Source organism: Megalops cyprinoides, chromosome 10, assembly GCF_013368585.1.
Source record: "Megalops cyprinoides isolate fMegCyp1 chromosome 10, fMegCyp1.pri, whole genome shotgun sequence".
Classification (NCBI taxonomy): Eukaryota; Metazoa; Chordata; class Actinopteri; order Elopiformes; family Megalopidae; genus Megalops; species Megalops cyprinoides.
In genome coordinates this window covers 8,324,083-8,442,183 of record NC_050592.1, presented here as the reverse complement: position 1 = coordinate 8,442,183, position 118,101 = coordinate 8,324,083, and the positions used below count along the sequence as shown (strand labels likewise).

At 44.4% G+C, this 118,101-nt stretch overlaps 4 protein-coding genes across 8 annotated transcripts in view; 3 read left to right on the top strand and 1 right to left on the bottom strand.

The window, feature by feature from the left end:
- Window positions 1-498: 498 nt before the first annotated feature.
- On the top strand, window positions 499-27,793 carry atp1a3b (ATPase Na+/K+ transporting subunit alpha 3b). Its single transcript, XM_036538125.1, has 21 exons — window positions 499-1,023; window positions 12,875-12,991; window positions 13,808-13,867; window positions 14,265-14,468; window positions 15,747-15,860; window positions 16,621-16,755; window positions 17,028-17,145; window positions 18,863-19,131; window positions 19,464-19,662; window positions 20,107-20,351; window positions 21,102-21,294; window positions 21,862-22,174; window positions 22,759-22,909; window positions 23,292-23,460; window positions 23,742-23,896; window positions 24,371-24,494; window positions 25,301-25,446; window positions 25,725-25,855; window positions 26,209-26,310; window positions 26,887-26,978; window positions 27,614-27,793. Exons 1-21 carry the CDS (start codon window positions 1,018-1,020, stop codon window positions 27,640-27,642), a joined length of 3,072 nt encoding a protein of 1,023 aa, XP_036394018.1. The 5' UTR covers window positions 499-1,017; the 3' UTR covers window positions 27,643-27,793.
- A 3,295-nt stretch (window positions 27,794-31,088) lies between these two features.
- Window positions 31,089-37,900, bottom strand: rabac1 (Rab acceptor 1 (prenylated)). Its single transcript, XM_036538300.1, has 6 exons — window positions 37,837-37,900; window positions 37,167-37,287; window positions 36,406-36,618; window positions 34,584-34,681; window positions 32,748-32,849; window positions 31,089-32,258 (listed from the first exon to the last, which is right to left on the bottom strand). The coding sequence occupies exons 2-6, from the start codon at window positions 37,235-37,237 to the stop codon at window positions 32,170-32,172; spliced, it is 573 nt and encodes a 190-aa protein (XP_036394193.1). The 5' UTR covers window positions 37,238-37,287; window positions 37,837-37,900; the 3' UTR covers window positions 31,089-32,169.
- A 2,881-nt stretch (window positions 37,901-40,781) lies between these two features.
- dedd1 (death effector domain-containing 1) lies at window positions 40,782-56,045 on the top strand. Of its 5 annotated transcripts, none has more exons than XM_036538235.1 (6): window positions 40,782-40,853; window positions 41,978-42,490; window positions 43,004-43,132; window positions 43,300-43,461; window positions 54,491-54,875; window positions 55,824-56,045. In XM_036538235.1, exons 2-6 carry the CDS (start codon window positions 42,025-42,027, stop codon window positions 55,828-55,830), a joined length of 1,149 nt encoding a protein of 382 aa, XP_036394128.1. In that variant the 5' UTR covers window positions 40,782-40,853; window positions 41,978-42,024; the 3' UTR covers window positions 55,831-56,045. The 5 variants fall into 5 exon arrangements, with proteins under 5 accessions (XP_036394128.1, XP_036394130.1, XP_036394129.1 ...); XM_036538237.1 differs by having other exon boundaries at window positions 40,807-40,853; window positions 41,981-42,490; XM_036538236.1 differs by having other exon boundaries at window positions 40,849-40,921.
- A 32,780-nt stretch (window positions 56,046-88,825) lies between these two features.
- Window positions 88,826-118,101, top strand: part of LOC118784413 (POU domain, class 2, transcription factor 2-like) — a 50,402-nt gene continuing 21,126 nt past the window's right edge. The window contains exons 1-2 of the mRNA XM_036538645.1: window positions 88,826-88,925; window positions 117,150-117,212. Coding sequence (XP_036394538.1) covers window positions 88,826-88,925; window positions 117,150-117,212 — 163 coding nt within the window. The remainder of the gene's footprint in view (window positions 88,926-117,149; window positions 117,213-118,101) is intronic.

Genomic DNA, 118,101 nt, shown 5'->3' with positions numbered 1-118,101 from the left:
TAAATTGACCCTTATAAGTGCAGTTCTCAGATGTACTGAAGTTGAAAATTAATAACCTATCTGTTGTTATTGTTAGTTAAAGATTAAAGCCATTGAATCATCAGTTAAATCATTTCTGTTGCCTGTGAGAGTGCAGTTATTTTCTGTGTATCTGCACTCAAGCTGTGACCCTGGATCAGTTTTCTCTTTCACTGGATAGTAGTTAGGGATAGGATAAAGCTTGGGTAAGCTGATTCTGAATCAGTTATTTTGGACTTCAGGTATATGCAGCTCCTTTGAGCTCTAGAATTCTGCAGTAGAGAAGGTGGGGCGCTTCATACTTTGGATAGGCCCGTTTCCCAGATTTATTTGACATGATTGGCCAGTCATCCCGTCTGAGAAAGAGCGCTCAGCCCCCTTATTGGTAAAGGAGGTGGTACATGGGCGGGCCATAGTGGCGGCCGTTTTATGAGCTTCGCTAGATCGGGGCGGTGCATCACTCACACCCACCGGCGCTTCTTCCACAGGCGGAGTGGTGCAGAGAGAGGAGGGAGAGTACTGCGGCAGCTGGCGGTGTAGCGGAGGGAGACTAAATCCCAAAAACCCTATGCGGTGCGGCTCCTTAGTTTGCCGGCTTCACTGCGAATGTCACAGACCAGCGAAAGAGATCTACATCCTCGCTGGATGTACTGCCTGTGACTATAATATTAACAAAACACAATAGTTTTTAAATATAACCTCCTGAAGGTTTTGAATGGGAAAAGGTATAGTCTTTTTAATATTTCATCGCCTGTAGTTCTCACAGACGAAATTTAAGACAATCAACTTATTTATTTTTATATCATAACTAGATAACCAGCGTCCAAGTTCGCCCACAAGTTGTCGCTGAGTGAAAATAGCGTCGCAAAGCCATCAGAAGGCAGTAGCAGTCTTCATTATCGTTGTAACATTTTAAATTCTGCTAAAAAATTCAACCTCAAGCGACCGGCACATCTCAAGCGTCTCGTCACCTGAAGGGAACCGACCGACTGCGCCAACATGGGGGTAAGACCTCAGTTTCTACCTTTGCTATACTGGAAGATGTTGGAAACTGCTTCGAAGTCGTAGCAGTGAACAAGAAATTTCTAACAGCAATGCAGTGGACCCCAAACTGCAGTGTCATGTATTTTTTTTTGCCTATGGAAATCCCGAGTGTCAGAGTGACATTGACTCTAATGCGGATTTTGGTTTACCTCAGTCTCATAGACTGCGACAAAGTGATGTGACTAGTATGACAAGTTTTAAAGCAATTGTTCGGAGACGTTAAAACGCATCGTAACAGAATGTAGTGTCATCATGTCACTTGCTGATGCTATTTGCAATCTGACCAGGAACAGAATAATGATCATGAATCTGGAAAACGATTAATTCAATGTGTAAATGTCAATGTTACTAGGAGTACTGACAGAAATAACGTGAGGCCATGGAAAATATCCCGATGGCTGTCTGAGCAGGCTACCGGCTTCCAGAAAGGCACCTTTGACTAAATCGGTGGTTTTTTGGAATGTTGTTTTACTTTACATAATTTACAACAGAACTGTTTTACTTCTGTTTCTAATGTTCTGATGACAATTAGTGTGTTCCATGTACCCCGCCTCCACATTACTTTTTTTAGGTGGCACTGCCTTTTCCTTTACGCTTTAATTAAAGGGTGTTTTTTATCACACAACTTGCCTATGTGCGACATTTTACAGCGCTGTAATAGGAAATGTATCGGGGCTCAAGAGCAGAGAACTGATGCTGTGTGGTGTTATAAATTGCGTATGGTCTGTGTGGCAGCGATGCCTCAGCGCCGGTCGACCACACTAACCCATGCGTCATAATGCGGTTACCGGGAATAAGCGTCCTACCAGTTTATGTCTTCCCCTTAATATATGACATAACCAGACCCAGTAATCGTAATGTATTTATATCAATATATGAATCCCTCTATAGCAGACACTGGATGAGGTTAAAACACTGAATTTCATCCCTTAGCAGAGTGAACAAGTCAAGTCAAATGTATCACACTGCGTCACAGTGAGGCTTAGACCAGTAATCAGACGGGATTTTCAGACAAAAAGTACGAAAATCAAATTAGAAATTATCTGGTCAAAGCTTCAAATTAAGTCAGCGTTATACTTATGAACATCATTAATATTGGAAAAAGTTAAAATGCACACAGAACGCCGGTGCTGATGTGACTGCCGGGGTGAATTGAAAATTCTAACTGTGATGTTTCCTGGTAGATTATCCTTTTACCTATGTTAGATTATTGCAGTTTAACAATATTTCAACTTCGCCCTGGTTTTCCGGTGTGAATTAATTAGATGTCATGACGGTGCGAATAGTAACGCTCTTCCCCCGGGGTTAAATGTGGGGGTAAGCCATGCCAGCGGAGGGGGTTCAAGATGGTCAATTTAGGTGACATTTAAATTTCTTCCTGTGACCTTTTGGGGCTGTTTTCACAGAGAAATGTCCACAGAGTGCAGTGAACTGTAAAACTCTGAGGATACGATCGTAGAATAGGAGTCTATAGTTACCATCCACTGTCGGCAGACGCTGCGTCAAAATGGATGCTTTGCGGAGCAGCAACATTTTAAGATTACGCGTAACAATTTAAGACTGAGTACCGATTTTAAAAACCCGACACCGGTACACCGAACGCTTTCGTTGTCGCATAATAATCGCCTGCCTTGGATTCGCTTCCGTCTATGTGACACATGCATGAGCGCGGTAATTTTCCGCTACATGCCTAACCTATAGTGTACCCACCGGTGCACTTTCTCATGACAACTCCCCTTTATTGCCCCTGTACAGTCATTTAAACTGCCATGCGGTCAGCTCTGTGGCTTCCCTGACACGTTCGGCGGCGTTCAGATTGTATGCCGGCCGGCTTTCGGCAGGGCGGCAGGAGAGGGAATCGCACATGAGACTCGATAACTGCGTCAAACAGGAGGCGGGGACTGGAGAGTGGAAATTCCCGAGCAAGAGATGTGATAGGCGCGCAGGAGGCCCTGCTGATTGAGACAGACAGGGAGAGCCACTGAGGCAGGGGGTGAAGGGTAGGGGCCAAAGGATGTTGATCGAGAATATTAGAAAGTGTAACGTAGAAGATCCTGTAACCCTAGACGGGCTTTTCAGCCACGAAGGTCATTAATACTATGAGCGAAACAGGCGCTGCGGGCTTGCAGTCGGACATTGTGACGTGGCTGTATTAATTAATAAAAAAGCTGTCCCGAGGTCGGGATGCTTGTGGCTGTGGCTCGCTGATGCTTAGAGAGAGAGAAAGAGAGATAGAGAGAGAGAAAGAAGCAGATGGAGTCAGCTGAGAGCACGAGAGATCGTTCTTAACGGCTTTACCTTCGTACACGTGAGCATGTGTTTATGGAGGGGGGGGGGCATAATGACTGATGTGCAGGTGTGGTGAGAGAGGGATTTGTGGCAGGCAGGGAGGAGGAGGAGGAGGATAGGGAGGAGGAGGAGAGGGCGGGGGGATCTTGTTACTGGATAATTGCCTTTGCTCACATTTCCATGTCTCGTGTTTCCTTGTGGGCCAAGTTACCGGGCAGCAGCAGCAGTCCGTGGGGGGGCAGGGGGGTGGTGGCTTTGGTTGTCCTGCTGGTACAGTATTTGCTGCAGTTGGATTGGCCGGCTCTCGTGGCGAGTCCTTGGTGCACCCATCGCAACGGTTTGCGCAGTGCATCACAACGCGGCTGTGCCCTTTGGGCGAGCCCGCTGAACACCCCAGGCCTGCTCTGGGGCACAATCTCAGCCTCTCGGGTTGACGGTGCCCCCCCCCAAATAACTTCTCCCATTCAGTCAAGCAAGGTCATTCGCTCAAATACATCATCTTGGTTAATTGTTATTCATTTTACTTGTGTTACCGTGTTAACAGTATTATTTATTTATCTGTTCGGCATGGACCCTTATCCAGAACTTTCTTCAAACCTTCTTTGTTTCATGATGCATATTATTCCCATGCAAATTATAATAATACCAACTTCAATTCATGAAATTTACGGGTAGTTATTCCTTCAGTTCGGGAACCTTTTTAGGCTTTTTCGGCATATTCTGCCTGCTCATTTAGGCATTGCTATCTGAGGTTTTGATCTTGTCTCTCCCGAGAGAGTGAACCGGGGTGTCTGCTTCTGCGGATTTTGATCGTTTTTTGAGGGTTTTTTTTTTCTTCCAGGTTTGTCCCTAGAGCAGAATACTCTGCAGCACTGGAAGGGCTCCTCAAGGTCAGGGCAGGAGACATCTGCTGACGAGAGTCAGGGCCCCGCTCGGTGTCGGGGGGGGGGGAGGGACCGTGGGATGCTGCAGGTCACAGCCCCCCGTCGGTGCCTACAATATTAATGAACAAATCTATCAGTCAAGTCAGATGGTTTCAGTATAGCGCCGTGCGCTGCCGTGGCTGACGTGGCTGGTGTGGAGTGCTGTTTTAGAGCCAGGAGGCGTCCGGTGCAAAAGGCAGCGGAACAGATGAAATAAGACCTGCCCAGGCCTCTGTGAGGACAGGGGCCACACGCGGGGTGGGGGGGGGGGGGGGGGGAGAAGCGCTGGAAGTGGCCGGGAGAGGCTTCTGTCTTTCCCAGCAAGGTCACACTGAGGCGGTCCTGCCTGAAGAGCTGCTGCGCTTTTCCAGAAAATGCTGCCTCATTGAAAAAAAAGGCTCTGTCAAGGAACAAGTGGGATGGCTGCGCAAACCGCGAGCGGGAGACTAAATATAGAACGGCCTGCTCCCGTGCTTTCGAATGCGTGAGTCCGATAGCCAGAGGCAGAGGGCCGTGTGCAGCCCCACACACACACACACACACACACACACACACACACACACACACACACACACACACACGCACGGCGGCGTGTGTTCTACGCTCCGTTCAGTGAGCATCGCAACCAGAGGCCACACCGCCTCCAAGCGCTCCCCTGCCGAGTGGATAAGTGGGGCGTGACTTTGGGGGAGTGTTCTCATGGGAGACCTCCGGGGAAAGCCAGGGTCAGGATGCTCCTGTGAAGTGATCCTGGTGGGGCCAGTAGGGGGCAGTCGTCCGTTTTTGACTGACAGAGAAATCGAAGCCCCCGGTGCAACAGTAGTGACCCTGTGCTGTGGTGGATGCCATCTTCACACACCCTTAATCACTGTGGTCATTAAAGTCCCCATCACACTTATTACTTATCGCTTAACACGGGTGTCACCCTACCATAAATAACCCCCAGTCTTCCAGCCAAATTTCCAAGCTGGCTCTTACAAGACAGCCATTGGACCATTAACTGATTAAAATAAATCCCCCTTCAGCCTGTGGTGTGCTGAGGTTTGGTAGTGGTTGAGGTTCCCCTCATTGTAATGTTGTTTGAGATTCTTGAAAGCAGCAATACAGTTGGAAGTGATTATGACTATGATTATGATTATGATGATGATTGTTATTATTATCATCAGAATCACAGTGCTGATTGGGAGGAAGAGAGAGACTCAGGGCAGGTAACCCAGGAAAGCCTCATACAGCCACAGCTCCTGGGATGAGCAGATCAGTGGATGGAGAGAGAGGGACAGATGGGCGGAGGGGAATGACCCTGTAAGATGGGATTTCTTTTTTGGAAATTACACTACACATGAAGCAAGGGCGGGTCAAACGAGGACATGAGGCATGCTTTTCGCTGACTTTTTTGCCTGTAAGGACAAAAAGGAACGTATGGATTTTCAGTAATGACGTCTCCATGATATTGATTGGAAGTCAAAGCAGTTTCGGCCGAAGTGATTCAAAGCGTCGGTATGTGTTTTTGTTTTAGTCACGCTGCCAGATATCTGCCAGCAGCTGCAGCAGCTGGTAACTGACAACCGGCTTTTGGCTTGGAGCGCAATATCAGAACTTTATGAAAGGAATCAAATTGTGTTTGCGCTGCCGAGGGAGGGAGTGAGTGAGAGAGTATGCCAGGCTATTTCGTGAGATTGTCCCTTTGCTCAGGGTAGAGCCGCAGGAGTGTGGCAGGTTGTCTGAGGCAGTGTTCACTGGGTTAATCCCACAGTGCAATAATCAGATAATCAGACAGTGCTAATCCCCTCAGACCCAGCTCCACTTCCAGCCCTGTTACCAGCCCCTTACATACAATACAATACATAACAATACATTCTGCCCCAACTACTGATCTCAGATCAGTTTGAATTGTTTACACATAATGGGTGGGAGTTAGGACTTAGGTTATACTGGAAGATTGTGGATCAGTTGATTGAAGGTAGAAAGAAGTAGCACCAGTTTGCCACACACACAGCAGACACCACACCGAGGCAGAGTATTGACTTGTCAGTCTCCGCTCTTCCGCGGCACATGGAAAATTCCGCTTCCATCTGTTGTGTGCCTAACCTGTGCACACTTGTGAAAGGGAGGCCGTACTGGAGGGGATTACCTGCAATGCCAGAGTGCAGCAGGCTTCTGAAGGCCTCTCACATCTTCTAACAAGACAGGGGCCGAGAGCGAGACTCAGTGAGAGAGAGCGAGAGAGCTGCACTTCACCCCCAGTGTCGCATCCGTCTGTGTCAGCCCTTATATCAAACATATCGAAAGATATTCATTAATATCATATAACAATATATCACCATTCATTTAGTTTTTCTTCAGTTTATACACTTTGGCTGTTAATTGTTTGAATAAAACATGAACAAGCGCTCACTGATTTAGTCATTTTATTGTTAATTGAGGTGTTACCTGTGATGTTTCCTTGCCTGGTGAGATACACAGTTACAGAGGTACATTAACGTTAGATCCAGCTGGACGTTAACAGGAGTAACTGCGATTGCATGTTAGTGTCTCGCTCAACTGTCAAACGAGAAGCCCTCCAGTCTCAGACACACTTCCCTAACAACCCTTCCAAACTTCCTTCAAAGAGACGCCAGGTGTGGAAATAACCAAACCTCAAACTCTGTCTGCTTCTCTCTCGACTCAGAGTCGCCATGTCCTCCCCCATTTGGCAGTCGCACGCTTTAGAGTTTCGACATTCTGTGGGGCCTGTCAGGAAGCCGAGCGCTGTCCAGACAGACGCTGCTTCTGGCTCGGGGGTCTGGCTGACTGGGCTCGCATTGTGCCGCACCGTGTCCCCTCTCCACAGAGAGACCACATGCTGCGCCCCCCCCCCCCCCCCCCCCCCGAGTCTCCCCGGTGACTTTTTCACAGTGCCCTACTTTGCTCGACGTCAGCCGTTCTCCTGCCGCATTGTGCCTGCGGAATTCTGCCGCGGCGCAGGCCCGGGCTGCAGGCTGAGCGTTCAGGGCTGTCCAACTCACTGCCCGAACAGGCCGTCCAACTCAGTGCCTGCAGATGGGTCTAATTAACAGCCTGTAAATGTCGCCTCATTGCAAGTGAAGGCTGCGGGCTGACTGTTCAGGCCTGTCCAGCTCGCTGCCCGAACAGGCCATCCAGCTCAATGCCTGTAGACAGGCCCAATTAACAGCCTATAAATGTCATCTGATTGCATGTGAAGTCAGACTCCTGTCTCCTCTTCCACTCTCAGATTAAGTCTCTTTGCTGCTAGTCAGCATAATCAAGCGGTATGCACTATTCTATGCAGGTGCTCATTTGCAAATTCATGTTTTTCAAGGGAGAGGCCTTTCTGGAATCAACGTAGAAGCAGATCATTTGTACAATAAACCCAATTACAGGTGCATCTATTACCTGTGACAGGGATGTGCAGGGAAGACCAGAGCAGTGAGTTTGGCAGGCCTCCATCAGCTGAGGGGACAGCACATTACATTACATTATATTGTTGGCATTTATCAGACTCTCTTATCCAGATCGACTTACATCAATTACAGGTTTTTACAATGTTATCCGTTTATACAGCTGGATATTTACTGAGGCAGTTGTGAGTTAAGTACCTTGCCCAAGGGTACAGCAAGCAGTGCCCCCGTGGAAAATCGAACTGGTAACCTTTTACAAGTCCTGCTCCTTAACCACTATGCTAAACTACCACCCCACAGGGGTGAGGACTGCGTTCCCTGGCGCACCATACCACTGTTCATCGCTTAAACACGACGCCCCCTTACACCGAGACGGTACCCAGCAGGCAGCCCAGCCAGTGATTACGCTCCTCTGCAGACAGAGGATCAAACCGCTTCCGTTGTGAGTGCCACTATCTAGAGACACGGCGCTCGCCAGCTGAGAGCCTCGTCTCGGAACAAGTGGTCCCTGCCAGGGGTGCCACGGTGTCACCTTGTTAATGCTGCACTGCAGCGTATGAGGACACCGGTCGACTTTGGCGAGGTGTGCCGTGGATTGGGCTCATAAGGCAGGTAGAGCAATGGTAAATAATGCAGGGTGGCTGTGCCGCAGTGAATCTGCTGTGTAGTTATCAGCCAGCGCATCGGGCTCAATGTCTTTCTCCGGCGGCTGTAATTCCAGCCCGGTGTCTCCGTTCCTCCCCTACTGCAGAGACCAGTGTGTGATTACGCTTCTTAGAAACTCACAGGAAAACTTGCACACCGACACAGCCACACATTGACTTGTACAGACACACACACACACACACACACACACATTTTCTGGTTTCACTCTCAAGGTCTCGGGGCACAGGCAGCCATTGTGAACAGACATCGTATTGAATAAAGAAACCAATCATTTTGTTCCCATTGTCATCAGTTATGGTCCTGCATGCAACAAGTAGCTTGTGAGCTTTGCTGACCTTAAACAATACTGCTAATCATATTGTACCAATTTTTCGCTTTGGATACATTCTCAAACACTTGAAGTCCACGGCCTATGCAGAATATATTTTCCCACTCAGGAATCTGAACTTTCATCACTGTACGTTATCCTGGTCAAGCTGCACACCTGAACAAAGTGGGCTGAGAGGGTGGGCTTAATGTTTTAGACTGAGGCACTCTAGAACAAGAGAACACATTCCATCTGGCTCTCTCAGACCTTCATAAGCTGAACACCATTTACCATGTAACCACAGTGGAAATGACGGAATCTGCATATGGCACTACAGCACCTGTTGACATCTTTCTTCCCCAAATCACATTTGCCGGTGGCCTCATCCATTAACGCCACGGAACTCGTTTACGCCTTATTAAACAAAGGCCTCGCCTCCGCCGACTCCCCAGGTGAAACGGAACACTGCGGCCTCCCTGTCACGTGGCTGCAGACGGGGTGGGTTCGGTAACGCGATGTGCACCGCGATATGGCTTCTCCCCCTTCATTACGACGACAGCCCCATCCGCGGCTGTGTTTGTCGGCCTTCCCATCGACTCGCGTAACGAAGCCTTCCTTAATGGGAGCGAGTACATAGCCTGTATCACAGCAGGGACTGTGTCATGTTACAGCGGGGTGGCACACAGTGTACTAAAGTAGTCATGTCTTGTGAACGATAGACTGCAATGCAGTAAATCGTGCTGGCAGACGAGAGTTTCTGATTTCAGTTTCCGATTTTCAATAGCTGCGCTATTGCCAATGATGATTGTCGTGACAGTAGTCTTCAGTTGCTTGAATAATTTGAAAATGATACTATTGTTCTTTCTGTAACAAAGATTCTTATCATTGCAAAGTAGTGTCAGGATGGATCATTCTCTGAAGAGCCCATGTGAAGATTGATGAAGCCAAGGTGGCCAAACATGCAGAGTAACTTTTCTGATGTAACCACGGACGATCACTCATGCCCCGCTCATGGGGTGCTGAATGGGGGGGTGGAGTTTGGTTCCGTGTCAGACAGTGACAGACAGAGTGTCGGGTCTCCTCTTTATTGCGCTGGGTACAGAACCCCTCAGCACTTTATCGTGTACCTGACAGAGCCCAGTACCGCCAGGCTTGTCTCAGTCACTGCGGTGACAGCAGCATGTGGCGCCCCTGGATTTCCCCATTGTTTAACAGATGAGTGACAGGGATCATTCATTCAGGCCTAAGCTGCAAAGTGAGCGACCAGCTGTATTGCAGTGGGAGGGTGGCTGTGCAAACCGGGGGATTTTGGGGTCAACAGGGAGGAGCTTGATGGCTGAGGGGGGGATGGAACCCGAGGTAATCAGGGCCTAAATTAAATTGCTGTTAATCACGCAGACCCCGGACGACAGACAGGGGACAGCGGTCAATATCTAATTATCAGTGTGGGATCAGTGTGACAGCCCGCCTCTTGTCACTCTTAACCCCGGACCAACCCCTCTATCTCTTTCAATCTCTGAAAGCTTTCCACCCCCCCCCCCCCCCCCACACACACACACACACACACAGACACACACAAAGTCTCTCTTGCTGTCTGTTGCCTCTCAGTCATTTAACCTCTACACTCATTCACCACCACTCTGTGTCCCTCTCTGGCTGTATATGACTTTAGTACCTGATCATCACCCCCCCCCCCCGCAATAACTGCATCGTTTCTGTGTGTCTGGCCTGATAGAGAGCACACTGAAGGGCCAGATAAAGGGAAGGGTTCTTGGGGGGGGGGGGGGGGGTCCCGGCACAGAGGTGGGTGTGCCCAAGTGGTGACAGTGCCCTGCATGAATGCACAGTTCACCACCGTTAGCACACAGTGACTGCAGCGCCACAGCTTGTAAAGGGCGCGCACCCTTTTCTGACTCACATCCCATCGGCAGTTGTCTTAATCAAACACAGCCAAGTCCATGGAAGGCCAGACGTTTATCGTAAAATAGACCCCGTTTGCGTGCTCTGGTTAAGCAAAACCCACCTTTAAGCCTTAAATAAAAGACGTACCTTATGAATGTGATTTGACTATAAAACATGAGTCCATCAGACCATCGGAACCAAGAAAGTATTACGCGGTCGAAAAGATGATGTCATTGTTTAATTACACTGTTAAAAATATGGACATTTTAAAGTTCATGCTTGAAGTACAGGAGCATGCTAGTGCTAACAAATCCCCACGTACATTCGAGGGAACCGCTGCCGACCACATTTCATCACCGGACCTGATCTGTCTCCACGGTTACCGTGGTAGTTTTCCATTGCATCCCACCTGTCACTCACTGGAGGAAGACAAGCTGTGGAGACACGGTTTGGCCGGGCTTGCCCGATCTTGCACAGTCAGAACGGAGAACGGCTAGACTTAATAGCAGTTAGCGCAGCCCGCAAACCACTGCCCGTGGGCACTGTACCGTAATATCACTATGAATGTTACTGCATACTGTGAACAAATATTTCTTGGCAAGGCTTTCACGGTGGAATATTTTAGGGAGTCTTACAATGGGCACAGAAAGAGCAGCAGCCAAAAAGTTTGGCTGCTGGCTTCTGTGTGTGACATTGATCAAAGACCTGTTGTGTGAATGAAGTGTGTGTGTATGTGTGCTGTATAATGAAGTGTGTGTTTGTGTGTGTGTGTGTGTGTGTGTGTGTGTATTTGCATGCTTTGCTGGTTTATGATTTGTGTATGTGTGCCTGTTCTGTAAGTGTGTGTGTGTGTGTGTGTTATTAGGAAATGTATATGTGCTGCGTTAGGGGGTGTGTGTATCTGCGTGTTCTGTATTTGTATGTGTTGTTTCATGGTAAGTGTGTGTGTTCTGTTTCAGAGTGCATGTTCCTGTGAGAGGGAGTGTTCTGTACTAGGCAGTGTTAGGGTGTGTTTCCCACAGTGTGCAGGCCTGGGCACATGCTCTGTCTCACCAGGTCCCTCCCCAGCCCCCCCCCCCGAGCACATTGTTTCTCTGTGGGAACAATTTGGCCTTTTCTTATGCTCCTCACACCCCTGCCATCACCTAGCAATCAGTGTGCACAAGCCTGCACACCTGAGCGTAGGGAGAGGAGCGTAGGGCCGGCTGAGGACAGAGCAGTGTCCTGAGCCCCCCTCAGGGTGGGGGTTACAGTCTCCCCTAAAGCACACCTTGATCCCCCCCAGACAGCCGCTCCCAACCTCTGTATCGATTCCACCCCACCGAAGAAAGCCGGTATTGACCGGCGTAATGCCGCTGCGCTGTTATTTTCCGGTCACGTGACACACTGGTGGCGGTAAGGCCGAGGTGGATGTGAAAGGCCGGGCTGAGATGGAGTGATTTAGATGGATCTGTCTCTCTCAGAGAGGCAGGAGGGAAGCAGGACACGGTGCAGAGTGAAGCTCGCCCAGACGTCTCCGTGTGTCTCCAGCAAAACCTCCCTCCACTGTGCTGACCATGCACAGACGGCCTGCTAGAGACAGGTGTCTACTTACGTCTGAGGTCACATTATATTCATATTAAATTATAAATAAGTTATATTTGTATATATGTTCTGGCTCCTCAGTGGTTGCCTATTAATTTCACAGAGTGGTAGTATTTTCAGTGGCTAGCCAATGGCTCCACTATGTCTAAAATGGAGACTGGGGGCTGAGAACAGCGGGGCATCAGCCTTGAAAGAATAGGTGCTCTGTGACTGATGCACAGCTCCTTTACATCCTTTCAAATCAGCCATTTCATGTTCAGCTCCTGCCTTTGCTGGCATGCAGGTAGTCACCCTGTAAAAAATGCTATTGTTAGCACTGACAGCTAATGATGAGAACAAAATTTTACCGGTTTGGCTCAAGAGATTATGCTAGTGGGACCTTAGGGAAAGCACTATTTTTGTCTTACGTATGAGGGATATGTTTTTATCCCAAGTTAAGCTGTTTTCACAAGAAAATGTAACAAGAGCGATTTAAAGGACTAAAACAGATCCACAAGTCCAGCTGATTTTGTCTTTCCATTCCACCGAACATGGAAAAAAAGAGTAACATGGTACTATGCCTGAGATGTTTGTTGGCTCAGGTACAGTTAAAGAACTGAAGTCTGTATCCCGTGTGCTATCCCCGTGTTGAGGTATCATGTAACCGGTCACATGCAGGGATGTCAGGGAACAGACATGGACGGTAACAAGCCTGTAAAGAGATCATGGCTTAACCCCTCCCCTTTTTTCTGTCTCCTCTATAGTATGGACGATCAGACAGCTACCGCGTGGCCACCACGCAAGACAAGGATGACAAGGACTCTCCAAAGAAGAAGACCAGGACCAAAGATCTCGATGATCTGAAGAAAGAAGTCCCATTGGTAAGCTCCAGATGTGCCCAGGAGATGTCACATTACACAGTCCTGCTGTTACATTTGTTTACACCACACACTCATGAAAAAAGGCAGCCATTTTGTCTGTGTGACACAACAGCCCTTGAATTAAGCCTGCTTTCATCCCTTGCTACAGTAAAACGCACAAGGAGCAGAAATGGTGACAAAAGACACAGAGCATTGGCTATACTCCAAGTATCTAAAGAAAGACATTCAAAGGAAGCCATGGAAGGAAAGGAAACTACTTGCCCTTTGCTACAGTGGTGATTGCAGGGGCCAGACTGACCCTCTAGGAATGACATCAGAACAGCACATTACTGTATGTGGCTGGCAGTGTGTAAGATCTGGGACCACTGTGCCAGTCAGCTACAAGTTCCCATTGTATATCACCCACACGTCAGCAAAAAGAGGTTGAATCCTCAGATCTGCGAGGCTTCATCTCAGTGAAAGCACCACACCGAAACACTCTATAGTAGGCTGAAGAATGAAGCGATCAATGTTGTTTCTTTTTCATTCTGTAAATAGAGCTCTGAAGAGAGACTCGGGAAGGTCAAGGCACAACACAATGTAGGGTGTCCATTTACACAGGCAGTGCAGTGCTTCATATACAGCCCATTCCACCTAAGTGCCTCTCCACTTGTAAAGAGCACCACGTAACACAGAGCGGGGTTCAGGTGTACAGGCCTTGCGCTGTGATAAATTGCGTCGTGATGACAAGTGAGCGCCACGGACACACAATGACAGACGGCCGTGCCGACGGCGTCCTTCTCCCCGTCTCACGTGTCTGCGTCTGTCTCCTTCCAGACGGAACACAAGATGTCTGTGGAAGAAGTTTGCCGGAAATTCAACACTGACATCGTCCAGGTGAGACACGTGTTCTGCACTGAGCTGCAGTTCTGTCAGTCAGACACCAGGGGGCACTACTGCATCGTTCCAGTATCAGACTCCTCTGTCTACTCTCTTCTGTGTAGCTGTACAAACAATGTACTTTTCTCTAATGTAATGAGTTGTAGTAAATTATAGTTTTCAAATTGTAATCAACGCTAAGATTTCAAAATCCAGTGCCAAATGCAAAATACTGTAATCTCTTACTGTACATGTCCTGAAATTCAGCTTCGAGCCTTTGTCCCTTGGCATCTGCTGTTCACTGAATGCCACGATCACAGAACACCGTGTGGAGTCAGTAATGAGTATGCTGACTCTCTCTTTCGTCTATTTCTCTTTCTTTCCCTCTGTCTGTCTGTCCATCTGTCTGCCCCAGGGTCTGACCAACGCCAAGGCCGCAGAGTTCCTGATCCGGGACGGGCCCAACGCCCTCACCCCACCTCCCACCACGCCGGAGTGGGTCAAGTTCTGCCGCCAGCTCTTCGGAGGCTTCTCCATCCTGCTGTGGACCGGAGCCATCCTCTGCTTCCTGGCCTATGCCATCCAGGCGGCCACCGAGGACGAGCCCGCAGGGGACAATGTGAGTCTCGGCGGACTCTCCTCACAGCACCTTTTATTCACAATGTGGGTAGGGTGAACAGCACTGTGATCCCATAGTCTCCTCATGTTGTTACAGACATCCTCATTTATGTAGGGTGGCAGTGTAGCATCGTGGTGAGGAGCAGGACTCGTAACCAAAAGGTTGTTGGTTCGATTCCCTGCTGGGGCACTGCTGCTGTACCCTTGGGCAAGATACTTAACCCTCAATTACCTCAGTAAATATCAGCTGCGTAAATGGATAACAAAAAAAAAAAACTGACGTAAGTTGCTCTGGATAAGAGCGTCTGCTAAATGTCAATAATGTAATTGTCAGGGGGCTCAGGCAGGGACTCAAGTGCAGACAGGAAGGCACGATGAACAAGTCGAGTTTATTGTATCCAAACGGTATCCGAAAACGAGGTCAGAACAGGCAAAGTGAAAAAACCAGGGAAAACACGGCGAACAACAACCAGAAAACAGATACAAAAAATCGAGGTCGAGAGGAACAAGCAGGGTCGCAAAACGGGCCGGCAAAACAGAACAAAGAACGGCTGGTAGCGAAACAGGAGGACTGAGACGAACTAGCAAAGAGCACGCAACAAACAGGGACTATATAGGGCGAGTCAGATGAGGGGATGAGATGCAGGTGTGCAGGCAGGCAGGTGATCAGGCACAGGTGGGCGGAGACAGGGCGGAGAACAGGGCAGGGCTGGAACACAGGGGAAAACAGTAAACATGAGCACATGGACAGCGAAAACAAAACCGGCTAAGAAGCCGCCGTACTGACAGTAATGTACTGTAGTCTTTTGGAGTTGCCCACATGTTACAGCTGGTGACAGCCTCAGACACAACAAGGAAACACTAAGAACTAAGAGACAAATCAATATACAGCAATAATAAAATCAAGCCAGTCAGTTATTTATCATTTATTTAGTATCACGTAAGTAGTTCCTGTAGCACTGTACTGTAATATCATAGATTATGTATGATATACAAAAAGCATGGTGCTAAGGAGCAGGGCTTATAACCAAAATGTTGCTGGTTCGATTCCCAGCTAGGGCACTGCTGCTGTACCCTTGGGCAAGGTACTTAACCCAGAATTGCCTCAGTAAAATATCCAGCTGTACAAATGGATAATGTGCAAAAAAAATTGTAACCTATGTAAGTTCCTCTGGAAAAGGGCGTCTGCTAAATGCCAATGATGTAATGTAATGCTGGTTTTCACAGCTGAGTCTGAATGAGCGGTGGTCCGTCTCTCCCCTCTCTCCCTGTCCTGCAGCTATATCTGGGTATTGTGCTGTCGGCTGTTGTCATCATCACGGGCTGCTTCTCCTACTTCCAGGAGGCCAAGAGCTCCAAAATCATGGAGTCCTTTAAGAACATGGTGCCCCAGGTACGGAAAGGAGGGTCTGGCTTTTCCTCCGCCTCCCTCTTCCTCCCGCCCGCGGCCCTGCCCCCCCGTCCCGCCTCTGTATCACCTCCTGCCGCCTCTCTCCGTCTGGGCAGAGGTTTCCCTTGCTCAGAGCTGTGTCGAGGTCTTGCTTAGTGCATTGTCACTCCTTTCTTTTCCTCTTTCCTCTGTTTAATGTGTTCTGTGTGTGTGTGTGTGTGTGTGTGTGTGTGTGTGCGTGTGTGTATGGGAGTGTGTGTGTGTGTGTGTGTGTGTGTGTGTGTGTGTATGGGAGTGTGTGTGTGTGTGTGTGTGTGTGTGTGTGTGTGTGTGTGTGTGTGTGTGTGTATGGGAGTGTGTGTGTGTGTGTGTGTATGGGAGTGTGTGTGTGTGTGTGTGTGTGTGTGTGTATGTGTGTATGGGAGTGTGTGTGTGTGTGTGTGTATACATGAATATAATTGTGTTTATGAGTCTGTGTGTGTGTGTGTGTGTGTGTGTGTTTGCATGTTTATGTGTGTGGATTTTTTGTGTATATGCGTAAGTATAACTGTGTTTGTTAGTGTATGTGTGGTTGTGCGTGTTTGTGTGTATGCGTAAGCATAACCGTGTTTGTGAATCTGTGTGTGTGTGGTTGTGTGTATGCGTAAGTATAACCGTGTTTGTTAATCTATTGTGTATGTGTCTGTGTGTTTGTGCATCTGTGAGTGTGCATATGCACACATGTTCACATGCACCGGTAACCCCGGTCGGTCCCTTTCCGCAGCAAGCTCTGGTGATCCGCGAGGGTGAGAAGATGCAGATCAATGCAGAGGAGGTGGTGGCCGGGGATCTGGTGGAGGTGAAGGGCGGAGACAGGATTCCTGCTGACCTCCGGATCGTCTCCTCTCACGGCTGCAAGGTGCCAACACAGCTTTTCCTCTGCTTACTGTGCCCCAAAGAACACATTTGCTGGTTTGATTGCTGTTGTGCCCCTGGGCTAGGTACTTAGCCCAGATTGCCTGAGTAAACATTCAGCTATATAAAATGGAAAGAATGTAAAAATTGTAAGCTGTGTAAGTCTGGATAAGACGGTCTACTGAAATGTAACGTAACATGCAGTAAATACACCTCACAAACTGTATATACTTCAAATGGCAGACTGCTTACTTAACTATACCAACTATCTGTCAGGTGGACAACTCTTCTCTGACTGGCGAATCAGAGCCCCAGACCCGGTCACCTGACTGCACCCACGACAACCCGCTGGAGACCCGCAACATCGCCTTTTTCTCCACCAACTGCGTGGAAGGTAGCGTCGCCACGACAACTGCGTGACTGTCCACCTCGCTGTCTCTTTCTGTGCCTCGTGCCGCCTCACTCTGAACCAGAGAGCAGGGCACTGCCATAGCAACACTCGTGTCCCCGTTTCCGCCTCCATCTTACCTGTCACCCCCGCTCTCCCTTTCTCTCTCTCTCTCTCTCTCTCTCTCTCTCTCTCTCTCTCTTTGTCAGCACACTGCCAGTATCAGCATTAGTGCCTCCTGTCTGAGGCATTACAATCTCCAGGGATCCACTCAGACTGGTCTCTTAGTCGCCCGCTAATGCAGAGGTTCTGCTTGGGTATTTATAGTGGCATCACCAACACGGGGCCTAATACTTATCGAACCCCTGCTTTGGTGTAGAGTGCTCTGCTCCCGCTGACCTAGCACTCTCTGCTCCTGTTTTAATGCAAATCCGACGTGGGTGAAACGGCCAGTGTGCTAAAAGCACAGGCCAGGAAGGACAGAGGTACGAAAGACTGACGGACCTGCATGAATGACAGAGATGAGTTCACAGAAAGCCGAGTCATCTGAGTTCGCCCAGTGGATGACGTACCTAGAGACAATCCCTCCTCATGCCACCAATTACTCACCAGCTGCCTTCTCAATCACTCCAAATCTGGCTGGATCAAAAGATTGCCATCATATTTATATGAGCATGAGCACCAGTTTATATTTGAAAAGGATTATGTTCGGATATGATTAAATGTTCCAGTATACAGAAAAAAAATGTCTTTGTCAGTGTGACCAATTTCAAAAGCTTTCAGCGTTTGTTGTGGTAGAACTACTTTTTGTTCTCGATTTTTTTGACTCAACTTTTTTTTTTTTTACTTGGCTTAACTAAATCAGTTTAAATATAGTCATTTAAAAGGATCTGAATCTGTTTCAGTCCATGTGCACTGAGTCACTGAATTGTCTGGCTTTTTGTTTTTGGAATCTTCCATGAATGTCCAGCAGAGGGCGATAGATGTCCAAAAAAAAGTATTTAGTCAACGGTTTCCAGTATGTCAGAAATCATATTTGCACTGTCTTATATGGTGTAGTCAAGGATCCACCAGCACAGATATACAATTCAAAAATCTAATCCCTCTTCATTAGCCAGTACATTTCATCAGTTACTCATCTCTGGTTTCAGTGCTGTCATTTACAGGTAACCACCATGTATTTCTTTGTGAAAAAGTTATTGTGCATTAGTCTTACCACAGTTTTAGTGTCAACCACATCTTATAGCACAGTGGTGGCAGCAGTGTAGCATAGCGGTACAGAGTAGGGCTCATAACCAAAAGGCTGCTGTTTCAATTCCCTGTTGGGGCACTGCTGTTGTACCCTTAGCCAAGGTATTTAACCCAGAATTGTTTCAGTAAATATCCAGCTGTATAAATGGATAACATGTAACACTGTGACCTATGTAAATCACTCTGGATTAGATTGTCTGCTAAATGACAAAAATGTAATGTAAATGTAACACAGTGTTTCTGTGTCTGTGGACCTCTGTGGCTTCAGAGCCTGTGTGTCTGTGTCACTAAGAGACAATCGCTCTCTCTCTCGCTCTCTCTCTCTCACTCTGTCTGTCTCTCTCTCTCTGTCTCTCTTTCTTGATCTCACTCCTTCTCTCTCTCTGTCTCTCTCTCTCTCTCACACTCTGTCTCTCTCTCTCTCTCCCTTGTCCTCTCTCTCTCTCTGTCTCTCTCCCTCTCTCTCCTAAAGGCACGGCGCGTGGCATCGTGGTGTGCACGGGCGACCGCACAGTCATGGGCAGGATCGCCACCCTGACCTCAGGGCTGGAGACGGGCAAAACCCCCATCGCCAAGGAGATCGAGCACTTCATCCACCTGATCACGGGCGTGGCCGTCTTCCTGGGCGTCACCTTCTTCATCCTGTCCATCGTGCTGGGCTACAGCTGGCTGGAGGCCGTCATCTTCCTCATCGGCATCATCGTGGCCAACGTGCCGGAGGGACTGCTGGCCACCGTCACCGTGAGTGTCCCCGCCTGTCGTGGCTTTCTGTGGCCTTTCTCTTCGTGTCTCTCTCTTTATCTTCCCTTCCCTCTCGTGGTCTCTCTGAGTCTCTCCTAGCCTGTCTGTGTCTCTCTCTTTATCACTCCTTATCTCTCGTTGGTCTCTCTATGTCCCACCTGGTGTCTCTTTGTCTGTCTGGATTTCTCTATGTCTCTATGTGTATCTTTTTCCCTTTCAGATATTCTGTGTTTCCTTGTCTTTTTTTGTCTCCATAAGTCTCCTTACTTCATCCTCTGCCTCGTCAGTCGACTCGCCTAACCACGCCTCTCTCTCTCTCTCTGCACATCCAGGTGTGTCTGACCCTGACGGCCAAGCGCATGGCTCGCAAGAACTGCCTGGTCAAGAACCTGGAGGCTGTGGAGACCCTGGGCTCCACCTCCACCATCTGCTCCGACAAGACCGGAACCCTGACCCAGAACCGCATGACCGTGGCCCACATGTGGTTCGACAACCAGATCCACGAGGCCGACACCACAGAGGACCAGTCCGGTGAGAGAAAGCAGACTGCGCAGCTGATTACAAGCACACACTAAAGACAATAGCACAATTACCCAGAGTTCAGCAGGAGATGCTCAGCAAGGGTCAGCGAATACCTCTAAGCTCTCAATTGCTTGCCCATCCTGCCATGCACTGCCAATATACTAAATGGGACAGCAGTGTGATGTAGCGGTAAGGAGCAGGGCCCACAACCAAAAGGTTGCCAGTTCGATTCCCCACGGGGGCACTGCTTGCTGTACCCTTGAGCAAGGCACTTAACCCACAATTGCCACAAAAGTCACTCTGGATAAGAGTGTCTGCTAAATGACAATAATGTAACGTAATGTAATGAATAACCAGATTCAGGGTGTAACGCATAGGGAGGCAGCTCCATCTGGCGCTCTCTCACTCTCCACCCTCCCCTGTTACGCGTCTGTCCCTCTCACCCCCATCCAGGTGCCTCCTTCGACAAGAGCTCCATCACGTGGGTGTCCCTGGCGCGCGTCGCCGCCCTGTGCAACCGCGCCGTGTTCAAGGCGGGCCAGGAGAGCATGCCCATCCTGAAGCGCGACGTGGCGGGCGACGCCTCTGAGTCGGCCTTGCTCAAGTGCATCGAGCTCTCCTGCGGCTCCGTCAAGGCCATGCGGGAGAGGAACAAGAAGGTGGCCGAGATCCCCTTCAACTCCACCAACAAGTACCAGGTCAGGGGACCCGCCGAGGCTGAACGCTGCGCACCCCCCCACCCCCAACCAGCCAGCCAGCCAGCCAGCCAGCCAGCCACTGAGACTGTACACGGCTAAAAGACACGCTAAGGAAGAATTTACCATTTCTAACCAGCCCACACATGAGATACCACCTGCGAGTGTTACCCCTTTCAGCTACACCTGTAGAAGAGACCTACATGTATATTTCCCAATGTGTAACTGCAATGGGAACTAACTACTTGGAAGTAATATATAAATAATCCCCTTTTCCCTTGTATAACTACACCTGCATGAGAGAGATAGAGGGAGAGGGGAAAGGAGAGAGAGACAGAGAGAAAGAGAGGGGGAAGGAAAGGAAGGGAGAGAGAACTTGCCAAGGACATCCATAACTCCCTCAGAATCACCCAGACACTGATACTGTGCTCATATGTCTACTCTGTCTCTACAGTCCACTGAGTATAAGCAGTCCACCTGTCAGCAGGCCCGGCGCTATGGTGGGCACCCCCAGACAGACCTCAGTGCACCCCCCGTTGTCTCCTTATATCCCGATGCCTACATAGTATTTGTGATTTTTTGTGCCCCCGCCCCCCACCCTCCGTGGATTGCAATTGCACCCTTCTGTATTTTCACCTGGTGCCGGGCCTGCCTATCAGTATTGGGGTCAGTCTCACTGTAAAATACACTGCGACATTCTACACTCGGCGAGACTCTAGAGAACGTAACCATCGCCTCGTGCCCCCTCCACAGCTCTCCGTGCATGAAACAGAGGACCCCAACGACAACCGCTACCTGCTGGTGATGAAGGGCGCCCCCGAGAGGATCCTGGACCGCTGCTCCACCATCCTGCTACAGGGCAAGGAGCAGCCCATGGACGAGGAGCTCAAAGAGGCCTTCCAAAACGCTTACCTGGAGCTGGGCGGCCTGGGAGAGAGAGTGCTCGGTATGGAGGGTGATAGGAAGGGGGGAGGGGGGGTGTCGGGTCAGAGCGAAGGGGGAGAGAGTGGTAGGTGAACGGAAGAGAGGGAGAATGGGGGGGAATGCTAAGAGAGAGTGTTGGGAAAGAGGGAGAGAGAGTGTTGGGAGAGAGGGAGAGTGACAGTGTTGGGGAAAAGGGAGAGAGAGTGTTGGGAGAGAGGGAGAGAGACAGTATTGGGAAAAAGGGAGAGAGAGTGTTGGAAGAGGGAGAGAGAGTGCTGGCACAGAGGGAGAGAGAGAGTGTTGAAAGAGGGAATGAGAGAGTGTTGGGAAAGAGGGGATAGAGGGTGTTGGGAGAGAGGGAGAGAATGTTGGGTGAGCAGAAGGTGTAGGGTGTAACAGGAGAGGGGGCCTGTAGATTTGGATCTTGGAGTAAAAGTGATCATTAAACATTCATAATGAAGTCCGAATTAGTATGTTAATTGAAATGACACATAATAATCACACGGAGGATGGAGGATGTGGAATAGTTTACAGACACCTTCTGCGCGTCACTCAGCACAGCGTGACCTCACTGTCCCTCCCTCTCCAGGCTTCTGCCACCTCCTGATGCCTGAGGACCAGTACCCCAAGGGCTTCGCCTTCGACTGCGACGACGTCAACTTCCAGACGGACAACCTGTGCTTTGTGGGCCTGATGTCCATGATCGACCCGCCCCGGGCGGCCGTGCCTGACGCCGTGGGCAAGTGCCGCTCCGCCGGCATCAAGGTCATCATGGTGACCGGGGACCACCCGATCACGGCCAAGGCCATCGCCAAGGGCGTGGGCATCATCTCCGAGGGCAACGAGACCGTGGAGGACATCGCTGCCAGGCTCAACATCCCCGTCAGCCAGGTCAACCCCAGGTAATGCGTCAAATTCAAATTCAAATTCAAATTCAAATTCACACACAAAGCCGCCGAAGCAGTGACTGTGAAATTCATATAAAGAGCAAGAGCACACATTCCATAGGTCCCCTCCACCTCACCTCCACCCACACATACGGCTACATTTACATTTATTCATTTGGCAGATGCTTTTATCCAAAGCAGCTCACAAGTGGCACAAAGGACAACACAAGCAAACAGTCCACAGCATTAGAAGTGCTTCATGACCAGGTTTCAGTAGTTTGCCAGACAAGGTACAGGCTAGCTAGCAGAGATATAAGTGCATGCGATCATCAATTTGAGGATTTTTTAAGGGAAACAAGTTCAAGACATAAGAAATTGCTTTAGGTGGTAGTCTTTCAGGTGTTCCGATGAGCGCGGAAGCACATACTTATATATACACGACCACCCAAACACAAACACACACGTCAGTGTAGTGCTCACTTGCTTCCCCATTGTCGTCACTGATTTAGATCAGCATACACATGCTACCTTCACCTCAACTTCTATGCGTCCCTGTGTGTGTGTGTGTGTGTGTGTGTGTGCGTGCGTGTGTGTGACAGGGATGCCAAGGCCTGTGTGATCCACGGCACGGACCTGAAGGACCTCTCCCAGGAGCAGATAGACGAGATTTTGAGGAACCACACTGAGATCGTCTTTGCCAGGACCTCCCCCCAGCAGAAGCTCATCATTGTGGAGGGCTGCCAGAGACAGGTGTGTGCGCCTGCTCTCACTGACACACATCAGGAGCGAATCACACCCCCTTACACACAGCGTTGTACCCACCAGGGTGGGCCCACTCCTCCTCTCTCAGTCAGATTCAGCAGTCATTTTGCCCCTTGTCATGTGACTGATGCATTCCAACGGAAGTTGTGCCCAGCTTTCTATCCCTGGGGGATAAGGTGCACTACGGATATGAGTCTTTCTTCTTTTTGCATGGGGGTTTCAGCGCCTGTTTTCCTCTTTATCACATAAAATACTCCTCGTGCTCTTCCACTCACTCCCTCAGCTCTGCTTGCTCCTGTCACCCTGCACTGTTTGATCACCCTCAGCAAGCGCGTGCTGACGAGCCTGCCGTCTGTCCGCTGTCTCTCAGGGAGCAATCGTGGCCGTGACAGGTGACGGTGTTAACGACTCGCCCGCTCTGAAGAAGGCCGACATCGGCGTGGCCATGGGCATATCCGGCTCCGACGTCTCCAAACAGGCCGCCGACATGATCCTGCTGGACGACAACTTCGCCTCCATAGTCACTGGCGTGGAAGAGGGTGAGTGTCGCGAACTGCCCCTCTGCTCAACCCCTTGCCGGGACCCCCTGTTTCTGTTGGCAAGGAAGACATAGAGGACGTCTAGGTCACTGGTCACTGACTTACCAAGTTTCATAGAATAACAGAATATAAGCCTCTTGTACACTGGAACATAGAGTGATACCTGCCTCCATTCAGATTTATCTGAGTGAGGTTAAAGGTTAAAGGAGGAGAGAGCACATAGCTGGGGCAGGGGGGGCGAGAGACGGGTGGGTGAAGTTGCCTGGGTTTCCACCTTGCAGGTCGCCTGATCTTCGACAACCTGAAGAAGTCCATCGCCTACACCCTGACCAGCAACATCCCCGAGATCACACCCTTCCTCCTCTTCATCATCGTCAACATCCCGCTGCCCCTGGGTACCATCACCATCCTATGTATCGACTTGGGCACCGACATGGTAAGAGTGCACTCACACGTCGTTCACAGCCTGCGCGGAGGTGCTCACACCCACGCTCAGCATATACATTACCAGTCAAAGGTTTGGACGCAACTTTTACTATTTTCCACATTGTAGAATAATATTAAAGAGACGAAAAATATGAAATAACACAAATGGAATAATGCAGTAACCATTTGTTAAACAGATCAAAACCATCCAATATTTTTTTTAATTATTTTTTTTTGGAAAGCAATTCATACACAGGCATGAACTTCACCATTAATATTTGTCTAAGAAACAAATCTTAAGAAGAAGAATAAGTCTTTAGATCAAAATGTGTTTAAATGCATGTTTCCCATTATCTTAATCAGGTGTGTCCAAACTTTTGACTGGTACTGTATGTAGACTGTATAGCACTCATGGATGCCACACACACACACAAACACACACACGCGCACGGCCCCAGTTAAAGCAGTCCCGCCCTCTCCCCAGGTTCCTGCCATCTCCCTGGCCTATGAAGCAGCCGAGAGCGACATCATGAAGAGGCAGCCCAGGAACCCTCGCGTGGACAAGCTGGTGAACGAGAGGCTGATCAGCATCGCCTACGGGCAGATCGGTGGGTCCCCCCCCGTCCCTCCCCGTGTCTCAGGCTCACCGCCCCTGCCCTTTAACCTCTGACCTTTGACCTCAGGTAGAGGAGTACCGGTCTCATAGTATCTCAGTGCACTCGCTCAGTCTGTCTCCAGAAGGAAACATGAAATGTTCCCTGAGAGCCAGCTACACTGTATGGTGAATGGCAGATTGCATTGGCGGGTCTGGCTTAAAGACAGGGTGTAATTATGTTGCATTAAGCTTTCACCATTCAAGCATTAGCTCAGACAGGATCAGCGATAGCTATAGCTATAAGAAACATGTGATTACATTTCCAGTTTTAGACTGTTCTTACCTGAACCACACCTGATGATGCGTCTAGATACAGCCATGTTTACCCGTGTGTCAGAATGGGATTTACAATGTTAAGGTTTTTTTTCCAGTAACAGTTTTCCCATATGGGAAAGTCACATCATTGGTTGTTTGCCCAAAATGTTGAAATGATGGATAGCATGGCCTTTTACAGCCTCTAGAGAAGTCATTTAATCAGCAAAAATATAAAGGAATGGTATTGACTATGACATCTCCTTTTCCTCCTGTCTGGATATTAATTATATTCATTGTCATGATTGTCATGGGAGAGGTCATCATTTCTATTATTGTTATTTTCATTCTGTTAGACACCAGCTGCAAAAGCAATAATAAGGAAAAGAAACTCAAGAAAGTATTGATTTTTCTCCATCTCAGTGCTCAGTGCTTGTCTGTGTGGACACATGAGAGAATCATATAGCTGGATACAGGATGTTATTAATGCTCCGTTTCCCTGTGCAGGTATGATCCAGGCTCTGGGGGGCTTCTTCAGCTACTTTGTGATCCTGGCAGAGAACGGCTTCCTGCCCTCGGTGCTGGTGGGCATCCGCCTCCGATGGGACGACCGCACCGTGAATGACCTGGAGGACAGCTACGGCCAGCAGTGGGTCTGTACTCTCATTCCTGCTGTCTCTCCCTCTCTCATGCTCCTGTACTGTCTATCCATCTTCTTTCTCCCCAAATCTCTCTCTTCCTTTGTTTTCTTTCTCAGTCCCTCTCATCCTACTCTTTCTCTATCTCTTTCCTCCTCTCTATTCTCTCTCTCTCTCTCTCTCTCTCCCTCTCCTCCTCTCTCTCTGCTGCCCTTTTTTGTCTCCCTCTCACCAGGGTGTCTGCACTAAAACTCCCCCCCCCCTTCTCTCTCTCTCTCTCTCTCTCTCCCCAGACCTATGAGCAGAGGAAGATAGTGGAGTTCACCTGTCACACCGCCTTCTTCGTCAGTATTGTAGTGGTGCAGTGGGCCGATGTCATCATCTGCAAGACCAGACGCAACTCTGTCTTCCAGCAGGGCATGAAGTGAGTGTGGCCGACCGTCCGTCTGTCTGTGTCTGCCTCTCTGACCCTCAGTGTCTGTCAGTCAGCTTCACTGTCTTTGTCTGCTTCTCTCTCTGCCTGTCTGTCTGTCTGTCTGTATGACCCTCAGTGTCTGTCAGTCAGCTTCACTGTCTTTCCCTGCTTCTCTCTCTGTCTGTCTGGCTCTCAATGGCTCCCTTTCTGCCTCTGTCCCTGTTCTTTCATGTCCATATGAATGCCGCTCTCTGTCACTGTGCCTGTCTGCCTATTTCTGGATCAGTGTCTGTTCCTGTGCCTGTCTTGCCTCTGTACACCCTGAACCTCTAATCTCAACTGCACTGTTCTGCTCTTCCTAGGAATAAAATCCTGATCTTTGGGCTGTTTGAGGAGACAGCCCTGGCTGCCTTCCTGTCTTACTGCCCAGGCATGGATGTGGCACTCAGGATGTACCCCTTAAAGTGAGTGCCCCCAGAGAACCTCCTGAATCTCACACACAGTCACAGAACTTGCTGAATCACACATACCTGTACATGGTCACAGCGCCCACAGAAGACCACACCTGGTGACAGTTTTTGCTGAATCACGGCATACAATCATGGTGCATACTAAAGACCACACATGGTCAGAGTGCCTACTGAATCACACACAGAGTCACAGAGCTTGCTGAATCACACATACCTGCATATGGTCACACCACGCCTGGTTCGCTGAATCACGTACACGGTCACAGTGCGTACTAAAGACCGGAGAGCACCTGAATTACCACGCGGTCACAGTGTCCACCAAAGACTCCACACGGTTGCAGTGCCTGCAGAATGACACAGACAGTCACAGTGTCCACAACACCACTGCTTCTGTCTTGAAATTCAGAACTACACTGGTAATGTGGTAATGAGGTGATGTGAACCAGCCCTAACTCGGCCCTAAAGCAGTGTCACAGATGGCAGGGGGGAAAGCGCCTCTTGCAGGAATGAGTGCGGGGCCCGTGACTGTGAATAACCCCATGTTTCTGCTGTCCGCTCTGTCTCCCTCAGGCCCAGCTGGTGGTTCTGCGCATTCCCCTACAGTTTCCTCATCTTTGTGTATGACGAAATCCGAAAACTCCTCCTGCGCAGAAACCCCGGAGGTACAGACACAGGCCGAGCCTTCTCAGCGACTGTACACACACACACACACACACGCACACACAAGCACACACACACACACACACACACGCACACACACACACACACACACGCGCACACACACACACACACACACGCACACGCGCACGCACACACACGCACACACGCGCACGCACACGCACACACACGCGCACACGCGCACACACACACGCACACATGCGTGCACACACACACAAACACACATACACACACACATATGTATAACACATTTATTTAGCAGACGCTCTTATCCAGAGCGACTTTCAGCACAAGAGAGCAGAAGTATATCCATTTAAGCTGAATGAGCAATAATGTCAGACCAGGTTAACAACACTCCCAGACCAGTGAGTGTGAGCGTAACAGTATTCAAGCAATACCATAACTTAACTTGGACTAACCTGAGGAGACAGCCTGAAAACTAAGGGCATGCATGTACACACACTCCCATAAATTTCAGTCACTAGATCACAGAATCCATAACACGTAACGGCAGATCTAAGATTGCTGAAACAAATGGAAGTGACTATATCAATACAAAAACATTACTAAGGTGAGCCTTCCTTTAACACCGTTTATCTCTCTTTCTCTCTCCCTGCAGGTTGGGTGGAAAAGGAGACATACTATTGATCGATGATATACTTCTATACTCACTCCTCCATTCTCCATTTCTTCTGCTTCTCCCCACCCCTCTCAATACTCACCACCAATTGCCCCCCATAGAAAAACAATAGGACAAAAAGCAAATGTTACAACGACCCCCCCCCCCCCCCCCCCATCCCTCACTTGGGATCAGAGAGAAGAAGAGAGGACAAAAGCAGAGAAAGTCGTGGGTCTCTCCCCTGTGTCGTTATACCTGGAGGAGTCAGTGAGGCCCCGCCTACTTCCCATCCTGCCTATTATGACACTGTACATATGCATTACAGCACTGCTGTGCACACAAACCAGTATATATAGATATATCTCCAGACAGCAGCTGCTTAGTGCTTATGTAAAGGTATTGAGCCATTGTATAAGGGGGACTGTCTCAATTCTGTGAATAGGACATTTCCCCATGGTCTCCTCTTACCCCTGCCCCCTTCCCACCTCCCTGCTCCAGACAGGTATTTGAACCACAAAAGTCACAGGGAGATCCCACTTCTGACACCATTCGGACCGTAATACTCACCTACTGCTACAGCAGGGGGCGAATAGAGTGTATTCTTTCTCTCTGTGCGTGTCCTCCTTTTCTCTCCAAGTTCAGCCACAGTGATGTTGTTTTTTGAACAATTTCTCCTTTTTTTCCAATTAAATGAGGGAAGGGGCACATGAGAGCTGCTTCCGTTATTTGGGCATAAAGCACAGCCCCTCCCTCTCTCCCTCCATCCCAGTTTGTCCCTCTGTGTGCACTGTGTGAACCATTGTCCTTTGTAACTACTTCCCAGTTGAAAACAGTATCCATCTTTCTGTGTGTTCTAGGAAACAAATATTTCTTCTCCAGTTTAATAAAAATGAAAAAATAAAAAAAGGACAAAAATAACTTACAAAAGAAACAATAATGAAAAAAAATACATAGAAAAGAATCATCTTTTTTTTTTTGTTCTGTTTGGTTTCAATATTTTTGCTGGGTTTTCAGAGAGCCACTGCGAAGAAAGCTGGTGTATATTACAAAATATAAACGAATAAAACAACAATATTACTGTTACTACAGCTGCTGATGATGTTGTCGATGATGATCCTGTCACCTGTAGTCCATTCCAGACCTCCTGTTCTGTCTGATTGTCTCCACTGGGAATCAAGGGGGCAGCTGCTTTGGGCTGTATCTATCTCGGAGCATTGTGGAAGCGGAGTTAAAAAAAAAAAATGACAACCGTAGAAAAAAAACATGTCAGAGAGAAATGAAACCAACACCAATAAAACATCTAGAACATTTAATACAACCTAGAACTGTCTGTGTGTCTTTATTTCTCTCTGCCTCTTTCTCTCCTGACGTCAAAGTGTTGCGCTGTATAAATGTCAAAGTCGAGTCAAAGTGAAAATAACCTTATTTCACCTCAAAGGCAACTTCCTGTGTTGCGTTAGGCATAGAAGGCACAACAAACATGCTGTAACATGTACTATCTCAGTCGTCCTCCATGACAAACATAAATTCTGAATGAGCTGAAACACAATTGCTACCCTCCTTAGGATGGTGTGCATAAAACACCAATACACAACTGACAAAACGTAGGCGAACTGTTTGTCCACAGTAAGACCACAGTCAAAATGAGTAATCAAAATAAATATTCATGCTCATATTATCAGCACATTAAAGATGAAATCTCTGTCTGTACTCCAGTGACTCACTTAATAAACATTATTACTGATTCTTAGTCCTTGATTGTTCTTTGATAATCTGACATAATTTGCCAATAAGAAACTGCACAACAAACAAATCAGGTATATATGTACAGCCCAATTTCATCCAATGATTTCCAGACAGCAAGTCAGGACAGAGAGCAAGTAAATCTCCACTAATACAGGTGATTTTTGCAAGAACTGCACACATTTCAGCTTCATGTGTTGAAGACTGTGTTAGACAGGACACCAGCAGATGACTGCAGGGTGCTGTTTTTTCTCCTCACACATGTGCATGTATCTGTCTCTGATTGGTGTAGCACATCACAAACCACTGGCAGATTATTTGCAAGGTTGCTGGAGCCACTGGCACTCCATTAGCTAATTTTTAATATGGCTTCACTGTATCTCATGACACGAAGTTTTATATTTGTGGTGGAGCTGCCTACAGAGCAAACCTTTATCGCATGCTGTATATACAAAAGGAAACTCCTTTAGTGGAAACGACATGCTTGTACCTTCTCTCTCTAAGTGCTTTCATACTGGCATTTTGAAAAGTTCAGCTGTGAAAAAAATCAGTGTTTCTTTCAATGAGAGCTTTGTGTAACACCTGCCACCTTGAAGCAGGGCCTTCAGTTCACTGTCTTATTGAAAAGAGGAACCGCCTGCCCTTCCACTGGGCCCCCAGCAGCACTCAGAGGGACAAGGCAGCTAAACACACCCCTCCCAAAATTAAACCGGTTTAGGCGCCAGACAGCAGCAGGAATATGAATCCTCCTCAGCACTTTCACAACACTTCCCTGTGTATTAGCAAGAACCCCAGCACGGAGGCAACTTCGGAAAAGAAGGTGTACACAAATTACACAGAGAGGAGCATTGCCCATGCTGAACATACAAAAGCTCTAAAAGGCCAGAGCACGAGTATGCACATACTGCATTTTTTGCTGCAAGTGTGCACGCACACACACTCACACACAGCTATACATGCATCCCTGTGTGTAAGCGCGCACACACACACAGCTATATATGCATCGCTGTGTGTAAGTGCGCATGCACACACACACATACACAGCTATATATGCATCACTGTGTAAGTGCATGGGCACACACACACACACACACATACACACAGACCTATATATGCATCACTGTGTGTAAGTGCACACATACACACACAGCTATATATGCATGGCTCTCTGTCTCAGTCACACACAGACCCGGTCTCTGACTCCCTGCAGCTCCCATTTCTCCTCCAGCCTCCCTCTGCAATGCACCTCTCCCTCCCCTGCTACCCCTGTATAATGGAATATCGATCGCTTAGTTTGCTGCAGTGTGTGTGTGTGTGCGTGTGTGTGCATGGAGGGGGGAATGGGGGGGACAATGGGGGGTGGGAATTCTCCAAGGTCATTTCCTTGGCAACAGAAGGATGGGACAAACTCAGTGTTGTCATGGCGCCTGGGTCACAGGGTCAGAAAAGGTGGAAGAGGAGTCTGGGGGGAGGGTCAGTGAGGATTTAGCATCAGAGTAAGGGGAAAAGGGGAGCTGAACAAAAAAGAAATTACAGGAAAAGAAAAATAAAATGCAAAGGTTTCTAAGGATATACAATTTTTTGTTGTCACACAGACACATGCTAGCATTCTGTAATCCCCTCCAAAGTACACACATACTCTGTCACTCAAGTGCTTATATCTGACAGAAGACCGATCTCCTTACAGGTAGAATTTATTGCACTTTCCAATAATCAATATAAATACAAAGAGTAAACGGAAACAAAGAAAAGCCCAGATCGTAAAAATGTTTGGAAAAAAGGCAACTTTAGTCGACAAAAATGCCATGCTGAGTACACCAAGCTGGTGGTTTGACCTTTGTTGGAATTAACAGTCCACAGAAACAGTCAAGATATTCACTGTTCAATCAGTGTTGATGGTACCTGGGGTAGATTTAAGACTATGCATTGTAGAACAAGCCATCCAATGTTTCACTTTCCAAACGCTTGGAAACTATGTAGATGTCATTATATTGGACCTAAATGTGACCTGAAATACTTCTGATAAATGTAATACAAATAAGAGTAAATACTACATTCGCATTGTACTTTAAAATTTTGGCTGAAAAAAATGCTGCACGGTTGCAGATTTCTGTAACTGGTTCATTAAACAGCAACCACTTGGACCACAAATAAAGAAATGCAGATTTGTTATAGTCTCAGTTGTTGTTACTCAGATAACTCAATAGAGGGCGATATTTACACATATATTGTAATAGAATGCATTACAGTGTGGCCACATCGTTTTCTGCAAATTTGGCTTTCATTTTATGTTTTAGTACAGCGAAGAAGTTTTAGTACAGCAAAACAAGTTTCTGACACATGTGGTAGCTAAACGAACTACTTTCAAAGTTAATTTGAATATTAGATTTGTTACACAAAATTGAATAAAAACGTCACAACGAACATGGAATATACCCTTGATATATACCTACGACTATCCATAGCCAAGTAGAGGTAACCAAGAATGCATCAAAGCAACCAAAAAAAACAGAAATCGGTGTCCGCTCGTCTTTGTGTAGCACGTAATCAAGCAATTTAGGAGTATTACATTTGCATTAAGTAAATCACAAGTATTTCAGTTTATTTTTGATAAGTAATGCAGAGTAATGTGTATGTGCACTTGTGTGTTTCATTCAATTGGTCTGCCAGTCAGTCTTCGTGAGCGAGACAGTCAATTCGTACACATTGGTCAAAAGGTGTGTCTGTCAGTCAAAGTCCGTCAGAGGAATATGTATATAATAATGGCAAGGCAGGTTCTGAGACAGGGGGTGTTATGGATCAGAGGTCAGAGGTTAAACGGGCTCCATGGTCAGCTCCTCTATGTTGGCGCCTTCCAGCTCATGGAATGCAGCGTGGGAGCCAATCACAGCCAGCGTTGCTCCTGTGAAAACAGCACAGAAAGTCAGGCAAGCGGCGCTGCACAGACGGACATAAGGAGGAGAGGAGAGGAGAAGAGGACCACGTCCAGGGATCATGTGCAGAGGTCTCTCTGCGGACATGGCAGTAAACCTGAGCAGATAATGGCAGCACAAGGCCACGCAGATTTATGAGGGCAAGGCTAAGCAATGAACAAGATTCACCAGAGACGCTGCACCAGGGCAGCTAACGGCTTAGAATAATGGGGAGAGCTGACTGACAGGAAGCTGGACCCACCAAGCCCGGTGAACACGTTTTCACCAACAAGCCGAGTGGTGTGAATCTCACACAATGCTCATAGCCATAATGATAACACCTAACACCTGATATCTCCAGTACTTGCTGCTTTTTTCCACGTGTAGTATTGTACTGCGTTTTGGATTCTCTGTGCTAGTGACTGATCTATCCATGCAAAAGGATGGACAGGCTGAGAACGAAGTGAAGTCAGACTCACCCAGTACCCAGAAGACTGCAGTTCCAGCTCCAGCCAACCAGAAGACAGGAAGGGAAACGGCCCCAGCCAGGCCCATCTGGTGCGCTCCTGTCAGCTCTCTCCCTGGGAGAGAAACCGTAAATGGTGACGATCATTTTCATACACATTGACCACTCATTACACACCTGCCCATCTCCTTCAGAGAGGAGACCGGTAAGGCCGAGTGAGTGCGTGTGTGGATGTACGCTTTTGTACACACACGAGAAGGTGTGCAAGATCACATTGTGTTGCATCCTACACAATACAGCCATGAAACGCAGCATGTGTTCACCACCAGCTAAACAGCAATGTGAGGACACTATGCCCAAATCACTCCAGGGAAAAAGGCAACAATTTAGACTCGGATAGAATGAACTAAGCTTCCTTGAGTTAAGGTATTAATTAACACAAAACTGTGTGCCTTTTCATCCCTGGTTTAGACCTGTGACATCTTCCGTGACACATTTTCTATGTGAGATACAAACTTCATTGTGAGACACCACAACACAAGGACCAGCTTTCTGTTCTGAAAATTTCAGAGACTAGAGTGCAGTCCAAGTTGTGCTTATTTCAACCAGTAATTTAATAATGTCCTTGACACTCCCACTTGCTAACACTACAAAATAAATATTTTCCTTGCATCTACCTCTGTCAGAGTTTGTTTTTCTCTCTGAACCAGACAATTATTTTCCCCACTTTCAACAGCATTTTAACTATAATTGTGTGCCAGAAGTAAGAATATCTTTATATAGGATTGTCAGGGAGTTTATTTCTATTAATAATAGATAGCATGAACAAGCATAAGTTAAGAAAACCTGGGATTCATCATTACATGATCAAAGGTAAGAAGGAAATTGGGTGTTTCTGTTTTATGAATCCATTTTGTTTTTCCCCCACAAACTTCCCAAAAACAAAAATATGCATGTTTCAATGAACATTGCAATGTCTCCATACTGGCTGCTCCAATATCCCCACTATGGCTTCATCTGGTGAACATCTGGTGAACAACCTAATTCACTTCCCATTAATTCATGAAGTGGGTATGTTTCGCAGTTATTTCTGCTTCAGTTCTGAGAATTTTCTGCTTTTTTGAAACCCTTTTCAGAGCGAATCCCATCACTTGCTGTCCAACTAATCCCCTTCTCTCTCAGCCAGTCCAATATTTTGGCACAAACATTCAAATTGTGCACAGCCCTGTCCAAATTGACCTGATCACTCGGTCCAAATTGGAACGGAAAGCTGTTACCTCGCACTTCTGCCGAGAAATGATGTCCTTGCATGGCAGGTTTATGTAGGTAGTTTCGTAAGTGAAAAAATAATGGCTCTCCTCTACACCAGCAAATAAAATGAGCTGAGCAGGGACCTTAGTGGCAGCCTACAGCTAAGGCGAGTCAGTGGAAATACACCCGATAAGACAAGTTTTTCCAGGCTGCTTTACCAAACATGGTCAGTCTGTCAGCTCAATTAGACAAGGCAGTTTGGACGGTAGCACTCACAGCACTGGCTCTTGGTCCTACCACAAATCCTAAAAGAGACACTGCTGCCACACCCATGGATGTTATATTCATTTCGGTTTCTCTAGTGGCAGCATATATATGATCTACTGATATGGTCTAGGGTGTGTGCAAGACAAATATAAATGGGCATGTCTAGTTATAACTGATGTGGCAAGATTTCAATTGGAAAAGCTTGATGGTCAGGCTTGGCAGCTTTCAATATTGTCGAGTGCAACACAATTTTAGCGAACACAGTAGTTAGACTGTATGTGTCATTGATTTATCTGAGGCACACTGCGAAATCCCACAAAGCCTCACTCACCGAACACAACCAGCTTGGACTCCAACGACTTGAGGTGGATGATGTAGAAGGCACCTACAAAGACTGCCAAGGCAACCAGCAGCATGGGAGAGCTGATACTGAGAGAGAGGAAGGGAGGGAGGGAGGGAGAGAGGGAGGGAGAGAGAGCGAGAGAGGGAGAGAGAGAGAGAGAGAGAGAGAGAGAGAGAGAGAGAGAGAGAGGAAGGGCGGGAGGGAGGGAGGGAGAGAGAGAGAGGAAGGGCGGGAGGGAGGGAGGGAGAGAGAGCAAGAGAGAGGAAGGGCAGGAGGGAGGGAGAGAGAGAGAGAGGGAGAGAGAGAGAGAGAGGGAGGAAGGGCGGGAGGGAGGGAGAGAGAGAGAGAGGGAGGAAGGGCGGGAGGGAGGGAGAGAGAGAGGGAGGAAGGGCGGGAGGGAGGGAGAGAGAGAGAGAGGGAGAGAGAGAGAGAGAGAGAGAGAGAGAGAGAGAGAGAGAGAGAGAGAGATAGAGCGCGGGAGGGAGGGAGAGAGAGAGAGAGAGAGGGAGGGAGGGAGGGAGAGAGAGCGAGAGAGGGAGAGAGAGAGGGAGAGAGAGAGAGAGAGAGAGGAAGGGCGGGAGGGAGGGAGAGAGAGCGAGAGAGAGGAAGGGCGGGAGGGAGGGAGAGAGAGAGAGAGAGAGAGAGGAAGGGAGGGAGGGAGGGAGAGAGAGGAAGGGAGGGAGGGAGGGAGAGAGAGGAAGGGAGGGAGGGAGAGAGAGAGAGAAGCAGTGGGTCAACATTTCTTAACCAGTACTGATTAAGGTGATGAAAATCCACAAAAAGAAGACAATGTTAATGTCAGGAACATGAACATGAAGAATTGAAACTTAATCTCTGCAGGTAAGCAAAAATGTGGCCACTGTATGGCTGCCTAAATTGTTCATCACAACAGCATTATTAACAGGTTACTGATATAAACTGACGCACACACAGGAACTAAAACTTTGTGAATACTTTAGCATTTTTAGTCCTTGCTCCCCATTCTAGGGGAGTTCGTACTGAGACGCATCCTTTAGGTCTGTATTTCAACACCAGCCTTCCTACAATTGATGGATGAGTGACAACACCAGAGCCTCCCGCCAGTTCCGCTGTCAATCGATTGCTTGTCTTCTCTCAGTTCCTTAAGGATATTATCGTCTTAGACAGCTTCCAGCCCTGTTTTCAATTACAGATGATGCTTCTATGTCCTTTCTGATTATGTTTCGGATACCATGACTTGACAACTGAACAGTGTGAGCCACCTGACACAATGCTTTTCCTTCTTATTGCAGTAACAATTCCTTATTATACTTTTAAGAAGACATAGGCATACAACCATGTATTACAACTCCTGACTATGTCCCACAACTTTTGCACTGCAGTGTTGTGGACCATAACAGACATAACATAATATAATAATTTATGTATGCAAGACCACAGAATGTATGTACTTAATAATGTAATGCCTATGTAGTGAAAGAATTGCAAAGGGTTTGTAAATTCTAGTATGAAGAACTACAGGCATACCTTGAAGATGTGGCAGATTACTGTGCCAAATTATTTGGTGAAATGTTGGTGCCAGTTATTTCTATATTGCACAGCCAAATGGTCATTGTTTAATGAATTTACAGTCATTTACATATAGTGGCTGGGACATTTTTGGAAAATGTAGTTGGCCATGTAGCTGGCCAGCACACTGCCAGTATTCAGTCCTAGAATGTGTGATGTCACAAAGATACACAAAGGTGTGATTCCGTGTTTGCCCAAGTCTTGTGTGCCTACTGCCTAATGCTGTAAAAACCTAATGACAGCACAATGAACCCATGCTTACATGCAGTAGAGGATCAGACCCAGGAAGATGAAGGTGTAGTTGCTTTGGTAGGTGTCCAGGTTGCGCACCACTCTTTGACAGAGCTCCCCAAAGTTACGCGGCTTGGAGAACTTGCGCTGGTCCACGAATCCCGACCACGGCCGGATCGCCAGGCGACGACGCTCAAACCACTCCTTGGCCACACTGCTCGACAGCCCCCGTGGGAACCAGAGCCTAACACGCAAAGCCAAGTACAACACCCGATTAAAGGGACTACATCTGTGGTGGCACACTAAAGCTACAGTATTTTAGTTTATATGTGTATGCACACATGTAAACAAACTGTATACATACTGTATAAACATACAGTAAATATGGCTACATTTTAAATAGGCTTACTTTTTAATAACCATGGAAAGACTTATGTTCTTGGCATAGAACTACAAAAGGAAGCCATTTCAGAAAGAACAGCACAAGGAATTTCCAAACTGCATCTTAATGACACGTTTGACTGTGTTTTGTGATTTCTGAAGTTATGGCTTCTTTGCAACTCTGCCAGGAACACCTGATCAACACTGAATAGTTGGTTTTGAGATGCTATATCCTGATGATTTTATTCAGTAAATAAACCACCTCCAGTAGCTGCCCTAAGGCATGAATTTACCTCCCAAAGTAGGGATATCAATACTGGTTGCTGGTTTTTTGACAAGCGTATGAATAAATATGGGGAACAGTAGTGTTTTATTCACACGAAGAATAAAACACTACTGTAAACTACTGACCTTCCAGCCAGCCCTCCTCCAGCCGGCTCTCCAGCGTCCATACTAAAGGAATCAGTAGGCTTCGCCTCCATCTCGGTGTCTTCTCGCCTCTTCAGTCAAGGGATCACGGGTAAAAGGCAATCTGTTGCCACGATAAAGACACAGACAAAAGAAGAGTCAAATGTTCATGCTATCATAGCGGTTCGATTGTGATTACGGACGAAAATGCTCCAAAAGAACTGTTCAAAAGACCACAGCCACTGTCCATGACACATTTAAAGTACAATGCCAGAGTATTTCGGCACTGTGAAAACCGCGGATGTGGCAAGGAAAATAAATCTCTTGTGCAGGACTGCGCACCGTTCCACCCCAATACGGCAAAGAAAGAACCAAACATAATCGTTCGTAAACATCAACAACAGGCTACCATTCAACAGCTACAATTTGCGTTTAACATTTTTTGTCAACTCCTGTTGGGTTAATATAGACTGGCAACCCTCGGCTGGAATTAAATAAAACCCCGTGACGCCAACGTCTCTCACCCCCCCCCCCCCCCCTCTTGTTGTTTCATTCCGTCACCGAGCATCTATCACAGCTTAAATGAAATTCTCATGTTGGACAAAGCAGAGCAATCAAAGTGATATCACAGATTTAGCGACAATATTACAATTAACTAGAATCTAATACTCACGTCGGTGGTTTGAGATGCTTTCCTTGCCAGTTGATTGACGGATGTGATGTGGAGCAGCTGATCTTGAAGCGGAAGTAAGTTTTAGCAACTACCGTACATTCCAGAATAGAGGCGGTGAACAGTTTGGAAACACGCAGCAAACAGCGTCGTCTGAACCAACGCAGCGAAATGAGTAGAATAAATACTTTAACTTGAATCGTAATGCTTCAGAAAAAAACGTGCTTGCATGCGAAATGACTGTTCTTACTACTAAATTATAATGTATAATGTTATCTGAAGTGCGATTTTTCTAATTTCGTAGAAATTAAACAGTTTTTACAATATACAGTATGTCAAACGTGTCTATGTTTCTAAACGTAAGATGGAGTGCACACTGTTACTAACTAGATTTAGCAAATAACTGAGCTATTGGTAAAAAAAAAAATGGCTATACAGTAACCTATTACACTCTAAGCAAGACTGCACCTGGGACATGGGACTGCTACAATTGTTAATTCGTTATTAGTTAAAGTCTTTCTCTCTATGAAGATCACAGTGCGAACACAAATAGCCAATTCTTATAATGACTTCATGCAATCAAAATATACTTCACAAATGGAAGAACGAATACACAACAAAATAACCCTGGAAAGGCCTTTTGTGGAATAACATCAGATAGATGTGAACTCCATACAAAAGACATGTAATATTTAGTTTTTATTTAGCCGTCCACATTATAAGTAATTTTTCTTCAATTGCATGCTCTTTTATGATTTCATTTTCTTATATGATTTGCTTCTGTTCATGCACATATGTTTTTGCAATGAACGTTTTGGAGCGAGGTACAGCGCCCTTGGGTGTGGCTTCATTTACATGTCCCCTCTTATCAGAGTGGTCTGCACACCACACTTGCATTGGCAACATCGTTTGGCTCTCGTGCACAGCAAGGTCTCTCTCCTCCTCCCTCTCTGTGTTTTCATTCCGCCATTAATTTCACTGTTTGTTTTGCCCGGCAAGCTGAGGGCTGTAACCGATCATATATATCTGTTTCTGGAGACCTAGAGCAGGAGGGGGCTGATTGTGTCGTGGAGCTCCTGGACATGATCAGTGATGACCCCTTCAGGGATGCGCAGAAACAGGAAAATAATTCTCTGTCCGGAAACCATGGTCTGTATGAGTGAATTCAGCCTTGTGTCCCAGTCATTGAAATCTTCCTTGAGTGGCAGTTCTGCAGGTTCTCATTAAAAAACATACATCCTATCATATCCCCCCCCCCCCCCCCCTCTCTACACACACACACACACACACACACACACGCACAGACTTGATGTCCATGGTTGCTGATCTACTTTACAATCAATGTACTCATACAACTGATGAACTGTTTGGGTCCAACAGAAAAATATAGAGCAAATAGACTCCAGCCTCAGGGTGATAATACTGTATGTAAATAAACAGATTTGTAAATTGGCCTCAAGAGCATGTCTGCACAGCAAATAATAATGTATCATTATTTCTTTTGTTTCGCTATTTGCTGACTGTTGTTCCCCTCATTGTTATGTAACGCATTTCCGTCTAGTGGTGGCTAGCTGCATAACACAGGTGAATAAAAATTCTTCATAATTTTGAAAAATGAAAAGCTGACATCTGAATTAACACCATTGATCCAAACTGTAGCTACAATAGACGATATAGATTGTTAAACTGCATGTAATATATTCAGGAAAACTGTCAACCTTTGCATCTCATTCACCTGAAGTCTTATAATTATACTACTCAACACAGGTTCCAATGCCATTCCAAGATTTTGGAATTGCATAGGGCCACACTATATTTTGTCATTTAGCAGACACTCTTACCCAGAGGGACTTACAAGAGGTACAAAGTGCATCTAGTACAGTTGCATGAAAGGGGGTATATACAGGCCACAGCTGACATCATCTGAAATACATTAACTCTTTGCAAAGTGCTATGGTAAGTAATAAATTCATGCTTTAATAAATTACCATGTGCAATGCATAAGTGCAATTCAGCAATACAAAATACCCTGCACAAATAAGGGAAAGGTGAGTTATGCTTTTGTAGGTGCATCAAGACATAGTCTGAAGATTTGGGTCTCCAGTGTGAAACGGACGATAGCCAGCAAGTTCACTGTCCTCCTCACTGTGGGAAGGGAATTCCACCACACTGGTGCCAGGAGAGTGGAGGTGACTGTGATGTGCCAGGCAATTTGAGGTTGCAAAATGGAGTGATCTGTACAATGAGTAAATTCTAATGATCAATTTCATATATGGGCGAACCATTCCCCTTGCTGCCCAGTGGGCTAACACTAGCATTTTGAAACAGATATATGCCATTGCTAGTAGCCAGTGGAGGGAGATTAGAAAGGATGAAGCGTAGGTGTATTTGTAGAGACTGTGGACTCTCTTATCGGGGGCACTCCGGATGAGCTGCAGGGGTCTGATGGCACGTGCAGGGAGAACAGCAGGGAAGTAGTTCCAATGGCCCAGGTGGGAATTTTTTAAGAGTTCAGAAAGAACCCTTTCTTGCGAGATTGGTGAAATCACCAGATACTCCATACTACACAATCTATGCATACTACACAACCTATGCAACTACGCAACGTTTTGAATGTGAACCAAAAAAGCCTTGAAATTATGTCTTAACTACACACTACATACAGCAATGACATATAGTAAGTTCGCCCCAACCCCATTTTTATAACTTTAAGCGTTTTTTTTAAGTACAGACAATAAACTACACATATGCATAGAATTCACAACCAAGGAATAACAGAAGTACCCATTAACAATAATAGTATAAACGAAAAATTGAAACGAGTACAGTAAGTTTTCACTGTATAACATGGAGGATACGGACGACAGTACGTCGTTGTGTGAAAGCTGCTCTCTGATTGGCTGGTTTCTGCCTTTGTGGCTGAGCTCTGCTGCGATAGGGGGTCGCACTGCGAAAGGCTCAGCAGCAAGGCGTCGGCTCGCAGGCAGGCGAAGCTAGCTGACAACACGGAAACCAACACGGTGGGTCACTAAAACGGACAACATTAAACAGAAACCGCAAAGACATTTATTAAGCAGATATCTAAAAGGTGACTTTTAATGGAATACGTTCATGCCAAAGATAGGACTTAAATAAGGTTAGAGAATACAGCCGTTGTTTGACGGTTAGCGAGCTAGCTGTTGTTAGCATTGGTCTATTTGGTAGGTAGGCTTGTTTACGATTTAGACACGCATATTTATAATAACTTTATTAATAAAAGTGTGGGACTGGTCACAGACTATCGTTTATTTAATAGCTTAATTCGTTTCGTGATATTTTTCATGAGAATGCATCATTTCAGGGTCAGTTTTGCTAGGTATGTGACTTGGTAATTCAGCTTCCTAATCTGAAAATCAGAATGTCCTTCTAGAAGTTACTAACGAAAGGCGTTAGCTAGGCAGCTAACAAGTGAGTTAGCTACCTAGCTAGCTGTGTTCAGAGTCCGCAGACTAGCTGGCCAGCAGATCATGAAACAGCATTAAAAAACATTGATGCTATTGTGTATCTTAAAATATATTAAAAACGACCTTATGATAAAAACGGTTGCTGTTTGTTGTGGCTACCTAGCTTCCTACCTGGAGTAGTTTGCAAACCAACGTTAGATAAAATCAAATGTGAAATGAGTGTGATTTTTAATGCTAGTATGAATTAACGTTAATATCCAGAGCACTATCTGGCCAGCTAACGTTGGTTGGTTAGCAGCCCCTGGAAACGTGTCCTTACGTAATGCTTCCACGTGATGTTTATGAAAGCACATCAGTACTGTCAACAATTCAAATACTTTCAACTAATAACTCATTAACAGCAACAGATCGCAAGATTGTCAGCCAGTGGAGGTATATCAAAAGCCGCATTAACATCTATTAGGCAGCTGACGTTAATTCGTTGAAGTGGTAATGACCGTGCCACTAGCTAATGGACGAAGAGATGAACAGGTAGCTAACGTTAGCCTTCTGCGCTAACCCAGCTGTGAAAATAGTCGTTGTTTTTATTATTTTCATTATTATATTGTTATTATTATCAGCCCATCATAGATAGCTATGTCTTGGTTATGGTCTTTGGCACTACATCACTCATCTTTCCCTATGTTTCGGTCTTTATTTAGCAGGAAGCATCTGTTCTGATTACGGCAAAGTTCTCTCTAGAAAAACAATGGCAGCAGTGCGCAGACCACGTTATTCCCTGTGCTGGGAAGAAACCGAGTGCTTGACTTATTACGGGATGCTGTCCCTTCATGAGATCTTCGAAGTAGTCGGTTCCCAGCTGACGGAGACTGACGTGGAAGTGCTGTCCTTCCTTCTGGACGAGACCTACCCCGGGACGCATCCCCTCGACCCAGTGGGCTGGACCCCAGAGATCGCTAGTGGCAACCCCGAAGCGAATGACGTCGCCTCCCCCAGCCCGAGGCTCCTGGAGGCCTGGCGTCGGCTACAGCCCCGGGGATCCCCGTGTCCGATCGCGGCTCGACACAAACGCAAGAGCGGCGTGGAACTGCTCCTCGAACTTGAAAGGCGCGGCTATCTCAGCGAGGGCAACCTGGAGCCGCTGCTGCAGCTGCTACGAGTGCTGACGCGGCACGACCTCCTGCCCTTCGTCTCCCGCAAGAAAAGGAGGGCCGGTGAGAGCATTATTTTTACGTTTTGAAATAAACTAGATCCCAAAAGTTGGTGCAATCCAGTTCCATGTTGATTTGGCCCAGTTCAGTCAGTATAAACGTATTGATTTAGCTTTCAGTGAGTGGTCGAAAAATGTGTCTGTTTATCATTTAACGTTTTGGTATTTATAGTAACACTCCATGTAATAATGTCAGTATTTCTAGAAATACAATTCTTAGTGCCAGTAAATTGCAGAACACTCAGTGTGGTAGGCTGCATATATTAGCCTTTGTAGTTTTAATCTCTGTCAATCTGATTTTTCTCTCCTGTTTTTTACCAGGTCAACATAAATTCCTCTCTAGTCTTTTGCAAGCTTCTTGGCATTGCTTCCCTTTAAAGTTGTGTAGAGATTTCACGAAGTACCCTCACTGACTTAAGAGTGTATATAAAATACAAGACCATGTGCATTGTCTCTGATTAACAGAGTTTATACGCATTACTATTGACAGCCAGTCTGAGCATCTTCTACCTCACAGTGTCTCCAGAACGTTTCGTTGTGGAGAATGTGGGTGAAGGCGGAAGACAGAGTGGCTCCACTGGACTGACGGACGGCTATGAACAGACTGACTCTTCACAAAACCATTTGCCACGGCAGTGGAAGGCAGGTGAGCAGAATGTTCTGTTTTGGTTGGAGTGCTCCTTTCATCCCAGGAGGGAGGGTGCATACGTCAGAGCATGTTTTGTCTGTGCGGTTGCGGGTTTGTGTGTCAATAAAGTTCAATGTTTCAGAGTTAAGTGTCAGGCATGTGACTGAATGGTCTTTGTCCGTTAGGTGTTGACCCGTCCGTACCGGCGCCCACCTCCACTCCCCGGAAACGGGGCCGAGGTCGCCGCCGTGCCGGCGTCACGGGCGGCGCCTCCCGCAGGAGGGTGGTGGAACAGCCTGAGACCCCCTCCCAGCCGCAGCAGCCTGAGCAAGAGAAAGTCACATGCGGTAAGGGCGCTCTCCCTGTCTCTCCCTCTGTCCTTCTCTGTCTGTGTGTGTACAGGGTTTTTTATTCTCTCAGCATTTGTGACTGTCTTCCTCTCACCTTCTCTCTCTGTCTGCCTCTCCATCTCTGTGAGTCATTGTAAGCTCCTTCACTACCACAACTGGCCAAAATTTTTTTTTCCAGACGACAACTACCAGTGTTTAGCTTGTCCATTCTGGTGAATCGCCTCGGCTTTGAGAATCCTCTGGCCAGGAGGAATATCCCCTAAGAATATCCTTCACTGTTTCCACTTAAGCATTCTTGATCCGTTACAGCTCAGTCTCAGGGTTTGCACACTCCACTTCATTTTGTTCCTTTTTTGCTCTCTTTATATGCATTAAGCTGACAACTGCGCCCCTGGGTTGCAAAAGGCTCTGTCAAATTCTGTGCCTCACTAACAGGAACCGGTCCCCCCCTCCTAATAGTGCTTTTTGTACTGCATGTTTTGGATTTTTTGAGAAACGAACCCATGAGAGCATGACCAAGGAGGCTCCCTTAACTCACAATCGCTTTGTTTGATTCCACATTTTGTGATCCACCTTAATTGCTGAACACGAATGGGCTGTTCTTATAAATACAGTCTTATGTAGGAAACCATTACTGTTTATACTACTGCTGTTCAGTGAAGTGTCTTTTTTGAAGGGGAGGGAAAAATACGCCATCCCTACACCAAAAGATCCATAAACGTTTAAGGTTTCATGGCAAAATGAAGCCGGTTTTTGTTGCTTACCTCACTTGCACTAAAAAGCTTCTGTTTTGTCTGTTTGCTTATCCCTTCCACAAATGGCCACAATTCAAAGAGTCAGTGCTGTTTTAAAGACATTGGTGCTCCTCTGATTGTTGGCAAGCATTCATTCTCGCAATGAAAATGGTATTATGAACACACCAAGCTCTCGTGATCGTGTGCTTCAATCAAACTAACGGCTCCACAAGGTGAATTTTGTATACCGCAGTCTGGTCACACAGCCTAAACCCCACCTGCCTGTTGCTTGTTTTAATCATATTGAGTTTTGCATAACTGAACAAAATGAAATGTTCTGCCCTGGTGAAGTTGTGTGGGGTATGGATGAGCTGTAAGGATTCATTAAAACTCTCAGTAACTCATGCAAACCTTGCGCTGGACCTAGACCACCAACAGCCGCACCTGGTGTTTTCTGCGGGGTCTGCCTCGTCAGGGGCCCCTTTCACCGCGATTCCCAGCAACACGCATTGGCCTTGGGAATCGTCTCTGCAAAACAGTAGGCTAATGGAGTAACCAAGCTAATTCTTGAGAAAGCCAGCGGCTCCATCTCAGATAGCCCCAGCCTATGGAAGATGAAAAGTGAGAGATTCCTTTACCAAAACTACGCCTCCCATGAATAGAGCATTCCTGATGTCCATGCCCAGTAAAGACATCATTCTTACACTGAATGAGCACTCTAATGGGAATTCAAAACATCCACTCTACAGCAGTTTGATTTACCCAATGTCACCAACAGTGCTGCAGGCCTCTGGTGTATTCTGTGTTCTCAGGGACTTGGGTCTTAAATACCTTAAGACAACTCAGTCGTCTGTCAAATTGCGAGTGATCTCAGTAAATTAACCACAGAACATGCTTGAGGGATAGTGTTTACTGTGCCTGAACAGTGATAGTTAAACAATCTAGGTTTGTGGTCTAGTGAGTTGGCTGCGTCCCAAATCGCATACTAGCATACTGAATGCTAATAGCCTGTGTAGTATGTACTGTATATTAAATCTTTTATACCTGATGCATACCTGATGTGCATATTACTTAGTATGCAAGTGCGATTTGGGACACAGCTAGTTATGTAGGAAGGACACTCAGGTCAGGCAAAAATGCCTCAAATCATTTTGTAACATATATACCTGATTGGATCTTAGGTCTTGGGCTACATGTGTTTGACAGTTGAAATATGAGAGAAACATGGCTCAATGCACCATGTATATATATCAGGTAGTCAAGTTATATTAACTTATTTAGCATATGCTGTTTCATTCAGCTGAACAAATGATATTTTTTCCTAGATAATTTCCTACATCCGTTAAGTGCGTAAAGAATACCTTAGTCATTAATTCATGGTTATATTATCAGGAAAATTAAAAGTGCACTGCAGCACCTCAATTTCATTATCTGAACAAATGACTACTCTGCGCGCAAGATGATAACAGAGTGCATCAGTACACTGCAGCCCCCAAAGCGTATAAACAGACTGCTGTACAGTATTGGCCTGAATCCTGTTCCTGCTCTCCCCACTGCCTCTTCATTTGTGGTCCATTTATGTGGCACATGATGCATTGATTGTGGTGTTGACGAGAGAGACACGCTCCCTAGCCCTGCCCCAGGACAGGGACAATGTCCATCAATACGTACAGACTCAGTGACACATGGAAACCATTGATTGGTTGCTCACCAACCTATCAGGCTTTCAGGGATTTGGTATTTGCTCCCACTGGTCGGTACTGGATCCTGTCATACCAGTCTGTAGGTACTGTTGATTTTGGTTTTTAGGGCTGTAGAGCCGAGTGATCCGGTATGCAGACAGACCATGCTATCTGGTCCCAGTGATCCTGTCTCTCTCTCTGTCTTTCTGTCTGTGTGTGTTGACCGTGTTTCACCACCTTCTCTCCACCATGGTAGTGCAAAGACTGCGCAGCTTTCAACTGAAGCAGCTCTGTCTTTCTTTGACTTGCTCTGTTCCTCCATTCAGTTTTTTTTTTTTCTCTCTGTCTCCTCAGCTGCTTTACCACAATGGTAGGTCTCTTAACGATCAGTTAGACCCATAAACACCTGAACACATTTTAAAAGGAAGGTTCTACAGTTGTACTGAAACTGTGCTGAAGCTACAGCAAATAACCTGGGGTTGTGAGACAAATGAATTCAAGGTTGCACTGACCACATTTTGAAAGTATTTTATAAGTCATTGCTCATGGAAGTCTTGTTTCCACTCGTATTAATCTGTCCAGCCCAACTCAGGGGTTTATTCAGGATGTAGTCCACAGTGAACAACCTCTTGCTCACAGACCTATGAGTGACAGGGAGCTCTCCTTTTGCCCTTTGTATTCAGTCACCATCCATTGAGAAGCACATACCTGCCTGTAGAAGTGCACCTGCCACCATCTCAAGAGAGCCCTATGTGACATCACAAAGGGCGGGGCGGGGGGGGGGGGGGGGCTGTTCATGCAGTAGGTGTGGACTGCAGAGAACCCTGCTTGCACATAGCAAATGCAGAAGCTCAGCAGTGTCCTGCAGTATTTGTGACTTGTTCCTTGAGAATGATCTGTCTTGACTCCGCATTTGATTCCACCAGGTTGACTGAGGATTGAGACTCAGATCGGGTAGGAAACACAGAGAGAGAGAGAGAGAGAGAGAGACTGCAGTGAGTCAGTCCCGTCTCTCTGTCCGTACGGTCAGCGCGTGCTCGCTCGCTCTCTCTCACAGTCGGCCCAGTGTCCAAGGTAAAGAAGCCCCATGTGGGGGCCGCCACAATGCTCTGTGTTCAATGCCTGTGTTCCATTAACTGTCCTCCCAAGATGCTCTCCAAGTGTGCCCGAATGTTCTCAGTGGTGTTCGCTGTGGCTGAAAGTGCTCTTCAGTCCGACCCATTCTCAAAAGTTCCTCTCAAAGGGATGGGCCTCAGTGTTTCACAGAACTGACCAAAGAGTCCGACCAAAAAAAAAAAAAAAGTCCAGTACTCCCAGATCTGGAAATGTGCTCAGGCAGCTCTCAGAACACCCAGCACAAGTGCAGTAGCACCTATGGCCTCAAAAGTGAGCCTGAAAAATTCTGACCAGCAATGCGCTTGACTCGATTCACCATCCATCTCCCTCAACTGGTCTCAGAAACCCTGTTCTGTTACATGCTCTTAGAATGGGCCTTCATTTGTGAGCTTAAATGGTTCTGATGGCAAACAGTCCATGAATATCTGACATCAAAAGCTCACTCCAATTTGCATTCAAATGACCCAAATGGCTTTTGTTCTAAGATGGGGTTCTCTGAACTCAAAACTGATCTCAGAAACCTGTCCCTACACTGGACCCTGTCAGTCATTTTTGAATTTATCTACACGGATCTGATGGTGTTCTAAACATTTCTGGAACCTTTGCTTGAACAGTTCTGAGGACAAGTGACCCAACAATTCTGTGCAAACTATTCTGATAGTCCCTGAATTTCTTGTCTGTCCCCATGTGAGTTGTGTTCAGGAGATCAGAGATAGGATATTTGAATCTCAGGATGTTAGTTTGAAAAGCATAATATTGAGAGACATACTGCATATTAATTCCATTTATTACTGTATACAGATTTACTTACATTCTAGCTAAAGTAAAAAATTTCCACTTGTGCCACACATGTAAATTATGTTGTGGTGATAATTATCATAGGCTTGCAAGGATTTGATTTTTTTATCAGATGTTGCTAGACCTTTCATTGACATGTCACAGGTAGTCAGCAAATAATTCCCATTGACAAAAAAAAAACAAGACTGCTTTGAAATTCTCCTTTTAAATTTTAGGGTAACCGACAAAATGATCATCAAGCCAGCTCACACACAGAGGTGTAACAACCCGCCTGTAAATTATGAAATACTCTGAGGCAGCTGAGGTGGCACACTCAACACCAACAGGTGATCTACTAAACTACAAGTAAATGCTCCACAATTTCATGGAAATACCACCATTACTGAAAGCATATAAGTGAGTACTGCCATCCCCAAGACATCATGAGGTATATGTGTAATTGCTCTTAAGATGTAAATCCCGAATAGAAATCATTGAAAATTTAATAATAAATTTAACTATAATTTTCCTTCTGTCAGAGAAAACATAGCTAGGTAATTAAAGTGGGGATGGCAATAAATAAAATTATTAGTAACTAAAATAATAATAAAAAATAATAATAAATAATAAAAAATAAAAAAATAAAAAATAATAATAAAAAATAAAAAATAATAATAATAATAACTAAAAATAATTAGTAAAATTATTTAACTAAAATTTGTAACAATTGATGTGGCCTGTAAAATATTGTAAGTTGCATTTTGATGAGAAAATAGTGACGGTGATTTACAAACGTATATGATTAAAACTCATACTTTGTTTTTACGTGAAGTGAAAATACAGTTCACTTAAGATATCTGGTGAGTTTGAAAGGTTACTCGTCTGGTCCTGGGTGTAGAAATGTCCTCTCAAAATGCATGTGGATAGACACTAAAAATATATTTAGAAAAAAAAATTGTCAGAATGGAAAAACATACAAACACAGCAATCAAATCTTTGCAAGCCTAGTTATAGACCATCAGAATCATCCTGGCAAAGCCTTCAAAAACTGTTAGTGTTCTAGCAGAGTCTGTTCATTTATCTTTAGTCTTACAGTAGCAAAGTAGCCATATTACCAAGAAATTTTGATCATTCAGCCTGTTATCCAAATAAATGTGCCTCCAGTTCATTGTTCAGTCATTAAAAAGACATCATCTGAAGCACGATTTTAACTGGAACTTGTTGCAGATCAGTTTGAAAAAGGAAATGATTGCGTTTGTGACTCACATTCCATACAGTATCGGGGCCAGCACTTCTATGATGAAGAAGCACTTGGGTCACCCTGGCTCCTCATTCCAGTCCAAAGTATGAGTTACCCATAGACTCCGTTTGCACAGTGACATGATCCATCTTAATATCTGCATATGCTTTATCTTGATAGTCTAACTGCATTTCAACAGATAGAGATTAAAATGCAACCAAAGAAGTTCTAGCTAAAGGCCTGAAATGTTGCTCACCGTAAATAAAGAATATAAGGTCTTGAATGTTAACTTTTGTCGTTTTGATTACAGTTATGGTGAGCAGGTGATGATGCTGACTAAATACAGCTTCACACAGCAAAGCGTCCTGTCTGTCACAAAGGCCTGCTGCATGGTCAGTATTTGCTTTCTATTTGCAGGTGTTACTCATGGCATTGTAAGTGGGGCGTAATGGACTGGATAGGAAGAGTCGAGGTTGTCAAGTTTTGAGATGAGAATTTCAGTGCTGCTTTATCTGGGCCTCTTTACTGTATGTGATGGGAGTCCCGAATAACTTCTCTAAAGAAGCCAAAGGAACATAGCGACTCTCTGAACAATGGAAGAGAAATGTGTCTGTGCCATGCCTGCTTGTGCTTGAGAGTCAACCAATTGAAAGACAACCAAACCCACCTGTGCTTGTCTCTTTCTCTCTCTTTCTCTCCTTTCTCTGTGTTCGCAGTTCAAAACAGACTGACTCGTGTCAGGGAAACACAAGTTGGTCGTCCTCACAGGCACACAGTGAGAGGGAGAGATTGAACACAAAACGATCGAACAAACAAACAAAAAAAGGGTGAGACAGGCAAACGGGCAAAGAGGGGTTTGTCTGTCCGCCTCTCCCTCCCTCTTGTTCTGTTGTGTGGCAGAAAAGTGGATCGATAGAGTCGAAGCTCTTCAAACCAAAGCGATGGCTCATAAATGGTACTTGCATTTTGTATATAAAACAGAAAACCATACTGGGTCTTGTATGAAGGAAAAAAAAAAACAACAATGTTCCTCTTAATGTGCTGTCTAATGGATCTCTCTGTCTCTGTTTGATAAAGTGTGAAGTGGCCTGACCATCATTTCAGTGTTCATCTCAAACAGTCCTGCTGAACTAAAATGGGCCCACCACAGTTACATGGGGATGTACAGATGAGCCCTATGGCTCTAAGACCTTATTGCTCTGACATGCTGTGCTGTCTGTCTGGATTATAGAGTGCTGGGAGCTGTGATGTAACGTTAATTGATTACCTTAATGTATCAGGGCTGTGTGTGATCTGTATAGAACACTGGATGTAGCAGGCTGGTTCTGTAATAGCATTTTTAAAGAGCAGAGATCATATTTAGCAAAGCTGCTCAAGTTCTTGTTTCTTTGACAATAATGTTGGCTATCCACAAACTTCAGGTGGAATTGTTACTGATTGATGTATCAATTGAAATAACCTGGTTTCGCCGTCTTTAATCAAGCAGCAGAGCTATACTTTAGGACCCAGGTGGCACGATGTTGTAGCAAAAGGTGAGATTCAAGTGTTTCTGGTCTCACTCCATTTAACAAAGTCAGTGGTACTTTTTCCTATTGCTTGTACATTTTTATTAAGATTTCAGATTTAAAAAGTGATTAATGTAGGCCAAGTCAGTTTGCCCTTTGCTTGAATTGGGTCCTAATGTCTGCTGTTTTCGATTAAAACGCATAAAGAATTTGCTTAACCAGACACTTTTGAGCAGAATATTCAGACTGTGTCAGTACTTGGTGCTGTTTGTACCTGGATTGGATTTAATATTCATCACAGACAGCTGGCCTGTCCCCAAATCACTATGTATTTCATCATTTAGATGAATCTTTCTGAATAATCAGTCATCTTAGGACCTTATTTTAGTTTGGAGCTAATTTAAATTTCCACAGCTGTCTGATCTCATATAAGAATTAAACCAACTCTGCTCTCCTTTTCTGGAAAGGAAATATATTGCATGTATGTAATTTTGTGTATTTCATTTATCTTGGACAATGTGAACAGTTCTGAGAAATGTAAAACTGGGAGCAACAACAATGTAGCATAACATGATGGTTTTTGTGCAGCTTTGAGAAAAAAAAAAAAAAGGTACCAAAAAAATCTCTCGCGTCCATTTTCTGTGTGACCGCTAACACTTGACCTTGGAAGGAAACAACTACTTAGGAGCCGAGTTTCCCCAAGACAAAAAAAAAAAAAAAACTACAAATGAAAAAATGCCCTAACAAAATTCAGAAAAATGGTCTTTATGCTTGCTTTGGCCAGTGGACACTGCAGAAAAATCCCTATTCTTTATAAAAGACATGCCTTGGCTGTTTTTACACGTCTCACAGTATGTTTGGAATGATAAAAGACCCATTTACAGGGGCAGCAAAGCAAAAATAGGGCGCTATGAAGTTACAGTAGCAACACAGAGAAAACCTGCAGATAATAAACTGCAAATTCCAGCATGCAGCACAATTTTATGAGAAGACATACCACGCTTGAAGTAGAATTAGTTGAAATCGATTGTGGAAATTTGTCCTGCAGCCAACATTGCGCTGAATTGCACTGTAAAATAAATATGGCCTTGAAACAGCCCTAAAAACTGACGTAACCTACAGTGTTGTATATAATAATAATTCTTGATAGTAACTTGACCTGGAATGCAGCCACTATGAAGTAATTCAGTGTTCATTGTAGACACAGCTGATTGGAAAAGGGGGTGTGGCTCTTATGTTGGCTGTGGAACACTGTTTAACACTGTCTGCATAGATATTGAATTGTCTGTTGCAGACTGGACACACAGTTTGTGTTCTGATTAACGATAATCTGTGAAGTACGCTAAAGCGCTAAAGCCCACAGCATACAGTACCTCTTGGATATCATTGATGTGATGTCATGGGAACAATTCTGGAATCTTATTGTATGTGACTGGTTTCCAAGAATGTTCAAATGACCAAACCTTCCAAGAAGGTTTTCCAAGGATTCCAAGATCAAACAGGATTTAGAATTTTTTTTAATGTTCTATAAATTTTTCTCCTTGTGCTTTGCTGCCTCTTAAAAGTGCTCAGGACCCTGGTCAGAAGGAGCTGATCAGACCATGACTTCAGATTCCTTTCTGCTTTCTACTGCAGTGACAGGCAGTCTGTAACAGAGGTCACAGACTGCTTGTTAGGGTACCTTTCGGCCTTTCAGATCCACAGTGTGAAACGGTAGGGAAACAGACCAATGGCATGAGGGTTTGTCCATTTGGCATCTTGGTATATATGTCAGGCCTGCATTACAGCTCTAAAGACAAGCATGGAAATAAGCCAAGGGCATTTTCACAATGCCTGCTGACTTCAAGGAGCAAGTCAAACATGAATGTTCAACTTAAGTGATGGTGTGGTGCGAAAATCAAGTCTCCTGGAGCAAAGTATTGGAGACCCCAGTCGAAGGATTAGCGACAGGTATTTGTGTTTGACTTTCACCCTTTTTTAATTGTAGGAAGTGGAAACTGAGCCGAAATGCATTTACAAAAGTAAAATATTTTTTATGTTATCCCAGTTGTTAAAAAAATGGAATGATGGTTTCATTTAACGCAAGACGTTGAAGATTGTTTCCAAAGGTCACAAAGCAAGGTTTCCTTATTTGTTCATGTCTTAGAAACAAGTGTTTCTTGTGTTCATATTTTTTGTATTTTTTTCCCCTCCAAAGATCAGTTTATGAGAACACAATGGTTTATGCACAACTTTTTGTGATTTGATTTTTTTATGGCAAGTTAAAGAAACTCAAGCTCCTGTATGTAAGGACCAGTGCAGCCATTTCTGTACCCATGCCTGTGACCTGAATAAAACCATGCAGAAAGGAATTTTTATGTTTGTTAAACGAGAGGGGAAAAAACAAACCAGTAGATTTGTTTCAGTGGAGGATTTGTGAAATCATGATTCTTGGCCCCAGGTCCATTTCCCACCCTCCCCTCAATGGCCTTTTCCTCTGCCTCCCTCCTCAGACTAATGCCCTCAGCCTCTCTCCACCCCCCCCCCTTCCTCCCTATCCTCCCTATCCCCCTCTGTCCCCTAACACTCTGCGCTCACCTCTGTGCTGAGCAGGGGCAGTTTGTGTTTCAGTGCAATTGAAGAGTGATCGTCCGCCATGAGGTAATGACAAGACGAATGCTGCCAATCCAGCTGTCCAGTATGTATCCTCCAAACGTCAACTGTCACCTGCTCTGCATGGAAAGAGTAACTGTTCAGGGCCTTCTGTGAAATGCAGCTTCCTTAGAGTGCCTGGAGCTGGTTTAGCCCTTCCTCTGCCCTTAGAAGACAGATTAACCCACAATGAAGGGTGTTTATTTAATGTTTGATTTATTGTTTAAGGTACAGGAGTCAATTGGTAGTCACGTCTTGTATGGTGGAAGAACCCATACTTGCTTTTGCTAGAAGTGTCGTCCAAAGCTCAGTAGGAGTGAGCCTGTAAGCCCACACTCATCATTGTTCCCCCAGTGCAGCCTGGTGTTCTTTAGCCCATACACAAGCTTGTTTGCACTTGTGACCCACCCAGCTGTGATGTAACAAAAAATGCCTAATCATGACTAGACACAAAAAAAAGCGTTGCTATAGAAACTTGCTGACAAGCCGTAGTTTATTGGCAGTGCTGTTTTGGGTGAAGAGAAAGGGGTGGTGTGCTGTTTGTGTGCTTGGTGGGTGAGGTGCTCATTCAGTATCATCTATCACATGCCATCCCTAGAACCTCACCCCTTTCATTGTGCAAAATCACCTTTTCCTTTTCTGTTTTGAACAAAGGAGGATGGATATGAGTCTTTGTATGACTAGCTGGAGCCGCTCCAAGGATGGACAAGCCCTGGACGATGGTGTTTTTTAAAAAAAAAAAAAAAAAAGTACTGATGTTGCTTTCTCCTGTCAAATTTTGGGGCCTGGAGAGGCAAAGTTTGTAGCCAGACTTTGACGGCAGTTAAACGGTCCACTTCGCTTGTGTGGCCAGTTGGTATATGAGCGCTCTCTCCTGTCCCATGAACCGTGCATCTCTCTTGGCTTACGCCCATGTCAGGCCCTCTCCTCTGCATCAGACCCCAGGTCTCTCTTAACTCCCCTCTCACTTTGTCCACCAGCTAAAACCCTTCAATAATCTACCTCAGTCAAAATATAGCCAAGCTGTAATCTAATTAGCCATGAGGGCTCATTTTAGTTTTAGTTTCTCTCTGACCCCCCCTCCCCGCCTCTTGGTCTCTGTTGACATGACCCTGTCCTCTTGATTCTTCCACCCTCCCACTCACCAACCTCCATCCCAACCCAACCCACACCCCTTTGGACCCTCTCTTCCAGCCCCCCCCCCCCCACACTGCTCTTTGAATCCTCTTTGCTCTGTCTAATGTGTGTTTGTTGCCTTCCACCGCAAGGACCCCTCTAACGGCCCTCCCCTCCCTCTCTCTCTCTCCCTGTACCCCCCCCTTCCCCCCCTCACCCCCGCAGACATCAGGCTGCGTGTGCGAGCTGAATACTCGGAGCATGAGTCGGCGCTGCGGGGCGGCGTCTCCTCCGACAAGCAGCAGCCGCTGGAGCGGCAGTTCGAGCTCTTCAGCCGCGCCAGCTCCGTGCTGCGGGCCCGCGACCTGGGCTCCATCATCTGCGACATCAAGTTCTCGGAGCTGGGCAACCTGGACGCCTTCTGGGCCGACTACCTGAGCGGCGCCCTGCTGGAGGCCCTCAAGGGCGTCTTCATCACCGACTCCCTGAAGAGGGCGGCCGGCCACGAGGGCGTGCGGCTGCTGGTCAGCGTGGACCAGGACGACTACGAGGAGGGCAGGAGGCTGTTGCTGGAGAGCCAGGGCAGGGCGGGATACCGGGCCGGGACCAGGTGAGCGGGCGCGTCTCTCCGACAGTTGTTTAACCTTCGTCCTGCTTGCTTGGGATTGCCGCTCAGTTGATTTGCAGGCAGTCCGACATTCAATTAGTGTTATAGATCATTTTCTTACAGAAAGGTATGATACATTTAGTATTCTGTCATAAATTACAGACCCCCCTGTCACCAGATGTGTGGTAAAAATAGTCTGGTAAGCTACTGTAGGTTGTAAAATGGTAACCCGCAAAACCCGTCGCTAGTCTGAGTTTAGTGTGTTCATAATTGTTTAATCCTCCTTAACCACCTCTCTCACTTCCCTTCCTCGGGAGTCTCCTCTAGCTTTTAGGACAATGCCAAGTGTTTCTTATTTCATTTTGGGGTGATCATGTCCTGCTGTCTGCTCCTTTTGCCCATCTCAGCAGTGTGTTCCAGTGTTGAATTGCAATTGTAATTCTACTAATAGCCACCTGAGGGCAAACTTTACCATGCATTTAAAATGCTTTAGCTCAGAGCAGGCAATGCATGGAAATGAAGACTTTTGTACACCCCCTTTTTGTACTGTGATTTAGTGATGTATTGTGATGTATAGTGTAATATTTCACTCAGTTATACCAACTGTATGATTTTTTTTTTTTTGTTTGTTTTTGCTAAATTCCACCAATGTTGTCTACCTCATGAAAGTACATTTTATCGTTAAAAGTACTGCTGTGCAAACTGTAACAAATTGCACATTGGGTGGGATCCAGCAATCTTTATGTTATGCTGAACAGTGACAAGTATGAAAAAAATCTCTTCATGCATTCTGCAGTGGCACACTGTGCACTGCTGCAGTTATTAATGGAACTGCTAATGCTCTCATATCCAGGGATTTCCAGGAATATGCAGGATGTTCTCACTTCCATGCCAGTGTGTTAGTATTTTTCCACTCAGCTGACTCTGAATTCCCCTCTGCCTCCCTCCCAGGTCCTGACCGGTCTGCGCTGACTGGAGAATGAAGGATGATGAGGAGGAAGGAGATCCAGCCTGGAGCCCTTCGTCCTCTCTTGAGCTTTCTCTCTCCATTTTGAAGGCATGGCCTTTCTGAGGCCGGATGCAAAGGACCCCCCAGAAGCACCAAGCTTGAGACGCAGACGAAACTTGATGAAAGACTGAACGCGCAAAACCTCTCTGTGCAAAACACACACATACACACACATACACACACATGCACACACATGCACACATACACACACACACACACACACACACACACACACACACACACATACACACACACGCGCGTGCGTCACGCCGAGCGGAGCTGCACTGTGGCGCAGTGAGACTGCGGCTCTCTGCTCTCCACTGCAGGCCGGCTCGCAAACACAAACACACAAGCCACTAAGTGTTCCCATGATTCTTTGAAGTAAAGAGACCAATGTACCTGAAACCGAGGTGCTTATATGACCTGTGGAAATCTCACCGAAGGAAGTAATCAGATTATATTTGTCGCAATGTTAGAACATGAGCTGCCAGTGACTGCTATGGAATGCCGCACCGATGGGAGATTTATTTCGGTTTAATGGACATTATATCGGTGTGAGAGATGGAGAAAGATGTTATTGAAGAGGAGGGATTCTGGAAACGATGAAAGCCGTTACTAACAGAGACGGGGGGAGGAAGAGAAATTTTGACCCTGTGGTAGAGAAGAGTCCAGGGCTCAAAATGAGGAAGGGAGACGAGTGAGGGACAGCGTGCGTCCAACACAGGTGCTGGAGAGCCATATCCGTTTGACTCTGTCGTAAACCGTGTCTTAAAACAAATCTGCACAGTAGTCCTGCTGGAGTTTAAAAAAACTCTTGGTACAAAGTCAAGCAGCTAGCAGCCAGGGTGGCCCGTCTACTGCATCACCCAGAGGGAGGGAGTCTTTACCTTCACGACTCTAGTAAAAAAAAAAAAAACAGCTGTTAAAAGTGGCTGAGGAGTTTGCACCAATGCCTTGGGCGTAACTCCCCTAAGTGAGTCCAGCGTGGGACAGCGATTTGGTCAATACAGTGATGACTGAGATTACATGAACAGAATGCCCAGATCTGCCCTGCTCACGGGCCAGAGAGCACATCTGTGGAACTAATGCCTTGACTTCATTCATTGCATTGGATCAATAATGTCGTCCTAAGTCTCTCTCATCCAGGGGCAGTTTAAGGAGGTGAAGGCTACTCTCATCTGGATCAGACCTCTTTAGGGCCTGGGCCAAGGGAATTTTGGGATACAGTGTACTAAATGTACATATTACGTGTGTGTATATACATTAATATCTGATATCGTTGTGTACTGTAGTATAGAGAAAGCGACTAACTATAACCAATGGTAGATTCAGTTGTAGACTATACGGGTGAACTTTTGTTTAAACCCAGGAGCTTGGGGCATGACAACAGTGATTTGACTGTATTTTTTCCTCTTTTTTTTTCTTTTTTGGAAATCCTCGATTTAATATATTTGTGGAAAGTGGGAAAATATTTCTAAATAAAATTTGTGCTTTGTCAGAAAATGCCTCTTTTCTGTTGATGCAGCTTTGTGTTTAAAGATCCACAGTTCAGATGTTCCCTGTTAATCAAACCTGAGTAAGCAAACACATTACAAGGGCCTTCACATATGCAGCTTAACATCTTTAACCAAAGTTCAATCATCTAACCTTTCCACTAAAGAGCTTCCCCCCAAAATAACTCCATTTTCACAATAAGTGATACATTCTCTGAAGTTGTGTATGAAGTAGAAGTGGTGCAAATTACTTAAAACAACCCTTTTTTGAGGCAAGGTCAAATTTCAAAACTGCTTAAGTAGCCCAAAAAATGAATTATCTTACATCACTTACTGGACATAAACAGTATGACATTCTAGGATATCTTAAAATGAATAAGGACCAGCACATGAAACTTCATGAAGTTCATAAGCCACATTATTTAGGATTTGCCTCATTGAAATGAGTAGAGAAAATAGTTCATGATTACATGTATTTTATGCACCCGTTCTTTGTTCCTGTGTACTGTGCCCATCAGTATAGGGAAGAACAAAGACAGCTAATCTGAGAACCCCCCCCCCCAACTCCCCCACCCCAAAATCAGCACAGACACCTAAGTGCTGGTGTGGTTCTGTTGGAGTCTCAGAATCCATTTCCATCAAAGCTGCAGCGGTGGTTGCCGTAATATTTGGAAAACACAGAGAATCATTCTGCTTTCTGCTCTGGTAGAAGTATTCTGTAAGTGCACTTGATTGACATTTTGTGCACACTGGTACTCTAAAAAATTCATTCTTAAAGGTGCTTGGTGTTCATATCCCCTAAGCAACAAAATGGATGATTCATCAGTGGTGCCAGGTCACATGCAGCGGCCACATACAGCACTGTCCACAGGGAGGCCACAGACATTGTGCTATGACTTACCTCATGGACATAAGCTACACTGCATTTTGGTTTCTTTTTTTTTCTTTTGATACGGGCTCCGTCCCACCTACAGGGGGCGGTTTTACTTCTCTCTACCACAGGTTAAAGGGTCGTGACCTCACTAGGGTTGGGGGAGACTGGAGTTCCTGGTTGGGCTGGATACTGGAACACTTAACAGCTGCTGTTTGTGGATTGAAGCGTTGATATTTGGTTAATCAAAGCATGGATTGGTATCGTTTTTTGTCTGGAATACAGGGCTGATTTCACCTGGCCGTGTTTTGCCATCTCCCCAGGAACTTTGTATGTCTGTATTTGCTCTTTTTTCAGCACATTTTCTCTTTTTTGTTGGTGACACTGAGCTAACGGAAACACTGTAGACCCGACATCAGCCTTAGGGCCTAGACAGAGCAGCAACAGGCCCTCTGAGAGCGGTGTCCTCCAGGCTCCGTTTCCCAGGTGAGTCCGTGCCTAACCTGTAATGTCGCTTGGGGATTCTGGGCCATCCACCTCAGACCATTGCCCTTTTATTTTGTTTTGGTTTTCATTCTTTTCCTGTTTTTATCTACTTTTCAGTTCAAACATGGATGCATACACCACACGTGTCTTTAGACATTACATTAAATTACATTATTGGCATTTAGCAGGCGCTCTCATCCAGGTTTCTGCCATGTTATCCATTTATACAGCTGGATACTTACTGAGGCAATTATGGGTTGAGTACCTTACCCAAGGGTACAGCAGCAGTACACCCATGGAGAATCGAACCGGCAACTTTTCGGTTAGCAGTACTGCTCCCTAACCACTATGCTACACTGCCGCACTGCCTCACCTATGCTAGACTTACACTTAGGCTGGGTATAGGGCACAACAGTGGACACATCCAGCCTGGTAGCTTTTCCAGAAAAGCATTGAAAGGAAATTATTTTGCTGGATATGCTATTGATTTTTTTTCCCCCACTATGACATCCACAACAGACATGCTGAAACTCTAACTGGGTGTTCCATCTGAGGCCCTAAGTTCATAGCCTGTTAATTTCCCTATTTCCTCAGGGCTAAAGCCCTTTACTGGCTCTGTGGCCCAAGGACACATTTGTAAGGTAGATGAAGACTGCCTATTATGCTCAACGAGCCAGTTACTGCTGCCAGGTTCCCTCACCCTGTACCTCTGGATTGTCTTCTTGGCAAAACATGGCTTTGGCCTTCTCAAGCAAACCGACAAATTAAGGCCAACACTTTCAGCTTTTATTGGGGTCTCCACAGAACATTCTCAGAGTCAGACAACACACTGACCTCAACACAGTGGGAGAGCGTTGAAAGTGTGGACAGAGAGAATGAAAGCATATAGAAGAAGAAGGAGGACAAATGAGGTGTTGGTGTTATTTTGTCGCCTTGAAAACAAATATATATGTTATTGTTTTACAATATGAGAACTTTAACATATATCTCCATTAGAATGGAAAGAAATGACCTATAACCAGACATGCCCATGCAATTTTTGCTTGTAGACATAAATGAAAAATTATTACCAAATCTAACGTGGCACATTGAATCATTTTCATATGGAATTAAATATTTAAAATGTGAATAATATAGAAATCTGGACCTAAATCAGCAGGGCACCCTAAATTATTCATTGAGGCCAGATATTTGTGTTAATTGATGGTCTCACAGTTGCAGGGGTTCAGTACTTTCACACAACCAATGGTTGTTTATGAGACAGAGAAAAGAGTTATGAATTTCCATCTTTAGTTGGTTCATATAAATTCATATATTGTGGAGACATTAAAAAACCTGGACTGAGTTACAAATATATTTAGATGCCATGAACTTCTTTTTCACTCTCATTTTCCATTGTACCATATCATGGCGAAATGGCTTTACTGTTTAGTGCAATGCTGTTTTCAACCTGCTGGTGGCAGCATAAATTTGTTGTATTTAGATGAAATTGTCTAAATAAGTATTTGCAAAGCTCGTTTTTAAATTTGACATCCACGGTTTGACCCCATTCCTCACACAGATCTGTTGTTACACTCCCTGGTTTAATAAGTTAATTATAGTTACACTGGACGTGTATTCAATGGTCCCCTATTATAGTGTGTCACTCATAATCACAGAGACGACGAAGTTCGGAATAACGGTTTTAAAACTTGAGAGGAGTGGGTTTCCTAGCCGAGTCTTGTTTTTCTCGCAATTTTCTGTGCTGTGTTCTCGTTGTCTTTATTTCTGCCCTCTTTAAATGAAGATGCGGCGCGGCTGTTGGTCTTTGAACCAATGTCCACCCGCGACCGCCACTAAATCACTCTCAGGATTCTCTCCTCTCCACTCTCTCACGTGCACGCGCCTTCTTTCTCCTCAGCAGCTCAGTCCACACGTCGTCATGGAAACAGCTGAGACATACGGAGTGAGGGAGAGAGAGGGAGAGAGAGAGAGAGAGATGGAAAGCAAGAGAGATGGAAAAGGGACAATGAGGGACACAGAGAGATGAAAGGTTAGGGTGTTACCATACTTGCGCGCGTATCCCCCCTAACCTGACCAAACCCCCTTCACCTCTAACCCACTGTCTCTATTTCCAACCCCCACCCCCACGCCAACACCTCCTTTTCCTTCTGTCCTTCCTCCTTCTTTCACTGCCCCCCTACACACACCTCTGCCCCCCCATACCTCTCCCTTCTCTCCTTCTCCCCCATCTTGCTCTCTCCATCTCTCGTGTCCAGGCAGCCAGCGCGCATGGCGGAGATAGCGGCGTTCACCGATGGAAGCGCGGGTAATGTTTCCCCCACAAAAGAAAAAAGAAAATCTGTACAACTTTGCATATTGATAACTTATCTTTGCATATGTTTCCTCCCATCCTCTTCGCCTATCCCCCCTCTTTCCCCCCGCCCTCTCTCCTTCTGTCTTTACCTTCCCTTATTTCTTTTCTTTTTAAAAACCTCTTTTTCATTCCTTTCCTTTTAATTTAATTAAACAAACGCAGATCCCAATGAATTGCCAACCTTGCTGAGGGAGCCAGGCTCACTCTTGTCAGTGACATAAAGAGAGAGAGCCTCGGGTGGAGAGGGAGAGACGGACAGAGAAATATTAGTCTCAGTGATTTCTTGCATGCGCCGGGGATTTTCTTTTTTTATTGATTAGAAAGAAATTAATTCATGGGGCAACCCTTTCTCTTTCTCCCTCTCCAGCCCTCCCTCGCTCTCGCTCTCGCTCTGTCTGCGAATCGCGCTGTGTCTATCACCTATTCTGCATGGTGTATTAGAGGCGGTGGATCGCGGGAATATTTGATTTGGAATGTGGAGAGTAGACGTTCTATTATGCATGCACGCTGCATTACGGCGAGACACTGTCACCGACGTCGCCGTTACCATATATTGTCATGTGTGAATGTACAATATAGCAGTAATTCTTCTTTTTTCAATCAAAACAGTCCTTTTCGTGGTAGTTGTTGTTGTGTTTGTTGTTTTAACATTATGATGCTCATGTATATTGAAATAGGAGAGCGAGAGTGACTGTGATTCTGGTGACCATGATCATTGAAATGTCATGGATATACATAAATCGCCCAAATGTTGATTCCTTGTGGATAAAAATGAAAAGAGAGACCAGGCTAAATGTAACAATAGAGATTTATGTCGATGTCGAGGGTGTTGTACATTATTGATAATATGGACGACATTGACTAGTTTTGACGGAGGGCTAAGGTAGAATAGGATGACCACTGCCCACCTTAACACACACATCAAACTATTGAGTTAAACAAAACCCACAATCTGCGGAGAATGCCTTTGTCGAATGTTCCTTTTATTTGTGGTTGCGGTGCCTTTGTTGTTGTGCGGGGTTTAATTGCAGCGATGAGCTTCCGCGTTGAGCAAACATAAGTAACGTTCGGTTCGTGCGCCTCATATATTCTGTGTGTATATGTGGGTGTGCCTTCGTCGGCGTGTGCGTGTGAGTAAGTAAATGTATTTAGCGTTGCGGTGTAATTGTTATTCAATGTGGTCGATATTTGTTCGGCAGCATTCCGGATAACTGCAGTTAATATTATAGTAATAAGGGCCCTGCACGGGCGGCAGCGGTGTTACTGGCTATCAGTGCTGATACGCCGCCGAAGGGAAATCGATGGACAGACTGAGTTAATTATGAGAAAATCAATTAAGAGGAGGGGATTGGAGCTTTAAAAAGCCGACCTGTGAGCGCAGACCGGCAGAGCGGGCTGAGCGATGCAGGGAGGACTTGCTCGAGGTCCAAGCTGAGCCCTGGTCCAGTACCTCGGTCTTCTTTGCGCACTCCGCTCGTCTTTACAGAGGCGGTCAGCATGTCAGATTAATTAAATAAAACCCGCATACACTGGCATAACGTAGGCTATACACAGTTAATGCTATATTTTGTTATCTTGTTGTAAATATTTTTCACCTTCTCTCTGTTGTGCGATGCGTCGAAGCGTGTAAACGGTAGTAGCCTATTTATCAGACTAATTTGGTTTAATAAGCGTAATTTTGCTCCAGCAATATTCTACACACTGAACAATATGTTGCATAATGTGTCAGTGGATTGATGCGTCCGTTCTCCGCACATATTTGAATAACCTTTTAACTGTCGTCCTGGAGGTCATTATATGCCCACACACGCTAACCGACACATAGGCTCAACACACTACAAAACCAGACGGACCCTGGTACAGAGAGGGACATAAGGTCACTAATACGAGTCCTTGACAAACTCTGGTGTGTCACCAATGGAAGAGGCACAGGAAACTTTGACACCAAAACAAGGCGAGGGAAAATGAGGCCGCAGAGCTGATTGCGGTTAATATGGATGTGTACAAAAAGTACAGATTCATACCTCGAAGTTCAAACATGGTAGCTATTAAAAACACAAAAAGATACGTAGGACTTGAAACTGACTTTTTGGTACACAGTGAAAGTAAATGTGTTATAGTCACGTCTGCGTGACTGTCATTCTTATTAACAAGTGTGGGCTACTGTTTTGTTGCGCTTGATCCAAGCATCTGGACTTAAAATTAAAACTTGCATAGAGTGTATGAACTTCCTCAGCAGTCTGTATTTTGATACTTAAGGAAACAACGATTAGCATTTTATTTTTCTGTCTACAGTGAAACATTTTGGTCGTGAGCTGCTTACCTCATTGCCACTGATTAAACGCATCAGTATATTACCTTCTCTGATTATTATTTTTAAATTACTGACTAAGTTTACTCTAAAGTTTTTTCCGCTTACCACAAAGGCTATATGCTTGATAAAACAGCCACACATTTCTTGACATGAAATATGTAAATGCATTTGAAATGTTACTGTGATAACTATTGTGGTTGTAGATTGTTTAATACACACTTTAAAAATAAAGAACATATGTTTGTGTCTATAAAATTAAATTGAACATATTAACTACACAGATACAGATACAATTGCAATACCTATCACAATATGTTTAGCAATTCAATATAAATACATACATAAAATATTAAAAATGGGTATTTCATTCACGTATGCATGTCGTTCTTGTAAGTACATTTTGCTAAGTCAGGATTCAAAGTGTAATATTGCATAAAGTATTAATTCAAATACGATGAATTAAATATATTCTTATATTCTTATATTCTTTCTTATTCAAAATTATGTAAATATAATAGACAAACTACCATGTTTTGTGTGTGTGTGTGTGTGTGTGTGTGTGTGTGTGCGTGTGCGTGCGTGTTCGTGTGTGTGTGTGAGAAAGAGACCGAGAGAGAAAAAATATACATACATGTACATGCGCTCGCGTGTGTTTTTGTCTGTCTGTCCGTCTGTACAGGCGTGCATCTCTCTCCGACAGTAAAAAAAAAAAGTTTTATGGGAATTAAACAGAAATATATCGGAATAATAGCAGAGCAATATGAAAGTTTTTTTTTAATTAAAAAAAAGGAAAAGAACGTAAGCTGTATTATTTCCACTTACGATGAAAATGTGTGGCCACCATTTTCATAAACACCAACATTTAGTTGTAATTTCATATTTCACAGGATGTTTTACTTACTTTTAACCGTTTCAATTCCCACACATCATTTGCGAGTCAAGTTACATTCATTTAAACAGGAAACTCACGTTAATTGTTAAATAGGTTGAATATTAATATTTGAATATTTTCTCATTAGTTTAATTTTCATGCAGAAATGTTAATTCCCATCTATTTAATATGCATATAATATTTAAATGTGTTTTCCGTTTCTTTTTCTATTGAAAGCAACCTGTGCGAGGTATGCCGTACCCACTTGTCTACTGAATGCATGCTTGAAAAAAAGAAAAGAAAATGATTTACAATACACAAGTGCGTTTTTCATACGTAAATTCCGCCATATTTTAATTCATTGTCGACATAGTAAAACAAGCGGGTAATTAAAATTACGAATATCGAGCCCGATACCTTTATTACCTTCAGTCGTATCAGGTGCCTTTCAGTTGGTATTTCTCCAGAACGATCTACATATTTTTTTCAGAAGTTAGGAGATATATTAAAAAAAATAATATGTATTTTGTTCGTGCATATTTTACCCGACATTTCAGTAAACGGATTTTGCCGGAAACGTTGATCGTTGATTCCTAATGGCTTCATTTTCCCCATTATTTATTAAACTTTAAATGCCGTTCACAAAACAACATGTATGCAATAAAACAAATTTCTTCAGAAAAGCCAATTTAGTGATTCGTGAAAAGTGGCTTACAGGGGTCAGAAAAGGAGTTAAAGAAACAAGCAACGAAAACTGACAGGAAACGTATAGATTAAAGAGGATATAGAGAAGTTGCAATGATACGGTTTATTCAGTATAACTAATGATATGCCTGATGCAATAATAACTAAATATCTATTACATTTAACTACTTCCCTCGTCATATATGTGTCTCTTCACTCGTGGTACAAGGTTTTAAAGCGTATTGTGGTGAAGTGTGGCAAAACTCATGCCAGCATCTGTATTGTTATATTATTTGAGAAAGTTGCGTTGGATTAACTGTCGTCTGTGGCTGTCTCGACCACGTTTGTTTAGATCGTGACCGTTTGTAAAGAAAATGAGAGGCGTGAGCTTGCATTTCTCCAACAGAGTTCAAATAAGAGGAGCAGGCATTTATTGTTTTTTTTTAAACCAGTGTTAATGGATATATGCTGATGATGTCAGACTCTGTATGACTGCATGCGAATTATTGTGACTATTTGTATCATGGCTCATACTGCCAAAGTATCTTAAATAGGCTACATATTTGAATGCACCAGGAAATGTTCCTGAATATGTTCCAATTATTGTTATTCAGACATTATTATTCTAAGCACCGACAAATGAAAGTTTAAATATTTTCTAGATAGCCCCTATATTGCCAAAATAATCAGTCACGACCAAATTAGTCATGTTTCTGTTGACAGGGTTCCGAAAGGACAAGCTGAATGCAAAAGATCTTTTCTGAAAGAAAACATTTTATTTTGCATGTATTTTGTTTTAAAAAATCCCAAATGGACATCATTTACATTTACACACAACTTACGGCAATCAGCGAATGAAACGCATACAGATAACGGCTAAATTAGCTCAAACTGTTGCTTAGACGAGTAGTCTGTGCTTAGGCCGCAAAATACTTGAAAGAATAAGATTTGGAATCCCAAATGGCGGCCCTGGAGGAAAACGTGAAATACAACATTTTCTGTGGCAATCCGTTTTAGCTTGTGCACAAAAACAGAACATTGAGAGCCCGAACAACGAATCCGTTCATTGGGACCAGTGGTTCTTCTCTCCTTTCGACATTGTTCTAATTTGTTAGAGACTAAGAACGAATACCTTTAAAACTTAAAATAAAAAAAAATCTGACACACCTCGCTGTGTCACCCAAGACCAAATCCCTTTTGTGTCCATCTTATCAGGTAAACACAGGCACAGTTTATGTTTCCATGACACTTTACAAAAATATGAAAACGTGTAGGTGTTGTTTAAATGTATGTTTCTGTCTTTTACCCATGTTAATAAAATCTCAGTGAACATAACTTTATGCAGAACAAATGTATCGTTCGAACAAAATTGGTATTTATTATTATGGACAACTCAATCCATTTTCCGCGCACGATTGTGAAGAAGATTGTCCTCCATCCCTCTGTGGAGCAGGGGACAATGCGGAGCGCGGCGACCCCGTGTCAAAGGGCAGTTGGCCACTGCTGCAATTAGAATAGACAGCTTGCAATTGCATGCGGCTCCCTTGGTTAAAAATGGCACCGTGAGCTACATTAACCGTAAGTGCGGTCTGAGCAGATGAACGCCATCCGATTTCCTCATCGTTGTGCGTCATGACAGGCATTTTGCTTGTTACACAATTACGTATATTCTGTAGAAATTATATTAAACCATTTTAACGTTCAGAAATTAATTATTTGAATGACCATGAAATTCGGTGCTCGGGTTGTAGGCTGTAGATTTTATACATCGCCTGTTACATGAAAATGTAAAGAGGGGCGATTAAAATATTTTTTAAAGCACATGTGGGTGAGACGCACGCGGTTCGTTTCAGTGGAAGGTCTAGAGTGGCATTAATTTGGGTTGTGTTTTCGGTATTCTCAGCCAATACTTTCTGAAGCTCTCGTTTACAGTCCTAGAGGAGTTCACTTCGTATTCGAAGCTCTTTAGAATTTCTAAATACGATGTGTGAACGGTGTTTGTGTTCAGTGACAGTATGCAAAATGTACTTGCATTGACCTGCATGACAACTTGCATGACAGTTGGTCATTATTACAATTTGAGTCCCCCGTTGATCTGAAACGGCTCGACGGTGAAATGTGTGAGGTATGGCAGATTGATCCTTGCTGTCACTTGATTGGCAAATGCATGTTTTAAAATCGTATGCAGTTTAGCGGTATAATATCTTTAATGGTGTGTGACGTAATGGTCGATGTGACTGATGACAGTTTTGAATGCTGCTTAATATTTTTTTAACCTGATCCCAAAGCAAAAACGTAAGTACGTGACACTCTTTGGCACACCTACACCATTTTCATTCGGGCTTTCGCTGAAATTAACAAACATGTCGGCCTATTTTTTTTTTTTTTTTTGTAAAGAAGGATATTATAGACTAATCCACGTAAATTTACAATTTGACGTTAAGGACAACCCGTTTTGCGACAGCATGGAATCCGATTCTAAATCGGTAACATTATCATAGCACTGGTTCCAGCATTGGATGTTTTGACGGAGAATATTGCGAAGGGAATGTGGCTGCTTTCTCTTTTGACTGGACATAGACCCATACAGTAATATGGCCTGCACACACCATACAATGCGCAATAAACGATTGGGCACTTAGTGATTAATTGATCAGCGAAGACCACATGAAACTCAGACAGGACACACATTCTATATGTGCGCGTCTGCGGTCCGTGTGGTTAGAGTGTGATCAAGCGAAGGGGTCAGAGTTCAAATTCATCCCAGACAGACGACCTCATTCGACTGGATGACCTTTGCGGTCAAACTGCCGTGAGGGAAGGAGGGCGAGGGACGGAGGGAGGAAGGGGGGAAAGCGGGAGAGCCAGGGGGAGAGATGGTCATCTAATTTCACTTTCTCCGCACTATCCTTCACGTTGTTTTTCCTCGTATGTACTGTCATCCCTCCCTCCACTGGTCCTTCATCTCCACTGGTCTCGTTCGCTGGCTCCCCTTCAATGTGCCGAATTAACACCTGACCCCGGGTAGTGACCTACCCCTCCCCAACAGCCCCCCTCCCCCTCCCATATTAATACGCACGCACCTTACACACACGCACACACACACACACACACACACGCACACGTCTTGGAGGCTTGGTATTGTGTAACTACACATGGGTACACATATCGCCTTCACTTAGTATGCCCCCCCCCACTCAAAAAATAGTACATCAGCATGTCCCCATCGTAAGTTTTTAGTCAACAAGAAGCGAACTATCCAAGAATTTCAAGAAGCGGACTCAATTCTAAAAGGCACGTCACAAAACTAGCATCGTCTCTTGACCAACATTTCCAGGACGACATGTTTCTCAAACGCCATCGTTAATCGAGTAATCTGTGAAGAGCATGGCGAATTTACAAGTGGTATGTTATTTTCGGGAGCGTCCAGGGCATACCTGGATTGCGAGAATATCCCTCTCCTATCTTGTAGTATTTTGCGGTATATATTTAAAATGAATAAGATTTTACAGGGCATATAATTCAACATGCTAAACTTCCAATTGACCCTCAGTGTCTCTGGGTGCTCATTTAAACGGGGATGAGATTTCACACGCAACAATCTCAGTTTGCATGGCAATTGGACATAAAATATGTTCATTTTTACTTTAATCACTAACCTAAAGTAAAAAAAAATCTTCCTTTTTTCGTTATGAAAAAAGTGATAAATAAATCCACCATAAATGTCATAATGTGCCTGCTCGCACATATTTTAGTATGCTAAAATGTGTACTATTAACCCTTGGGTAATTATTTTATACGTTGTTTCAAGACGGTAGTCGCAAATAGTTCCTGAGGTTCAGGCCTTCTGGCTGAGTACCGACGCCGAGAGGATATTCTTAAAATAACATTTTTTTTTATCCCGAAAACGGCGCAAGCTTCGCAAAAATCCTTTCCACAAGGTCTTTACCCACCTTCCCTCGACCGATCTGTTTTTTTTTTTTTTTTGTTTGTACATTCAATTTGTATTCGTTATTGTTGCTTTGTACGTGTACTTCCACTTCCACTACAAGTAGCCTATTTCTAACCCCTTAATCATATTTTCATTCCTCGAAAATATAACATAAATTTTAATGTTATTATTTGCACATAAAAAGAAATAGTGCTTGTTATCGACTTCATAGTGGTTTATTTTATGTGATGGGCTCCGTTGTTTGTCAAAGTATTTAAAAAGTTGTGCGAGAATTTAAAATAAACTGTACATATTTAAACGTAGATTGACGTCAGATTCAGTCTAATACTTTACACGTAGTTCTTCGATTTATCTATCGATTTTACCTGATGCAAGGATAAAATGTAAGCTAAATTATTGAGAGGAGCACGCTCGTGGACGGATCGATTGTCTTATGATTGACTCCTCACCCTTTTCAACACTTTCCGATGAACACGCACTTACAGATTGTTCTAGAAGTTCTGGTTTCAGGGGGTGATAACGGAGACGCACGTGATCGATTGGATTCAGCAAATATCAATCCCCTGAATTATTTTAAAAGCTCAGGTGCTACAGTACTCCGAGAAAGGCCCCTAGACAGACAGAACACGTTTCGTTGCCCGGGCGCTCTCATTGCGCCCTGCTGGATTTAAGGACTACGGGACTGGATGAAATGCACGATCACTGCTGGCTGTGAGGATTATGATGGAGGCTAGGGGTGGTGAGTGTAGTACCTGACCGAGGCCAGTAAGTGGGAGCAGAGAGCAGCTGTCTGGCTCAGTTAGATTTCATACCAATCTTGCGTGCTGAACGGTGGAGGGGAGAGGCGCGAGAGAAAACAGCAGGGAGTTGCAGGGGGAGAGGAAAACTGAAAAATACATCTTATTTTTTACCCCCCCCCCCCCTTCCCATCTTTAAAAACCTCCCCAGTCTCTTCTTCCGATTCTGTTCTTCTCTTTCTATTTCCTTAATTGCTCTCCCTAATCCTAAATTTATCTCTCCCTCCATCTCTCCCTTTGTCATAATTCTGTAGGCCTACCCCTGACAATTTCCTTGTTCCAGTCCTCCTTGTAACTCTCTCTAACACTGGTTCATCCAAGTAATATTTCTCTGGTTAATTTCTCCCACCTCCTCCCTCTTCTTCGACCTCTCACACTTGACATCCTTATTTCTCCTCATTTCTCTCTGTCCTTTCTCTCCCTTCTCTGTCTCTGTTTTTTTTTCCCACAAGTCCATGGCTGTTTTTCCTACTGTTCTCTCATGTGCATCATGGCAAATATTTTTGCATCCCCTCATGAAACAGAAGCATAAACATATTAAGGGTAATTTCTCATTATTTCTTGGCTCTGAGCTTTTTTGGTGTGGAATGCTTTACCACTGTTTAACTATAGCTAACATTGCTATAAAAGACAGGTTCATGCTGAAAGATATCTGTCTGTGGGGCAGTAACAGTAATTATCAGCGCTTCAGCAGGGGTTTTTGTTTACATGTTTAGGATATACAGTGCTTTCTGTGTCATGACTGCATAAAGATACAACTGGTGTTATGTTTTCAGATACAGTAATAATTGGTTTGAGTAGGATTTGAAATAAAATAGAAGAAAGTTATTTGTTCTTTAATCCTATACCACATTTTGTGCAGATGTTGGTCACAGAGCTTGAATTGAGCAATGTGTGTTTGGGATAGCCTATTATCTGGCAGGCTTGGAACAGGCTAGCTTCCATCAAGTATTTCCAGTCTCTCAATGGGGCTGAGAATATTCCTTTTGCAGCATCTAGGTTATCTGTTGCCATATTGTGATTCTTGACCCTCTGTCTTCATGTTGAGCCTCAAGCTGACTGCATATATCGGAGATTAAATTTCTCAAATGTATATGGTCTTTTATTTTTTTCTCCATCTGTATCAGTGAAAAACAATGTACTTGTGCTCTGGTAAAACTCTTATCTTAAAAATCTTATTCCGTAATTGTACTCTGTATATAACGTTCTACGTGTTCTTAGATATCTGCAGAAAAAATCACTTCTTGTATGAACAACGTACAAGAGTGATGATAGCTGGTCTATAAAATTGATGCTTTATTTTAATTTTAACATTTCCATGTTATTACATAAAATGTCAAATTTATTTGGCCTTTTAAGCGCACAGAATAATTCATTGGGGCAGTAAGGATGTGAATTTTAAGTGCATAGTCATGATTTTTTTGGTGGTTATGACAGGCTCACTGGTCACACCTTAAACATCGGAATCTGGATTTGGATTCAAATTAATGATAAATGTCAACACATAACACAAGTTATTATATAATTTATTTGCTATGCAGACAGTCTTAGCCAGTTCAACTTACAATGTTTGAATTTTTATATCATAGACAAATGCCTTGCTCAAGGGCATAACAGTGCTGTGCCACCCAGGCCTCAAACCTGTAACCCTTTACTCCTGAGACTAGAGTTGGATTTCCTTTATTTCAGAGTTGTAATTATTACAACTGCACAGTATACCAAAAATCAAAACGATTCACAGATCAACTAGTAGCAATGTCAATAAAATAAATCTCCCCGGAAGTGAAAAACATCCTCAGTGGCTACGTATGTAATGAGTGGACATGCACAAACAGTAATAACTCTGCAAAGATGCATACTGTGAACCAAGCGGGCTGCTAGAAAGTCAGCTTTGTATCACTAACTCAAATAATGAAGAACAAACTGGTAGACATACTGCCATATTATGTCTAGAGAACAAGCCATAGAGGCAAGAACAAGTGATACAGGATCTCAAAAGTTTGGCAACACCTCACTTGAATGAAGTCTTTGCCAGAGTGGATTCTGGGTAATGCACTTGTTTTACCAAAGATTCTTAGGTGACAGAGGAGAAAATGAATCTTTCATAATAAAGACCAAAGGATGGCCAGACCTTTTAATGGAACATGATATAGTATATCTTAACATCTCATATTTATTACAAATGTGCATTTTATACTTTTCTTTGACTTGCTGAACATGGGAGGGAGGAACATCAGAATTCTGTTTGATTGGAACAAGTAAAAAAACCCAGACAGACCTGGAAATGTCAGTCCATCAGGTGATGCTTGTTACTTCAAAAATGGTATTAATCGCTGTGCCTCAGCTTAAAAGCAAACTGGTTTTTACGGAATACCTATGCACCCATGGTTGTGTCTGTGTGCACACGCCCGCGTGTGTGTATGTGTGTGTGTGTGTGTGTATGCAGGCGTGTCTCCTGTATCAATAGGTTAATAGCCCCAGTGTCAGTTTCAGTGACTGTCTGATTAGTTGTATGTTCACTAATCCACACACAACTGGGGAACTATTGGCTTTCCCATTGATTTTAGCACCGCAAGCAAGGAGAGGAAAGAGGAGGGGCCAGGTATTGATTGACCCCAAATTAGCCCCCCTGCTTGCCTGTCTTCACTCAATTCCAGCTCTACCATTGGATGTTTCGTCTGACAAATACTCTATCTGATTGGACATCTCAGTCTGGTTTAATGTGTTGTTCTTCATTAGTAATAATTCTAGCGTAGCTGAATCTGTGCTGGGGTTTTAAAAATATAAAGAGCAGCAATGGTTTGATTTACCTACCAACTCAACAATTGACACTTTTCCAGACTATGTGATCAAGAGATGGATAAGAGATGTCTGAATGACACCCTTTATGACTCGGGTTTATTATCCCTTCTGAGTGATCCTTTAATAAGCTGACTGACATTTTACTTGTTCCAAAATGCAAATGCCCATAAGTCTTGTCACTGTCTTCGAACCATGTCTCATCTCTTTCTTGCCTCTTTTTCCTTCTTGTTCATTACCCTAGCTCCTCTCCTTCTTTGTCTGTTTCCACACTTCATCTACCTCATTCTTTCTTTCCTTCCTATCACTCCGGAATCCCTCTTTCCATTATAATAATCCAGCTTCCACTTTTTCTCTCCACCCTCCTCTGTTTCTATCATTCTGTCTCCTTCCCTGACTCTTTCATATTCCTTTACCCCTACCTTACCTTTCTCTCTCTCTCTCTCTCTCGCTCTCGCTCTCTTTCTCTCTCTCTCTTTCTCTATGTAAGCAAGAGTGAGGAGGTTGTTAAACATTTTTCTTCTCTCTTAATTGTTTTGACTTGTGCGATTGGCATCCCGATTAGGGGCCATTGATTTCCTGGCGCTAAGTGCATTGATTTTTAAATTTCTTATTGATCCCTGCTCTAAATCTCCCCAACCACAGTCTCACTGCACACAGAGGGAGAGAAAAAGAGAGGGAAGGAGGCAGAAAGAGGGGTTAGGTAAATACACTGACTCTGAGCACTACAGTACATTAACACAGTGCTGCCAGAGAGAGGGTGAGGAACACCCTTAGTGTACACACACACACACACACACACACACACACAGAGGCTGAGAAATGGAGAGAGAGCTGTGCAAGGCAAATACTGTGCACTGGCCCGATGCAAGGTCTTACAGATGTACACAGTCCTGGGAGAGGGATCTCAACATATGCACTGAGTAACTGGATGCTGTAGCGTGTTAACGCTATCAGGGGAGGATATCTGCTTGGCCTTGAGCCTGTTCTGCAAGTGTGCTTGTGCCTCAGTTTATGTCTGGAACTCTGCTGCTCTGTGTGTGAGGTACTCGTGTTCTTAGGTTATATTTGTGCTAGAATGGTTTCAGATTATTGTGGTTAAGGCTGATGGTTAGTTCCGGGTTGCATCAGATTCGTGTGTTTGTGAGTGTGTGCGTGCGTGTGTGTGTGTGTGTGTGTGTGTGTGTGCCCGTGTGTGTGTGTGTGTGTGTGTGTGTGTGTGTTAATGGGCTAATCCACAGATTGATCAGTTTGCTTTTAATAGTGGCGCAACATTTCATACACAGTGCCTAGCACAGCACATCTGTGCATTGTAATGGTGTGTTGTGTGCTTGTTATGTCTCCCACACCACAGGTCACAGTTATCGATCTTCAGTGTCCGGTTATGTTGTCATGTCCACAGCGTTATTGTACATTACCGTCCTGCTGGATGTGTGCTGGGCTTGTGCTCCAGCCAATTTTAGGGCTTCCTTCATTGAAAAAACTATTAATGGATTATTATGTGCCATGTCTATGTATCCTTTCCATGAACATAGGCATAATATAAGATACAGCCTCAAAAGAATTGATTACTTACTCAGTGAAGTTTTGGTTGATTAGTCTGTGAAATCAGTTACATTCTGTGAATCAGTTGCATTCTAAAAACCTTTCGCAAATATAGCATTAAGTGTTAAAGTGGCTCTGAACATGATCTGAACAGAATACACAAGCCCATATAATTTACAGTCTGTTGTAGAGACCTGAAAAGGTTTCCTACGGAGGTTTATGTAGCTCAAAATACACAGCATATCATGTTTTTTTTTCACTTCAAAGATCTAAGCTATATCTCAGTGGTTTTCCTCAGATTTCAGTGGCAACAAAAACTGAAAAATTTCTAAAACAAATATACAATTAAAAATAAACATGGAACTAAAATCTTCAATCTGAGTTGTAAACATACACATTTAGTTCACATACTAAAACTCCAAACACAAATATTTAAATTTTAATGTATTTATTTATTTCAGTTATGAGCTGCAAAATTCAAATTGTATCAGAAATAAACTTTACATCTTCATATCTTAAATGTTGTTTTACAAAGCAGATAGCAAATATGTATTTACATCCGAATCTTCAGTTCAAATCTCCAGCAGGATAAGATAATTAAGCCTGCCCGTCTGTGTCTGGCAGTGGAGTAATGGGTTGGAGAGAGTGAAGGGAGAGCTGAGGGACCTGCTCTGACACTTGGAGATATGATAGAATATGTATATCTATATCTAACCATATAATATAACAATACCACTGATGAGCAAAATATTGGTAGCTTTTTCAGTGGAAGCAACAGTATCTAGGTTTCAGTTTAGAAACACAGTTACCATCACCTTCAACATAAACGCTGTAGTAATGTAATAATGAAGTAATAGTATTGTATGATAGTACTGTAGTGTATTACCACAATTAATTGTTTTGTGGTCCAGTTTAAGTGATGGAACTACATTCCGTTTAACATCACTGTCTCCACCCCAAATATGACTTGCTGAGGCGTTGAAGTTTTTTTTTTCTTGACTGCTGTCATTTTATAATATTTCCTTATTTAAAGGTTTGTCAGATTTTTGTCGGTTTTGAAACATTGTGCCAGTCAATGATCAAATAAAAGGAGGGTCAGCCAGTGAAAAATGGATGGAGTAGATATGACCGATAGATATGACAGATATTGGTGCCATTGAAACAAGGTCCTTTGTGTTGATGGTACACAAAAAAAAATGATAGTCAAGCCAACACCCATTCCGCAGCTCTATTACTGGTGATAACTGCTGTTCACATCTAGATGAATGTTTACTTTGAAATGAGAGATTTAAGCATTAATTAAATATTCATTTATAAATAGATAAATGTGGCTAAACATTCACAATCTTTAAAGTCTCTCGAGAAAAAAATAATTAAAATCACTCTAAGTATTGATGTTTAAACTCAGGCATAACATATTTAAAATGTTATTTAACATGTATACTAAACTGATTTTAAATATATTTTTTCCCTAAAAATGTATTTCAGATCCAGTGAAATGAAATGAAATCCAGATTAAGATTTTATATTTAGGAGGCACAGACACACTTTGAGATTTGTGGTTTAAAGATATGCATATGATATGAAGATACACATAAAAAGATATATATTATAAATCCAAAAGAGTCTTTAAAAATTTGTTCTAAAGTTGTGCTTTACATGTGGGACTCCATAAATATTCGTAGACGTGCTTTTCTCTTTTGCCTACATTGGAATGTAAATTGATTAGATTTTTGTGAGGACGCTGGCCTACGCTTCACACAAAACAACACAACACAGAGAGCAAATATTCGAAACCAATAACTGATTTACAAAAACCACACACAACCAAACAAAAGAACCAGCATGAACACACAACCAGCTGAAGTAAGTCTCCTCTCTGCAGCCACACCTGTATTTAACTAACATTAATTAGGCAGGTGGGGCCAATTAAGCAGGCTCTGGTTCACAAGATATACAAGCATAGAAATTTTCATTTAATTTACCTGTCTGAGGAAATGTGCAATTAGTAACTGTCCTGATATGAATCGTTGCAACATCCGCAGTTCGGTTGCAGGCTAATTTCCCTTTGACGGATGCCGGGTAGGTGAACCACCTTTGAAAAAGCAATACTTCATTTAAAGGAATGGCAGTTTGAAAAAACATCTACTTTCAACATCATTTGGCAACAACTTCCAAGGTCCCTTTAACTGTCTTTCTCCACGAACTGTACAGTTTTATTTGAATAGTGCTGTGCTGATTGTTTTGGGGCAGATAGGTCAATTTGATTAGAGATTTTAAAATCAAGCATGCATGTGGTGAATGTATGAAGTGATCAACACCTATCTGAAAGTATTTATGGAGAATAAAAGTTAGATTGATGATTGTCACCTAGCTTGATGCACTTAGCATGATGATTGTCACTTAGAAGACCCACCAATACCTGGGTTCAGATTCTGGTATAAAATTGTCCAGATTCTTTTTTTCTCTTGAGCAATGAAGTACAGTAGTATTAGGATTGTGCAAGCAGATGGAAGCTCGGACATCCAGTCAAGTCAGGTTCAAGTTGGTCATGCGCCACTTTGATGAGTTGGTTAGCGGGGGGGAGGTGCTGGTGTTATTGACAGGCCAAATCATCATCTGACTGAGAATATGGATGTAGATTTTGGTGTTTCAGGATACCACACTTAGAGATCTGCAGCTGAACGCCAACCCGGCAGCAGCATACAGTCCTTTATTATTGAAGAAGGGAGCCCAGTACAAGCCAGTAGGGCAGCCATTAAACGAGCCTCCGTTGGAAGCTATGGAATTACACCAATGTGCAGCCATCTCCACATTTCCTCACAATAAACCTAACCTATGTGTTTCAAGAATTCAAAACTTTCGAATAACACTCAACCACTTAATGTAAATGTTTGAAACACTTTAAATAAATAATACATTTAAAAAGATTTCATTTGCCATTGCATTTAGCACCTGCTTTGTACACTTATAAAATGGGTGAGTCATTTAAACATGCATTTTTACATAAATATTTAATCCATTAAAGAAATATTTCTCAGAAATGTCTAATTGCTTAATTGTTTGCATACATCTGTAAATACTTTAAATTATTAAAAGTAAAAATTAACATAGCTTATAAATATGAGTTTCATACATTTAGCTCCATTCATCTACCATAAATCACAGTTGGAGGAAGAGATATGTGTGAGGTTATGACTTGAGTGGGATATGACTCCCAGCTCTACGCACATGGTACTGTAGACTATGGTATTGCAATGGATGATATCCACATTGCCTCATGAACTGGGCATTACACAAAGATGCAATGATATTCCCTTTAGCAGAAGAGCTCAAACAAAGGACAGTTCTGCTACAACGATGCCGTGTTGGTGGAAGAATTCAAGTAAAGGGCACCGCGCTGTCAACTAATTGACAGAAACATAAACAACTGCATCCGCAATATCGGCAAACAAGGCAAGCAACTAGAAAGTACACCCCTAAACCTGTCAGCTAAACACTGGAAACCAAGATCATGTAAAACCAACAACAGTTAAATCAGTTATCATAAATATTTGCCTCCACTTAAAATATACAGTTTTGGTACGTCATATTTAACATATTAAGCTGCTCCTTGCAAATTTGCCAAAAAACGGCAGCAATTTCATTAAATGCACAACAATGGTAGCATTATTCACCTGAAACTAAATGCACTTTATGACTGGGAGTCCACAGCGGAGGTGTATAATTGGCGTTGCCGGTTTCCCTGGCTCCCAGGCCCCCCTGTACAATGCCTCCCAGTGACCTGGCCGGCGCCTGCAGTGTAACTGTGCTTCTTGTGAAAGTCTGCGTTGCTCCTGCAACCGGCGCTAGCTTTCCTGCGGCACGCCGTGCGGCCTGTCGCATGAAAAATAGCCATTAGCCACAGGAGCGTGTGTAGGAAGGGTACATGTGACACCGTGAAGCTCTGCCTTCCGGGGTGCAAAAGGTGAAGTGCTGAGTGGAGCTTAATGCTCAATTAGCGATGCTGAAAAAGTCAGGGTGAAAAAAAGGGGGATAAAAAAATAAGGTTACATTTGGCACATTAATAAATATATTGCTAACAGGCTACCTTATGTGAATTTCCAAAGACATTTATCCCAACAAACAGTATTTGGAAAACAGTCAAACAGGATAATCGTAAATAAGGAACTCATATAAAAAATAAGTCCTAATACGCTCTAGTGCTATTAAAATGAATATGAATATAAGGAAACTGTGATTCTGTTGTGTGCCTCTACCTTCAGTCACAGATGAAAAGGGGCCTAAATCAGAAGACAAGACCACACTCGTGAAAGCATAATTTTAAACATTTTATTGTGGACTAAACATAATGTAATAGGTTTTCTTCATTTTTAACAACAGAAATCCACAAATCTGCAGACCTTGCTTTTGTGGCTGGCTGGCAAACTGTCAACATGCAACATGTAACAAAATAGATGTGACCTGGTGCAGGACTAGCTAGCTAGCTAGCTAGCATGCTGCTTTGGGCAAAGTCCAGATGTTTGTAGAATGGTAGCAGGCAAATTGTGAAACATTGCTAGCTGTATCAAATGTATCCGCACTATTTATCTATACAAAGGTAGACACTGCAGCACACATGGAAAGCAGTTAGATTACATTACATTACATCACATACATTTTGAAATAAGAGATCAACTGTTAAGATGAAAAATAAAAGTTTAAAAACTAAACAACAAAATAAAAGATTATTCAAAATAAAAAATGGTGGCAGGCAAGTTGAGAAACATTCCTAATTGTATCAAGTATATCTACACACTAGGACTGAAGGTAGACTCTGCGGCACATGTGCATTTTGAAATATGAATTCAGCTGCTTTCGATTATTCAATATTAAAGCGTTAGTAAATTGTACATGTGTCAAATAATTATAATGGATTTTACAATAGAAATTATAGTAAAGCCTAAGCATAAGTCTATACAATGGCAGTAGCAGTGAAAGGAATACCCTATTCTTGGCACTCTCTTTGGTTGACTGGAAGATTATAAAAGGAGATACCCTTGACAGAAAGACTTCCTCCATTAAAAGGGGGATACCACGTAATTTGAGGACTGCAACATTAATGAAAGAACAGTTATGCTTTTTTAACAACCATTGCACACATCAATGTTCACTGAATCTTCACCTGTTCCCCCTCTTAAAAACTGACCTTGTTTAAAATCTTGAATTCATATCATAAAAATTCCATCAGGTGTACATATATCTGTGATGTATTAAAATTTGATAAATGTGTATATTTCCACTTATTACTAATTGCCCACTTTATGTTTTTGACATTAAAAAATCACTGCCAAAACAGCCATCAGTATTACCTACTAATAATTCATTTTCTCTCTGACAAAAAAAAAAAGATTTCATCAACCTCCTAGCCTTTTCAGAGAGATTAAATTTCAAAAGCTCTGACAGTGTTACTTAAGTGGTAACCTTCCAATTCTGTGCTCTTTGCCATTCTGAAGATTAAAGGAAATAAAATTTGTAATTACTGACTTCCTCATGGTCACTTTGTTTGGAAACGATTCTTTCGGACTTCTCGACATCCTATGAAATGTCCTCATGTGAATTACATCAATTTTTGGACCAATATATGTCTCTATATGACATATTGCTGTTTTCATCCAGCTGTTTTGGCCTTTTGGAAGTTTTTAGGTCGAATGGAATTTCATACGGTGTTCTTTGCATTTTGTACTCTCTGCCACCAAGAATACAGAGCTTACTGGCATTGATGAAGAAGAGGCTGATTGAGAATAGTGAGTTGTGCACATGCTGATGTTGACATCATCGCGGGGATGAATTAGACTGGTGTGTGTTAGTGCCTAGTTGCTTTTATCTCAGAGAGACGATATCTTGGCGGTCCTGGCGGCCCTGTGTGAGTGTGCTTCTGTGTGTGTGTGTGTGTGTGTGTGTGTGTGCATAGCACTGTAAGCGTGCAGCCTCAGCACATATATACAGTAATAAATACAATCTGATTATTCCCCACCGTGAACTGTATTTTATAAAATCCATGCATTCATCTCACTTTGGTGGGTGAGGAAACTCTTGATCTCATTTCCAGCTGGGCGGTGTGTGTGTGCACACGTCAGTCACAGGCTACGTTTTTCCCCCCCCAGATGTCCCCTTTCTGGTGAGATGGTCAGCTCTCTTGGTGGGAGATTTGACCCGGGTTTTAGCTGGCGATTTCCATGGCAAACACAAGCTTGCATTTCTGCAAGCTCGGGTCCCCTCCGCTCGGTGTGAAAGCTGATTACGGGCACTGCGGTAGTTTTGCACCTCTTTGCTGAATAGCCGCCTGTCCCTGTGTGTGTGTGTGTGTGTCTGTGTGTGTGTGTATGTGTGTGAGTGTGTGTGCGCGCGCAGCCTGGGCCCGGTGACGTGGCACTTTGTGGGGATGGCGGTGGCGCAATTAGGAAATCGATTTGTGCAGCGGCGTGGAGTGATGCTCGGGGCCCGGAACTCCTCACCTGAGGGTTGTAGGATCCAGCACTTCACCTGGCTGGGCTCGGGTATAAATGCTGTTAATGAGCTCAGGGATGGGTAAATTACAGGCACAATAAACCTCCTGGGATAGAGCGGCCATGAATAAGAGCGCATAAGCAAGTGCAGTACATCACACTGTGAATACTTAACATGTTGACAGTTATTCCAAGTTAAATGGACGCTAATATTCCGGGGTACCCTTAAGTTCAAAACCCCCCCGAAAGAAAAATCTAGAGCACGTTAGTGTGAGACAGAGACAGGGTGCAGACTCCCTGCCACAGTACAGATAATAAATATCTATAATAAATATCATTATTATTGGCCCAATCTTCCACAATAAAGGAGCTGCAGTGAAAGATGACACAGGGGACATGGCTGGATATTGGCAATATATCAGCATTGATTATTGAGACCACTGACAGAGAGAGAGGCAAAGTTAATAAAAACTAATAAAAAAGACTACGATTACGGAAAGAACAAGGGCTTTAGATGGATTGGCTGCAGATTCTGTATAGAGTGGGGGATGGACAAAAAAGAAAGATACACAGATAAATGTGTGTGTGTGTGTGTGTGTGTGTGTGTGTGTGTGTGCATGCATCAAGCAGGGTAGCTCAGTTCCGCGCCATGATGATCTCTCTGGTCGACAGACAAACAGTGATACACACACACGTGCACGTACACACGTAAGCACACTGCTCTACCTCAGTATGTACTGGGATACACTGAGCTCTGTGCAGTTTAACACAGAGGATATGGTTCATCTAGCCTGGGGCTGACTGATTGCCACTGTCCCGATCAATACACACACACACACACACACACACACACTTGCACACATGAATGTATACACACACGCCCACACGCACACAAACACACACACATACGCGCACACACACACATACTGTGCACACACATACACATCTGCATACATACAGACGTACATACACACACACTTATACACATGAATGTACATACACACATACCTGGACACACATACATCTACACACATGCACAGACGTATACACACAAACACACACACAGAGGTACACACATGAATGCTCACACACACACACACACACACACACACACACACACAGATGCTTACACATACACACCCACACCCGTACACATACAGCTCTCAAGAGTTTGTGTACACATATGCTGATAAACTTGGATTATTTTAGATGCTTTTTAAAACGCATTTCCCATAAATTAGAGTAATCAATCATACAAGTCAATTTGCGGACATAGGGGAAGGTGTGTGTACAGACATCATGTTGCGCGATACTGAGAAAGCGTCATTCACCATAATAGGTGCTTGTTACAGCAGTGAAGCAGGCAGTAATATAATTGTTTGCTAGTATTGATTGGGCTGCTGCGTTATTGATGACAGAGAATTTAATTCAACCAGCTCGTTTGTCAATGTGACATCGCCGTTTAATAAAAACCACAACACACACACAAACACACACACGCGCACACACACACACACACACACACACAAATGCACACACACGTACACACACATACGACACACAGGACATTCTAACATCAGCGTGAGAATAGCACTGTCACTGTCCACTTTGGTCCGACTGCAGCTGCCTGCAGCTAACATGGTCATTAGGAGCCGGTATTATCGCTGTAGCAGTAGTCATGCCATTCCATCCATCTATTTTCAGCAGACGCATTATCCTTCAGAGGGCCGCGGTGAGCCAAACCTGGCAGGCGCGGGGCGCTGGCCATGCCACCGTTGTCACTAATTGCGCTGATTTGCAGCTAATGACAGTGGCCTGTGCTTGTCCCCTTCAGTCGCTGTTTACAGTCGTTGTTAGGGACCTGCATTCTGATGATATTTTGGTGTGGCATCACAGTAAGGTGCTGACACATTGGTGTTCGGCTAAACGATCACACCGTAATTATGAGAATGTCCAAATGATATCACGGTGGTCACATTTGTACATTCTGGGAACATTTGGATCACATCCATATTCTAACTACATATTACTTACATCCTTATGATATTCTAATTCCATGATAACCATATATTCTAATCATATTACCACCATGGTTGCTTGGCCCCCTCACAGAACAATATTTGTATCACATCCTAAACACGTTCTAATCACAATGTGTTGACATTCTAAATCCACTCTGATGCCATTGTAATAATATTCTAGGTATGTTTTAATGACATTCCATTCAAATTCTAATAAAATTCTGATTACATTAACAATAGTGTGCCTTCCTACAGAAACAATACAGAATGTGCTTAGAATGTGCTTTTATCAGGGCACCTGGATTTGATTGGTCTTATTTAATTGTTGCATGCAGATTTTGTTATTGCTTATTGTTCTTGTAGTTGTGGTTGCTAGAATTACATGGTTGAGTAACATTTTGTTTTACATTTCAATATTGAATATGCAGCTAGTGAACACAAGATGTAACCAGATGTAACCCAGTGTTAAATTGTCTCCTGAAATTGGTTATTATTATTATTATTATTACCCCACCTCTACTACTAATAAGAGGACGTTATTGTGCAGTATTTCATGCTGTCACACTCACCTCTGTGTTTCTCAGAGGTGTAATACACACAGGTTTGATTCTTACTGGGAAATTCTGCTCCAGCTTGCGTGATCAGCGAATCATTTCCTTTCCCTTTTAAATTCCCACGAAGTGACACTCATTTTGTGATGATAATGATGATGATGCTACAGCTATTCATATCAAACTCTTAATAACTTTGTGTCAATCTCCTCCTCCTCAGTAATAATAATAATAATAATAATAACAACCTAGTAGGTTAGAGCTCAGCCCACATTGTGAGATGTGCAACTGTAATATATTATTAGAAAGATCACCCTGTTTCTCTCAGAGCATCCATATCATTTATCTGGGAAAATCATTTATTTGTGGAATGCTGTGTTTTGATTGGCTCACAGCTCATGAGTCATGTTTTTGATATAGAGACAACATTGCAAGACTGCAAATATCATGCAATATTGTCCATTGTCCATACTGTCCATGCCTAAACAAAAAGGCCTATAAATTGTAGGACATCACAAATATCCTTGCCTATATCATACAATGCGTGCCAGCCATATGGTAAATTTAACAGCTTCAAAACTTTCACACCATTAGCGCTTGCATACTTAAAATAAGCTTAAATGTCGTTCCCGAAATCATGACCAAGAGTCTTTTGCCCATGACATGCAAATGCCACCATTTTGTGGGTTCGTATCAGCCACAATTTTTTAATTTATCATAGTGACTTTATTTGAACAAAGATGAGAGGATATTCATGGTCGAGATCCTGCAGACCACATTTAGAGCAAACCCAGCAGCTCAAAAAGAGGTTGCCGCCTGGTTTTCTGGAAAATCCACAATAGATGCCAAACCATGTGAACAATTACTGCTGTGTTGAACAGGGGCCAAAAAAATCCAACAACAACAAAATAAACATACCCCTTGCACCATGTAATATATCAAAGCAAAATTAGTTTTGAGGACAATTTCTCTGGCCCTCTCAAATAAATACAGGGTTCCTTTGCACCTGTAGTGTGCCCCCTAATAATAATGAAGACAGCCACTGGATGCAATAAACATGTGTGTGGCAGGATAACCACTCCAAACACTGCACCACCACACAGAGCTAAACTTTAAAATACATCTTAGTGAAAAGACTTCAGCTTCACCACCGTCCATTTGAATGGGTTGAGTTATCTCTGGCATAACTGATATCGACCATGATAGTTGTGAGGTATACCTGACATTAAGAAAGTGGGCCAAAACAATTATTGGAAACACCCTTTAAAGCTTGGTTCAGACCCAGATGGTTATTAATCATTGTGAAATAACGGTTAGGTTACAATGAAGAGGTCTTACGTGGGCATGCCAAATCATAAGTGTTTGGTCTTTCGCCATTCACAATGACAAAATGCTTCCATTTTAGAAATTATATGCAAATGTAAATATTAACATCAAAAATAATGTTAATAGATGTCATGTCAGTTCATGAGATGTTGATGTTTTTGGAGGTTTTTATATGACTTTCTATGTAGAATATCAGGAAAAAATGACATTTTAATGTTATAATGTTGTCAAACCTTGGGAATAATTACAAGTCAAGGAAGAGTGTAACAAATTTTTGGCTTTGCCTGTGTACTCATATTTTAAAAGACAATTAGTGAATAATTCCTTATGGAGCAATTATATATACGTGTTGGGAAAAGGAACAAGTTAATTGTCTCATAACATCCATGGTCTTTATTTACCACTCAATGATACAGTATGTATTGACACTACATGATACTGAATAAACAGACATTCACACAAAGATCACAGGTGCACAGATTTGATGTCAACAGGCATCATGCTTCATGAGGAACTGAGGATTCAGTTTCATGTTAAAACCAAAATGGCCACTACCTCATGTTACTGAGATGTTTTTGTCAGTTGTGAAGACTCTCCTGTACAGGAGCGGAAATGGAGTTTCAAGCCTGTATTATTTTCACCTCTGGAACAGTATCACTTAAAATGATACACAGAGAATCCAATATGGCCACCATACCATGTGACTTAATACCATTTTTCTTCTCATTTCCTGTTTTATGATTGCAACATTGTGAGTTGTTGAGACTGTTCTGCTTTGGTGGACATGTTGTTGAATCGTAATGAGAAAAAAATTGGAAAAATATCTGAATAAAAAAAACATTAAGGTGATTTTGCTTGCAGTGATGTTCACCACTAGCATCAGCTTTAAAATTTCTTATCTGTGAATAGAGAGCTGAAGATAATTCAGCGCAATCAAGCTGAGCTGAGTAATGTCTCAACCAGGTTGTCCCGTAAATGCAGACAGCCAGCACTGAGAGGAAGCCTCTCCCAGGTTCCCCCGCTGAAAGCCTCCGAAGAGGGTTTGTTTTAGAGAGAGCTGCACTGGAGGCGCTCCTGAGAGACTGAGTGTGCCTGCACATGTGGCCCCCGCGCTCTCTGAAAGTGTCTGAGCGGGTCTGTGGATGCACACACAGGACCGCCTCGCCTATGACTGTGTACAGTCACAGGCAGGATATCTGTGCTCTGTGCGACCGGCCCGCCGTCTGGTTGCAGACGGGCGTTTGTATCTCTGAGCTGGTGGTGTTTTAGCCCAGCGGTGATAATTCTGAGTATGTGGCATGTGAATATGTTATATCAGTGTGAGTGTGTGTGGGTTTTAAATATGCAAATACCCACTATGTGTACAGTGTCTGTAGTGTATTCATAAGTGCAGTCAGCCTTATGCCAGAATCTAATCTTTTCTTTTTTTGTCAGTTTACCTGTGTGTGCATGTCTTCATGTACAGTAGCCGGGAGTGTGCTATGGGTGTGAAACCGCATACAGCTATGTTATAAGATGTCTGGGGAAGAAAAAAAGGAGGGAGTGAGGTGTGAGACCCCCCCCCCCTTCCAACACCATCTTATTTTCCTCTCCTTCAATCTCACACACCCTCCCTCTATCCCTCTCTCCCACAGACGCGCACAACCACACTATATTCTACAAGAAATAATTGCTTTTGTCTGGAAGGAGTATGGGGGGAGGGACAGGGGTGCTCCGCTCCCTCTCTCTGGAAGGGGGGTTTGTGAAGGACAACTAGTCGCTTCTTTTTTTCCCCCCCCTTGTTCGACTTGCGGATGTCATCTGTCAAATGGAGAATGAGAGAGGGAGAGGGACAATAAACCTTGTGGTACAATTGTGGCGTCTTTGGAGGGAAAGAAAAAAAGAGAAATTGATCAAAAATGGGATAGGCAGTAATAATAATAATAATAATAATAACAATAACGACATGACAACAAGTATTCCTACTTGTTCTGTGCTGCTGCTGCTGTTACAACAAGAACTAGTATTAGTATTATGATAATTATTACTATTATTATTGTCATTGTTATTAGTAGTAGGAGGAGTCTCGTTAACCTTTTTTATGGTGTTTTTTTGTCACACATATGACACATAACTACCCAAGATACCAAAACACTCCTTGCGAAGTACGTATGCAGGTACATACAGAGAGAAATCTAACTCAGCGCAATCGATTTTCTCGTATTGACTGCGATGTTTAGCGTATAGATTTTTCTATTTAAAAATCTATAGTGACAATAATCTTGTGTGTAAGTGCACCGCGCGGATTGTGGCTTTATAATTGACAGCATATAATGTACCGGTGGAAGGAGAGGAAGAAGCGCGGAGCGGGGATCGTAACCTGTGAACATTTTTAATATTCTGGAATGCAGAGGATGCCGCGTGATATGCTACAGTATTCAACACTGGCCCTAACGACACGTCCTGCCTCGTCGCACTTTGTTGCCTCATTTGACATATTTCCCTGATATGATTGCCAAATCTGAGCTCCCCTGATCTTACCTTCTCATTTCTGTAAACAAAAAGCCATGCAATTTTAACTATGATTAAAAATATATAGGCGATCAATAACATTGATTATGATTGGATATAACCCTTCGCACGGGCATTAGTATAGATCGAATTGTCGACATTAATATTATGGATTGATATGGCTGAAATAAGTGAAATTGTCGAATAGTTGTGATAATTACACTTCCCTTTATGATTGTCAATATTCACACCTTTAGTTCACGCAATATGGGTGCATTAAGTAAGTGCAATAACTGATGCTAACGTAAATGCATCATGAATTCATTTTGGACAGAATTCAGTATTGATAGTGTTGCTGTCGTCTCGAACATCAGCGTTATCATTACAAGGAATCATTAACTCAGAAGAGGATACCTTTAGAAAGGGTTGGGGAAAACGAATGGGGGAGAGAGGAAGGAAGAGAGAGAGGGAGAGAGAGGGCGAACGAGAGAGAGAGAGAGAGAGAGAGAGAGAGAGAGAGGGAGGGAGGAGGAGGAGGGAGAGAGCGAGAAAGAGAGGGGGGTGGAGGGGGAGGGGGGGGGGGGTAATGTGCGAGTAGTAGCGGGTCCTCTCTCGCTTCAATGTTGCGGGCGGTATAGTGCCAGAGCGCTTTAATACGGGAGGGAGTCGGGTCGAATGAGCTATTGGGGTTCCCAAATAACGGGGACAAACAGACAGACAAAAACACACACAGACGGATGGACGGACAGATAGGCAAGTGATCCAAAAAAACAATACAGCGTAACGGGTTCCGCGTTCTTTTTGTTTTGTTTTCATTCTTTATTTATTTATTTGCTTTATTTATTTATTTATCGATTGATTGCGTTTTAATTACTACCTTGTGACAGAGGGGAGGAGGAGCGAAGGCCGACCGAGCACGTTGTGCTGCCTTACTAATTGTTTATTTATTTGTTTATTTAAATTAGATTAATTAGGGTTATTTAATTGTAGCCTACTTCAAACACAAATCGCTGCTTTATGTGTGCATGTGTATGTGAGCAAGAGCTAGAGTGAACAGCTAGAAACCAAATAAATGAACCAAAAACACAAATCCAAATAAGAACACAACAACTGCTGGCCTTTATACGGATGCCAGTGCGACGAAATCTCGTCTTTTTATTATACATAAGATTAATAGTAATAGTTTTATTTACAAGCGAAAACCAAAGCAAATCCGAGAGGAGGATGCGAGGGGGAGGCCAGCGACTGTTACGCTGACTGATCTCACGGCTGTCTCAACAGAGAAAGCAGGAAAAAGAAAATAGAATAAAACAAAGAGCAGAAAATAATATAGGGAATAAAATAGGAAATATATCAAAACCGTTCTTTTCATGGGCTGCAGCTTCCTATCCACGAGAGAAACTGCGACAGAAGCGAGAAAAAAATACACGAGCAGTAATAGTAATAACAACAACAATAATTTAAAAAAATAACAATAATAGTATTAATATAACTAGACGGCTACTGTTAATAATAAGATCAGTGCGATTATTTACAAAAAACAATATCGCTACCGCTGTGGAAAATATCCCGACTATCCGTCTGTGTGTTAGTCTGGACTGAGATCTGTTATCTTTAATTACAACACACCCAAGGGACCATCGTTTATATGTATTCTATACAATTTTACACAACAAAGACATACCAACACCAAACGGACATCCAAAAATGTAAATACAGTTAGGCTGCATACATTTGTACGTTAGTTCAACGAATTTCAGCGAATGTTTTAAGTTACCGATACCAAATATACTTCAAACACAGTCTACCTGGAAAACAGACGAAGATTCTGAGAAGACGGAAAAAAAAAGATCTGTGCCGTTATTACTGTAATTATTTCAAAATCAGAAGACAGAGGATCATGTTTGTCCCCTTGCCGGTGCCGTTCGTCTTTCAGAGAACTGCTTCCGACTTCAACGCCTGGCGTCTCAAGTCCCCGCTGGCTCTTCGTTCCAACTCCGGTAAGACATTTTCAGTTATTTTTATCTCTGTAATTCTACCTGCATTCTCCGTGCATTTCATTGAAAACAACTGGAGTCTAACCGCCCCCCTACCTTACCACACCATGTCGCACGCTCGTCGGTCTTTATATCCACTACTGCAGGGGGAAAAAAGCAATCGTCTTTCACGTCTTATTTCTGTGTAGTCGATTGTATTTTCCAATCCAAATTCCCGGTGTAAATGTGTTGAGAAAAAAAATGCAATTGGGGGGAAACAGCTTTTTAAAATATTTCTTGGAACAAAAGCGTTGGGCATTTTATCGTTTTTCGACAACAAAACGTACAATCACCGTCTCGCTGCGGTCCGTCTTTCGTTGGGGTTTTTTTTGTACGTTTCTTTCTATATGTATTTTCTCCCTCAGTTTTTTCCTTCGCTGTTTTCTCCCATTTCTGGTTCCGTCCGTATCCTCTCCTTCTCTCCCTCTCCCTCTGTCTCAGTCTCCGTCTCTCCCGAGTTAGACTCACGGCGGGCAGGGAATATTCATGCCAAGTTATCGATCCTGCGGAGATCGATTCTAGGGCCGGCGGATACGGGGAGAGAGGGGAGAGAGATTGAGAAAGGGAGACGAACGGATGAACGGAAGGAAGGGGGAAACTGTGTTCCTATTTATTTTTCTTTCTTTCACACAGTCTCTCTTTTGCCTCCTGTCTGTGGTAGCAAAACTGTGGAGAGCTGCAGTATTGTGTTTATGTAGTTACTTAATGATTTAACTGTAATTTATTTAATGATTTGGACGAGTGTGTCTTGGTACGGATCGTTCATGCACCTGAAGAGAAATGTTACGGAAAAACGGACCGCTTGGGAAAAAGGTTGCTCTGTGCTTACGACAATCTGTGTTTGGTGGCAGTTTAGCTGGTTGCTACACCGGGGGATGGAGAGAGAGAGAGAGAGAGAGAGAGAGAAAGGGAGGCAGGGAGGGGATTGCTGTCTGTGTTTCGATGCCACTGAAGCGGAATAAATGGAGGCATTGGCGGAAGGAGCAAGTGCCCGTATTTCTCCTGTTTAGGTCATGGCTCGTCTTAGCTATGAAGAGAGAGGTAAAAACTTAGCTGGAGGTTCACGGACAGCAGTTGCAATCTTGTTCTGCACGGTGCATACCGTGTGTGTGTGTGTATGCGTGTGCGTGTGCGTATGCTGGGTTGGTGAAGGATAAGTGATTGTTTTAGTTCGTGTGAGCTACATCTCATTACTGGTCGAGAGTGAATTAAGAATGCCCAGAGAAAGGGCACAGTGCGAGAGTTAGAACTGTTCATTGCACGTATTAAACGTCCGTCTGCATTTCATGTTAACCGTCTGATAAATTGGCCTTATGCGTTCACTGTATGGAAGTACCTTTTTTATCTTTCCCATTAAAATATTGAAATTGAGCTGAGCTGCACCGAGAAACTATACCTATAGACTATAGGTGACTCTTAAAGAGGCAGACGTAGAATCTGGCCAAGAGAGGACACTCCCCCCTCGCTCACTGTACCTCATTTTCAAATCACTTTCAGCTGAAAATTTTACCGGAAATACAATGGCAGTCAATTACATATTTGTGTACACAGCTGAAGCTTTAAATTACAAATGCATTTCTTTAAGCAGGGCGGATAATTAGAGATGTGGAGGTAGTTAGGGAAGAGTAGAACAGAAAGGTGTTACCTGTGAGTATCTCTGGAGACTGGAGAGGAAGGGGAATGGGGGGGGGGGGGGGGGGGGAGTGGGGAGGGGTCTCCTCACGGCACGGTGAGAAATGGCGAATGTCAGAGTGAGATAAAAACCCTGTGAAACTGTGAGGGAGAGTAAAAGCAGATGACAGAGTGAAAAATGAGGGAGGAAGTGTAAAACCCACTTTGACTAGGAGAGTTGAATGTGAGCGCGAAGATGTGCGCGAGAGCTCCGCGTGCGACTCGAGGCTCATTTGCAATGCTGCTTAATGGTCGCCGCTTGCAGTCTGCGGTATATAGGTGTCTGTGCGCCGCTGCGTGCGTGTGTGTGTGTGTGTCTGCGTGTGTGCATGCGTGCATGCATGTGTGCCCCTATAGAGCTGTCTCATCCACTGATGTTTTAGTGAGGCAAAAGAGATGTGTCAGTATTCTTCTGCACAAGCCAAAGTACCAGTATCAGTAGTCTTATTGTTGGGTGGCATAGGTATGCAAAGCACCCATAAACAAAAAAACTTTATTGATTTAAATTAAGAAAGTCAATTTCAATTTAAAAAGTATTTTTTCATGAGATTGAATTTAGCCTCAGAGTGAAATTTGTGTGAAGTTTGAGGTCTGAGAATGGTTGCATATAGATAGACCTTAGTGCCAGGTGATGTCAGGGGTAAGGAGTTATTATTCCTCTGATGTAACAAGGCCCATAACTTCAAAGCACATGGATCTTTAATGTATGTTCTGCACATTATCCAAGTCTAAACTGTTACCCTGGACTATAAATCACAATTACGGAAACCCAAAATTTGTCTCACTCTCTTCAAATCCTTTTTAAAACACACCTGAAAGTTCTGATCACTATGTCATGTGACTGTAAGTGATCATGTGACGGCCACGCGACAGTGGGTGTGGCAGCTCTCTCAGTCGAGAGCGCAGGGGACACGGTTCCACCAACCAGTGCAGACGCACACGCCCCCTCACCCGCACCGGAGGAGACAATTCTAATGTCAGGTTGGTCTGAGAGAGGAAAGGTCACATGACCTGTCTGTGTGGACTGCAGCAGGCAAAGTGCTCGAGTTGTAGCTCCAAAACCCACAGTGAGCTTCCAAGTCAGGATGTATACATTGACACGGAGTGAGGAACAGGGTATACTACTCCAAACATTGTGTGTGTGTGTGTGTGTGTGTGTGTAGAAGAGTTCAACTTAGCTTGTTTGTACAGTAGGCAATATTGGATCACCAGCCACACCAACCATGGATGAAACACGAGCTGTTGTACTTAGCAGAGGGCTCTGGAGTTTTGTTGTGTTGTGGTCTCAAGGGATGGAGAGGGGCCTCCCTAAAGACTCAATGACAGCATGACCAATCCCAGGGGCTCAGTCAGAATACCATTAAAGGAAGACTCATGAAGAGCGTGCGGAATCGCAGGGCAAGGCCGCTGAAACTCACTTCAAAAGAACAGGATGTTAGCCTCCGAAGAGCTTTTTCTGACCGTGATTCTAGGACGGGAATCAAAATAGAATCAGGAGGACTTTTGTGGTCACCTAGAGAAGGGTAGAACACCAGACTCTCGTCCACATGGTTGAGATTTTGAATTCGGGGCAGGTGCCATTGTGACACTCTCAAGGTACAGCGTGGTACCTCACTGGTTCCAGTGCAACTCTAGCGAGATAACTGGGGTGCATCATAAGCATATTAACTCTCCTTCTGAAGGAAGGCAGTTAACAGACTTGTGCATATGTCTGCCCGGTGCTCCCTGCTAACCTCATGCTCCGAGCACGTTCATACAAGCTCACCTGGACGTGTGGCTCTCGTTAGCTTCACTCATTAGAAAGCGCCCACATACTCTGTCCATGCTTCTGTAAATGCCTCGAGCAGTGAGGCCTGTAGGGAGATAGGACATGTGTTAAACAGTTCAAACACAAGGCATGTAACATGCTACACATGTTGCGCTTTTGCTGGCTGGTTGGTTTTTTTTTTTTTCTGAAGCGTTGGGGATGTGTTGTATTTTTAATAGCATTGTGTCTGGGAGCTTGCGGTAAGCTATGCGTCGTAAGTGGTTTTGAAACGATCGCCATTAACGGATCTATAAAACTTTAATGCGTTTTATAACAACTGTAAGGTTTAGCGGAGCAGGGGGGGATTGATACGCTAGAGTGGTGTTCGCCGGGCCTCTGAGAGCAGATTTGCTTTACTCTCTCTGACGCGTTGGCAACAATGCCATCAGGACGCAGTTTGACAAATACTGCTGCAACGATAGGTGAGCACGCAATCCCTTATGTGAGGGTGGGGATGAATTTTGTGATTACTTCAGACTGCAAATTAATGAAGATGCATTTATCTGATTGTGTCTGTCCCATTGCTGCGTGTATCAGTTGTGTACAGTGTGTGAGTGTGATATTGGGTGTGATGGAATGTATGTGTATATTTGTATACGTGTGTGTGTGTGTGTGTATTAATGTTCAACAGCTTATTTGGATATATGTATGTAATAAATGTGTATAATATACATTAATCTTTGAGTCTTTGTCTGTGTGTGTGTAGCAGTGTTTTCTCTTTAGGAGTGTTTTTATAGACAGACCTATTCGTGTTAGTATAGGTTCATGTTTGTTGTGTGTGTGTGTGTGTGTGTTTTCTCTTTAGGAGTGTTTATATAGACAGGCTGATACGTGTTAGTGTAGGCGTGTGTTTATTGTGTGTATGGGTGTGTGTGTGTGTGTGTTTGTACGGGTAGGTGAATGTGTGTGTATAGATTGGTGCATCGGGGGGGAGTGTGCAAGTCCCAGTGCTAACATGATTGCGAATGACAAAATGTCAACCAGGGTTTGTTAGTAACATAATGGGGAATCAATAGACACAAGAAAGATGTCAATACAACATGCTTTATTGCATTAAGCTACCAACCTTCTCTCTCTCTCCCTCTCTCTCTCCCTCTCTCTCTCTCTCTCTCTCTCTCTCTCTCTCTCTCTCTCTCCCACTCTTCCCTCTTACTCATTACTCTTCTGTTTTCTTCTGAACACCAACCCCTCACCTGCCTCCTTTTTTGCACATAGATAATGAGTAGATATGATAAATTAATCATAGATTTTGCTCACAGACTGGATTACAGTGGGCTGACTATGGATTACAATAGTGTGTGCAATATTGATTTAAATCCTATGTGGATGGTAGACTTTAGCGTGTATATCCAGCACAGTAGCTCTGTGGCTTGCAATGCGCTTTCTGAGAGGTGGATATCTCTTCAAGGAACGGCAGCCTTTGGCTGCCTAATATTCTTTATTATATAAGGTAATATACATAACCTCAGAACAGATGGAAATGGAGACCATGGGGCAAATTCGTGCCATTTCAGCGTTTCTACTAACCCTCACGGTTTATGTGGATGGCCTTTTTATCTGAAAGCATCCTGGGAAGTGAGGTGTAGCAAGAATGTGAAAAGACTGTATGCTAGGGCACTGCAGCTTGGGTCATTCGGAGGTGCAGTTTCTGCTTGCTTTGGAAGACTTGGATTCTGCCTTGATTGGTGTAGACCAAAAGCTACATTAACGCAGTGTTTTACAGTAACACCCATTCAAAAAATTACATATTGAAAATGTATTTTAGAGAATATTTTTTAGCTCAATCAATATATTGAAAATATGTAGATTATTGCCGTTTTTGTACATTGCAATATATTTCTGCTTTGCTATTTGCAATATTTTCATAGGCTGAACAGCACATTTCTCAGTATATTACAGTATATGTAATTTTTGTATGGACAGAGAGCATACATGGATGACAGATGGTATCTCATTATGTCACAGTCTGAGATGGGAGTTTAGTTAAGTGTCTGTGCATACACGGTAGCACCTTTTGTGTAGGACTGAAGCTGCCACAGGTGTTACATGGTTGTCTTGATGTAGATGGCAGTAGTGTAGGAGAGGCTTTGGTGAAGGGGTTTTGCAGCAGTATTTAGCTGTTTGTTTAGTAGTTCAGGTATGTGTGTGTGTGTGTGTGCGCGTGTGTGTGCGCGTGCGTGTGCGCGTGTACGTGTGTGTGTGTGTGTGTGTGTGTGTGTGGTGATGTAGACAAAAGGATGCATTAATGCTGATGAACTCCTTTGGCCTCATTAACAGTAGTAAGTGGTATTGAGTTTCCCCCTATGAGGAATGAGACGAAATTCCAGTCTCCCTCACCGACCATTACAGCCAATTACTGCCACAACACACAGATGCACGCGTTCAAGGTTACGGGCCTGCACGCGCACACACACACACACACACACACACACACACACACACACACACACACACACACACACAGAGCAGAGACTTTCACCACATGCTCTCTCACCCTCTTCTTTGTCTCCGTGTATTTTTTCCTTTTGTCGACATGCCTGCTCTTCGTATAATAACCCTCTGTACTAACCACCTTGTATATCCGGTCTTCCTGCCTCTCTTTATCACTTTACTGTCCTCCTTGTTCTTTCTGTTTCAATCTTTCCATCTCCCTCATCCACTCTCTCTTCTCTTGGCTTGGCCTTGGAGGTGTGTTAAATTCAAAGTCACCGCACTGGCTTGACGTTTAAACCCAAGGCAAACACGACAAAGCATCTGCGGCCTGTTTCTGTAATGAATCCTGTGAATGACAATGCTGATCTCCACCGGCCGCTTACCTGCCCCCAAGGTCTGACCCAGGATCAGCCCGCGCGCCTCTAATCTTAATTCCAACCAGTACGTGTGAAAAAAGGTGAACCTGATCCGGGGTCAAGTCAAGGGGGCCCGGGATCTACGGTATTTACAACCACTTCCAGCCCTCTCTGCGCCAGTGTAGTTAAATGACCGCTGAAACACAGCTCGCCATTATTTCTAATCAGAGCCCTGTGAACAGCCCACTTAATCAGCCCCCGTACCCCTGGGAAATCCAGCCGCTTAATCAACATGTCTGTGGAACACAGTATATCTGCTTTCGTGCCGGTCATACCTCCGCCCCGCCGCCAGACCGCCGGTTTAGCTCGACACACACCGCTCCAGTAAACCGGTCTGACCCTGGAGCGGCCCAGCGACCCGGTTGGCGTGTATGCGGTCCTTGCCAGTGTCCTCCAAGGTGAAGGACGATCTCGGATAGGGTTACCTGGTTGAGGACGTTTCCTTTCCACCGCCGGCTCAGTAAGCACTTTATTGAAGTAATTGCGGTCTTAGTTAAACCAATTTGGCCAATTCAGCCAGTTTTCGGGGGACTGCGGTTAGGTTCCCCTTGATGTGAAACCTAAGTGAGGCATGGATTCAAGTTCAAGAGCAAGGTGCAAGTGGCTCTTATTGGCCAAAGGTTCAGCTAGAGAGTGAATGAATAAACGCATGCAAACATTACAATGTGTTACATGATAATCTTTTGGACTCTTTTGAAAGCAATTGATCGTTATGTTGGCCTTAGTGAGCATTGTTTAACACAAGTGCGAAAAGGTCTGGTCTCTAGCCTCATGTGCTGTTTTTTCCTTCATCTCTTCTTTTCATTTGATTAGGATTGTTTTCCACAATGTATCTGAGTGTGTGTGTGTGTGTGTGTGTGTCCTCTGTTGGTACATTTAGATAATAAAAAAGAGCAATAAAACTAACCAGTTTGATTAGTTTCCTCCCCCCCCCACAGTGCAGGCCGTTTAGTAGGTGTCTAAATCAGGGGTCCTTCCTCTCCATTTCATTTAGCTGATAAGATTTATGGAAATGAAGGGGTCCTATTAACCTCTAGGACCCTCTGTCCGTCCTTCAGTCTGACTGTGTGAGCATGCCGTTTGTGTCTTCTGTGTGGCTTTATGAAATATTTATATCATGCAGACTGAATACATGCGCAGAAATGTGAATACGTACAAAGCACAGTAGCAGGTGACAATAGTGTGGAGTGAGAGTGGTCGGTTCTCCTTTTTTAATAAATCTGAGTGCTCTGCTGCTTTGGTCTCTTTCACTCGGCTTTCAAGCCAACACACCCTTCACGGCCTCATACACGCACGCGTACACACACGGGCAGACGCTCACACCGGCACGCACAATGACATGCACACGAACGCGCACCCACACACACACTGACACAGGCACACAATACCTCATTGTGCAATAACCAATCTTTGATCTTATTTTTCCTGCGCTCTTTCCTTTTTCATCCCACCTTTCCCTTATTTTATCCCCCCTCCCCTCTTTTTCTCCCTTTCTGTGGGATAACCCTGCAGGAGGGCTCTGTCCTGAAATGAAATTAGTCTGTTGTACACCCCCTCCCCCTTTGTCCCTCCCCTCCCCCAGAGCAATTGCTCTCTCTCTCTCTCTCTCTCTCTCTCTCTCTCTCTCTCTCTCTCCCCCTCCCTTCCTTTCTCTTCCCCCACCTCCCTGGGATGGAGAGAACTTAGAGACCACCCTTCTCTATCGGATGTGTATCTGTTAGCATGTCTCTCACGCAGTGACACTTTTCTCTTCCACCACTGATGCACCTGACAGCACACTCTCACTTCTGTCATTGTCTTTTTTTTTTTTGGGGGGGGGGGGGGGGGGGGGGGTTCTGTCACAAGATGCCATGCCATTGTGTTATAGGCATTTCCATTGTACCACACGTTTAGATTTCGCTTTTGAAGGAGAAACCTGAGATTAGAATGAATTTATCAATGCTTCTGTCTCCACATACACACAGATGCATGCACACACAAACACACACAGACACAAACACACAAACTCATAAGCACGCATACATAAGACTAGACCCATCCAGAGATGAGTGTTGATGTACCCTTGTAGTGAGAACACTAGGGCCAGGTTAGCAGCTGGCTAGGTTTCAAGATTACGGTATTCAACGATAGCCGGGTTTACATTCAGGCGTTTAAAAGTTGTATCATATCACGGGATTAAAATTAATTTAGGCGGTTGTTGTTTCAGGTTCCAGATTGTTTCAGTATAAAACAAAAAAAGTAAGTTATTGAGTTAGGCTTATGGATTGGGAGCTGTGAAAAGAACTCTCAGTGCTTAAAACCCCAAAGCACATTCACAATATTGGATTTTTTTTGAATCCAGAGTGTATCTGAGAGCAGGAGAAATAAGATCCATTTTTATCCCGATCCCAAAAGAAATGATGTACCTGAACTCATCTCCTCTCGCATAAGAGTCAGTACAACACTGTCATGTGACTGTGCACCCCTCAGTAAGCTGTCAGAGGGGGGCGAGAGGCAGGGAGCACAGACGTGAGGCTTTCGGAGGAAGTAGGAGCTACAGGTTACAGTACAGAAAAAGAGGAAATCTGCTCGTCAGACGCTCTTCAGAAGCAGGGACAGGGCCCGACTCCATTTTGATTGGCCTGCATACAGGAAGAGGCTGTGCCTGTTGGTATGCATGCGTCATAACAGCTTCAGGGTTCCATTATGCATTTATATGCCTATACATGTTCACACTTGGATGAAATACGCTCTAAATGTGTAACAAAAAAAATGTTTACCCTGAGGTAAAACGTCCATGGATGAAAAGCAAGGTTAGATTGCTTCCTGTAATGCAATCGATGACACATCAAGGTACTCCAGCGGTATCGCAGTTTCTTCATCATTAGTCACACTCATTTCTCAGTGCCACCCGCATCGCCTGTTTACCCAGTGCCTGACGTGTTTTATTTCATTTTGTATGAGAGTGGGTGGAGATTGTCTCAGTGCTGGAGACACCCAGAGACATGGTAATACCACAGATGTTTTATTCTACCAAGAATATACCAAGAAATGGCCACTGGAACTCTCCCCTCCTACCCTATGCAACACAGTGCCTCACTGTGCCCTGAGTCATGCCCAGGGAAATGCTGGGTAACGGAGTTTAATTTCCTGGGTTGGTTCTCAAAAGTGAATCACCTTTTGCCATAATGGCACACAACGACACACGTTACCTCTTTCACTTTTACGGCTTGGGACAGCAAGGTGGTGTAGTGGTAAATATCAGGGATTGTAACTGAAAGGTTGCTGGTTCAATTCCCTGTTGGGGCACTGGTGTTGTACCCTTGAGCACGGTAAATAACCCACAATAGCCTCAGAAAAATATCCAGCTGTATGAATGGATAAAACTGTAACCTATGTAAGTCACTCTGTATAAGAGTGTCAGTTAAATGAGAATAATCGAATGTAATAATGTGTCCACCACAGTGATCTGTCCAAGGCATGTATACGTGTATAAGCTGGAAATGTTAATACGTGTTGCATCATTAAAGATGGAAGGTGTTGCTGAACTGCTCTTTGCAGTCTCATTGTCAAGAGCTACACATCCCAGCCTTAGCACATAAAGCACATAAAAAGCTCCCAAGATATTTTTGTTCGCTTTATGTCTTTTCCAGAGCGGAAACTGTCATGTCTTTTCGGCGTCACTGGCTTTGAGTGCTTGTTTGTGCCTTTCAGTTGAGGCACTTTAGCAAAATAAACTTCCTGCACAACAAAAGAATGCTTCAGGTTTTTGCTTTATCACATTTGGATATGCTTAAAACGTGAAACGGTCTCTCGTGGTAATGAGGGCAAGGTGAAGCAAAGAGGATTCAACAGCCCTGCTCCAAGGAGCGACCAAATTATGTGTAGTATGTGTAGTGCCTATCTAAGGCATGCAAATAAAAGCATCTTCAGATAGAAAAAAAAAAAAAAAGGTAGGTAAATAGAAAGACACAGTCAGACAGACCAACTCTCCCCATCCAGGACAAAGGTTAAACCCTCCTACCCTTTGTCTCACTGTGTGTAAGGAGGGTGGGGTGGGAGGGGGATGAGCCTCTGGGACATCTCTCTCCCTTCTGCCTCCCTCTCTTGAATCCTCTCCGTTTTGTCATGTTCCGTCCACGCTTCCCCTCTCCAGCTTTGGTTCCCTGCTCTTTCTCTCTCTCCTCCTCTTCTGGCCAGCTTCACAGGGGCAGTCGCCGGCTGGTTGTTACTTCAGTCATTATGGACTGTGTAAAGACTCACATAAAAGCCAAAGACTCCTAACAGGGGCCAGAGCAATAAGCATGAAGGACTCTGCGGATATAAGAGGAGAGCAAGAGGGATCGAGACGGAATGCTGCCACATTTTTTTTCCAGAATGAATAAAAAATAATAATAATAATGAAATGGACGAAAATGAGAAAAACAACCCCTCCCCCCCCCTCTTTCTATATTTCCAATTGGCCACATGCTGCCTTGAGTGACAGGTCTAATCATCAGTCAAATTATAATGGAGGCAGAGCGGTGGGCTGTTGGGAGAGGGAGAGAGGTAGAGGGTGTGGGAGGTAAGACATGGAGAGAAGGGGAAGGGGGAAGTCAGATGAAGGGGAAAAGGGAAAAGCTTGATCCAGGAAGGAGATAGAATACCACATAAAAGTGTGTCCTGGTTCCATTTAACCATCCACATATTAGGCTTATTAATATTTATTATTACCTGTTAATTTTCTATCTATCTATCTATAAAGTGTGTGTATGCAGTATGCACTATTTTTTGTAAGTAAACACCATAGCACACACAAGGTTTTTTTATATTTGCGCAATGATGAACTATTCTGTCATATTGAACTGCTGTTTCACTGCTTCTCTTTACTGTATACCGGGGTCTGAGGTGGAAATCCACAAAGTCCCCCAAAGTCACACAGAAATAGTTCTGCAAACAATTCATTCAATCTCTCTTAATTAGGGAGTTCTCGCTAATTGCGAGAAGTAATTCAGCACTTTGATACTTTCCACGCCTTCGTCTCATTAGCAGTTAGTACCTCGGTGTGGATTTTCTGTCTGCGCAGATATGTGGTCTTGATCACAAATCCCTCTTGCTGGGTTGCATTAGTCTTCGGAATGTACACAGTAAATTAGAAGGAGTAAGATTACAAAGATAGACCAAAGACTTCGTAATGAGATTTCCTTTGACCACGTACAGTCAGCGCTCATCAACTGGTTCCCGTTTAGTGCATAGTGAATGAAAGGATTACTGATTTCTTCGAAATTAACAGAAGCCCTCTTGAGGAAAGGGGTGTTGACTGTAATAAGAACCACTAAAGTAACACACATTTTAATGCCAATGCAATTAATGGGAAAGCTATTTTAGTAAAACACATTTTAATGCCAGTTCATTTAATAACCTAGATTCTTCAGACTGTGCCGAGTACATTTTAAAGTCAGCAACTCATTGCAAAAATATGTTTTTAAAGATTTGGTTTTTTGTGGTTAATTTACAAGGCTGTGTAATGTATTGTGCACATAAATTATATGACCTCTTCCGATGAAAAGCTCTCATTTAAAAAAATCCAGTCATTATTGGTCACATCTGTTATTTCCCACATTCATTTCTGAGTTCATAATACAAATCAGTGAAAGCAAGCTGAGATTCATTCTACGTCTGCCATCAGAGCGAACTAGACTTTCAGTTGCCACGCACAATATTGTCAGGATGACTTTTTCCAGTCATTAAATGATCAAAATTGTCTGATTGCTGAAGAGACCTCAGGACCAAAATAGGAGTCGGACAAAATAACAATTCGAAAGAGGGTCTGCTCAGGTGACCCTCTCCTAACAGAGCTCTCTGCAGAGGTACAGGGCCAGCAGGAGGGAGGTTGCATGTCTGTAGCACAGTGTTCACTGGGTACAGTGCCTTATGGCGCTTTTGTGGCCAAGATGGTGCGCGACTCCTTATGTTTTTATGCCACTGTCCTCTCCCTCCGTCTCCCGCCCTCTTTCTTCCTCCCCGACGCAGTGTGATGGAGTGATTATTAAGGAGATGTTTCTGTGTTCAATGACAGTTGATGAAGTCCGCCTTTGTCTGTCTGCAGTGCCCTGTCACAGCCCGGACACTGCTTATAGCAAAATCAATACTGACAGAGAGAGGGAAGAAGAGAGAGCGAGAGAGGGAGAGAGAGAGAGAGAGAGAGGGAGAGAGAGAAAGTCAGCAAGGGAGGGGGAGAGAGGGAGATTGAGAGAAGGAAAGAGAAAAAAGAGAGAGCGAGAGTGGGTCAGGAGTGGAGGAGGAGAAAGGGAGAGAGAAAGGAGGAGGACAGGGAAAGAGCGGTAAAAAGAAGCAGAGAGGGGGCAGAAAGAGGCAGGAGAGAGGCGAGAGAGTGGGAAAAGGGGGCAGTCTTGGGGTGCGGGAGTTCAAGAGGATAGAGAGAAGTCCAGTTACAGATCATTAGATAGGCCATAAAACGACAAAGCAGAATAGCTGCCTGCTTTAGCGGCCAGCGCAGCAGTTGGAGCTTCAACAACAATGAAACGGTGAAATAACACCAGCATGCTTTGCTGGGCGGCTATATTAGCGGGATGCACTTACACACTAAGTCTGTATAGCACATTTTCAAGCCATTCAAAGCTGCATATACCAATGGAACTTAATGTCAGCAATGACACAAGGTCCTTAAGTGGCAGTCAGTGGTATCGGGAATGCCTGCAACAATGGCGGCAGTATGGGGTACCATGGCAGAGATAGCGCTCGCCAATAGCTTTAATGCCACTGGTAACTGCCGCAATGCTATTTGTGGAAGCTACAAAGAAAGCAACATTACCGCTGTGGCAGTTCTAGGGACAGCAATGCCATTGCCGGTTATGGAACCTGACAGCAGAGAGAAATGAATGTGCACGATAATAACCTTACAATAGTAATCAGTAATTTATTTCAACAAAAATCTTGAGTCCGAAGCAGCCCACATCTCAACCCCATTCTCATTCGACCCCACATCTCCCACAAAATTCTAAATAATATAATAGTAATATCATGAATAATATTGAATGAAAAAACGGCATGAATAATTCCATGGAAAAACAATGGAATTAGCACAAAATCCTCCATGCAGAAATAGAGTTGTATGTTTCGCTTTAAAAAAATAAAAAAAGTCTGCATAATGAATGTCTGTCTGTTTTCCTTTGTGCTATTCTTTCTTTTCTTATGTGCTTTCTGTTTCTTTTCGTTTCCCTTTGTCATCTGTCTGTCACATTTTGTACATGTTATCCTCACATAAAGAACCTAAAAAGGACCCCAAAATCTCAACAGGAGCAGCGACATTTGCCAGTCAAACAGTGATAGCAGTGGCAATGATATCAAGCATAACAGAAGTAGCTGTTGAACTGTACACGGCAGCACTTCACAGCTCTCATAATACCTGTTTTTGTTTGCACATAATTAATCATATTTGAGAGACACGATTCTATGGTACAGAAGGCTGCCACGTTATTTATGTCCAGGGATGAGGTCACCAGAAGATTATGAAAATGAGTGGTGACTGTATAACCATTGCATTTGATGGTTACACATCATAACCACATAACAAGACAAACTGATGCACCTGCAGTTTATCTGTAGGGCCAGGTACAATACCAATCTGCCTGAGTGGCACCAAGTTTCACTGACAGAAACCAATCTGTAACAACAGGAGCTATACTGTACAATCAATAGAGCAAATCACCAGCAGTAATCAGCAATATTGCTCAAGCTAAAACACTGTCAATAATCCAATGCATTAGCTGGTAATAACCATACAATTATCAATTGAAATGAGGAAGCGAACATCAGGACTGACCGCTTCAGCAGTAATATATCGGGCTTGCGGATATTGATAGCGGTTAAATATTAGGGGGAATATCAATGAAGGATATCAGCGGTGTGTATGTATGAGTGTAGCCACTCTCTCCTGGGACAGACTGCTACTTAGGGGGAGGGTGGGTGGGGGGTAGGGGGGTGTAAGAGCCCCAGCTGGGAAATGAGAAATGACCCCCCCCCCCTCCATCCCCAACGCTTTATCCTCCCCTCAGGAAAGAATGAGGGAGAGGGGGGAGGGAGAGGGAGAGGGAGAGGGATCGGGAGAGAGAGAAGGGGACAGATAGAAGCATTAAAATTCATGGCTTTTTTTATTTTCCGTGCTGAAAATCAATAGTGTTTACTATGAATGAGGTGAACACCGGACAACAGCAGTGCCGGGGGTGGGGTGTGGGGGGACGGGGGGGTGAGGGGGATATGGGGGGGGGGGGGGGGGGTGAGGGAGAGGGAGATGGAGAGCAAGAGAGGAGGAGAGCGAGGCAGGGGGGGGGGGGGGGGGGGGGTGACTTTATTACCAGAGGCAGAGTCACTAGGGGCCAAGGTTAAAGACTGGGCTGGGTGGGGGCAGGGGGAGAGAGAGAAAAAAAAGCCAGGGAGGGAGAGCTTAAGCATGACTAGCAATATGGAGACTCACACGCCAGCGTTTACACTGACACAGACAAACTGGTGGGAGATACTGCGTTTCGTGCCCGGCTGAACTGTGGTAAACTCAACAGGACCGAACGGGCCGTCACCTGCTTAGTCTCAGTGTGGGCGGCCAGCCGGCACTGCCGTTAATTGCACTGGGCTGACGAGCTTGGTTAGTCATAACAGCCGCCCTGAAACCTAACACCTTCGGCCAACACGGTGAAGCCAGGAGAAGGCTTTCCAAACCCGCTCTGCATTGGGCTGGCAGCTGATAGGATTATGTCCATCCCGCTGAAATAATGCTTGCGTTGGAATGTCTCTGCCCTTCATTTCCTGTTATGTCTTATCACGAGGAGAGCGCTATCAGAACGGGCTTCTGGCATATTGGTAGAGAGACTGGTCTCCAGTGGGGATATATACTGCGTGGTTTGAATGGGTAAAAAATTCAGTAAACTCATGAATAATGTAGGGGGCCATGCAAAAAAGGCAAACCTGGAGCCACTGACAAATATGTAGTTAACGGCTAGGGAGGTACTTTCAAATGCGTTTATATTAGCATATATTTACACCTGAAATCTCCTTTCTTTGACAAAATGGTCAATATGGCAATGTGCAAATTCAAATAATTAAAGCTTTTGCTCTGTGATACTTTTAAAACATATATATATATATATATATATATATATATAAATATAAAATACACAGAAGTAGAAAATAGGACTTTAAATTATACTATTTATACTGTTATGGTCTTTCATCTGGCTGTGTCAGACTGCGTAGGAATACCTTTGTGCCTTTCATCACGTTCAAGATCTCCGTCCTGTTTCTTATTTATTCGGTGAGTTTCACTGAAGGTCAGGCCATGCTGTTGCTGTATCACTGCCATCAGTTAAGCAAGGTTTTTTTTTTACTTGCCCCACAGTTGAAGGGTGTTAACGGTGTATAAATCACTGTCCGCTGACACGTTTTGCATGAGGTCATAAGTGTTGGGAGAGGAAAAATTTGGGGGGGGGGGTAAAAAGCTGAAAATATGAAAACTTGAGTAAATAAATTCCAAGATATGAAGTGGGTTTATAAAGCCTGAAATGTTTGTAAGTTAGTCCTGTTAGTCCTGGAGGGTGTTTAAAAAGTACTGGGTGTATGAATGAGTGAGTGCATTTGTTGTGTGTGTGTGTGTGTGTGTGTGTGGTGCGTGGTGTGTGTGTGTGTGTCTGTGAGTGAGTGTGCATGTGTTAGTGCGTGCGTGTGTGCGTGCGTGCCTGTGTGTGTGTGTGTGTGTGTGTGTGTATGTGCATGCGTGTGTGTGTGTGTGTGTGTATGTGCGTGTGTGTATGTGCATGCGTGTGTGTGTGTGTGTGTATGTGCGTGTGTGTGTGTGTATGTGCATGCGTGTGTGTGTGTGTGTATGTGCGTGTGCGCATGTTTGTTTGAACCGTATGGAGAGGATGTGTTGGTGAAAGGCAGGTGTGCTCTCAGTGTAAACGGGCGTGTGCGGGGACCGAGGCGGCACGCACGGGCGCGAATGAATGGAAGGAGTGGGGACCGTTTGAGTAGAAACGCTGCCTTTTTGGCAGCGGGCCAACGCATCAATAAACCAAACTGGAGTTTGAAAGCCAGTGAGTGCTGTTTAACTTCCATTCCTTTCAAGACCCAACAGCACTTACAGGGTCCTGCAGGGGTTAGAGTGGGAGACCATTCAACCAGAAGGAGAGAGGGGCTGAAATGGCCCTGATGGATGCTCGGTGGCTTCGGTCTGATTGTGTGCGTTAGCATATATGCAGCGGGCCGCCACTGGTGGAGATTGCTCATTGAGTCAAATAGTACCCCCTACAGAAAGTGTATTAGCCTGCTTTTTTGTGGCACAGGGGATGCACAGTGGGAAGGGCCGCGGGTAGCTGGGAGAGCAATAGCCGTGTCTGCAATATACCAGGACAATATCCTTCCCTTCCCTTTCCTTCCCTCTCTCTCTCTCTCTCTCTCTCTCTCACATTGCTTTTCCCTTCCACATCACATTCTATCAGCCTTCTCTCTCATTTTCCCTTCTCCCCCCCCCCACACACACTTGTCTGTTCCCTTAGTGACTGTTTCCAAGGCGCCCATTCCCGAGGGCTGGGGGAGGGGACTTGTGATGTCACGCATGCATAACGATACACCTGTAATCTGTGCAGCCCTCTCTCTCTCCCTTGTGTCCCTCGCTTGCTTGCTCTTCACCTCCTTGTCTTTTTCCCTTCTCTTTCCTTTTCTTGCTGCCTTAATCCTTCCCCGTTTTATATATGCATTTTCCCACTCTTTCATCGTTTCCACCTGTTATTAAATCATTACATTATTTTCATTCAGCAGACGTCCTTATGCAGAGCGGAGTATACTGTGAACCTAATAAAGTGGCATGGGGAACTGGGCAAACGCAACACTGATAATCACGTAGGGAGCGTGGGGCATACAAGCAATCCCGTCCAGACGTAATGCTGAGATCACAAGCGCGTGCCTAGATCAGGATGCAAGTGCAATTATCGCTACATTATCCCTCCCATTATCTATCCCTCAAAATTCAATTTCAATATTTTGTTTATATTGCAGGAGCACTTGCAAAGCAACACAATATACAAATTCAACTGTGAACCTAATATCACAGTTGTATATTTAACATTTCTGCATAAAATAATTTCCTCAGTGCAACAGTTTAGGCACAACTCCATCTCTACCTAATTCAATTTGCCAATACAGTCACCAGCATCAAATGTAGAAATTAAAATTTTAATAACAATTTGGTCCAGCTTACGGACGCTGGTTGGGTCTAAGTGGCTAAGCACTGGAGGCCTCTGAAGCCACTGGGTCTGGGTAACAGAACCTGCTCGCTGATGGAGCCCGATCCGTAGGGGGGGGAATGTACGGAGAGAGTAGGGCTTGCTCCTCAGCAGACCCCTCAGTGGTCCGTCCGGTCCACATGGACCCGGAAACTGGACTCTGCAGGCAGGATGTGGATTAAAGAGGGGGGGGGGGGGTGTCAGCACATCTCTGCAGGCCATCAGGGGCGAAGGGCTGGGGAGCGTTTCTGTGGGCCAGCGGGACGTTTCCTCTCAATTCGGATTGTTACGTTTCCGTGAAGCTTTTGTCCCACTTTTATAGATTAAGTCTGGAGGGGGCCCCCCACACCTAGCTCCATGGCAACTCTACCCCGCTACCTCTGTGCCAACTCATCCCCTCACGCCCTCTCTCTCTTTTGCAGTTTCTCTCTTTTTCCCTCTCTTTTTAATGCCCACATCCTCTTTGTTCTCTTTCTGTCACTTGCCTCTTTCTGGTCCTGCCTCTCCCACCCTTGCCCTCCATTACTCTCTCTAGTGTCCACACTTACCTGAGTCCACTTCTCTCTTACGTTTGTCTGTCCTTCACAGCTCCTTCTCCCTTCTCCCTTGTCCAACTCCCTCTACGGTCTCTCACTCTTTGCCACCCTTTTGACCTCCCTCTCTCCCTTGTTCCCACCCTCCCCCCCTCCCTCCCTCTCTCCCTCTGTACCCCCCTTCTCTCTCTGTATTGATCTAGTCATAGTTTTCTCAGTCTTCACAGTACTAGCTTGCTTTAATCAATACAGATAATTGTCTGCTTTCTCCTGATGCCAAACATTCTCTCTCTCTCTCTCTCCCTCTCTTTCTCTCTCGCTCTCTCTCTCCCTCTTTTTTTTTCTCAATGAATCCCGGTCTTCCCCTACTCCCCCTCCCGTACCAGGGATTCCCCTCCATTAATGACAGGAGATAACCTGCTTTCTTTACCGATTTTTCTCTCCCTCGCTCCCTCCCTCCCTCTCCCTCTCTCTCTCTCTCTAATCGATCGCGGTGAGATATCGCCCTGGCGTGCCGCTGTATGAATGTAAACACAGCGAGCACGTGGCACCACATGCACGCCCGCGCCCATGGGCGTGTTCGCCGCCCAGCGACCAATCAGCAGCGGCGGCCGGGGGTGGGCGCATTTGCCCTCGTTGTGCCCGTTCAGCAGAAAAGAAACCACTCTAAAAGTTTTGCAGTCCTGCACAGTCCTTATGAATGAAATGACAAAAACTTTGGCACTTTGGTATATAGGCACTTTTGATATATAAGCACACATACATGTCACCACACTGAAATACCACCACATCTGAGCACCCCAACATAAAAAAAGCTGCATCAAGTTTAGCACTTAACTCAATGTCTTACTCACTTCTTGTAGTACTTTTCAATAACTACTCTTAGCATTATGATGCACTTATTTGGAAGTCTCTCTGGGTAAGAGCGTCTGCGAAATGACGTAATGTAATGTATGTAATGAATTCAGTGTGACTTTTTCAACTGCACGTAAGATCAAAGGTCTCCACATGGACACACAGATATGTGTTTATGTCATAAAAATTCATCTTTACTTACATAAGCTCATGTCATGTGACCAAGCACAAACTTTCATACACATGTTAATGCGTGTACCTTCACACACATCGCCTTCCTGCAGGGTCTTGTGCACAAGACACTGCAATTATCCCTGTTATGCTACATGTGTAGCATTTAACTATCTGCAGAGCAGTTAAATACATGCTGTAGCATTTGATGGTATCTGTTCTGATGCAGGTGCTTTGGGTTATTATACTGAAGTGTAGACCAATGAGATTACTCTGAGCACAACACACTTTCTAAACTTCTCAAAAAGATATGTGAGATAGTACTTTGGCCAGACTATGGGGCTACTTAAAGTTGGAGAGGTGCATGCTGGGAAGTGTAGGCACAAGGTTATCTGTGTTCGTACAGTACGTTACTCTTTGACTCCTGTACATGGCTCCTGTGTCCACTCATACTGGTGGAAAACCACATGATTGGTTATAGTGCACCAGGCATCAAACAAAGCTTGTCGCACAATACACTCCTAGACTTAATTTTATATTATGTTTACACTGATTGTAGAGCATTTAAGGGTAAGTTGTGGATGTATGTTTAAAGATCATATCATGGTTTAGGTTTTTTTTTTTTATACGCTTTCAGGAATAACACAGGGAGTGGTCGTACTCACACACCACAGCAAACTACCCTCACAATGACTTTAGAGTCATCAGTTTAACATGTACACATTAATACTGTACTACAAACAAACTCTCACTCAACTCCAACTGTAGAGTTTACATATGAACTCAGCAAATAGAAGTAGTTCTATGTGCAGTAATGGCCTGGAGTCATTTTTAAAACCGCGTATGAGTGTGTGTGTCGTGTGTTTGTGCATAGGTACACAAACATCTCCACTACAACTGTGTTTGCTGGAGCCACAATTGAACCCTTGTGTGTAGCAATCACCCACAGCCATACGCAAAACATCACGAGGCTGGCAAATAGTAGGTTTTTCTATCGACAGTAGCTTTATACTGATCGCATTTGTAGTTCGCTCATAAATCGAACGTGGACACTTTTTGGTTGTGGTTGTGAGCCTTGGTATTTTTCATGCAATCCCTCAGACAGAAGAGGACGGACAGAAGGACAGAATGAAAGACAGTTGGTAGACTCACCTGCTCTTCTTCCATCAGTATGCAAGCTCTACATTCTTTAAGGGAAAACTGGGCATTGAAGTGATTGATATGTAGTATACATAGGAGTCAGTAAATCTCTATGTTCATGCTTTTCTGTATGTCCATGAATTCACTGATACTTCACATTTGTAGGCGCAGTATAGTAATTAAAGAAATCTTTATTTGTAGGGATCTTTAATCTGTGTATACACTCAATAATGATTTCCAACTGGAACTGATTTTAAATGATCAGGCTTCAATAATTCAGTTAAATGAATCATTGAAGCCATTCTAAACTGTATGTACTGGTAAATATGCGCAACTTGTAGATCGCACTGTGTGAGGTGGCCTTTTTGTTCATGGCCCATAGACATTTTCAAGGAATATCGGAATGGATATGAATATCAAACAGCATATCTGTGAAGATTTTAAGATTTTTTAAGATTCATTTATTTAGGACAAAGCAATGATGCTGTACCATTGCTACAGACTACAGAAGGTTGATTTCATTTTCTTGTGGTTGTTAGGATTAAAGTTTAAATCTCTGATAAAATATGTTTGATCAAGAGTTTATGGACACACTGTTAATGTTTGGATGTTTGTAAGTCGGTGTAGGGAGGACTTGAAAATGTAGTCAAATGTAATTCAAAATGGTTTTCTTGGAGAACATACTGGATCAGTAAACATGGAAACGTGAATTACAGCATATGTCTTTGGGTGTTGTTTGAAATTGTTATTAAGAATGCGCCCTTTAGATTAAAATAATTAACTGACAGCCGCAACACTAGGTTTTGGTCCATGCTTTTTGAGTTCTACTCAGGTGTCAGGACCCAGCGAACACGACTTGGATCTGGTTATCTTGTTTGAGTCTTTTACCCAAAGGACGGACGCAGGTTAAAATCAGTAATTCCACTAAGCTGGGTTCACACCGGAGAATTATGGGTGAGGAACCTTGCCCAAGGATACAACAGCAGGACGGTGCCCCACCAGGGAGCTGAACCCACATCCCTCCGGTCATGTATCCTGGGCCCTGACAGCAATCTGTCCCGCTCACACACAAAAAAAACTGCCTGCATGTAATTACCGGTCAATAGCGCACCGCTGATCAAACGCAGAGCCTTGGTTATTTCCAAGTGAAATATTTATGAAGGGTGGATATGTAATGCGTACCTGTTACAAGCTACCCCCCCCCCCCCCACCCAAACGGGGGGCCTTTTGTCGGCGTCTTTTGTGACTTTACGTGGAGGTAGTGTGAGCATTTATGCATGCATGGGCTTGTTCATTTTTTATTTTTTCATCTCGGCAGAAGCAATATCATTTTCACATGCCATAAAAAAGCACTGAACTGCGATGGAGGGAAATAAAGGGGGGGGGAGAGCAAGTGAGAGGGGGGAGAGTGAGACAGGGAGAGGAGAAAAGAGGGATACATATTTATTTGTCTCTCTTTATATTTATATATTTACTTATATTTATGTCTCAAGGTCTTTCAGTTTGTTTATCTGATTCAGCCTCCATTCAGAACACAGTTAGAAAAATAAAAAGCTGCCGTGTCTGTCTCTTAACCTTTGAGAATAGGAGCCTTGAATTTGAATTTCAGAGCGAGGGAGAGAGAGAGAGGGAGAGAGAGAGGGAGGAGAGGGAGGAACAAATGAAGGGGGGGGATTGGGGGGTGGGGGGGGGGTAGGTTGAAGCTGTGGTCGTTGTGAAAGTGGCTTTTGTGTGCGTGTGTCTGCATGCCCCCTGTGAGGGGCCCCGATCGATACAAACTCGGAGCAATAAAGCTTTCCCCCTGTCATCTCTGCAGAATACAAAGCAGAACGGAGAGAGAGAGAGAGAGGGAGAGAGAGAGAGAGAGAGGGGTGAAAAGCTGTTCCGCTAGCCAGACCAATTTCCTAACCCCCCCACCCCCCCAACCCCCCCCCCCCCCCCCACACACACACACACACACACACACACTCACCACCTCTACCTCCTCCCTCCCTCTCTTTCAGTTGCTGTTTCTCTCTTTTCCCAACTGCACCTCATGTCCCCTGTGTATCTACTGTATGTTTTTATTCTCAGTCATAATAAACGGAATACAAATAAATAAGAAGTCAGCCCAATAAAAAGTCACCAATTGTGGCAATTATTAAGAGAGGGAGAGAGGGGCCAGACTCTGAGGGAGGGAAGAGTAAGGTGAGACGCTAGGGGAGGGAATGGATGGAGGGTGAAGAAAGAGGTAGGAGAGAGGTAGGACTGAAAGAGGGAGAGAGAGAGAGAGAGAGAGAGGGAGAGAAGGGAAATGAAAATGGGATAGGCGCAGGGAGAACGGGAATAGCGCGATGGAAGAGGGAGAAGGGAGGGGGAGGGAGAGGGATTACACTGAGAGAAAGATGGATGGACTGATAGAGGGAGAGGGGGAAAGGGGAATATTGATGAGGAGAAACTGAAAAGAAAGAGGACCGGGGAAAAGGTGAAGGGAACAGAGGGGGCGAACCAGAGCACAATGCAGGGGGAGAGAGAGAGAGAGAGGGAGGAGGGGTTGGGGGGGGGGGGGGTCAAACAGCAATTTCTTCAATTGAGAGCCAATTACTGTAATTGCAATCTAGACTCAACCCAGACAGACACAGCGATCTTCACACAGACTGCCACACACAGACAGGAGAATTAAGAATACAGTGAGGGTTTTTTCAGTGCGTAATAAAGCATATTTTTCTCCTCTGGTCCATTCTAAAGAACGCCTGCATAAGTCAGCCTGTGTCTAACAGACTAATACTGTTTCTTTTCATTTTCCACCATGTCTGACTCCTGGTTCCAAAAACAAATGTGCAAATGTGCCTCCCTGAAGCCCCTCTCTTTCTTTCCATCTCTCTCTCTCTCTCTGTCTCTCCCATCTCTCATCCTCTCCTTTATTGGAAAAAGACAGTGTGAATGCTTCATCTCTGTCTGTTTGATACCCTTCCTTTATTCCACACTCACAGGGCACTCTCCTGCACACCTCCGTGTCTGTACCTCACAGGCCCCATGCTCTTTCCCTCCCTTTTCTTCCTCTCCATATCATCTCCCCATTTCAACACCACCCTTCACTCCAGCTTGACTTTACCACCCCCTTCTTCTCACCCCACCTCTACCCTTTCTTTTTTTTCCAGCCTCTTCCTCCTTCTCTCTCTCCTTCTTGTTCTCTCTTTCTCTCCCTCCATCCCTCTCTCCCTCCCTTCATTGTGTTCCCTGGGGAGGCCAGTAATAATGGCTGTGATGGAGTGAGGGAGGGAGGTGCGATTATTGTCTTGTCGGGAGTCAGAGGAATCGATCGGCCCAGAAATATGAGGCACAAGAAAGAGCCGCTGTGTCAGATACAATAACCACCCATTCCCCGGAGACACACACACAAACACACACATGTACACACACACACACACACTCACACTCACATAAACACACACACGTACACACACACACACACACACACACACACACACACACACACACACACACACGCTCGTACACACACACATGCACACACACGTACACACCGACACACACATAAACACACACACACACGTACACACACGTACACATGCACAACACTTACACAAACACACACATGTATACACAGACACATACACACACCCATATACATTCACACTCACACAAACACACACATGTACACACCCACATACACACACACACACTCACACAGACATGCACATAGACATGCATGTGGGTACGTACCTATACAAATCTTTATACACTGGCAACATTACAACCCTGACTAACATGAACAAATGCTTTGTAATGCTTTGTGGCTCCATACAAATTGTTCAGTTTTCTCTCAATTTCTATCATAAAACTTCACACAAAACAGGTAAAGTTGTGTTAAAATGCATTTGACCTGTTAGTGGAGTTTATTTTATATGATTCTTTCTGAGATTTTATATTACCCACGTTTCCACATTTATACATTCCTGCTTTGTGATGTTTAATACACATATATGCAATGATGCTTACATATTTACTGACACACACAAACATATAAATAATAACACATTCACTCTCTCTCTCTGTCGGTCTCTCTCTCTCTCTCTCTCTCTCTCTCTCTCACACACACACACGCACACACACATATACACACTCGCTCACTTACAGACCTTTCGGTGCTGTTGCTTGGCAACGTGGCCAAGTGTCCAATCAGAGTGCAGAGCTGTGTCCAGTGATGTCACGGCTATTGCTGACCAGCAGTCCTGCACTCTGCACTGAGAGAGAGAGAGAGGGGGAGAGGGGTGGGGGCAGAGAGAGAGAGAGAGAGAGAGAGAGATGGAGGGAGGAAGATGAAGAGGACTCAGAGAGGGTGAGATGGGATTTTGGCGAGAGGAAAGAATAGATTGATGGAGACAGTGACGGGAGAAAGGAGACCACAAATATTGGTCCTTGGTTATCTCCAGCACGGAGCAAAATAACTTTGTGGGTCTGAAGGCGCTTGAAACTTTCGCTTGTAAATAAGGTGAATTCAAGTTGTGTGAGGACAGTTGCTGTTTCAGTACCCAACAAGCGATTAGACTGAACATGAGTTGCCTCGCATAGTTGCGACCACGCAGTGACAATTACAGTGTTGTTACTAGCGGGACTGCAAGATGTGTGAGAATGTTCACACTGGGGACAAAACTGTGAGTAATATGACTCTTCTGAGGAGGTATGATATGTTGGCTGTTGTGAGGTCAAGGGTTTCTGGCACCTCACTCACACAAGGCCATCTCTGCCTGCTTTGACACCTGTGAAGTCCCATCACCTCACAACCAGGTCAGGCCCTCAGCCTCTGTGTTCCGAGGGCTAATTTCGTATCCGCCCTCCGCAACCCCACCCCCCCCGCCCCCCGGTGCACACACTCTACAGCCCGCACCCTCTGTGAAACCCTCCATTTTCCGTAATGCCATGGTGTGGTGTGGAAACCAGGGCAGCACCCAGTTGCGTGTGGCCGGGCCTGACTCACCGAACTCAGGAGGGTTTCAGTAGCATGTTGAGCGTGTGTCCCAGCGCGGGTGAAAGTGTGTGCTCTCTGTAACGTGTGGGCGAGGGGAATTGGAGGGGGGGCTGCCGTTCAAAGGATCGGCGCTGCCACAGCTTTGGACCCTGTTCCCCAGCAGTGACCAGCAGTTACGCCCCCCCACCTCTCCCGTCACGTGATGGTCAGTGCTCCTCCGTCTCACCCCCCCCCCCCCCCCCCCCCCCCCCCGCTGCCTCTCGCCCCCTCCTCGTCAGCTGTGACAGAGCTGTGATTGATGGGTCCCCCTGGGCCTTGTGGCTCCACCGCGGCCCTCCCGTAGGTCACAGCCTCGGACCCGGGACAAGAGTCGTGGAGGGGACACACAGGCCGGTCCTGGCCCTGTGGGGTGCCACTGTGCCCATGTGGCGATCCCTGACTGCTGACATCACCAATCCCAGGCAAACCTGGTGCCAGGTGTCCCACTGTGAATGAAAGGTGGAGGGGAACCTTTGGTTGACATCCGCTCCATACCCTCTCTTAAATGTTTGTGGAAAAAATCTGTGCATAGAAATACTACCAAATATCAGACTTACATTCGTCCTAAATTAGCTACATTCTTACATTCCAAATGTATACCACTATCTACCCACATATCATGCTAGGATCAATTTAATGGCCTTTTAAGCATTTTGAAATACAGGGAAGTAATAAATGTCTGTATTGGGTATGTCAGGTAAATCTATAAATCTATAAATCTATATATTCTGTGGTTCTCCCGTATGGGAAGGGCAACAGAACGCAATCAGTACCTTCAGAGCAGCGAGAATGGAGTGTCGTTGAGCTTGTTGTCATGGGAACAGATTCTTAACACCCCCCCCCCCCTCCCCAACAGCAGAAAGGCCCCCCTGGTCCTGCACAGACAACGCTCCTCCCTGGAGAGCGAGCTTTGGAGTGGGGGGTTTGGGGGGTGGGGGGTCAAGGCCAGCGCTGGGGCGACGTGGTGACCTCTGACCCAGCGACACACACGGGCACGCCTTCCTCCAACCCCTCGCTGGCCCCAGCACAGCAGACCCACGCGCAGTCTGTCACTGTCCTTAGACAACCGTGACCGAGGGACACGGGACAGGGGGGGTCACATCCACCCCTCTCTCTGAGCCCTGTGGGTTCCTCGGCGTGTGCCTTTTTCAGCGTTGTCGCTGCTTTACCGCATGTCGGCCGCCGAAGTCCACCATATGAGTCCCGTTTATCATCAGTCCAGACCACAGTCCAGCTCCCAGTGCCAGCCCAGGCCTGCATAGCCTGTACACACCACTGACGCTTGATACCTCACAGCACTTACACCTAAGAGATTTTTACAACAGGATTTCGGTCTGACGTGCTCATATCTCCTTGACATTTTAACACGTAAATGAAGTTTGGAAGTACAATGTCGGAGGACTTTAAATATTTTCCCGCCCTCGATGCAGTGGATTCCAAGCCATATTGTGTATCTGAGCGAGGCAATCCGCGCTGGGACAAACAGACAGACGGAAATGTAGTGTGTGCCTTCACTCTGAAGCAGTGTATCAGACACTCTCACTCAACAGCTCAAAGCTGTCGATGCGAATGCAATGGATGGACAAGGCTGCCATCGTGTGGTGAAGTTGAGCTACTGCAAGAAACGTCGGGTAGGTTAGGACTATGCAGGAATATAATGATTATGTCGAATTATTGTGCCGTTAAAGTCTCAGATTGTCTTGTAAATCTTTACGTGAAGGTTTATTACGGAAAGGCAAATATTTCAATATATCGTCAGTACTGTCTCACCTATGATTGTTTGGCTTGGAGGTACATGTGCTGATAAACATAGAAAAAAGAAAAGATGGGTGAGAGAGAGAGAGAGAGAAAGAGAGAAAGAGAGTCAAGAGAGGAAGTTCAGGAATACAACACAGATGATGAGGATCTGTAGAGTAAAAAGGAGGAAGCAGAGATGTACAGTATCATTTCTGTTACTTCCCTGTAACAATTACTGTCATTGCAATCCTAAAACTTTTCATGTCATTTCCATTGTTATTTCATGTTTGACTCTCATGAAAGCAAAGATTTATAGCAATTGTGATAAATATAGTGTGAAAAGGAGATAAAAAGAGACAGAGACATGCTATTGCAAGATAGATGCAATATTACATTTAGCTGAGCATTGAACATCGTGAACGTTGTGAGCTCAGATGAATTTGTATTTCCTTTCCCTTATCTATTTTGATGAAAAATATATGTGTCAAAAGGCTTTCACAGCACACATGTCCCACATACCACGCCAAAAAGGTGATATGAATTGAACTCAAAAAATGTCAGGGGAACAGGAAGAGAAACAGAACAATTCAAAGGCTGCGGAAGCCAATGGGAGCAAAGAGAAAAGAGAAAAGATGGCACTTTTTTTTTTTTTTAAAACAAAATCGTGATCGACAGTTTCCAGCTACCCCAACACTTTCCAGAAGGGAACCCCACCCCCTCTATCTCTTTGCCTCCACCCACTCTCTAAACTCTATGTCCCCTCTCTCTCTCTCTCTCTCTCTCTCTCTCTCTATGTCTCTGTTTCTACCAACTCTTTCTCTCCCTCGCCTTCTGTTACTTCCTCCTTCTTTAATTAGAAGCTCTCTCTTTCTCTCTCTCTCTCTCTCTCTCTCACTTTCTGTTTACCTCCTTTTCTCTCACACTGCGTTTTTTTTTTTTTTCAGTCTACTGCTCTGTCAGGATGTGGGGGGGTGGGCCGGGGGTGGAGACAGTGGTGGAAGGGGTGAGAGGGAGGGGCTGTGGTGGAGAGAGGGAGGGAGAGTGACTTTTTTTCCCCCCTCATCATCATTTTGCTCCCCATGTGTTCTGAGAGAGAGAGAGAGAAAGAGAGCGAAAGAGAGAGAGAGGAACAGAGGCCAGTACAAAGACACAGACAGACAGACAGACAGACATATAACTAGGACAAGGGAAATAGCAGCAATGGTGCACTCAAATGTTTGGTTACCAGGTAAGTCTTTTTGCAGCTCATCCCTTCGTTAGTGGGTGCCAATTATGGGCGCCCTTTGTGGCGGGACTGTGGGGTTAATTAGCGCTCTTGGCTTTAACAAGCTCTGGTAATTAGCGAACATCAAAGAGGGTTGGTCGGTCGCAGTCAGTATGAAAGGTCAGACATGTCTCTACTATGGGCAGAAATGAGACTTGTCAGGCTGTCTGAGTGTGTGTGTGTGTGTGTGTGTGTGCGTGTGCGTGTGTGTGAGCCCGCACACAGGTCTGAATAAGTCTTGGTTTTGATGTATAGTGGTATTCTGGGTACACTCTCACTGTCCCTTAAGGAATTTAAAATACGAGTGCTTTCCCATATGGTAAGTATGGGCCGGTACATTATTACCCTTCTCAGTATTGCTCTGTAGTTGCCGAAAGCGGTGTGTATCTGCACTGACCTGGACAATGCTTGTCTATATTTCACTGCACAGTGTGCATAGTTGTGTGTGTTTCTTATTCACTGTGCCATGTGTCTGTGGCGTCTTCAAATGCAGACTCGCACAGACTAAAGTTCTACTGAAAGTACACCGAGGGTATTTCTCCGCAACAGAAACTATCAAAAGCTCATGTCAATATTTACATTTACATTTCAGCATGAGCTGCCAGTAACCGCACAATAAATGTTAGTAAGTGATTTTTTTTTTCAGTTGGAAGCAGATGGCCTGTAGATATCTGATCTATATATGCTTGCAACACCCAGCAAATCAGTTTCACTGGGTTTTTTTTCTTCTCCTCAGAGATGAACCCTAAACGCCCTTTAAGTTGCCAATAATAGTTAAATAATAATGTCAAATATGATTATGCATGTGCCGTGGCAGTGGCTGAGCTGGTGATGTATCGAACTGCTGTCTGAG

Bases quoted from the DNA above. Each gene is read 5' to 3' on its own strand.
- atp1a3b (XM_036538125.1), top strand. The intron at 23,461-23,741 runs GTGAGTGTCGCG...TCCACCTTGCAG, and splicing joins AGTCACTGGCGTGGAAGAGG to GTCGCCTGATCTTCGACAAC. The intron at 24,495-25,300 runs GTGGGTCCCCCC...TTCCCTGTGCAG, and splicing joins CATCGCCTACGGGCAGATCG to GTATGATCCAGGCTCTGGGG.
- rabac1 (XM_036538300.1), bottom strand. From the start codon at position 37,237: ATGGAGGCGAAGCCTACTGATTCCTTTAGTATGGACGCTGGAGAGCCG. The intron at 36,619-37,166 runs GTCAGTAGTTTA...TTTGCGTGTTAG, and splicing joins GGAGGAGGGCTGGCTGGAAG to GCTCTGGTTCCCACGGGGGC. The intron at 34,682-36,405 runs GTAAGCATGGGT...CCTCTCTCTCAG, and splicing joins GGTCTGATCCTCTACTGCAT to TATCAGCTCTCCCATGCTGC.
- dedd1 (XM_036538235.1), top strand. From the start codon at position 42,025: ATGGCAGCAGTGCGCAGACCACGTTATTCCCTGTGCTGGGAAGAAACC. The intron at 43,133-43,299 runs GTGAGCAGAATG...TTTGTCCGTTAG, and splicing joins GCCACGGCAGTGGAAGGCAG to GTGTTGACCCGTCCGTACCG. The intron at 43,462-54,490 runs GTAAGGGCGCTC...TCACCCCCGCAG, and splicing joins GCAAGAGAAAGTCACATGCG to ACATCAGGCTGCGTGTGCGA.